This window comes from Dromiciops gliroides, chromosome 3 (genome assembly GCF_019393635.1).
Source record: "Dromiciops gliroides isolate mDroGli1 chromosome 3, mDroGli1.pri, whole genome shotgun sequence".
Taxonomy (NCBI): Eukaryota; Metazoa; Chordata; class Mammalia; order Microbiotheria; family Microbiotheriidae; genus Dromiciops; species Dromiciops gliroides.
In genome coordinates, this window is record NC_057863.1 from 532406843 (window position 1) to 532551021 (window position 144179).

General features: G+C 39.1%; 1 pseudogene; it reads right to left on the reverse strand.

Moving 5' to 3' along the window:
• Positions 1-3851: 3851 nt before the first annotated feature.
• LOC122747893 lies at positions 3852-60922 on the reverse strand (annotated as a pseudogene).
• Between the last annotated feature and the right edge of the window lie 83257 nt (positions 60923-144179).

Here is a 144179-nt window from a genome sequence, read left to right on the forward strand (position 1 = left end):
TCATCCTTTCTTTCTTTCTTTCTTTCTTTCTTTCTTTCTTTCTTTCTTTCTTTCTTTCTTTCTTTCTTTCTTTCTTTCTTTCTTTCTTCCTTCCTTCCTTCCTTCCTTCCTTCCTTCCTTCCTTCCTTCCTTCCTTCCTTCCTTCCTTCCTTCCTTCCTTCCTTCCTTCCTTCCTTTCCTTCTTTCTTTCTTTCTTTCTTTCTTTCTTTCTTTCTTTCTTTCTTTCTTTCTTTCTTTCTTTCTTTCTTTCTTTCTTTCTTTCTTTCTTTCTTTCTTTCTTTCCTTCTTCATTCATTCATCTATTTATCTATTCATTTATCTATTTATTTATTTTAATAATAAACTTTTTTATTTATAGTTTGGGGTTCCAATTTTTATCCCCTTTTCCCTTCCTCCCTTGCCTCCTCCCTGAGGTGGCAATCAGATATGATTTATATATGTATGATTGATTATGTAAAACATTACCTTATTTGTCATTTTGTACAGGCAAACTTGATTAAAAGAAAACAAAAGAAAGAAAGTGAAAAATAGCATGCTTCAGTCTGTTCCATCAATATCAGTTCTTTCTTTGGAGGTGGACAGTATGTTTCATCAATACTCCTTTGGGATTGTCTTGAATCATTGTATTGTAGAGAATAGTCAAGTCATTCACAGTTCTTCATCAAACAATATTGCTGTCTCTGTGTACAACGTTCTCTTGGTTCTGCTCACTTCACTATACATCATTTCGTACATGTCTTTCCAGGCCTTTCTGAAGTCATCCTGCTTGTCATTTCTTATAGTACAATAATATTCCATCACCATCATATACCACAATTTGTTCAGCCATTCCCCAACTGATGGGCATTCCCTTGATTTCTGGTTCTTTGACACCACAACGAAAACTGCTACAAATATTTTTGTACATGTGGGTCCTTTCCCCTTTTTTATGATCCCTTTTGGATACAGACCTAGTAGTAGTATTACTGGGTCAAAGGGTATGCACAGTCCCATAGCACGTTGGGCACAGGGAAATTAAGAATTCTAAGGGGGCAGCTAGGTGGCACAGTGGATAAAGCACTAGCCCTGGATTCAGGAGGACTTGAGTTCAAATCCGGCCTCAGACACTTGACACTTACTAGGTGTGTGACCCTGGGCAAGTCACTTCACCCTCATTGCCCTGTCCCCCCCCCAAAAAAAAAAATTCTAAGAGGTGGAAGTGAGAAAGGAGTACATTCCAAGTACTAGGAACATTCTGTGCAAAGACAGAGAAGTAGAAGATGTCCTAAAGAAATTGGGGACCAGCAAATAAATCAGTTTTGGTTAGAATATAAAAGATTCAAAGGCAAGCCATGCTTATTTTCTTTAATTTTGTAAGTTAGTATGAAGTCATCAAGCATTTGTTAAGCACCTACTATATACCAAGCACTGTGCTAAATTCTGGGGATACAAAAAATGGTCCCTTCTCTCAAGAAGCTCACAGTCTAATGTGGGAGACAACTCGAGAGCAATTATGAATAAATAAGATATATACTGGATAAATTGGAGCTAATCTTAAGGGGGGAGTATTAACATTAAGGGGGATCAAGAATGTCTTCTTGTAGAAGGTGGAATTTTACTTGAGGTTTGAAGGAAGCCAGGAAGCAGGAGTGAGGAGGGAGAGTGTTCCAGGCATGGGAGATAGTGAAATTGGATGGAATCAGCTATGGAATGTCTTATGTGAGGACCAGCAGGTGGGGCCTCAGAATTCATGGAGAGGAGCAGGGTATGAGAAAATTGTAAAGGTAGGAAGGGGCCTGGTGAGGAAGGGCTTTATATTTGGTTCTGGAGATAATAGGGAGCCAGTGGAGTTCATTGAATGGGTTGGGGCTGTAGTTGGGTGGGTCAGACCTCTGCTTTGCTTCATACAACGATCATTTGGCAGCTGTTTGGAGGACAGACTGGAGTGGGAAGAGAATGAATGAAAGAAAAATAATCATTTATTAAGTGCTTGCTATATGAAAAAGCCCTGTGCTAAGCTAGGGATATAAGTAGAAAAATAATATAGCCCCTGATCTCAAGGAGTTCACAGTCTAATTCAAGAGACAACATATATGGGCAGGTGTCAGCTGCAAGTCAGATGAGATGGAAAGATCCCATGATCCTTAGGATACAGTGGCAAAGCAGATTTTTAAAACTTATTTTTCCCTCAAATTTTTATTTTCACTTCTACTTTCACTTTTATTTTTCTCTCCCTCCCTCTTGCCCCTCCTCATGCATTGAGAAAGCAAGAAATACAATGTTCATTATACATATGAAGTCATGCAAAGCATATTTCCACATTAGCTATGCTGAAAAAGGGAAAAAAAAACAAGAAAAATAAAGTGAAATAAAATATACTTCAATCTGTACTCAGAATTCATCAGTTCTTTCTCTGGAGGTGGATAACATTTTTCATCATGAGTCCTTTGGAATTGTGGATCATTGTGTTGATCAGAGAAGCAAAAAGTTTTTCACAGTTGATAATTGTTACAATATTGTTGTTACTGTGTACAATATTCTCCTGGTCCTGCTCACTTCACTGGCAAAGCAGATATTAATGCCTCTTCTTTAAAAACATTTTTCACTGACAAAATCATATCAGTTTCTAATATTGCACCATTTGACAGTGCCAAGGACATTGGTAGCAAAAATTTTCTTTTCTGGGTCTTTAGTAGTTGTGATTGTAGCACCTATAAAAGCAGTTGCTAGGCTGCATTTTCATGAGGGTTGTTTCCTGAGACGATGGTTATGGGAAGTTGGCTAGAAGCATCACTATTCCCAAGACTCTTGGGTTCTGGGCTGCCTGGTTACTTTGCAGCTTCATAGGCTAGGTTACCTAGTGTGTGGATAGCAGTGGGCTGGAGTTGATGGGAATGACTAGCCCTTTCTCCACAGGAGCTGCTTCCCTAGATGATTATGGTTATGAGGGCTGGCCTGGAAGTAGGAGCTGTAGTATGTGGGGTGCTGTCACCCCAAGTACTCATACTTATTTGTCTGTTGGTGGCTGTTTGGTCAGCAGTTGGTGGGGGTGGTAACAAGGAAGGTGGACCCCATCTCTGAAATGATCTCTCCCTTCAATGAATCCAGGAACTGGATGGGAAGAAGCTCTGATGGTTTAGAGGTACTGCCATTCCCAAGATTCTTTGGTTCAAGGTCCTAGACTGTCTCCCTCAGTGTCTCAGGTCATAGTAGAAGTATTGTTCTGACTCCCCTGGCACATACTGTCTCCTACCTCTCCTTCAGGGTTCCTTGCTGCTTTGACCTGAAGGAAGGAAATCAAGCAAAAAGCTTTGCAATAATTCAGGCATGATGTGATAAGGGTGGTAACAGTATCAGAGGAGAGAAGGGGGCAAAAAGAGAGATGTTATGAAGGTATAATATATAGGATTTGATTAGGGGCAAAAGAGAGTGAGTTGGAGATGATACAGAAATTGCAAGCTTGGGTGACTGGCCAGATGGTGGTGTCCTCAACAATAATAGGAAAGTTAGGAAGAGGGAAAAGTTTTTGGGGAAAGATATTAAGTTCTGGTTTGGACAAGTTGAGTTTTAGATGTACACAGGAAATCTAATTCAAGATATCTAATAGACGGTTAGAGATTAAAGACTGGAGGTCATGAATTAATCTTCCTCTCTGTGGGTGACCTTCAAAGAGATTAACTTCCATAGAAGAATACCTTCTGAGAATAGGATAAGGAGGTGAAGGTTACCAACTTTTTTTTTTTTTTTTTTGCAGGGCAATGAGGGTTAAGTGACTTTCCCAGGATTACACAGCTAGTAAGTGTCAAGTGTCAATTCGGATTTGAACTCAGGTCCTCCTGAATCCAGGGCCAATGCTTTATCCACTGTGCCACCTAGTAGCCTATGAGTGAATAGTCTTTAGCTTTGCCTCCAAATTGGATCAGACACAGAATGCCACCTGGGCATTCAATATTATGAAGAGCTTCCCACTTTAAAAGTCTCCTTCCAAGTCTGTTCATTATTCTGATTGTGAATCTTAATAACATCACACATATCTTTCTGACTGATGTTATCATCTTTCTATTTCTATCCTTTTCTTAATGTGGCATTCCAAAACCTCTGTTCTGGAGGGTAACCCCCCCCCTTTTTTTTTTTAGTGAGGCAATTGGGGTTAAGTGACTTGCCCAGGGTCACACAGCTAGTAAGCATTAAGTGTCTGAGGCCGGATTTGAACCCAGGTACTCCTGACTCCAGGTCCAGTGCTCTCCCCCCCCCCTTTTTAAACAGAATCTACACTGGAAATTTATAATTTTTCTCTGACAGTAAGTAGATAGTGTGAACAGCTGCTCTGGGGTTAGTGTATGATTAGATAGTGGCATCATATTTGAAGGATCTAGATTATATTCATTTTGATAAGCATCTGATTTACTAGACATTCCACATGCTTGATCCTGATGTACAGGTACTGAGTTAGACTCACTTTCATAAGTTTTGTTAGGTCAGAGTTATATTCAATGGACAACCTTTTTCTTTTCCTTTGTGCATCGGGTCTCATGAAGGTGGAAAGCCTGCCTGATGCTCTGAAGCAGTTGAAATCTGAATTACAACAGCAGGAACAGATGTGGACAAAACCCATGATCTGAATAACTTTTGGGAAAACAATTCTAAGTAGACATCTCAGCCTCATCTGGTTACATTTGGAATTCCTTGGATTGTTGCTTAAGTTTTTCATTTCCCTGTACTTATTGTAGGGGTCTATGGGGTGCTCAGAGAGGACTAGCTCCTCTGGCATGAGGCCTTTTAGGGCCGAGTCCATTTTAGGGCTGTTCATCCACCTTTGGTGCCTACCTGGCATTCAATTCTTACCTGTGGCTCCCAAGAAGCTGTAGCATGCACAGCAGCCACACTCCAGTAATCTGTCTTGGAAAGATGGGCTAAACCAGGTTGAGGGTAACTGACAGGCCTCAAACCCATAGGTGAGGTAGGGGGATGTCTACCCCAAGCATGTGAAGACTCCTCCTGGTGGAGTGAGTGGATAAGAACTATTTGTTCCAAAAGCCATGATGGCAGCTGAAACCAGTGCTATGGAGCACTTGGAACTTGGTCATCTACTATATCCCGAGCCATCAGCTGTCATCCTGACTGGACTTCGATGACTCTGGAAGAGAGAGTGAGACAACTTTGTGAAATTCTGCCTCACTTAAATCCAATTCACACATGAATCAAGACATCACCTAGTGATGTCATCAGTCCTCTTTGAAAATGAAGGTGGGGGGCAACTAGATGGCACAGTGGATAAAGTACTGGCCTTGGATTCAGGAGGACCTGAGTTCAAATCCAGCCTCAGACACTTGACATTTAATTAGCTGTGTGACCCTGGGCAAGTCACTTAACCCTCATTGCCCTGCAAAAAAAAAGAAAAAGAAAAAGAAAGATGAACAACAACAGATTATACGCTTCTTAAAGGCAAGAACCATGTCTTATGTTTTCTTTTTATTTCCCACAGAGCTTTTCACAGTTCTATATAATAGATGTTCAATAAATCTTTGTTGAATAAATGAAGGACTAAATCTTATGTCATTTAATGATTTGGGTCCATTAAGTGATTCCTAATGCTTTAAGTATCACCAGATGTGAATGTTATGGACTCTAGTTGGGGACTATCCTTCAGAGGTTAATTTCTCTCCATAGGGGGCAGTTTCTAAATGGTCTAGCCAGCATGACTGTAATTGAAAAAACACTAACATTGGAGCCAGAGACTTGGGTTTTAGTCCTGGCTTTGCAACATACTATCTGGGGGGGTCTTTGTTTTGAAAAAGACACTTAATTTCTCTAGGGAAAAATATCCTCATTTATAAAATGGAGTTAATAATACGTGTCCCACCTACCTCAAAGAGTTGTTGGAAAGAGCAAATCAAAGAAGACAATGCATGTGAAAGTGATAAATGGTGATTATTATAATTCTAAATAGGGGTAGGAGGTATTCCCTTAAAAAATTGAAACTTCCCTCACATAAGCCCATCTGGTCACTTAAGAATCCACTCATCTTTAGTGATTCACTATCAAGCCTTGGACTAGTTCACCTCTCTCATCTCCTCTGTTCTCTGCCTTTCTGGCCATATTCAGTTTCTTAGAACCTGTTTGGGCTCAATAGTGAATTAACCACTGACAAGTTAAAATGAATCACATGATGTCATAGCACTGTCTAACGACATTTACTTAAAAGAGAAGGTACATAATGAACAATTTGAATAAAGCCATTAATTTTCTTACCACCATTTTCCAAACTACAACCCCCTCCCCCAAACTTCTAGGGAATGGAAGTTGTGAGTCCTCCTGGCTTCAGTCCCTGTGCTACTATATCAACATGTCAGAGCAGCAATCTGCACCAGAGTCAAACCCAGGAAGTTCAGGGAACAAAAAAGATGGTGTTTTAGCATTGGATCTATGAAGCCTTGAAGTCTTGAAGACAGCTTCTCCTCTTAGAATTCCTAGCTGTTTTCAGAATTCAAGTCAACTGTCACCTCTTACACAAAGCCTTTCCTGATTCTGACCCTTCCCTTACTAACTGCTAGTCTCAGCTTCAGTTACCTTATACTTACTTTGTATATGTTTTATGTTCACTTATATGTGTACATGTTTTCCATGATAGGATGTAAAGTCTTTAAGGAAAGGGATCATTCAATTATTTAATTATTGTAGCCTCATTATGTGTCCGGCACATAACAAGCACTTAATTAAATAAATACTTGCTGATTGATTAAAATGTAAACTCTGGAAAATCAGGTACTGTTGTTGATTAATTAAGGTTAGAAAAATCTCTATGAAGACATCTGTAGGCATTCTTGTTAGTCAAGAGAGAAACTAGACACAGTCACAGGGAAGCTTCTCAGGTTTTTTTCCATTTTATCCTCTCTGTCTTTCAGTGCCCTGCTCAAGCTGTCCCATGTCCCATTCAACTCATGAGACTTCATGCCCTGCCTCCCTTTGGGAATGTACAAATATGCTCATCACACCAGAGTACATGTATGTTAGAATGGTACCAGCAATCAATCACTCAACTGTCAACAAGTATTTATCAATCAATCACTGTGTACCAGTCCCAGGAATATAAGTAAAAAGAATGAATTCTCAATGAATTAATACCCTAATGGGGAAGACAACAAATTTCTATTTCTAGCTCTAGTTTTGTTCATCTGTGTATATATATATATATATATATATATATACCCACATATATAATATGTATATATTTATATTGTACATACATAATATACATATGTATGTATACAAAGCAAGTATTACATACATTTGTATCTCTCTCTCTCTCTCTCTCTGTCTCTCTAGGTCTCTCATCTGTCTGATGCTTATTCCACTTTGCCTCTGGGGTCCTGCCTTGTCTCAGCTCCATAGAACAAGCTGCTCCTCCCAAGATAAGCCCATTACTTCTTTACTTCTTTTTTTTCCCCAGGGCAATGAGGGTTAAGTGACTTGCCCAGGGTCACACAGCTAGTAAGTCTCAAGTGTCTGAGGCCAGATTTGAATTCAGCTCCTCCTGAATCCAGGGCCAGTGCTTTATCCACTGCACTACCTAGCTGCCTAGCCTATTACTTCTAAACTCACTCCTTTCTTCCTCCCTTTCCTGGCTCTTTTTGTGTGTATGTCTCCCCCTGTAGAATATAAACTCTTTGAAGGCAAAGACTGTCTTTCTTTTTGTTAATTGTATCCCCAGTATTTAGCATTCAGTAGGTACTTAATAAATATTTATTGGATTGGATTAGAAAAATAGTAATAGGATAAATGCGAATACAGATGCCATTGTTAAAAGTATGCTACTATGTGGCACAGCGCATAGAATGCCAACCCTGGAGTCAGGAGGATATTAGTTCAAATTGGGCTTTGGACACTTAATAGCTGTGACCCTGGGCAAGTCACTTAACCCTATTTGCCTCCATTCTTTATCTGCAAAACAAGCTGAAGAAGGAAATGGCAAACCATTCCAATATCTTTTCCAAGAAAATCCTGAATGGGATCATGAAGGTTCAAGCATGACTAATTGACTAAATAACAACAACAGTTGTGGTTTTTGTTTTTTTTTAACAAAAGGTATTTTGGAAGGAAGGACACTTGCAGTTGGGTGGATTAGGAAAGACCTAATGCATATTTGTGTCTAATGGTAGTCATCTCTAGGGTTGGGGGGAAGGGAAAAAAGGGAAAAAAATAGAAATTTACATGATAACTTTATTATATATTTAAAAGGAATATCAAGTTGTACATAATGCATTTATAGTTTCATGTGCAATCATCTTTATTATTATCATTACACTGTTATGGAAATGCTTGTTTCATTCCATAAATAAAAAAAAAATTTAAAAAGGAAAGACCTCATGCAAAAGGTAGTGGTTAAATGAAGAGATGACCTCTATAAGGTGGAGGTAATGAAGAAGTACATTCTAGTAATGGGGAAAGCAGTGCAAAGACACAGAAATGTGGGATGGAGTATTGTGTGTGATGAACAAAGAAACCAGTTTGTACGGATTGAGGTGTGTGGGAAGAGGAGTAGGGTCCAAGAAGATTGAAAACATAGGATGGTGCCAGGTTTGTATGGTTTTAAAAACTACATGTAGGAGTTTATCTTTTATCCTAGAGGCAACAAAAATAATTAGAGTTTATCAAGTAGCAGATTGACATGACCAGATCTGTAATGTTTAAGTAATATTACTTTGAAAGCAGTGTATAGGATTGGCTGCAGTGGTGTTATACTTGAGGCAAGGAGACCAATTAGGAGGCTGTTGTAATAATCCAGGCAAGATGAGAAGAGAGCCTAAACTAAGGTGGTAGATATGTTAATGGTGAAAAGGGGGTGGATATGAGAGATGGTGGGAAGGCAGAAATAGCAAGATTTAGGAAATGTTTGAAAATGCTGAGATTATGAAGTAGAGTTGCTAGAAGTATAGTGTTACCTTTGACAGAAATAGAGAAGTTGAAAAGAGTGGAGAGTTGAGGGGGAAAAGTTATTTGTTCACTTTTAGACATGTTGAGTTTAAAATATCTCCAAGATATCCATTTTGAAATGTCAGTTTCATAATGTGGAACTAAAATTTGGAGGAAGGGAGACTTGGGCTGTATATCTGAAGATCTGGGAGTTATCTGCATAGTTAAATAGTTAAATCCATCTGCTGTGTATTGTACAGGCTGCTGGGAGATGTAATTTCCAAGGATGAGATCCTCACCTTTCCCTCTACTTATCATAAATAACCATTCTTATATTTTCCATTTTTCTATCACTCATGCAATATACACACTCTATGAACAGCCTTTGTTCTCTCTTTGGAGAAGGAGCCCAAGTCTCAAATGCAGAATTCTCTACTTTGTTTTGCCAGGTTTTTTGAGAAGGTAGTTCATTCTCATTTTAATATATTTGGAACAGAAGACCTATAAAAAAGTACAATTTATGTATTTTACAGTGGTGTGATGAGACTTAATTTCATACAGTTAATAATAACTGTGAAGTGCTTTGGAGGAAAGTTGCTACTCATAAACAAAATATTGTTTTATGATCTACAGCAAATCAGAGACAACCAAATCTTATTTGGTTCTCATTGTTCTGGCTGTCATCTGCTTCAGAGGTCCATGGAGAAAACTCTGGGCTTCACTAAGGGATGTTTTAGTGAAGCACCAGTCTATCACTGGATTGATTGAGATCTAGGTCTGAAATTGTATTAGATTGTCTAAACTGACTGTATTTTTTAGCAAGAATCTATTACAGATGAGTGAAAAAAGGTTCCAGTGTGAACTGCGGGATGGTAGCATTCATCGCGGTTTTGCTTCCTTGTGCTGATAATAGTCAGATCTCCTGTAGTGAATGGGTAATAATATCATAAATCGCATTTATATGGTGCTATTTTTTATAAGGCACATTCCTTGTAGTAATCCCTCAAGGCAGATAATCATGGATGCATTATTATTTCCATTTTGCAAATGAGTAAACCAAGGCATGGAGAACCTAAGTGACTTATCCAGGGACTGAGCCATGATTCAAAATTATGCCATTTGACTCTTTTCATGCCACCATGCTGATTTTTACAAGTATCCTCCCCATCCAGCCTCACCCTGTGCCTATAGCTGAATTCTGGACCAGTTCTTAGAACCACATGTCTTGTTTTGAGAACAAGGGTCAGGTCAGTCTTCAAAAAGGTTTCAGCCACTTCTTGTATAAGCATCCAAGGAATTTCTTCCCCAATATTTGTGCTCCTGGGAGTCATAAACTTTTTGCCTTTCATTTGTACTTCAGTGGTCATTTGCCACACTATTCCCATCAGCACTATATATGTTTTCTGTTGTTTTATGCATAACTGAGTTTTACTATAGGGTTTTTTTTTTAGTGAGGCAATTGGGGTTAAGTGACTTGTCCAGGGTCACACAGCTAGTAAGTGTTAAGTGTCTGAGGCCGGATTTGAACTCAGGTCCTCCTGACTCCAGGGCCGGTGCTCTATCCACTGTGCCACCTAGCTGCCCCTTACTATAGGGTTTTAAAATGTCAGAGCAGAGGGGGCAGCTAGGTGGCACAGTGGATAGAGCACCGGCCCTGGAGTCAGGAGGACCTGAGTTCAAATCCGGCCTCAGACACTTAACACTTTCTAGCTGTGTGACCCTGGGCAAATCACTTAAACCCAATTGCCTCACCAAAAAAAAAAAATGTCAGAGCAGAGATTATATATAGATTAGGTAAATTATAAGATACATTACTAATTTACCTGGACTCATCTTAAAACATTGCTCTTCTATATCCTCCCTGTTTAACTTTTGAGTTGCCTGTGGTAAAATCCTTTAGGTAAGTTTGTCATTCATTGCTAGATCATCTTGATTTCCACCTTTTATTTTAAGTCTTGAGATATTTCCTTTATTTTTCTTAATCCCTGGGAGAGTGTTATCCTTTCTGTCTGGGCCCTATGAAGGAATATGTGGGATCTTACTGAATCTAGTAGCTAAGTAGAATCAGATCATGGGCCTGGAGTTAGGGAGATCTGAGTTCAAATCCTGTCTCAGATTCATACTAGCTTTGTGGTCCTGGGCAAGTTACTTCAATTCTCCCAGTCTCTGTTTCTTTACCTGGAAAATGAGGTAGTTAGATCTGATGGTCCCTAAGGTGCCTTCCAACTCAAAAATCTATGATCTTATTTCTGGATATGAAGATCCAGCTTCAGAGTATACTATTTTACTTTCCTTCCTTTTATGCTACCATTCTGTCTAACCATTAGGGTACTGCTTCATATGACTTGGGTGAGAAGTGGTAAGGATTGTGCGTAGATGAAATTCAGGTTGCTTATTGAGCCCTTCTATTTTTGTGAGCATGGAGAGAGAAAGGGTGGAGGGGAATTCCAGAATAGATGGAAATTGGGAAAGATATATAACAAGACACTATTAGGAATTGAGTAAATTTGTCCACAGGAGCTGGAAAGAACCAGAAGCAGGACTGTATCAGAGCCCAAAGAAAGGTCAACACCTGAAATTTACAGAAAGGTCCTGATGTTGGGCTTGAAAGTGGCAAGGTCTGGACTTCAGGCTGCAAGAGCTTGGTGTCAGATGATCGCAAGTCAAACTAGACCAAGAACATGAATTCAACCTATCACACTCAAGGGCCCCTTGAGTACCTGGAGCCAGTCTGTTCTCTTGACTTACCCAAACCTTCTCAGGTGGAATGATCCCTATGTTGCCATGGCCTTCATCAACCTTCATGTACAATCTATGGGGCTCACTCCAATCTTTGTAGCAACTATCCCCCTCATGCTGTAGCTGTCTTCCTTGTTCTCCATAGAATTCACAATGTGGCAGATAGCTGGTGGTTTCTACCCTACTGCACTTTTGTACTTACTCTCTCAAGTTAGGCTACTGTCTCTTTGAACAGCTAGGTGGCACAGTGGATAGAGCACTGAGCCTGGAGTCAGGAAGATTCATTTTCCTGGGTTCAAATCTGGCTTCAGACATTTACTAGCTGGGTGACCCTGGGTAAGTGACATAACCATGTTTGCCTCAGTTTCCTCAAATGTAAAATGGGGATAATAAAAAGTATCTACCTTTCAGGGTTGTTGTGAGGATCAAATGGCACAGTAAAAAGAGTAGCGGCTTTGGGGTCAGAGGATCTTGGTTCAAATTCTAGTTCTGTTACTTACAAACCTGTGTGATCCAAGACAAGTTGCTTCCCTCTCTGGGCCTCAGTCCCTTTATCTATAAAATGAGAGGGTTGGACATGATGAATTCTAATGCTGAGTACAACTCTAATCTATGATCCTGAGATGTATAATTCCAATATGGAGGTAGAATCAAGCCTCACAAAGCCAGGTTGCTGTTGGTGAGAGTGCATGTTCATCTCCATCCCTCCCAAAGGACTCCATTCTTCTAATGCACTCAGTAGAGACCCTCGGCTCTGACCCAAAGAGAATCATTCTGTTCCCCCCAGCCCCCCTCCAAGTCAATATTCTCTGCCCCTATTCATGAGTTAACTAACAAAAGTCCACTGTGCAAGTCCTAGGATATAAAAAACTATCCCAACCTATTGTTTATAGCTATAAAATCTCTTCACCCAAAGTAGACTATAAATGTTATTTTGCTATAGGCCCCAAGACCACTCTTCAGTTTCAGGTTAGATGGTCTCTTCTCATAATCATTTGAATCTAGGTTTGGTGGCATTCTTGATCCCTGTCCACATTTGTCTGACCTAGCCTCTCCCTCTTTTCTGGGCTCTTATGAATCTTCTTAGAGCCCCTGAGTAGCCCCTACTCTTCTTTTCTCCAACTATTAAGTAACTTGGATTAATCTTACATTTTAGAGAAATTAGCAAACGTTTTCAACAGCAAGTCTTCTCCCCATCAAGTTTCTACAGCAGATGTTAAAATATTCAATGAGCATGTGAACAGATTGAGAATCTGCACTTGGTAAGGATTTCATAGATTGGCCAACAAGATGCCAAATAATAATTTACTCTAATAATCAGATGGATGGATGATTTTATGGGTGTAGATGTTCACTAGAATGATTCCAATCACCATCCTTCCATGCCTTCCCATTCTGTGGGGCTATTGTGCACATCCTCCCATAAGTTTGCCAGAGGGAGTTCTCTCAATGTGATGGAAACATTCTTCACTTTCTCTTGACATCAGAAGAATCTCAGTGGAATGTGTAGGCTGCTCATCAGTTAGCCTTTGCTCTTAACATGTAACTAGTCTTCCCCCCCATCTATCTCATACAATTCACATGCTTTATACTCTTTCACCCTCAAAATTCTTTGTTTTCTAACATGTCACAGATTTGTCTTGTCTTTTGGGGAAACATCAATTTCATTCTTCAAAAATTGTATTCTTCTATGACTTCAGAGGTAGTGAGTTGGTACAATGGATAAAACACTGGGCCTGGGGTTAGGAAGACCTGAGATCAAATCAGGTTGTAGACACTTAACTAGTTGTGTGACTCTGGGCAAACCATTTAACTTCTGTTTGTCTCAGATTTGTTGTCTATAAAGTGGAGCGCTTATTTTTCAGTTATTGTGAGAATCAAATGACAGAATATTTGTAAAGTGCTTGGTATGGTGCCTGGCACATGGTAGGTGCTTAATTAATGTTACTTACTGAGTGGCAATCCAACTCATTGGTTTCTTCCTGTTCAGTTCTGGGTTCAAATCATATCACCTATCATTTTTTTTTCTCTGTCTCTCTGTCTCTGTCTGTCTCTCTGTCTCTCTTTCTGTCTCTGTCTCTGTCTCTCTGTCTCTTTCCCCCTAATGCCTAGGTTGGTAGCTTTTGGGGGAAAATGTTCTAAATCAACAGGTGCCAGGAGAGATAGTTGCAGTAGGGACAATATCCTGCTGCCTCCCACTTCCTTTTCTACCTATCCAGCCCTCATGTGAATGTGAATGCATGGTGCTTCCTCTGTTTCCATCTTTGAAATGCTTATTCCTTCCTGATTTTAGCTGAATGAATATCACAGATAGACAAACCAGGATTTGACCTTGTGAATCTCAAAAGACTGGAAGAGTCAATGGTAGTTCTGATAAGTGAAGGCCATAGCAGAGTCTACTGGTAGCTGTAGCAGCTGAAACCAGGAGGATACAGATGTCAGGATCAACTAGCCTGGTTCAACCCATTATTGAATCAAATCTAAAAGCCAAGAAATCCATATTGAAGCAGGGGAACTAACTACTCGTCAATCAGCTAGGCCATATCCAGAAATAAACTTGGAGGGGGGAGTGCAGGAGGGAATGCTTGTAGCAATCACTTTGAGTTTGAGCCCACTCTCCCAATATAGTAGAGGAGAGTGTTCTCCCAGTATGGGAGGTGATCATACATTGGTTCTTGCTGTGCCTACTGTCTTATCAAATATTTCTTCGTAAAAGCTAATTAATGTTAATTAGTTAACTGATTTTGATGAAGGGTCAAGTGATAATGATATTGGAGAGGTGTTAACTGGTAAGAGATATTGTGGGAAATACACTGGGTGTGGATTTGTGAGTTATAGTAGTAGATACTCTTCACCCAGCCCCTCTTGGTTACCTGTGGGATTCTGAGATAGTCCAGATCTTCCATCTTACAGTAATCCTTTGTATATTGTAATGATTGGAATGACGCCACCTGCTGGAGACTTACTGTAGAAGAGTCCCACCCATGAAACGAAGGTCTTTGAGGGCAAGGCCAGGAGTCTTTTCTTTGGAAAAGGAAGTGACGCGGGCTAGTGGGAGGAAGAAGGAAGAGACTGGCGCTTGGTCTCGCGCTCTTTCCTGAGGATGCTGGTGGAGAGGGGAGCTAGAAATGTGCTCTCCCTTTAATAGATAGGAATCTAGGCCTTTCTTTCTCTCTTTACCAAATTCTTATTCTCTTTAATAAACGCTTAAAAATCTAACTCTTGCTAAAGCTTATAATTTATTGGTGACCACTCATTGGATATTTTAGACAGACTAGCTAGAATTTTTAAAAAAATTACATTCTAAGCATTCCAAAAATTTAATTAACCATGTGTTCTCTGAATTATATGAATATTTTGTACCAAAGGTCAGTTTCACTTAGATTTGGGCTTGTTAGGCCAGAAGATTTTATTCTAACAGCCTGGCATTCCTATCTTTCCTCAAATTTCCTGTGAAGTCCTCTGCCGCCACCACCATCAAGTCAGGAAGCCAAAAAGCCCCAGCGCTCTCTGCGCAGGCTCCCTTTCCTCCTTCCTGTCTCCTCCCAGACCATAGGAGGCTCCTCAAGTTGATTGGCTGGTAGCCTTGATAGACAGCACCCATGAGCAAATGTCATTTCCTGACGCCAAGGAAAAGCCACAATGCCTCTGAGGCATTTTCCTCATGGTGGAGCTTTCCCACAGCAAGTCTCCAGTAGGTGGCGTCATTCCAATCATTACAGTCCCCCCTTTTGTTCCTTGAGAAACAAAATGTTTCCTTGACGGAACAGTAAAAAGAATATAATAACTATTGCTAACTAATAATATGTGAACAACAATATAGAAAAGGAAGAGAGGAAAGTTTTGTCCAGAGGGGCGATTTTTTTTTTTTACTCTTTCTTTTTGAGAGAACCATGAGTTTTTTTTTCTCCTTTCTCTTTTATGTTGTTCTGTTTAACTAAAAAAGACCAGAAAGGGTTATTGAACCCTATTGCTTGATACCTCACTGAAAACATTGAATATTGAAATCTTATTTCTTTTTGAAAAATTAATCACCACTTTAAGTATCTGCTACTGTTATACTAGAGAATTCATGTATAAGATGATGTGGTTTACTTGCTAAAAGAAGATTATGTAATAATGTCTAATATAATCAGCTATTTACATTCATTTATTATTTATATGTCATTATACTCTGGGTATGGTTTGGAATTATTGTATATATCACTAATATATTCTCAGTTATGCAGCATAGCACACATTTTTACCATCATACTGTCTTTGGTGAAATTAATGAGATTTCAGAAATATGGAAACTTATCATTTCAGAGACTGACTTGCTGTGAACTCAGATGCAGGCCCTGGAGAGAATATATGTGCAACAAAAGGAGAAACAGGTATACGTAAGTCCATGGTTTGCTTATGATGGTGACTATGTAGAGCACAATTACTAGACACAGTCCAGTATTCATCCTCTCTCCCTCATAATTTAACCTAATTTAACTGAACTTATTTATCTTTTTATCTCACTCTGTTGAACTCTCCTGTGGCCTAACACAATCACTGGCTGTCTCGGAACCATAAGATATGGTATGATAACCTTTCCATAACATTTTCAGGTGTCATGAACACATACTAAATTTGGCTTTGATCCAGACACATGGTGGTAAAAAGTGTTACTGATTGCAAAACTACCTCAACCCTCTATTGGAAGTCTAAGGATATAAAGAAGGGAATGTAATGGAATTTACTAATTTGATCATTGACAATGCTATGCTAAGGTTTAGTAAAAAAAAAAAAATACAGCAATTCAAACAGTTAAAAAAGAGAATCCAGCTTTCCAGACCAGAGTCCAGAATCCAGAATCCAGACCAGAGTCCAGAATCCAGTTTTCCAGACCAGAATCCAGTTTCCTCCTGATGACATCTTACCACTTCAAGAAGACAAGAGAAATCAGAGACTCTATATGAACTGTTTTGTTTTGTTAGTTTTTACTATCTCCTTTCTGTTATAATATACATCATCTGTAACATGTACCCTATGCAGAGGCCCTCACTTTGCAAGACTAATGTCAAAGCGTCGGTTCATGAGGACAAAAAAAAAAAAAAATCGCCCCTCTGGACAAAACTTTCCTCTCTTCCTTTTCTATATTGTTGTTCACATATTATTAGTTAGCAATAGTTATTATATTCTTTTTACTGTTCCGTCAAGGAAACATTTTGTTTCTCGAGGAACAAAAGGGGGGACTGTAATGATTGGAATGACGCCACCTACTGGAGACTTGCTGTGGGAAAGCTCCACCATGAGGAAAATGCCTCAGAGGCATTGTGGCTTTTCCTTGGCGTCAGGAAATGACGTTTGCTCATGGGTGCTGTCTATCAAGGCTACCAGCCAATCAACTTGAGGAGCCTCCTATGGTCTGGGAGGAGACAGGAAGGAGGAAAGGGAGCCTGCGCAGAGAGCGCTGGGGCTTTTTGGCTTCCTGACTTGATGGTGGTGGCGGCAGAGGACTTCACAGGAAATTTGAGGAAAGATAGGAATGCCAGGCTGTTAGAATTCTGTTCTCAATCTTTTTCTTTCTATTTTCCAATAAACCCTTAAAAACCTAAACTCGTTTTATCAGTGATTTTTAGTCAGTTTCCCCCAAAACTGGGGGAACAGATTAGAATCCACATTTAGAATCTTAAATTACACAATATTGAATATAGACTATCAAGCCATCACTCAGAAAAAGAAAAAAAATCTTTTTTTTAACTGAAAGTGGCACAGTGGATAAAGCACTGGCCCTGGATTCAGGAGGACGCGAGTTGAAATCTGGCCTCAGACACTTGACACTTACTAGTTGTGTGACTCTGGGAAAGTCACTTAACTCTCATTGCTCCCCCTTAATCCCCCCTAAAAACAACAACAAAAAAAGAGTGCCCTTTAAAGCAAGGCAACCAAGGCAGAGAATCACACCTTTCAACCAACTTGCCCGGTTGCCATAGCTTTCAACCAGCAATCAGGGTTGTGTTCAGAATCAAGGATGTGAACATCAGTTCTCATTATAAGACAGTAAGTTTACAGCAGGGTTCTTCATAATTTTTTGTATCATGGCCCCTATTAGAAGGCTAGTGAAACTTATAAACCCTGTCATAGTAATTTCATATAAAATATTTATTTACATAGATGGTATGGCTTCTTTTAGGGGAAAATCTTGAAAGGTTCTAGATAAAAAATAAGAATAGAAATAAATCTCCATTGACATAATCAAAACTGATTTATAATCAATGGTGGGATATATAACAGAGAAAGAAACATGTTTTTACTTTTTCTAAGACTGATGCTCAAGTGTACACATCAAAGCTAAGGATCATGCCTGGAGGAAATATGAAAGTAGTTTCTGGGTTCCCAATAAAAAGAAAGGCAGGCTAGGAGTAATGTCTACAATCTACCACAGACATCATGCCATCTGCCTTGCTGCTGTGCATTCTCCCTCCACCAAGTCCCTGGTTTTCACCTCTTGCCATAGAAATAGTAAGCAAATCAATACCATTGCTTATAGAAATGATGTGACAATCAATTGTCTATGATTCAGCCTAGCTTTCTTGTGACTCCAGATTGAAACTCCTTTCCCTGGCCTTCACTTTTCTCTACATGTTGTGTCCATATATTTGAATTTAGTTCTAGGACTGAGCCTATTAGAATTCCCAGCAAAGTCAATTTTTCTGTTTACTTTATGTCTCCAGTGTTTAAAACAGTGACTGGTACATAGTAGATGCTTAAAAGTTAGTTGAATGACTGACAAATTGTCTCCACCTGTTAAAACTTGGGTCTAGAACTGTACTCATTAGAATGTAAGCTCCTTGAGGGCAGAGACCAGTTTCATTTTATTTTTGAATCCTTAGCACCTGCCATAGTATCTGAATAGGTATTTGTAAATGCAATTCATTCATTCAGGATTTGAACTCATATTTTTCTGATGCTAGTGCCCTACCCACCATAGGACAGCAATTTCACCATTTCTGTGACAATAGCTGGGAAGTTTGTGAGAATATGTGTCAGTATTAATAATTTAATGCATTACTCCTGTCATGTGACATTTTTGCATGTCATAGGGGCCTTCTGAAAAATCCAACTCCACTCTGTTCAACAAACATTTATAATTTCTTTACCAAAAGGAATGACCTACCTGAATGGTAGCAATCATGGAGAGAGTACAAAAATATAAAGATTAACAACAAAAATGGAACATGAATTTTTGTATTTGAGGAAGAGATTAGAATAATTTGTACTTAATGTGTTACTGTACATATGTAATTAGATTCTTGGGATATAATTTATTGCATCTGATAATTGTTCACTTAATAATAATTTCTTTCTTCCAACAATCTGGCTTACTTGCCAGACCCTTACTTCACTGATAGGACAAATAAAATTTCAATTGAGTCTCAACTGGGAAACATTTAAATTCTTAGTCTTTTGGCTAACCACAATTATAAGGTGTGGACTTTGAAATGAAAGCCTTGTTTTTTTCATATTGAATGTGTCTTTGCCATGGAGTATTACTGTACAATGGACTTTGGGTTCAAGAGGAAAGTTCACAGTACTGTAATTAAACAAATAGGTTGATTGGTCAAGCACCAGAAATCTGAACCTATTCTGACCAGTTCACTGATATTCTTTAATATTTACTTACAAATTTCATGTAATTCCTTGGGTGAGGCACTTCACCCTCCCCTCCCCAAATAAAACAAATATAGTACTTTCCTCTCCACTTGTCTTTAAAAAAAGAAAAAGTAGTGCTAACTCATGTCTTGCAACAACACTGATTGTTCTGTAATAACACACCAGAGTATATGCAGGATAGATCAGGATATAGTTAGGAAATAAAGTTAAGTTTCAAGTTTCCGAGGGACTATGATAAACAGCAATCAGGGTTGTGTTCAGAGTCAAGGATGTGAACATCAGTTTTCATTATACAAGACAATAGGTTTACAGCAGGGTTCTTCATCTTTTTTTTTTTTTTTTGGTATCATGGACCCTTCTCAAAGGCTAGTAAAACTTATAAACCCTGTCTAACAGAATTATGTTTTGTTACCTATGTACATAATGGAAGGAAATGCTAAATTTCAGAAATAGATTAGTGAAAATAAAGAAGGGATTTTTTTCCCCCTTCATCCAAGTTTATGGACCCTATGAAATCTAGATTAAACTACAATTATGAAACCTAGGTAGAGAAAGAATAGAAAATTGGGCTGTCTGTACTCAGTCAGTCAACAACCATTTATTAAGTACCTACTATGTGCCAGGACCTATTATAAGTTCTGGGGATACAAAGAAAGGCAAAACCCCCGCAGGTCTTCTCAAGGCTACATGCCAGGTAATCCTCTCTTTTTAATATTCCTTCTACCTATTCCAAGTGAAAATATTACTGTTGATGCCTTTGGTCTATGTCACTTTTCTGAAGAGTCAGCGTGCTCAGGACCTTGCATTTTGGATAAAAAATGCTTCATTTATTCTCTCAGATTTTGGTTTTGAATGGTGTTAGAAGCAAAGGCCTAAGAAGGTAAGAGACTCCTGGCTATGTGGCTGTAGCCTAGCTATCCAGTCAGTAAAAATACATGACTTGCCTATCTAAGTCTAAAACTGAGCTTTTAAACCTATCAAATATTAATCTGGGAGTGATTTCTGTTTGCCAGTTTCCCACTGTTTGCAAGTCAAGTGTGTATATATCCATAAAGCCTGAAAATTCCAATTGTGTAGGATGGGTGTACAACCAATTTGAAACCCTGTAGTAATGACTCACATAGATTTAGATTTGGAAGAATGAGTGGAGTTGGACTCCACTTCATTTTATTTTTTTCAATGAACAAAAACCAGTTGTTTGTTCCTTCCCCAACTGCTCTTCAAAATAGAAAGAAAAACAAATCCTCCTAACAAATAGGCATAACCAAACCAAACCAAACAACTCCCCATTTTAAAAAATATCTCATTCTGCACCGAGTCCATCACCTTTCTGTGAGGAGGCGGGTAGTCTGCTTCATTATCCATCCTCTGGAAGAATTGCTGGTCTTTGCATTAATCTCTTTGAGGAATTCAAGCTTAGTTGTTTTCACAGTGTTGTCATCACAGTATAAATTGTTTTCCTGGTTCTACTCAGTTGACTGCATCATACAAGACTTCCCAGGTTTCGCCGAAACCATCTCTTTCATAATTTCTTATATCATACTTGTATATAACATAATTTGTTCAGTCATTCCTCAATTAATGTACACTCCTTTACTTTCTCATTTTTCTACTACAAAAAGAGCTGTTATGAATATTGTTGTACATAGTCATGCCTCCAATAATGAAATTGTCCAGAAAGAAAGAAAGAAAAAGAAAGGGAAGAAGGAAGAAAGGAAGGAAGGAAGGAAAGAAGAAAGAAAAAAAAGAAGGAAGCAATGAAAGAAAATGCAATTCTTCACATCAAAATTCCCATTCCTATAGTATATTGACCAACAAGCATTTGTTAAGCACCTACCATATACCTGGCAATATGCTAGACTCTAGAGATAAAAATACAAAGAACAAAACAATCCTTGCTCTTAAGAAGCTTACACATTAACATTTTGCAACACTACTTTTAAAATCAAATGAATGACTCTAACATTAAATTTTAGCCAAGATACCTTTGATTCTTTGTATGGGTAGGGGGACTTCTCCCAATCTCCTCAAGTTATGCCATATAGACAGCTACATCTTTGTCAAAACAAAGTCTTGGCCCGGCCCAATTTCATTTATTGCTCATGGTTATTATAAAGACGGAAGAAAATGCTTCAGTATCCTTTCACTTGTGATTTTCACTCACTGCAAACCAAAGGCATACTTCAGTTCAATATATGGACAATAGGGGTATCCAAAGGAAGGACGGGCTGAGTTGATCAGTAGTAAGTTCCCCATTCATAGAGGTATTCATGTAGAGATGGGACTGTCATTTTGGGGGATTGAGAAGGGTGGAGGTGGATTAGTTCAATGGTGTCAAACTCAAATAGAAATGGGGCCATTAATGCATACCTTAGGATCCCTGGGGGCTGCATATTGACTTAGTTTTAAAATGTAATATTATCAGGGCAACTAGGTGGTACAGTGGATAAAGCACTGGCCCTGGATTCAGGAGTACCTGAGTTCAAATCCAGCCTCAGACACTTGACACTAGCTGCGTGACCCTGGGCAAGTCACTTAACCCCCATTGCCCTGCAAAAAAAAAATGTAATATTATCTATGTTTTATGGTATTTTCAGGTATTTTGTTAAATATTTCCCAATTACATTTTTAACTTGGTTTAAGCCACAGGAGAGTATGGAGGGGGCACATCACACTGTGTGTTCAACACCACTGCACTAGATTTATTGTTCCCTTTCAGTTCCCAGATTCTATGTTATCTATATTCATAGTCTTGCCTTTTTTTTGCATTATTTTCCAACACTGGCACTTAAAAAATCTATTTGCTGTCTTTCTAATACATGGCTGATTATTTATTTTGACTGGCATTTTAGAAACCCAGCCTAAAACAGAAAGCGCAAGACAAGTGGGTATAAATGTTGCTTCATTCTTTGCAGCCTCTCATAACAAGGGAACTCAGGCATTTGGTAATGAAAAGAAGGCAGAAGGTGGCATGCAGTCCACCATCACTCTGAGAAATTCCAGATAAATTCTGTGACCTACTTGATTTATTACTGTAGTTTATAGATTTGTGTAATTTTCACTTCTCCTTTATCCTCCCAGAAACACAAAATTTCCTGTTTTGTAATAGGCACTCTTTTCTCAGAAGGGCTTATTAAATATTGCCAGTACTTGCCATGACTCTATACCTCTTAAGAGAAGGAAGAATACTTCTTATCCAACCTGGTGAATTAAGTACTTCATGTTTTCTTTGGAGATAAACAATATCCCTAAAACAATCTCACAGGCAAGGGTGTCCAAAAATTATCAATGAGGGCTTATAAACTTTAGCAGTGACTCCTAAATTGATACCCAAGCTAATGAGAATAGAGCATCCTCATCTTTTATTTTTTTTTCCCTTGATGGAGTTGAGATAGGAATGCACCAAGGACTATTCATTATCCTGACATTAGCTTTTTATATTTAATATTCTATAAACTATTGCACAAGTGAATAGAATAATTGCTTATTGTAATTAAATTATAAATATTTGGATGCATGCTTATCTTTGGGAGATCAACTGAAAACAACTTGGGGACAAGTCCAGTAGCAGATAGGACAACGGGGATGACACATCACTCATCCTGTTCACACATGGTTTTAGCTTCTTCCACTAGGTCTCTATATTTTGTAAGCTCTTCATTCCATGTAGTTCGAAGACTGAATATTCATCATGGTGACATCTATTTTTTTAAAAATTATTTGATTTTTAGGGGTCAGTGTCATGTCCAGGTAGTTTTAGGTGATGGTTCTATCTGTAATGATGATCTGGTTTTAGTACAGTTTATCTGTGGACTTCTCAAGGATATTTTGGTATTTGTATTTGTGGTGAAGAGCTTTGTTAACTTTTCATTTATAAAGGTTAGTAAACTTCTAGTATACAATTCTTTTCAAGCAATCAAATCTTTCTAGGAATCTGGCAGATGCTAAATTTTTATGCCCTGCAGTGATGTGTTACATATATTGGTCAGTAACTCTATGCTCCTTCAGAATAATCTTTGTTTAATTTCTGATGGCAATGACTTGGTTGTGGATTATTTTCATAAGACCTTGCATTTCTATAAACCAATCTGCTTGACTCAATCATCTGATGCTCCTTTTGTCAACATGATATTGGTTGAGTTCATGTGGATGTTATCCATAGAGTAGTGTGTTTTGATTCTACTCTTGAGTCTTAGACATTTCATCCAGAAATAAACTACATCACGACTTTTCCCATTGTGGTTTCAATATATTGCAGGTCAGCATAAGAAATTAATTGGGAATATTTTGAGAGTTTTGCTGAAGCTACAAATGACACACAGAGGCCAGCAGATGACACAGAGCCTATGACCAAATACTTAACCCAAATTTTACAACAAAGTATTGTAAAGACTCCATAAAATAAAAAGAAAAAAAATTCAGCCTTCTCTGCTACCAAGGGACAGCCAAAAATTTTTATAGGGATTTTCCATATTGTGCTGCACCTCTAATCCCCATGATGAGGAAGAGATAACTGTACTTTTGTTTACTTTAGACAAACCCCATGGATTATCTGTTGTCAACCTTAACTGTTGTTTTATAAAGGGAGGTCTCTTTATCCCAAAAGTATTTCTGCAAATTTTTAGCTTGTTACAGTGAGCTCTGAGAATATTTATCAACTCCCTTCCACCTTCTTTCTTTTTGAAAAGGGAAATGTTAAGTTTTGGATAGCTCACTTGAGGTCATGAATTCTGTGTTTTGTTAACACTCTGTGGATTGTTGTTTAGATACTGTCCAGATCCCTTGTCTTTTTTTTTTCTTCAAGCCAAAAGAATATTTTGATCCATATCGCACAGATGTCGATTACACTAAAAGTGCTATTCTTATTAAGCTTTGATTTAAGGCTGCCAGTTGTTTCTTTTTTTTTTTTTTTTTTTTTGGTTTTTGCTGGGCAATGGGGGTTAAGTGACTTGCCCAGGGTCACACAGCTAGTAAGTGTCAAGTGCCTGAGGCCGGATTTGAACTCAGGTCCTCCTGAATCCAGGGCCGGTGCTCTATCCACTGTGCCACCTAGCTGCCCCCTGCCAGTTGTTTCTTAACATACATGCTGTTTTCTCCTGGATAACCTAATATGTCTTGGTGTGGAGCACAAAGGTATTTGTGAGTATTATAAATCTGGCTTTAGGATTAAAGCTCAAAGCTCTCAGCTTTAACTTTTCCTCAGTGCTCATTATGAATTTTCCACTTATTAAAGCTAAATTATACTTTGATATTACTGCAGAGAGTTTTCATGAGATGAAATGTCTACTTAATGGGCTTTTCAGTGGAGCCATATAACTTGCTGTCATCTCTTCCCATCAAGTGATTAATACTCTGTTTTATTCCTATTCCCTCTTGAACTTGAATGTCATACATGGTTCTATTCAGGAGTGATGCTAATGGATTTAATGCAATGCCATATTCCATATCAATTGTTCAGTTATTATTTTGCTGATGATATGTTTTAAATAGAGAACAGTTTTCTGTGTGGACATCAAATATTCTTGCATTGGGACTAGGCTTGGATATATTTTATTTATTTGTAGTACATGACTAAGTCATGTGTGCAGAACTAAGGGAAAGGCTTTGTGATAATAAAGGTGGTATAAATGTTAGAACACTTCTGGGTGGCTTATTCCATCATTTATACCTAATTAATGACTTGTTCTTTATATCCATGAGATTACAGGGCCTAGCACAAATTAGGCACTTAAATCCTTAATGACTGATTGACTCTTTTTGCTCTTGAGTCAATATATTGCTTTCTTGTTTTTATAGATTTTTTTGAGTGATATAAAATGTGAGTGCTTTATACACAAATATGTAAATTGGCTTTATTTGAAGGAGTCACTGATGTTCTAATCTTTAGTAACAAATATGTAATACCTTCTGCTTAGCACATAGTAGGCACTTAGTAAATATTTATTTAGTATTAAGAAAGGTGGGATTAGGTGCTGGGACATAGAGGAAGCTAATAAAGTACTTTGTGCATAGGCTCATTGGATCATAGATCAAGAACTGGAAAGAGACCTAGAAAAGTAATTTAGCAAACCCATCTCATTTTATATATTACATATATTTACTTTTTCCTAGAGGCAATACAGAGTTACTGATGGTTTTTGATGAGGAAACAACTCAGAGAGCTTTATTGACTTGCTTAAGGCTATATGCAGAATAAACAACAAAAGGGAAATAAATGCTCAATTCATATCAAGTTCTGAGTCCCTACAGATCCCAAGTACTCTGCCTTATTCCACTGTAAAATGTTACATCTCTTATTTGACCCTGATATCTTTCAATTTTGCATAGAACCTAAAGTTTCAGTGACTGCCTCTCTTGATGTGACCATTCTGTTGTTTCTGTGCCTGTAGTGGTCTTTGGGCACACAAAGCCCCCTCTTTACATCATTCTGAATGTCTTTCCATTGCTTTGCTATTTATTTCTACTTCCTGCCCTAATAATAGTGATAGGTTTGACTTTGAAAGGCTCATTATTCTTATTGTAAATGTTATTACTAATATTTCCCCACTATTTGAAAATTCCCTCCTGTCTCCAGAAATATGTTAATGAGGATATTTTTATCTCAAATTGATAGGATTAAAGAACCAAAAAATATTAGAGTTGCAAGGGATTTTAGAAGTCATTCATTGCAAACACCATATAATATTTAATTCAATTAAATTCAACAAACACTTGTTATATGCTACTATGTGCAAATAGCTCTGCTGGGTAATGGATAAATATAAAGGCAAAAAAATTAAACAAATAGTCCTTACCCTCAAAAAGCTTCCATTTTATTGGAAGAAGGGGATCCATAAAGCATAAATTCACTTAGATATGTGAATAGAAGAAATTTGATGAGGAAGAGAGGAAACACTAACAACTGAAGGAATTAGGTTACAGTACTTGAGTTGAAGCTTAAATAAAATTCATGGATTCTTAAAGTTATAAATTCTGAGATGTAGAGATCAGGGGAGAATTCTTTCCTGATATGTGGAATGGCTGCCACAAATGCCTTGAGGCAAGAGATGAAATGCCAAGTTTGGGGAATAGTCCAGCCTAAGCACAAGATAAACTACTTGAAAGCAGAATGGTATAAAGTAAGATTGGAAAAGTAAATAGGAGTCAGACTATGAAAGCTGCTGGGGTGCCCCTAGAAATGTGCCAGTCTCAGCTGTTTTCACTTTTTCCTAGAGGAAATAGGGAGTCACTGATGGTTTTTGAGTAAGCCAGTGAAATGATCAGGCCTCTGCTTTAGGAAGATTATCTTGGCAGTTGTGCGAAAGATAGAATGGAGAGAGGAAATACTGAAATGAAGGAGACAAAGGAGGTCAGATTTTCAGGCTATTAAAAGTCCAGGCCAGGTAAGAGGGATTGAGGGCTGGCAACAACTATAGAAGATAAAAATAACTCACACATGATGCTTTACAGTACACAAAGTACTTTCTTCACAGTAACCCCATGAGGTAGGTAGTACAAGAATTTTATTTATTTATTTATTCATTTTTGTGGGGAAATGAGGGTTAAGTGACTTGCCCAGGGTCACACAGCTAGTAAGTGTCAAGTGTCTGAAGCTGGATTTGAACTCAGGTACTCCTGAATCCAAGGCCGGTGCTTTATCCACTGCACCACCTAGCTGCCCTAGTACAAGAATTTTATAGATCATAAAGTTCATACCTAAAAAGTTACACGGTTTGTCCATATTTGCATAACTATTAAGTGTTGGAGTCAAGAATTGAGACCAGATCTCTCCTGATTCCATGTTTGGTGATGTTACCAGAATAACAATAGCAGCTACAAATTCTAGAAAAATGTATAAAAGAAAAAGGAAAAAAGAAGGGAAATCTGTGTAGTTCATTAGAAAGGCTATTGCGTTTGGAATAAGAGGACCTGGGTTCGAATCCTTATTCAGTCATTTAAACTTTATGGTCCTCAGATTCTTCATACAAAAAAATAGGAGAGTTTAGACTAGATGTCCTCTTATGGGGTATAATTTGGAAATAGAACAAATAGACCATTATAAAAGAAGAAAAAATATACATACATACATATATCTGTATATTTATACATATATACACACATATTTATTGACAAGTTATATATAACAATTTACTATTTACATATAGGGTCATCTCTATTCTATGTCTATTTGAATGCTTTGGTGATGGTTACCACTATCAGAATTTTTTTTATTTTGGCAGGGCAATGGGGGTTAAGTGACTTGCCCAGGGTCACACTAGTAAGTGTCAAGTGTCTGAGGCCAGATTTGAACTCAGGTACTCCTGAATCCAGGGCTGGTGCTTTAGCCACTGTGCCACCTAGCCACCCTCCCCCTGCCCTTTTTTTACCACTATCAGAATTTAAAAAGGATTAGCCACAAGTAATGATCCTGCCTATAATATCCTCAACAAATGGTCATACTACCTCTATTTGGATACTTTCAGGAATGTCTTGCTTTCCAAGGAAGCCCATTTTATTCTGGGAAAGCTCTAATTGTTAGGAAGTCTTCATTATATTGGATAAAATTTAGATCCTGTAATCTCCATCAAAAACTAGTCATAGTTCTGCCCTCTTAGGTCAACCACGTCAAATGCCATTGAAATATTTGAAGATATTTTTTTGATAGAATTTTATTTTCCAAAATAAATATTTGAAGATAGTAATCCTGTCCCCTTGAAGTTTTCTTTCTTTTCTTTTTTTCCAGGCTAGACATTCTCAGTTCCTTCAAGAGATCGTGTGGCATGCCTCATGTCCCTTCACTATTCTGGTCTTGATCATAGCCTTGCTCTGGCTTGTTGATATTTCCTTTTAATCATGGTGCCAAGGCTCCACACTAGTTTGGGTATAGTTGGTCTATCATTTTCTGATTTTATTAAGGCAGCATTAGCATTATGACTGTTATACCACACCATTGGCTCATACCACATTGTAGGACCTACCAAAATTCCCCAGTCTTTTTCATGTGATGTGTTTGCTAGCCACATTTTCAAATCATGCCCTGTCCCCTTCCCTCTCCCCCTGCCCCAATTTGGGAAGGTTGGTTATTCTTAATCAAAGGAGAGAATTTTGTATTTATCCTTATTGTTTTCTATTTTATTAAATTTTGGCCTTTGTTCCATCCTGAAGAGATATTTTTCTATCCCAGTTCTGGCATTCACTGTATTAGCCACCCCTCCTGGCTTCAAGTCATCTGCAAATTTAATAAGCTTCCCATCTTATAACTTCATTCTAGTTACTGATTTAAAAAAAAGTTCCATATTGTCGCCAAGATAAATTACAAACTCCTCAGTTTGGCATTTCAATCCCTTTCACAATCTGTCTCTAGTCTACCTTTCCAGACTTCAAGTACCCTGTGTTTCAGTTAAAGTGGCCTGCTTGCTACTCCCAGCACTGTGCACTCCATCATCCTTTGCCTTTCTCTATACTGTTCCCCATACCTCCCTCCTCACATCTGTCTCTTAGGTTTCCCAGCTTCTTTCATGCCTCAGTTGAGGTGCTGCCTCTAATAGGAAGCCTTTCCTGACCTCTCCCTTCTAATTCTTTCCTCCCCCAAATGCTCACATATATATGTGAGCCTTTGTCTGTACACGTGTATATAACCAAGTATATATAAACACAGCTAGGTCCTGATGAGTGCAAATAATGAATCCCCTGAAGTGGTTCTATATATTCAGATTTATACTATTTGAAGTTATAATTATGTAAAATATGTCAATCAATCAGTTCCAGCCCAATGGAAATATCCAGTATATATTCAAATAATATGGCCACTTCATGGGATTTATTATTCAAACCATTTGGGAACTTGATGCATTTATTTGTGTACATGTTGCATACTCCAGAAGAATGGAAGCTCTTTTAGAGTGGGGAGAATTGTCTTTGTGCCATGTGTAATAGGAGCTTATTAAATGTTTTATGACTTGAATTAAGTAGATTAAAGTGGAGGTCAGAGCTCTGGGATGGGCTGCTAGAGACCACCCATCAAGTTGACATTAATCAGCTGTCTTTAGGTCTGGTCATTCATCCCTCATTGCTCATCTAATCCAGAAGGTTTTTGAGAATCTTTGTAAAATGCCTTCCTGAAATTCATGTATAATGCATCTGTGGTATTCCCCTCATCTACTAGTCAAGCAATCCTTGCCAAACAGGAAATGAGGTTAGACTGCCTTGATGGCATAACTTGTTTTTCATGAATCCAATGGTAGCTTTCAGAAATCACTGCTTCCTTTTCTAAGTGCTCACAAGCAACATTTTAGATTCCCTTTCCCCCACCCCCAGAATTTACAGCAAATTCATAGACATATAATTTGAAGAAATAGCCTTATTCCCCTTTCTGAACATCACGGCATTTGCCCATTGCCATCTCTCATAGTCCCTCTTCCATTCCCCATGATTTTTCCTATTTAATTCTTAATCTCTTGCAGCCTGCTTCTGGCCCCACTTAGCAACTACAATTTTTCTCTAAGGTCACCAATAATCTCTTCATTGTTAAATCCAGTGGCCTTTTTTTTCCCTTGAACTCCATATTATTTGATTACTCTGGGACTCTTGGTATAGTTGACTACCCACTCCTCTTGGACATTCTTTCCTCCATTGGATTCTGCGATACCATTCCTTTTGGTTCCATCTTACCTGTTTGACTGTTCATACTCAGTATTTTTTCCCCTAAATTATCACTATCCTCCCACTTGTAAAGTATGGATATCCCTAAAGGTACTGTAATGTTTCCTCTTTTCTTCCATTTCTAAACTTTCACTCTCAACGTTCTCATTAGTCCCCATGGGTACAATTATTGTTTGTCTCTATCTAGATGATTATATGTAACTGCCTCTATTTTCTTTCTTGAGCTCTAATTTTTTATTACTAACTAGCCACTAGATATCTCCATCTGGATTTTCCAACAGTATTTAAAACTCAACATGCCAAAAGTGAAACTTATTATCTTTTCCCTTCCACATCTTGCTTGTAAAGGCAAAACAAACAAACAAAATCCCTCATCTACTCTCCAAATTTTTCTCTTTTTGTTGAAGTCAATACCATCTTTCTGAGTGTCACAACCTTGGAGTCACCTTCCCTCTCCCTAACCCCTGATATCCAGTTGCCAAGTTTTGCCAGTTCTAACTCCATAACATTTCTTATATCCATTCTCTTCTCCCCACTCACATGACCAATATCTATGTGAGTCTTCAACACCCACCCCTTATCAGATTACTACTATTGCCTCCTTATTGTTCTCCCTGTTTCCATTCTCTTCCTTTTCCAATCTATCATTTATACAACTGCCTGACAGATATTTAAAAAACACAGATCTAATCATGTTACTATCTCTTGCTTCCTCTGCCTTTGGAGCACTTCCTTCCCTCTCACTGGAGGGCAGAGACCTCACCTCCTAGAACGTCCATTTAAGAAGGAAGCTCAGGTCAGTCATCTCTTCAGTTTCCACCAGGCTGTACTTATCTGACTCTTCCATAATGCCTCTTCCTCATTCCTTTTCTATTTCCTTTTGTATGTTGCCTTCCCTCCATTAAATTATAAACTCTTTGAGGGTAAGAATAGTTTTTTGCCTTTCTTTGTATCCCCAGTGCTTGGCAGGTGCTTGACACATGGTAGGCACTTAATAAATGTTTATTGACTTACTGTCTGACTAACTTCTAGGAAAACAGTACGAAATCCCTAGTCTTACTCATGAAAGAAGCTGGGGGTTCTATCAAACAAAGATATGATGAAATCACTTTATAAGCATGGTAGACAGCTTGAGAAATGGTATAGAGGGGCAGCTAGGTGGCACAGTGGATAGAGCACCTACCCTGGATTCAGGAGGACCTGAGTTCAAATCTGGCCTCAGACACTTGACACTTACTAGCTGTGTGACCCTGGGTGAGTCACTTAACTCCAATTGCTTTACTAAAAAAAATGGTATAGATATGGGAGATGGAATGTTATGTATAGGAAACATTAAACAGGCCAGTTTGGGCAGAGTAAAGGAAAGTCCAGTTATCTCTTCCACATCATGGTGGGTTAGGGGCATTTCGCCTCTCCTCCCTCCATGACCCTACCTTGTGATCTGGATGATCTTTGTAAAATTTTTTGGCCCTCCCTTTGTATCAGAGAAGAAGTCTGAATTGTTATGGTATGAAAACATAAAATATGTTGAGCTTATATAATACTATTTTATGCATTTCTGAGTTTCTAAACCTTTCCTGTATCATCTACTGGCCTTTGTGTATTGTCTGCAGCTTCCATAAAACTCCCCACAAAGATCTCATTTAATTTCTTATGATGACCTGTGATATATCAGAACCTCAATTGGGAAAGTTGTGATGTGGAAGGGATGACTGTAATATGCAATAAACCTGGGAAGGTATGTTGGGAGCCACATTGTGAAGGGCTTTAAAAGTCAAACAGAAGAGTTTGTGTATGATCTTAAAGATGAGGAGGAATCACTAGAGTGTGTCCTCCCTCCCTATCTATGCTTCATAGTATCCCTAGCTTCCTTTATAGCACAGCTCATCTGATATCTGTCCTTTTCTGTTCTTCACAGTTATTATACTCTCTTTATTTTGAATTACTCTGTATTAATTTATATTCACTTATACGTATACATTTTTTATCCCTCCTATAAAATGTTAACTTCTCAAGGTCAGGGAATGATTCAATTTGTCTTTGTATCATTATTTCCTAGCATAGAGTCTTGCTCAGAATAGATGCTTAATATACCCATATAGGATTAAAATGAATTTTTGAATCCAAAGATCACTAATAGCAGCTCAGCAATCTGTCCTGAATGCTCTTTTTAGTACCCTTCACTGTAGTTTTTCTGGGTTTGAAATAATTTATGGAAGCTGAGTGCTCTCTCTACTTCTTTTGCTGTTCAACTCCATCAACATTTTTTTGCTCTATCCCTTTGAAACTCATGCTCCTCATTAAAAAAACTAAAAGAAGTAAAAAGAAAAGATGAATAGCCCTTTTTTTCTGTCACCTGTTATGATTATTCCATCTACTGCAAGCTGTTATCTTAGCCATTCCTTGTCCCTCTTGCCTTCAGTTTAGTTGATTATGGTCCCTTTGGCTTCCTTTACCTTTCTGTGTCAACCTTTGCTCCTTCTGGATTTTGATCTTCTTGACTCTATTCCTCAGTAATATGTCAATCTTTTCCAGTAATCTCCTGTTACTTATTCTTGCACATTTTTATATGTGCTTTTAAAATCTGAGCCCCTGGATGAGCTTCCTGTGTATCCTCTTTAGATGCTTCCCTCCCTTTTCTTCCTCATTTATGTTTAGATCATTAGAATGTCATCCATGAGAGTCATCCTATTGCTCGGGTACCATCTTGCCTTTTAGAATATTATTGTGAGTGATCCCTTTTACCTTTCCACTTGACTTTTTTTGAAATCTATTGGAAATCATCCTCCTTGGCTTTTATGATCTTTAGATTCATGTGATCATTTTCTTTTTTGTTTTGTTTTGTTTTGTTTTTTTTTTAGTGAGGCAATTGGGGTTAAGTGACTTGCCCAGGGTCACACAGCTAGTAAGTGTTAAGTGTCTGAGGCCGGATTTGAACTCAGGTACTCCTGACTCCAGGGCTGGTGTTCTATCCACTGCGCCACCTTGCTGCCCCTAGGATTTTTTTTTTTTTTTTGGTGAGGCAATTGGGGTTGTGACTTGCCCAGGGTCACACAGCTAGTAAGTGTGTAAAGTGTCTGAGGCCAGATTTGAACTCAGGTCCTTCTGAATCCAGGGCCAGTGCTCTATCCACTGCGCCACATAGCTGCCCCTGATCATTTTCTCTTAAGGTTCTAACTCTTTCCATTTCATCCCCAAGCTACTTGTTAGTCAGAATAGCAGTTCTTAGTGTTTCCTTTCCCTTTTAAATGAGGAAATTATCTGAAAAGCAAGACAAAAACATATAAATTCTGATCAGTAGAGAGGAAGCAGGGTAGTATAATAGAAGGATCAATTAATTTAGAATCTGAGACCTTGCATTCAAATTGAATCTGATATTTACTACTCTCTGTCCTCTAGTTAATTTGTTGGATATACCCATAATAGCAGCACTTTGGTTTCTGCCTCCTTTGATCTTCCCCTGAATGCTTTCTACTATCTTTTCTTTCTCAGGCTCATGGGTTTCCATACAGGTATACAAATGGCCATACAGTCTATTCAGTTTACCCTTCTATTCAGTCTCTTCCTCCTAAAGGAATATATAGCTGAGTAAGCATGGCATGTGGAAAGAGCATTGAATCTGGAGTCAGAGACCCTGGGTTCAAATCATACTTCTCATAACTAATGCAGGTGTGAAATAGACCAAAATTTCCTCATATGTAAAATATAAGGGCTGGGTGAGTAGCATCAAATGGTCTCTCAGGTCCTTTCCAGCTCTCGCTCTATGATTCTTACTTACCTAAATAAGAAGATGAAACAAGTAAATGGCATATATTTCTTAGACTGAGTGAGAGGGGTAAACTGTGGTCATGGCTCAGAGTGAAACTAATTGATCACACAGGATCAAACTCATAAACAGAATCTGTGGCTAACTAGAGCACCTGCTCCTAAGGCCACCTTGACAATACACACAAGCACATATGTATATGCATATGCATGGATGTATATATGTATGTATGTGTGTATATATATATATATATATATAATTAAGGCATTTTATGTAAAGAAGTTCTTTGAATTTACTTCTGTCTTTCTTCCAAAGTCTTCAGGCTATTTTCGAAGTTTTGGTCTATTTTAGAAACTGTATCTCTCAATTCTAAAATTGTCCTGGTTTTTGTTATGATCCCACCTCCTTCAAAATGCTTTCACAGAAAATTGATTTCCTTCTATAAATATGGCCCAATACCAGGAATGGATACAGAAAACCGAGCTGATGGTCACTGTCAACAAGAGAAAGAAATGTTATGTATTTCAACACATTGTGTAACCCAACCTTTCTGGAATGATGGATACTGTTTCCGATGTTAGAAAAAGTACTGCAGCACAGTTGTGAACCATGGATCACAACCATGAACCTCAGGGAGACATTAGCCACAGCTATGTAAAGTATAAATAATTCAAACAAGACCAACATTTTTCCTGCTCACTTTGTTGTAAGCAGTCTTAGATAAAGGTACAGTGGGGACATGAGGAATAGTGGTTAAACTATCTCATTTGTTCCCTGATTGCTTTATTGAATCACGCAACATTTAGCAAGTGCTTAGTATTCACAAGGTACTATGCTTGTTACTGATGACACAAAGATGCAAAATGACAAAGTTCATGCTTTTGAGATATATATTCTATGATATTCTCTATCTATTATATTCTTTGTCATATATATTCTAATGGAGGTGTGGTGAAGGTGACAGGAACAGAGATAAGCATGATACAAAGTAAAAGAGAAATCTAGGAAAATTTGAAGATAGAAAACTTGGAATGAGGGAGATTAGGGAAGGGTGATGGAGGAGACAAAACAACTGAGCCTTTTAAGAAAAGACTGGTCTTTTCCTCTTATTGACTCATTCCTCCCAACACCTTAATTTTAAGGAAAATGCCCAGGCCAGCCAAGTCTTTATTCCTCTCCAGGCTGTACTCTTGACCTTCCAGACTTTCTCTACCAAATCTCCCTGCCTTAAGCCACCTCTACTTTGCCACATTCTTTTGCCACCCCCCCCATTAGAATATAAGCTCCTTGAGAGCAGGGATTGTCTTTCTTTCTACTTGCATTCGTATTTCCAGCATTTAGTACCGTGCCTGGCACATAATAAGTGCTTAATAAATATCAACTTACTCAAGGAGCTGATATTTTACTTGAGGGGTGAAGAGGCTTGTGGGATAGCACGTACACAAAGAAGTATAAAAGATATTTGTTGAAGGAGAGACTTCCGACAACTGGGTGTCCCAGAAAAAGTCAAACAAGTCTTGGATATTAATTGCTTGCTCGACTCAATGACCGTTATATCCCTACAGTATGCAGAGATACAAAGGTTAGATAAAACACAGTCCCTGCCCTCATGGAGCTTATAGTTAGATAGAAGATATGAAAATGACCACTTCTTCTAGCTATTAAAAACAAATAACCAAATAAAACCTGATGCTGGCAGATAGTCTTCCATTATTAGGAATGAGATTTTCATTTTTAAATCTCACTGGTTCTGTCACTGGGAAAGATAAATGTTACACTTTATGGTGCTAATTGTCAAGTCTATTTTTACATTTGCAAACGCAGCTACAGGGAAGAAGTTGCACAATTAGCCTGAGGCCCCCTTCGACCAGCAAACATTCTCCTTTGAGACTCCTGCTTTAAGGAACTTCTTGGCAGAATAGAAAGGAAGGTAGAGGCCAGACTGTGGGATGAGAGCTCCCATACTCTCATCTCAAATAGCCATGTGGCAGATACTTAGAATTCCTAAGCCAACCTATCACATTTCACGGGAGTATTTTTTATAGGAAAAACACTAGTGGTGTTTACTCTTCTGGCTATCCCATCACACTATTGATTCACATTGAGCTTGAATTCCATTGAAGGCCCCAGATCTCTTTCATACTAATTATAGATTGGCTAGCCCCCATTTATGCAGTTGGGTTTTTTAATCCAAATATAGGACTAAACATTTATCCCTATTGAATTTCATCTTATTAGGTTTATCCCATAGTTCTAACCTTCCAAGTTCTTTTTGGATCCTGACTGTGTTATCTGAGAGAGAGTCTATCACACTCAGTTTTTTGCATCATTTGAAAATTTGAAAAGCATGGCACCTGTGGCTTCATATAAGTCATTGATTAAGATGTTGAATAACACAGGACCAAGTAAAGATCTCTGTGGTTCACTGCTGGAGACATCACTTGACAAAATGATCCATTAATGATATGACCCAGGGGCATGGTATAAAAGTGATGGTGTACTTCAATTATCTGACATCTGCTGTAGCTCTCCTGCCAAACACTGAGCAGCTAATAATTTCTTGACTTGTCTTAATGATAATTTCATCTTTTTAAGGTGGAAGAAGAATTTTTTTCTGAATCTGATTTTTACCATCAAGCAGGAATTAGTTGCTGGAATAGAAATGATAGAAACCTTCAATCGATTAAAAAATGTTTATTAAGTACCAACTATGTGCCAAACTCTGACATGTGCTATAGTTACTAAAGCAAAAATATTACAGCAAAAGCCACCAAGGAGCTAACCTTTTAATAGGGGGATGCAGTACACATAAAGAAGTAGTAAGCAGGGGGGTAACTAGGTGGCACAGTGGATAAATCACTTGCCCTGGTTTCAGGAGGACCTGAGTTCATATCCAGCCTCAGACACTTGACCATACTAGCTGTGTGACCCTGGGCAAGTCACTTAACCCTCATTGCCCTGCCCCGCCCCAAAGTAGTAAGCAGGGAAGTAAGTTTTCACCTAAGCAAAATACAGGATGTCAGAGGAGCCAAATGGCTGTATATTGTGTTACGATATTTCTACTGTCTATTTTCCTTTTTAAGGAGAATGACTGGATTGCAAAGGATAGAACATAAATGGTAAAAGGGAACTGATGCCTAAGATAAATAAGAAGATAGTAAGAGAGTATCTACTGCCCTCAAGGAATCATGTCCTTACTTGAAAGAAATGGCAAATGTGATTGCTAAGTCATTCTCAATGATCTTTGAAAGATTATGGAGAATGGGAGAATTACTGAAGGATTGGAGAGGAACAAATATCACTTTTCATATTTAATACCTCCTCTGAGATACTCCTTAATTTCCACTTGCATTTGTGGATTAATATTGAGGGAGCAGTGGCTACCTCAGGTTCTAGGTACAACCTTGTGGGTGGTTTCTCCTACTATTGGAGCCCACAAACCCTCCCACCCCAAATCTGTTTTCCATTAACAAGAGCCAGTAGATTTAATTTGTTTTGAGCAAAGGCATTTACCAAGGTAGTATAATAAGAATAGTTGGTTCAAACATCTTCCCTCAAAGCCTGGGGTGAACTCTTCCACAAATATACAATGTCCATAGAACAATTAGAAACTTAAAGTATATTGGGAGTGAGTCACAAATGTAGGACATACATATGGCAAAGGGAACCTGTAAGTCTCTTCTCTCTTCATAGGTTCCTCATGTGGCTTTTCTTGGCCACTGTGTCTCTTCTTGGTGCTCTACTGAGCTGGAGCCCAGAGATTGCTTCCTTCTTGAGTTCAGTGCTAGCTCTCTTTTCCTTTTTTCCTAATGTATTTTTGTTTTCCATTACAAACATTTACACATTACTACCATTTTATGAGAAGTCTCTTGTAAGAAAGTAAAATAATTAAGCAAAACTAATAATAGCAGTATCCTCATCTGAAAGTGCATGCAGCATTTCATATACGTGGGCTCCTACCTTTCTATTTTAAAGAAATTAAATGAAATTTAATTTTTCTCCCTCCTATTCCAACTCCACTGGAAAAAAATAGAAAATAAATTTCCTGTAATAAACATGCATAATTAAGCAAAACAAATTCTCTCAGTAGTGACTCTATACATACATGTGTGTATTTGAGACACATACGCAGACATAAATGTGTGTTTCTCATTTTGCCCCCTAAATCTCTTTGTATATCTTTGTCATGGATAGCATATTTTATCATTGATGCTCTGGAATCATGAATAATCATTGTATCCACCATAGTTCTTAAAGCTTTCAAAGTTGTTAATTTTGTCAGGGTTATTATTGTATAAATCATTCTCCTTCTTCTGTCCATTTCATTCTTTATCAGTTTACAAAAGTCCTTGAAATTATTCATTTTTATAATATTGATGATATAGTATACATTGTTCTTCTGATCCTGCTTTCTTTACTTTGTATCAATTCATGTCTTTCCATATCTTTTGGAAATCATCTGTTCCTTCATTTCTTATAGTACAACAATACTCTCATCACATTCATATGCTACAACATATTTGGTCATTCCTCAATTGTGGACAATTATGTCCTTAATTTCCAGGTTGAGTTGGTAGTTGTTGCTGGGGTTTTTTTGTTTTGTTTTGTTTTGCTTTTGTTTTTTCTTGCCACCTTGAAAGAACTGCTGTAAATATTTTTATACATAAAAGACTTTTTCCCCTTTCTTTGATTTCTTTTGGGTAAAGACCTAGCAGTGGTATAGCTGAGGCAAAGGGCACACACTCTGTAGCAGTGTTTCGTGTATAATTCCAAACTGCTTTCCAGAATGGCTGTATTCATTCACAGATCCACCAATGTGCCTGTTTTTCCACATTCCTTCCAACATATATAATTTTCCTTTTTTGTTATCTTTGTCACTCTGATGAGTAGGTGAAATTTCAGAATTGCTTTAATTTTCACTTCCCTAACTATTAGTGATTTAAAAAAAAATGTGGTAATGGATAGCCTGAGTTTCTTCCCTTGAGAACTGTCTGTTTATATTATTAGACCATTTATCAATTGGAGAATGGTTCTTATTCTTATAAATTTGAATCCATTTCTTAAGTATCTTGGAAATGAGACCTTTTTAGGAGATACATGTTGTGAAGATTTCCCCCTCACTTATTATACACTTATGTTAAGTGGAAGCAATGAAAGACAATTCCTACTTTTCAAGAAGCCTGCCTTCTAATGGAGGAAGACCACACAGAAAAGAAAGTTGTGATAGAGAAGTCCAGAGTACAGTCTGGTGAGAAATGAAGATGAAGAGCATCTGAGAGGCAGAAGTAGTATTCCTGGTTCCAGGAAGAATGAGCAATAGCATCCTTAGTAGATGAATAAAGAGATGGTTAAGAAACATCTGGAAAAGGAAATGGTGATTGAGCCAGTATGGCTTCTTTAGAAATGGATCAAACCATTCAGATTGAAGCATACAATTTTTTATTTTCTTTATTTTTTGTCAGTTTTTTTCCCTTTTGGTCCGTTTCTTCTTTCACAACATGACTAATATGGTAAATATGTTTTATGTGATTGACATAAATAATACCCCCCCCCTATATCAATATTGCTAACCATCTTGGGAAGGAGGGGAGTAAAAGTAAGGAAGGAAAACATTTGGAACTCAAACACTTTAAAAAAAAATTGAATGTTAAAATTGTCTATGTGTGTAATTGAGAAACATAAAATATTATTTTACAAAAGAGATCAGATCAAATAACACACTGATCTTATTTCCATTTTTGATGAGATTGCTAATCAAGAGAATGCAGTATGAATAGCTTACCTAGCTTTAACATTCAACTTTCCTTCATGCTATTCTTGTCAAAAAGATGAAGTGATGCAGGTTATTTGATAGAGAATACAATTAGTTGTATTTGGAATGGGTTGAATGGCTGGAGACAGAGTTTTCAGTGACTCTATAGTGACTTTGTAGAAACTCTTCAATGTAGTGAGTTCTTGTGGGATCTGTGTTCAGTCCTGTGGCATTTAAATTTTAATCAATGATTTGGACTTAAACATGTGTATCAAATTTGCTTATGATCCAAAGCTGGGAAGGAAGGCTAATGTGCATTGATGATAGTCAAAAAGTTGAAAAAAAATTCTTGACAGGCTAAAAACCATAGGGCACAATCAGATAAGAGAAAATGTAAAAGGGATAAATGTTTTACTTTGGGGTTCTAATAAGTCTCTTAATACAAGTTTAGGAAGATATATTGAAATCTAAGGTTTTTAGTGTACTGACAGGTTAATAATATAAGTAAATGATATGAGGCAGCAGTGGAGCAATCTTTCATTTTTAGCTTGGTGACCTGATAGACAGAGATTGCACTCTATGGGTCTAGACTTTGAGGTACACAGATCTACCTCCACACCAAGTCTCACTGGAGGCACAATGTTTAAGGAAAGCAAACATGCAGAAACGTTAAATGAATGGGTCAAAGACATCTCCTTTGTTGTTGTTGTTGTTGTCGTTTGTCCTTTGTTCTTGCAGAGGACCATGATATAGGGGTGATGTCAGGACTTGCAGTGAAATGGATTTAAGTGAAAGAGATCTGTGCAAGGTCACCAACCTCACTCTCTCCTCCAAAGTCCTTCAAAGGGGAACCTGCCCTCCATGGAATGTTTGTATAAGGGAGCTCTAGGTGGGTAATGCTATGTCTTCCATACACAATATCCCAGTGGCTCACTCAAATGCCTTCAGGAGGGAAACAGTGGAAAAGAATAAGGAAGGTGGTTACAAAGGAACAGAGAACATCATAATCTATATTAGTTCTAAGTCCAGTGAGTCAGCCTACCAATACGTATTTGTTAAGCACCTACTATGTGCCAGGCACTGTGCTAAGTTCTTAGTATTCAAAGAAAGGTCACTGCTCTCAAGGAGCTCACAGTCTAATGGGGGAGACAACATGCAACCAGTTATATATAAAGAAGATCTATACGGGATAACCTGGAGAGAATCAGAAGAAGGTAGGAATTAAAGGGGTTCAGGAAAGGCTTCTCATAGAAGGTGGGCTCTTAGCTGGGACTTGAAAAAGAAGCTAGGAAGTGTAAAGGAGGGAGGAGAATATTGCAGAGATGAGGGACAGTCAGTGAAAATGCTGTGGGGAGCTGGAGCGTATTGTTCAAGGAGGTCAGTGTCACCACATCAAAGAGTGCTTTATGGGAGGGAGTGGGGAGTAAGGTATAAGAAGACTGAGAATATAGGAAAGGAGGGTGTGTGTGTGTGTGTGTGTGTGTGTGTGTGTGTGTGTGTGTATGTGTGTGCGTGTGCGTGTGTGCGCGCGCACGTACATGCATGTGTACATGTGTGTGTGTGATTGTATCTGGCATGAATATAAATCAAAATTGATTGGTTGCTACTCTTTACTAAAGATGGGGATGGCAAGCATGTGGGTCCAATGGAAGCATGTTCATTCATTGTGTATTCCTTGGTTTTTCTCTTTTGAATTTACTTTGTATAGACATTGTATTTGCTCACCCCTATTCATGTTATAATACTCCCTTAGATTTGGGCAGGTGGGGCTCATTAGCCTTGGCAGGCAACCCGCCTAGGGGAAGGAAACCCTGATTTTAAACCTCCGCTGCCTTGCAGCTATACCCATATATGAGAAAGGCTTCAGGAGTTAACCCCAAGGAAAAATCAGGAGTCAGAGTCCCTTAGGCAGTTGGATGTTGGATGTCACATCCCTCTGGCAACTCCTGTGGTGGCACTGGTGCCAAACTGTATTGGCTCTGCCTCTCCTTTGGATCCACCAATGTCGCAGAGAGGGAAAACCTGCTGCATGGGCAACAGCTTGTTTTCCATATTGATCCGCCCAGGCCAGCAACCTGGAGAGGACACTCTGGCCACCCCTCATGGGGTAGATACAACTCGGGATGCGGCAGTTACCCGTTATAAGTCACTCAGGAGCTGTGGCTCCCGTATTGGATTGCACAGGCACACTGTGGCCTGTGGTTCTTCAAGGCGCTGATCCATGGTTGTCCGCGACTGATGGAGGCCTACACACACACACACACACACACACACTCCCTTAGAGTATTCCCCTGTAATATAAGCTTCTTGAGGGCAAGGACTGTTTATCTTTGTACTTTTCAGTGCCCAGCCAAATCCTGTTATGTACTTAATAAATGCTTGTTGATTTGAGTTGATTATTTCACTGGCAACTCCCTTGAAATTACTGGAAGCATTATGAATACTCAAGATTTAATTTACCAAATCAACAAACTTTTATTAAGTGTCTACTATGCACCAGGCATTGTGCTAAGTCCTGGGGGTAAAAAGAAAGGCAAAAAAAGGAAGAAAAAGAAAGAGAAAAGAAAGAAGAAAAAAAGGAAAGGAAGGAAGGAAACAAAAACTAGTTTCTGCCTTCAAGAAGCTCACAGTCAAGTGGGGGAGACAACATTCAAAAAACTGCCATGTACAAGCATGATGTAAATGAAATAAATAGGAACTAATCTCAGAGGGAAGGCACTAGAATTAAAGGGGATTTGTACTAGAATTAAAGTAGGATTTTAGCTGGAATCTGAAAAAAGCTAGAGAAGTCAGGAGACAGAGATGAGAAGGGAAAGAGGGACAACTAGTGAAAATGTAGAAAAGTTGGATATTGAGTGGCATGTATGTCAAGGAGGCCAGTGTTACTGGATCATAAAGTACTTGGTGGAGAGTAAAGTGTGAGAAGATTAGAAATGTAGGAAGAAGTCAAGTTAAGAAGGGCTATAAAAGCGGGGGCAGCTAGGTGGCACAGTGGATAAAGCACTGGTCCTGGATTCAGGAGGACCTGAGTTCAAATATGGCCTCAGACACTTAACACTTACTATCTGTGTTACCCTGGACAAGTCACTTAACCCTCATTGCCTCACAAAAAAAGAAGAAGAAGAAGGGCTATAAAAGACAGATAGAGGATTTAATATTTGAAAGTGATATGGAACCACTGGAGTTTATTGAATAAAGGAGTAACATGGTTAAACTTGTGCTTTAGGAAGATCAGTTTGACAGCTGAGTGGAAGATGGATGAGAGCAGGGAGAAACTTAAGGAAAGGAAAACAACAAGGTGACTATTACAATAGTTCAAGTGTAAAGTGATGTGGGCCTGCACCATGTTGGTGGCAATGTCAGAGGATAAAAGGGTGCATATATGAGAGATATTACATAGGTAAATTTTTTTTTTTTTGGTGAGGCAATTGGGGTTAAGTGACTTGCCCAGGGTCACACAGCTAGTAAGTGTCAAGTGTCTGAGGTCAGATTTGAACTCAGGTCCTCCTGACTCCAGGGCTGGTGCTCTATCCACTGTGCCACCTAGCTGCCCCACAAAGGTAAAATTGACAGAACTTGGCAACAAATTGGATATGGTGGATGAGAAAGAGGGAGGAGTGAAATAGGATACTTTAGCTTGCTACCTTGGTAACTAGATTGGGTAACAGGAATATGGTGTCCTCAGTAAGGACAAAGAAGATAGGAGGGTTGGGGAGAAAGATAGTAAGTTCAGTTTTGTACATATTCAGCTTAAGATGTTTATGGGACATCTATTTCTAGACATCCAATAAGAAGTTGGAGATCTGAGAGTGGAAGTCAGGAGAGAGGTTAGGGCTAGATAAAGAAATCTGAAAAGTCATTAACATCAATATGATAATTGAATTCATGGGCACTGATGAGATCACCAAAAGAAATAAAGAGATAAGAGGGCCCAGAGCCCTGACAATGTCAAATTTTTAGTAGCTCTACAAGACTGTGAAACCTTAATAAATGTTTATTGAATGAATGATGGACTGGAAAAAATGAAGTGGAGCATGAATTATTATTCTAGGAATATGATCTGCATAACTGTGTACCCTCTCTCCTTGAAGGTGGTGCTATTTCCTTGTCTTTGTATGTCTGGTACCTAAAACAGAACCCTGAACATAATAGGTACCTAATAAAAGCTTGTTGGATTGAATTGTACTGAATTTTCACTTTTGTAGCGTTCTTAGATGTCATCTAGTCCAAGCTCTATCCTATCTTAGAATTTTATTTTCCAAAATATATGTAAAAACAAATTTTGACATCAATTTTTTAAAACTGTGTTCCAACTTCTCTTCCTCCCTCTCTTCCCACCCCACCCACAGGAACTCAAGCAATTTAAAATAAGTTATACATGAATAGTCATGGAAAAAATTCCCACATTAGCTAGGTTGTGAGAGAAAAGAGTTAAAAAAACAAAATTAAGGAATTGTCAAAAAAATTTTTTTAAAATATGTTTCCATCTGTTTTCAGATACCATCAATTTTTTCTCTGTAGATGGACTGCAATTTTCCTAAGTCCTTTAGGGTTATATTGGATCATTACCTTGCTGAAAATAACCACATGCTTCCCAGCAGATCATCTTAGACTATTGCTGTTATTCTGTATACAGTACATTTCACCCTGCTTCAGTTCATGTAGGTCTTTCCAGGGTTTTCTGATAGTATCCTGTTCATCATAACCTGTATATATAGTACCTTAAACTTGACAAAGAATTTTCTTCATGATAGCCCAGCAAAGTAGGTGCCATACATTTTGCCATTATTATCAATCATTTCCCTCCATCCTATTCCCTTCCTATGATATATACTCTATTTTCTATGTTCTTTTACCCTATTCCTCCTCCAAAGTGTTTTACTTCTGGCTGTCCCCTCCCCCACTCTCCATTCCCTTTTTTCACCCTTCCCTCCTTATTCTCTTCCCCTCCTACTTTCCTATAGAGTTAAATAGATTACTCCTCCCAATTGGGTGTGAATGTCATTCCCTCCTTGAGCCCACTCTGATGAGATGAAGGTCTTTGAGCTAATTCTGTGTTATAAATTTTTCTTCCTCCCTCCCTCCTCAACCCTCCCTATGAAATCAAGCAATTCAATATGTCATGCTTGTGCAGTTATGCAGAACATCTTCACCTTCCTCAAAAGTGTTTTGCTTTTTATTGCTCTCTCCCCCAATATGCCTTTCTCTCCTTCCCCTCTACTCCCTGCCCCTTACCTCTCTCCCCTCCCACTTTCCCTGAGGGCAAAAATATATTAATATACCCACTTGAGTATGTATGTTAGTCCCTCTTTGAGCCAATTCTGATGATATTAAGGTTCACTCACTCCCCGACTCTTTCCCCCTCTTCCCCTCCCCTCCATAAGCTTTTTTCTTGTTTCCTTCATGTGAATCCCCCACACCATCTCTCCCCTTCCCCCTCCCCCAGTCTATTCCTCCTACCCCTCAACCCTATTTTAAAGATGTCATCATGGGATAGTTAGGTGGCAAAGTGGACAAAGCACCAGCCCTGGACCCAGGAGGCCCCAAGCCCATATCTGGCCCCAGATATAAGACACCCCTCCCTGTCTGCCCCACAAAAAACACAACATAAATGCTTTACAGATATCATCCCTTGATATTCAGTTCAGACCTGTGTCTTCTGTGAATTCCTTACTAAGAAATTTCTTATGAGTTTGAAGTATTATCTTACCATGTAGGAATGCAAACAGTTTGATCTTTTTAAAAATTTAATTTTAATTTTTTATTTTTTGCTGGGCAATGAGGGTTAAGTGACTTGCCCAAGGTCACACAGCTAGTAAGTGTCAAGTGTCTGAGGCCAGATTTGAACTCAGGTCCTTCTGAATCCAAGGCTGGTGCTCTATTCATTGTGCCACCTAGCTGCCCTCAACAATTTGATCTTTTAATATCCCTTATGAAGTCTTTTTTTGTGTTTATCTTTTTATGCTGCTCCAGAGACTTGTATTTAAAAGTCAAATTTTCTTTTCAGTTCAGGTCTTTTCATCACAAATGCCTGAAAGTTCTCTTTTTCATTGAAGTCCCATTTTTTCCTCTGAAAGATTATAGTCAGTTTTTCTGGGTATGTGACTCTTGGCTGTAGTCCCAGTTCCTTTGCCCTCTAGAATATCATATTCCATGCCCTCCAGTCCTTTAATGTAGATGCTACTAGATCTTGTTTTAGCTTTATTGGAGCTCTGCAGTATTTGAATTCTTCTTTTATAGCTGCTTCAATATTTTCTCCTTGACCTGGGAGCTCTGGAATTTGGCTATAATATTCCTGGAGGTTTTCCTTTTGGGATCTCTTTCAGGAGGTGATCAGTAGATTCTTTCAATTTCTATTTTGCCTTCTGCTTCTGGAAAATCAGGACAATTTTCCCTGACAATCTCTTGGAAGATGCTGTCTAAACTCTTATTTTAGTCATGGTTTTCAGGTAGTCCAATGATTTTCAAATTATCTCTCCTGGATTTATTTTACAGGTCAGTTGTTTTCCCAAGGAGATATATCATATTGCCCTCTATTTTTTTTATTCATTTGGATTTGCTTTACTGTATCTTGGTTCCTCATAAATTCACTAGCTTCCATTTGTTCAATCTTAGTTCTTAGGCAATTATTTTCATCAGACAGCTTTTTTATCTCCTTTTCCATTTCGCTTTCCAAACTGTTTACTTTTTTCCCATAGCTCTCCTGCATTGCTCTCATTTCCCTTTCCATTCTTTCCTCCACCTCTCTAAATCTTCCTTCTATCTCTCCTACTTTCTCTTCAAAGTCCCTTTTGAGTGCTTCCATGATCTGAGACCAATTCATATTTTTCTTGGAAGCTTTGGATGTAGGAGCCCTGAGGTTGTTATCCTCTTCTGAGGGTATACCTTGATCTTCCTTGTTGCTAAAGAAACTTTCTATTGTTCTCAACTTTCTTTTTTTGCTCATCTTGCCATTTTTTATTTGACTTTTAGCGCCCTTTTATGGTGGAGCCCTACTTCCAAGCTACAGGGTCCCAAGCTTCAGAGGGTCCCAGGTGTTTTGGTTTGAGGGAGAGCAGGTTTTTCTCTCTCCTGGCCTGTTCTCTGATCTGAAGGTAACCTCAAGCTAACTTGCTAGTTAACCAGCCAACAGAGTGCTGTGGTGGTTTTTAGCTTCCATGAGCCTGCACCCTTCCCCCACCTGGGCCTCCTGCCAGTCAAGATTTCTTCCTGGTTCCCTGCTGGGGTGGAATATCTGAACTCCTCCCCAGGTCCCACAGATACCCCTGTGTTTTCCACTCCCTGGGCCAGCCATTCAGTCCTCTGACCTGACAGTAAGCTTACTTCCAGAAGACACTGGTACTGCAGCTGATTCAGAGGCTGGGGGTAAATATCCCTCGCGTAGCTTGTTTGGGGTCTGTGTCCACACAATCAGGGGTAGGATTCTTCTTCTAGCCCGGTATGGCTCCATTTAATCAGGAAAATAATCTCAGCGTCTTTTTGTGGGTTTTGCTGCTCCAGGGCTTGTTTTATTGCTGTTTGGGGGTAATTGTGTCAGGAACTCTGTGTGTTTAATGTCTTTGTTCTTCCATCCAAGCTCTATCCTATCAAGTTGAATAGGATTGAGGCAGCCATGGATACCCAGTCATATTTCCAAGTCCCCATATTTCTTCTAGATCTTGTAGCATTGCACTCCTTGCTTGAAGAACATTCAGTTCTTCATATACAATGTCCGACTACTTGTGAGCTCTTTTCCACTGAATAATGGTCGAATCACAGAATTTTGAGAGTGTGAAGGGAATTTAGAGGCAATCTATTCTATTCTAATCCTTTCATTTTACAGATGAGGAAACTAAGGCCTATAGAAATAATGACTTATTACTAGTAAGCATCATAAGGATTTGAACCCAGACAAGGGGTTGCCCAGCCTCTGCTAAGGCAGCATTGCTCAATGATAGTTTCAAAGTGCCCTGTTGGCTGATTTCTAAACAAATTGTGCTACTGTTCTTCCTTGGAATGACCAAACACAAAGCAAACACACTTCAATTCACACAAACATTGACTTCTTTGAAAAGAGGTAAGATTCAGGGATATGAGGTAACAGATGAAGCAGTCACCAAAATGCTCTCTGCAAACATTTCATCATGGCATATTTCCTATCACTGTCCCAAGGGTCTCTCTGACAATAGATGGCACCTCCTGCAGGGCTTGTCCCTAGGGCTGATTGAAGGTACTGTGCCAGCTAGCAAGGGTATTTAAGGAAGAAGAGAAAAGAAAAATAGATGAGCAAGATGAAGTATGAGGAATTAGGTTCAATTCTGGAAACTATGACAAAAAAAGGAGTCTTTTTCATAAAAGGGAGATCTTGGACACATTTGTCAAGGTGAAAGTGCATCATTTATGCACCAAATAAGGAACCTTATGCAATTTGTGTCTAATAATAGATCAGTAGGGGCAGCTAGGTGGTGCAGTGGATAGAGCACCATCCCTGGAGTCAGGAGTACCTGAGTTCAAATCCGGCCTCAGACACTTAACACTTACTAGCTGTGTGACCCTGCGCAAGTCACTTAAACCCAATTGCCTCACTAAAAAAAAATAGATTAGTAAATATTATGCATGTATTAATTGCAACTATTCCAAGAAAACAGGAAAAGGAAAGGACCAATAGCCATTGAATGCCAATGTATCAAATATAGCTCAAGAAGGCCATTTTTTAAAAAAATGTCAAAAGCAATTTGAAGTTTCTGAGAATTAGAGGAAAATATTGGTATTATAACACCAATTCCAAAAAGGAATTTCTCCCTCCTATAATGAGTCTCAGTAGGCAGTAGAGATTAGTAATGTAGATTAAAAGAGAAGGTGGCAAAAAAGGGTCAGTGGAAATAGTGATATCCAAATGGAAGAGTAGGTAGGAATTTGACCTAATAACCTTTCTTTTTGACTGGAAGTTGAGAATTCCAAATTCATAGAATAACAGAATCTCAGAGTTGGAAGAGACTTTGGGGTGCAAAAATCCAACTTATCTCTGAACAACAATACTTTCTACAATATATGTGGCAAATAGTACTCTCTATTTAGAATGAGGGTTTCCCAATACAATCAGGGGTGAAGCAAGGATGCTCATTATCACCTCTATTATTTAATATTTTACTAGAAATGTTAGCTATAGCAATAAGAGAAGAAAAAGAAATTTAAGGAATTAGAATAAGTAATGAGGAAACAAAACTATCACTCTTTGCAGGTGATATGATGTTATACTTAGAAAATCCTAGAGAATCAACTAACCTACTTGAAATTATTTATAACTTTAGCAAAGTTGCAGGATACAAAACAAATCCACAGAAATCATCAGCATTTCTGTATATTACCAACAAAGCCCAGCAACCACAGATAGAAAGAGAAATTCCACTTAAAGTAACTGTCAACAATATAAAATACTTGGGAGCCTACCTGCTAAGACAAACCCAGGAACTATATGACTACAACTACAAAACACTTTTCACACAAATATAGACAGATGTAATAATTGGAAAAATATTAAATGCTCATAGGTAGGCCAAGTCAATATAATAAAAATGGCAATCCTACTTACTTACTTAATTTATTTATTTAGTGCTATACCAAACTATCAAAAGTATTTTACAGATCTAGAAAAAATAATAACAAAATTCATGTGAAAAAACAAAAGCTTAAGGATATCATAGTAATCAGTGAAAAAATATGAAATAAGGTTGCCCAGCACTACCAGATCTCAAACTGTATTATAAAGAAATAATTATCAAAACAATCTGGTACTGGCTAAGAAACAGAGAAGTGCATCAGTGGAATAGAATAGGTACAAATTATACTCTGGTAAATGACTATAGTTATCTGGTATATATGATAAACCCAAAGATTCAAGCTTTTGGAACAAAAACTCATTATCTGACCAAAAACTGCTGGGAAAACTGGAAAACAGTATGGCAGAAACTAGGTACAGACTAACATCTCACACCATATACTAGAATAAGGTCAAAATGGGTACATGATTTACACATAAAGGATGGTACCACAAGCAACTTAAGACAGTATGGAATCATTTATCTGTCAGATTTATGGATAGAGGAAGAATTTGTTTTGTAGTTCTAGTCATATAGTTCCTGGGTTTGTCTTAGCAGGTAGGCTCCCAAGTATTTTATAATGTCGACAATTACTTTAAGTGGAATTTCTCTTTCCATCTGTTGTTGCTGGACTTCGTTGGTAATATACAGAAATGCTGATGATTTCTGTGGATTTGTTTGTGTATAGCCTTTGATCCAGCAATACCACTGCTAGGTTTATATCCCAAAGACATCCCCCAAAAGAGAAAAAGACCTATTTGTACAAATATAGCAGCTCTTTTTGTAGTAGCTAAGAATGGGAAATCAAAGTAATGCCCATCAATTGAATGACTAAACAAGCTGTGGCATTATTATGCTATAAGAAATAACAAGCAGGATGATTTCAGAAAGGTCTGGAAAGACATGTATGAACTGATATATGATGAAGTGAGCAGAACCAAGAGAATGTTGTTCACAGAGACAGCAATATTGTTTGATGAAGAACTGTGAAGGACTTAACTATTCTCAACAATACAATGATCCAAGACAATCCCAAAGAACTATTGATGAAACATACTATCTACCTCCAAAGAAGGAACTGATATCAATGGAACACAGACTGAAGCATGCTATTTTCCCTTTTCTTTCATTTTTTTCTTGTATTCAAGTTTTCTTGTACAAAATGACTAATATGGTAATGTTTTACATAATTCTATGTGTATAACCCATATCTAATTGCTTACCCCCTCAGGGGCAGGGGTGGGGGGGGTGGGGAGAGAGGGAGGGAAGGAAGGATTAAAATTGGAACTCAAAACTAAAAATAAACATAAGTGTTTATAAATAAAAATGTTTATTACTTAAAAAAGAATTGGGTTTTCCAGGAAGGCAGAGGCCACTGTTTCCTGAGGCAGCCCATCATTGTTGAACATGCCTAACTGTTAGGAAGTTAGTCTTTGTCTGAAACCTAAATTTGCTACTCTAGCACTTCTACCCACTGCTTCTAGTTCTGCCCTCTGGGGCACAGGAAGCTTACTCTCTTAACGGTCCTTCAGATACTTGAAAATGGCTAGCATGTCCCTCCTAAGATTTCTCTTCTTGAGGCTGAACCATTAGTGGACAGAGTGTTAGGCCTAGAATCAGGAAGACCTGCATTCAAAGCTGGCCTTACATACTAGTAGCTGTGTGACCCTAGGCAAGTCACTTAACCTGTTTGCCTCAGTTTCTTCAATTATAAAATAGGGATAATAATAGCACCTACCTCCCAGGGTTGTTGTGAAATTCAAATGAAATATCTGTAAAGTGCTAAGGACAGTTCTTGGCACATAGTAGTTATATACATGTTTTTGTTGTTGTTATTATTTATGGTCTCAAGAGAGAAGCCCTTTTATTTGCATATTTTCATTCCTCAAAGATTTGAATTACTCTGTGCAAAAAAGAAAAATGTGAAATAACTCACTAGTACATAGGCAATACAGTTGTAGAGCTTAGGAAAGAAACCAAATGGATCAGAAAGAAAAGTCAGATGCAGCCAGTGTTTTCCCTAAGGCTTCTCAACCATTAATTCAGACAAAAAAATGGCATGAAAACAGGTTTTTCAAACAAGTCCAATGATTATAGAAATAGGCACTTTTATTACATTTTCTTCATGAATACACTTTACAAACATTAACTGACTAATCCTCCCAATACTCTAAGGTATGTGAGTTGTGCTGTCAGTTAACTTAGATATTTCCTTTACAAATGAGGAAATTTTGTTCATTAAAATCCTAAAGGTTGTATCATATAGGAGGTAGAACATTGGACTTGGAAACAGAATGACTTTGGTTTAAATCCTATCTCAGACACTTACTAGCTGTGTGGCCCTGGATAAGATTTCTCTTTGGGCTTCATTTTCTTCATCTGTAAAACGAGGAGATTGGTTTTTATAATATTATGGTAGGAGTTTTTCTCTTGGTTCTACTCACTTCACTTTGCATCAGATCATGCAAGTCTTGGCAGGTTTCTCTGAAACCACCCCCTTTGTCATTTCTTCCAGCACAATATTATTCATTCGCGTTTGTACCATAATTTGTTCAGCCATTTTTCAATATGCACTTGACTGTGTATAATGTCACAAGGGTTTTGTTTTTCTTTCCTTTTTCTTTTCTACTGGGGAGGGATGAAGTGGGAGGGAGGGAAAAAAGTAAATTCTTGTTGATTAAAAACAAATGAGTTGGGGCAGCTAGATGGCGCAGTGGATAGAGCACTGGCCTTGGAGTCAGGAGTATCTGAGTTCAAATCCGGCCTCAGACACTTAACACTTACTAGCTGTGTGACCCTGGGCAAGTCACTTAACCCCAATTGCCTCACTAAAAAAACAAAAAAAAACAAAAAAAAACACCAAATGAGTTAAATTTTTTTATCAAGGAGGTTTCCAACTCTAAATATATATGTATATGTGTATATGTATATATAATGATTCTATGATCTACCCTTAAATAGATTATCTCATAAGTTACCATGACCAAACTCTGCCCCCAAAACAAAACAAACCACCACCACCACCAACAACAACAAAACACCTCAGTCAGCAAACTTGAGTTATGAGTCTCTCCCAACTTAGCCCTTTTGGTCCCCAGTTGTCAACCTCTCACCTAGTCAGTAGTGGAAACCTTTCCAGTTTCTTAGGAGCTATCAAACTTTGGGATTCTTTGTCAGAGTCTTCAAAACCCATTTTGACCTCTACATCATGATTAGGTGTCAGAGTAATGCTTTAAAGGGGTAAATCTTAAAGCACTGCAGACATGTTCCAGCCTGGGGCACATTACATAGAATGTCATATCTGGAACCCAAGAGGACTGATGTGACTTTAGCTTGAAGTCTTGATGATTGATAAGAATGGGCTTAATCCAGTTTTCAGGCAGAGGAGATTAATTTCCAAGGCAGTTTGCTGTTGTTGCTTGTCTTCATTCTCAAAGAGGACCATTACATCAGGGTGATGTGATGACTTGCAGTGAATTGTATTTAAGTGAGGGAGGGCTGCGCAGGGTCACCAACCTCACTCTCTCCTCCAGAACCAGCTGGGTCCAGTGGCAAGATATATATCAGGATGACTGAAGATGGCCCCAGATATTTTAAGGCAATTGGGGTTAAGTGACTTTCCCAGGGTCACACAGCTAACAAATGTCTAAGGTGAGATTTGAACTCAGATCCTCCCAACTTCAGGGTCAGTACTCTATCTACTACACCACCTAGCTGTAGTAATGGATAGAGGGCTAGCCTTGAAGTTGGGAAGGCTTGGTTTGATTCTTGTCTCTGACAAGTATTTGATATGTGACCATGGGTTCGTGTCACATGCAACCCTCTGAAACTGTAAATCACAATGGTTAGCAGCACCTGGTAGAAGGACTCCTTTGCACCCATAAAATCCCAGGATTGGATCCCAAATAAAAAAAATACACACCTGTTCCCTGTTAGGTAAACTCAATGATGTTGGATGATTCTAATAGTCATGTTTTCCATTCATTCAGTTATTTGACTTTTCCAGCTTATTTCAGACCTGTTTTCACACCTGATTTTCATTATAACCTTTTGAAGTATCATTATTAGCTTCATTACCCCTGTTTGACAGATGAAGATCCTGAGGCCCAAAGAATTTTAGTGACTCATCTAAGGTCTTAGAGCCAGTTAGAGTTGGAACAAAATTCCAGGTCTTCTGACCAGGGAATATGGGGCTCAGGCAAAGACTGACCATTCATAATATGTATCCCAAGGGGGTTGCAGCTTTGGGATGGAAATGTCCCTGGAATACGTTGGAACACCTTGAACCACTACCGTGATGGAAGTGTGACTGTTGTGGTGAAGATTCTGCCACCTCTACTGGGAGTAGAATTGGACAGAGGAGGAGGAATATCAGGCATAAGTTCGGCCACGTAAATAATGAAGGAAATGCATCTACTGTTGCTGGAAGTAATGAGGCAGGGTGTACAGAAGAGGAAGGGTTTTAGTGGATGAAGCTGATGGCTGACATTGCTGTAGCTGGCCGTGGACAGGAGAGAAAGTGCCACTGAGAAGCTTCAATTGTTGACCTCTAGCTGCATTGTTGCTGCTGTGGGGCAAAGCCCCTATTACCTCACCTATTGCCCTTAAAATTTTGCCAAGCATTTTCTATCCATTAATTCAATTGAAACCTGACACAATCCTATGAGGTAAACATGGATATGAATCTCAGGCCCTGTTTTATACCAGAGAGCAGGTACAGGCACCTTATTTCCTTCTGTTATTGGCCAACCACCAGTAGCAAGAAATGGGGGAAGACACCTAACCCCAGTATCTCAGATTCCTTGTCTCCTCAGGAATGACCCTGTTCCCCACCATGTCAACAACATCTTCCTTCCCTGTTTCTTGTATGACAGGGAGATAGGTGAACTGCTAACACTTTCCAGAACTTGCAAGTCTTATTTTTTTTTTAGTGAGGCAGTTGGGGTTAAGTGACTTGCCCAGGGTCACACAGCTAGTAAGTGTTAAGTGTCTAAGGCCGGATTTGAACTCAGGTACTCCTGAGTCCAGGGCCGGTGCTCTATCCACTTTGCCATCTCGCTGCCCCGCAAGTCTTATTTAATATGGGAGAAAGTAGGAGGCCAACTTACTTAAAAGCAGGCTTGCAAACTGGAGTCTGGTCTGCAGAAATGATGGAAAAAGTTGTTGAAGGATAACATTTTAGATTTCTACAATGCCTTGTTTTTCCAGGATCTTACAACACTGTACGACTCAAAGTATACTCAAAGGTCACCCAATCCACTGTAAAAATACATCTTCCTTTAGAAACTTGTAGAAAAATATATCCCTTAATGAGATTTAATGTTATAATTTGAGCTCACTATTGTTAAAATGATCATAAAAACTGACATTTACAGAGCACTTCAAAGTTTGGAAAACACTTGACATATTATTTCACATTAACCTTATGACCACCCCGAGAGGGAGGTTCTACAAGTATTATTTCCCCCATAGTACAGATGGAAGGGAGGGAGGGAGGAAGAGAAAGGGAGGGAGAATAAGCATTTGTAAAAGACCTGCTACATGCCAAGTACTGTGCTAAGCACTTTTACAAATGTCATCCCATCTAATCCTCACAATTACCATACAATATAGATGCTATCATCATACCCATTTTATAGCTGAGGAAACTGAGGCTGATAAGGGTCAAATGATGGTCCAGTATTACACAACTAGTGTCTGAAACAGGATTTGGACTTAGGTCTTCCTGATTCTAGGCCCAGCTCTCTATCCATTGTGCTACCAACATTTGCTTCCAGATGAGGCTACCAAGACTTACAGAAGCTAAATAATTTCCTCAAGGTCACATAGTTAGTAACTGTCAGAGGAAGGTTCTGAAGCAAAATCTTCCTGACTCCACATCTAATATTCTGTCTGTTATGATACACTATTGCATCTGGTGGCACAATTGTTAGAGCACTGGGGCTGGAGTCTGGAAGATCTGAGTTCAAATCTAACCAGGTAGACACTTACTAGTTGTGTGACCCTGGGAAAGTCACTTAAACTCTAGGTCACACCCCAGGATCACACAGCTAGTAAGTGTCTACCTTGTACCTACTTTGCAGGGTTGTTGTGAGTATTAAATGAGATAATATTTGTAAGAAGGACTTAGCAAAGTGCCTGGCATATAATAGGCCATATGTATGTGTGTGTATGTATATGTATATACACATGCATACATACACATATATCTATATAATATATATGTGTAGAAGTTCATTATAGAAATCCTTTCCCCCATTGTTTACAACCACATTCAGAGCTAAATGACTTACCATTATTTTATAGGTGAAATTATTTTTATTGACTTTACTCTCAACTTTTCACTATCATTCAACAGTTGACCAATCATTTCTGATTGTATTGTCATGGAATCTGGACAGGAAGCTTTTAAAAAAAGCTATGTCAAAACCTTCTTATTTTTTAACAGGAAAGAATCTTTTGCCTTAAGTGAACAGTGATAATTGCTATTAAAGATATTCTATCTCAATTCTACTGTTAGTTAGGACTCACTTCTGAGTTCTGAAGGCTGTCTGCCATTTGTGGGAGGAATTCTAGGTCAATGGAAAATGTTGATTGCTTTAGACCCATTAGGAAAATAAGTGAGTATGGAGACTTGCCAAGTCACGTGCCTTAGAGGCCAATTTTGGACTAACCAGTACATTAAAAATCCTTTTTTAAAAAATGCAGCGTACACCTCACAGCTTTTCCCAATACCTCGTATTAGGTTATAATCCTCCTGTTTTCCATGTTCTAAAATGCTTGCTACATGAAAGGGTTAGGATTCCCATTAAAATCACATACTCAACTCATCCCAAAATACTCAGCCCCTCAGTCTGTTAATGCCCTGGGATGTTGTTTGCTAAAGAATGCCATAACTTGAGCAACACCTCATTAGCCCATTGGAGAGTAGTGGGAAGCTGCCAGCCACTTGCTCCATCTCCTGCCAGGTCTCAGGGAGACACAAATGTTTTTAAATTTGCCTTTCATCCTCTCTCCTTATAAACTGGAGGACAAATACATAAAAATGCTCCAAGAGACTAATAATTCAGTTTTAACAGGTGTGGTGCTTATGAATTGGGTTTCTTACCATAGGGCAAAGGATTTTGGGAAAGAAGTCTTGAATCTAGCAATAGCTGCCATTTCACTGAGCAATCGATTCAGGCCTAGGAGGCCATCAGTGGGATGACTGGGTACAAAATCTGAATGCATGTTTAAGGCATAGCTGGGAAAAAAGACTAGAACCCAAGTTCATATGCAGAATTTGTCAATTAGGCATGCTCTCATTGCTCCTCACAGTCACTATTTCCTTAGGACCTTTCTAATCTTCTGTGGACTTGTTAATTCTCTCATCCCATCACGGCCCATTTAAGATTCATGGTGGGTGGGGGACCTGAGTTCAAATCTGGCCTCAGACACTTGACACTTACTAGCTGTGTGACCCTGGGCAAGTCACTTAACCCCCATTGCCCCACAAAAACCAAAAACCAAACCCAAACAAACCAAACCAAAATAAAGATTCATGGTGGGTATTAGAAATGATAGTAAAAATTAGAATAACAATAATAACGGTCATTTATTTAGCACTTTAAACTTGTCAACATGTTTTATGTACATTAACTCTTTTGGTCCTCATGGCTCTCTAAAATGCTTGCCCTAATGTCCAAAATGTCCCCTGGAACATTTAATTCACGACAGTGTTCTCTGTAGCGCAGGAGCAGAGGTTTCTTGATAGGATGTTTCTTTTCTAGAGGTCAAATTACATATTGGTATAGCCTTGGTTTCCCCTTAATGATCCTGGCTCCCCTTCTGGATGGTGTTGCTGTAGAAGTGGAAGAATCAAGCAGATGGTATCCAGGTTTACCAGTTGATGAAATCTTTTGTACTTGGTTCTCTGGGCTGATTTTTAGAGGCTAATAGGAGAGCATCTGCAAGAGAGTTAGATGGTCTGTCTAATTCCCAGTAACGAAGAGCAAACCTGGAGGCAGAGTCGAGCAGCTTATGGTTGACACCCTGTTCTCCTTCCTCCATGATCCTGTGGGTTCCTGTAGGGGATAATGAGAAGTGGAGGCTGAGAAGCAACTGCAATCAGCTCTCTGGCCTGGAATGGACATGTTATGCTAGTGAAATACAAAGAAGCCTGAGGGTACTAGGTTTTTCTCCTCACATGGCTATTTAAAAAGGTTTGGGTCCCAAGTTGGTGTCTCTTTTGGAATACAAATAAAGCCATTTCTACTTTCTTTCTTTTTTTTTTGGTGGGACAAGGAGGGTTAAGTGACTTGCTAGTAAGTATCAAGTGTCTGAGGCTGGCTTTGAACTCAGGTCCTTCTGAATCCAGGGCCAGTGCTTTATCCACTGCGCCACCCAGCTGCCCCCCACTTCTACTTTCAATGAGCTTATATTTCACTGGGCAAAATGAGTAAAATTATGAATGAGTAAAATTTATTTTTTTATAAAAATTATAAGGGGAGAGTATGCTAACAAGAAGGTCATGGAAGGTTTCATGGTAGACTTATAATCTAAGCAGAGCCTTGAAGAAAGAGAAGAAAATGCATCGATGGACAGAGATAAAATTGCAAAGTTCAAAATTAGGAAATGGTATGCAGAGTTGATGGGGAGATCTAAGATGTGACCAACCCTCTCTGTAGCTAAGAAATAGAAAGCCATTGGTCATGGGAGTTGAAGAGGTTGATAAACTGGGAGGGCAGGACTTTTGAAGAGACATTGTCATTTGTATTGTGGTCCCCAAATATGAGGATGGTGGTTAGGCTGGAAAGAAATACTTTAAGACAAGTACTGTACTCCAGACCTGGAGTCAGGAATCCTCATCTTCCTGAGTTCAAATCTGGCCTCAGCCACTTATAAGTTGGGCAAGTCATTTAACTCATTTTGCCTCACTTTCCTTATCTGTGAAATGAGCTGGAGAAGAGAATGGCAAACCACTCCAGTATCTTTGCCAAGAAAACTCCAAATGGAGTCACAGAGAGCTGGACATGACTGAAATGACTGAACAACAACAACACTGATCTCTTTGAGGAAGGAGGAAATAAAACCTTACCTGGAAGCCAAAACATCACAGCAATAAGAATCCAGATCAGGTGATGTAAAAGGATGGAGTAAACTTCAGGGTGGAGATGGAGGCACAGGAAGGGTCTGAAGTGGCAGTGGAGAACAAAGAACAAAGTGGGGAACAAGTGGCCAACTCCTCTTAGTCAAATATGTTAAGAGATGTGAGAAAAAGAACAACTAGCCCAGGAGAGCTATGTCAAGATCTACATCCAAAGCCAACCTGGTTGGGAATCAGTATGGCAGCCTCCATCATGCAGCTAGAAATTCACCACCATGCCCTAAGCTTCTTTCAAACGGCTATGAAATTGTCTTTAAGACTTGGTCCAGGGAGACTAAAACATGAACCATGGACACAACTTCCTGGTCACTTAAGGGATACTCACCACGCAATTAGTATGGGTTCCTCAGGCTTAATGGACTTGCCACTGCTGTGAGTCTGACAGATAAGACCTTAAAGAGAATGGTGATTGGAGTGGGGGCGGGGAGAGGACAGGTATCCAACTGAACCAACTTTACATCCTTGTTGAATACCCAACTTATTGCCATTATCTTCTTTTGTTAAGTGTTATGTTGTTTATGAATGTCTTAGCATTTTGTTTTAATTCTGCACCTGAACTGGCCTGAGTTGGAACCCACTAAGAAGAGTAGGCCTATCTTATCTTCTGGAGAACAAGTTTCCATGAGTGCAAGAAGATGGGTAGGGAGTAAAAAGTGAGTCGATGATCAAGTTGGAGTTTTAAAGGGCACAACAGAAGGAGGGGACAGAGAAGGAGAAGGTCTGAGGACTGATAGACAATGTAGATAAGGAAGAAAGCATGGAGTGTAATATCAAGGAAAAGGAGAATCCCCCCTGGGGGATGAAGACTCAATCCTTCAGGCCTGCTCCCACTTATATTTCTCCAGGAAAATTTCTAAAACAAAGCTAGATTTATCTTTATTGGAGACAACCCAAGATATCAACCATGCCTCCTTTTAGATTTCTTTTTAAAGTCAGATGGGGCATTAATGGGTTGGAGAGAAAAGACCCAAGGATTGAATCTGGGACCTTGTGATCCCAGAGTCTCACTTGTCTTAGGAGGGGAGCTCTCTGGACCTTGGGCAATATTAGTTTCTCTCTCTGGTTCTATCACTGTCCTGAAAGAAAATTCCAAGGAAGTCTCTTAAACAAAGTTCAGGTATGTTTATAGTTTAGAGTTCCCCCAAAGTGGGTAATAGTGTCCCTTCTCACACCTTACTACAGAAATTGCATAAGATTCAAGGACTTGCAGGTGAACATGAATAAATACAGAAATACAAAATATTCAAATAGCCTTTTCCATCCATTAGACTACTCAAAAAGCATTTCTGGGACTGCTGAAGACATTTCCCATTCACCTCAGCTCAAGTACTATCTGAGTAATTCACAGTAGTTGTCATGGAGGGTAGTCAAGGAACTGCTTTCCTGATCCTTCATTTTATGGTTTTGGTGCTCTGGCTACAGGATGATCCTGACAGTAGTCCCCCTCTTTGGAGAAGCAGCCTTTCATAGGACAGTTGGTGTTTGAGTTTGGAACTCAGGAATTTTTAATCTCAGGATTTCCCACGGAGAAATCTCAAGACTGGAAGCATCCATTGTTAGGATCTGGTCTCTAACCTATCCTTTGAAAAGGAAACAAAGACAACACCCATAACTGGGAAGCTTGGGGGTTCCTGTCTCTTGTTCAGCTAGGCAAGTGTGTGTCTTTTCACTGGCCGTGTATTTCTGCTGCAAGCTACTATTACTTACAGGGATAGAGGAGAAAGAAATTCCTCCCCCATCTTCCTTGTGGAATATCAAGGAAGGAAAAACTTGTGAAAAATAAGGGTCCCGAAAGGAGGCTAGAGTTTTCCTCAACTTCTTACGTAGATTCCAGAGGGAAAGAAGTTCCTCTTTGAAAAGTCCAACCCACATGACTCTTAGTCACCAGTGTTTGCATTTTGGGTATAACCATGATGGGCCATGAAGAGTATATAAATAGAGCAGAAGAAAATCCTTCATCTATATGGGTGGCATATATCTATATTTATGTGTGTGCATATGCACACATGTAAATAAATAAATAAACACACATATCTATTATATAAATGCTTACCATATATAATAGCTAAAGGAGATGTAATGTATATTATAATATGAGGATTAATATGTGTGTGTGTCTGTGTGTGGTGATAGACAGCCAGACAGATACATTTCTTTTTTTTTTCAGTGAGGCAATTGGGGTTAAGTGACTTGCCCAGGGTCACACAGCTAGTAAGTGTTAAGTGTCTGAGGCTGGATTTGAACTCAGGTACTCCTGACTCCAGGTCCTGTGCTCTATCCACTGCACCATCTAGCTGCCCCCCAGATACATTTCTTTTAGTCTCTGGTGCTCACATTCCTATTCTGCTTATGTTACCCCTCCAAAAGTGATGGCCAATATTTAAGTTATTAACATAGTAAGAAAGAGATTTATTTTAATTCTGTCAAATCTGGATCATTATTTATAGATTAATGCCCTTTCCCTCACTTTTTAAAATGTTGCCTTTTGTTTGGGGGTAGTAGAGAGAACATTAAATGTGGAGATAAAAGAACTTGGATTTTAGTCCTGGGTCCACCATTTACTAGTTGTGGGATCTTGGGCAAGTTGCTCAAGCTCTGCACCTCAGTTTCCTCATCTGTAAAGTGGGGTTATAATAATCCTCCTGTGACTCCTTGTTGCCTCCAGCATGAAGTCCAAACTCTTCTGTTTGTCATTTAATACCTTTCACAATCTGGTTCCTCTCCACCTTTCCAGACAAATTAGATATTACTCCTCTTCGCATACTACCAAACTGGCCTTTTTGCACTCCCTCACTCATGAAAATCCTTCTCATATCTTTGAGATTTTACACAGGCCGATCCCCATTTCTGGACTCTTTCCCTTACCTCTGCTTCTCACAACGTCCAGCTTCCTTGGACACTCAAGAGCCACTTCTTGTAGAAGGCCTTTTTTGATCTCAACCCCTCTCTGCTAAACACACACACATCCCCATGGCTAGTGCCTCTGTCTCTCAAAATTACCTTGTACCGTATTTACATTACATATATATATTACTATTATATATCATTTATTTATAATCTATTATATGTGATCTATCTCTCCATCTATCTGATATTTCAGATTATAATCCCATAGATTAACAACTAGAAGAGATTTTAGAGGCCAGTGAATCCAATCTCCTCATTTTACAGAAGAGGAAACTGAGGTACGGAGAAGTCAAATGTCTTTCAGTGCTTTCACTGATACTGAAGTAGCATGTGAAGCAAGGTCTTTTGATTGTGCGGTGTCCTTTTCACTATGCCCCATTGTCTCTCTTTCACTTTTGTATTTGTATCACTAGTGCCGAGTACAGTATCTCACACATTTTTTTTTTTCACAATGATTTCAGTAGTAGAGAAATCTCAGTGAAGAAATAACCTCTATCAAAGCAGATAGAGGAGCAGCTAGGTTGCACAGTGGATAGAACAACCTTCCCTATAGTCAGGAGGACCTGAATTAAAATTTGACCTCAGATACTTACTAGTTGTGTGACCCTGGGCAAGTGTTGCCTTGGGCACAAAGAAGTTAGATAATGTACCTAGGGTCATCTTGTCAGTAGTCTTCAGAAGAGGGACTTCCTGACTCCTCGGAGGTTGATTCATTATCCCCTATGCCAGGCTGTTTCTCACTTTACACACAGTAGCTGCATAATAAATGTTTGTTGCATTAAATTAAATGTCTGCTAATAAATATAAACTGCTCATTCTGGCATTTCAATAATTCCACATATCTATCTTCCACCTTTTAAAAACTGATTTTATATGACTCTGCTTCCTGTACTCTGTTGCAGCTAAGTAGGTCTGCTAGTTGACTGTCCCCAATACAGTGGCCCTTCCTCTACCTATGTGTCTTTTCACCAGCTGTTCTCCATGAATGGAATGCACCTCCCCCCTCCACCCCCCCCCCCCATCCTCTAGAATCTCTGGCTTCCTTCAAAGCACAGCTCAGATTCTACTTCCTACAGGAAGCCCCTCCTGATCTCCACCTTCCACCTAATTACCAGAGTTCTCTCCTTCTTGAAATGATGCTGTATTCCTTTGCATATACAGTATAGTATTTTATGTTTTGCCAGCATATTGTATCTCCTTGAGGAGAACAGCAGCTATGTGGTTTAGGGGATATTGGGGCAAGAAGATCTGAGTTCAAATATGACCTCAGATAATTCCTAGCTGGGCAAGTCATTTAACCTCTGTCTGCCTTAGTTTCCTCATTTGTTAAGTGGGGATACCCACCTCCCAAGGTCGGACAAAAGGAGATAATATTTGTAAAGTTATTTGCAATTCTTAAAGCCTTCTTGAATACTAGCTGTTACTATTAGAATATAGGTACCCTGAGGGCAGGGACTATTTTATTTTCATCTTTGTATCATTAGTATAACGTTTTGCACATAGCAGATAATTTCAACTGCATCAAATTAAAAATAATTAATTCAGGAGTTATCCACACCATTATTCCCTGTCCTCTGTTAGCTCACATGATGGAGAAATGACTGTCACACTGTCTATAAAAATTATATTCACATCCTTAGAGCATTTCCCTAAACTTCTGTTTCTAAAGCTTCGGCTGCCATATCTCTACATTTGAACCTAAGCTCCTTGAGTTAGGGACCTTGTTTTTGCCTTGTTTTGTATTCACAACACTTAGCATGGTACCTGGTATACAGTAAGCAGATAACAAATGCTTGGTAGTTTATTGATTGATTGATTGATTGTGCATGTATATATTAAGTCCCTTACCTGCCTAACCTGTAGCCAGTGACAATTACTCAAACTCATGACCTTTAGCCATCTTTGCCCATTCAGTTTTGCTTTCTTTCTAGATTTCCTTGCCTTCTGGCCTGTCCCATTGCCTAGCCTTATATGAAGTTTATATGTTACAGTATAGTCTGTTTAAGCACTTGAGTCATCCATGAATACTTTGGTTGTCCAATGTTGCAGAGACACACTTGAGAGTCTTAGGCTGTAAACAGGAAGTGAATTTACTTTCCATTAAAAAAAAAAGGTGGGGGGGCAGCTAGGTGGCGCAGTGGATAAAGCACCGGCCCTGGATTCAGGAGTACCTGAGTTCAGTCAGATCCAGCCTCAGACACTTGACACTTACTAGCTGTGTGACCCTGGGCAAGTCACTTAACCCCCATTGCCCCCCCCCAAAAAAAGGTGGGGTAAATAATTTGTGAAATGAAAACAACACAACTACAAAGTATATAACAATAAAAAGTGTACAACAACAAAAAAGTATCTAGTCCTGAATTTTCCCTTTTCTTTTCCAGGAAGTGATGAGAGCTCCCTAACTTACCAGGAAGCAGAGTGACAAATACAAAAAACAAACAAAAAACCCCAAATAATCACCCCATCATTCTGATACTAGATAACCTCTTTCTTCCTATACCATTTAGTGCATTGACACTCCCTAAAGTCCATGCACAATTCAATTAATTTCAATAAACATTCATTAATCATTTACTATATGCCAGGCATTGTGCAGACACAAAGACAAAACCAAAACTTTTCCTGTCCTCAAGGAGCTTATATTAAAACATGCTCATAGATAAGTGCAAAAAATATACAGACATATATAATACATACGAAGTAGTTTCTAAGGCATAAGGAGCATGAGGGAGAGCACCAATAACTGGGAGGATGAAGAAAAACATGATCAAGAGATAGCCATATTTGTTCATGTGTAGGCATTTGTAAATACATTTTTCTTCCTTGACATCTCCCCTTTCAATCACCACATTCACATCAGCTGTCATATGATAGAGTGGGAGAAGACACATATTTAAAAAAACATTTCATTAAGAAACGTGGTGTAGAGATGTTCATCCTATTCCAGTTGAGTTATACAACATACAAAGCTTATCTATACATGATATTTTCCCACATACCCTACAGTCCCCTACTAGTATCTTCAGTCCAAGATACAGAGAGACCTCTAGTATACATTTAACACCCCCCCCCCCGCCCCGACCCAGTGCCGAATTACTAGTAGGACAGACAAATAGAACTCTGGATATATTTTTTTTAATCTCAAAGCCCAGACGGAACATTTCTTACCTATTCAAGGTCTGTATTTATTTGAGGCCCAAAATGGGATAAAAAGTGAAACAAAGCCAGTCACCTAGATAGTTTTATTAGTCTGGGTATTAAATAGCTAAGACAAAGCTCCTGGATGACTGATGAATGTATCAGTTTTCATCTGGAAGTTTTGTCATCATATGACCCAAAGTGAGGTGAAGAATGAAGCTACATTTGAATAATTTTAGATTGAAACCTATGGCTGCTGCTGAAGAGGCAGATAATTGACCCCAAAGTATGTTGGGAGGGGTTGAATTATCAAGTGAATTGTTTCAGCTTTCTACTTGTTTTCTAAGGGTAAGCCAAGTCAAAGATATCTCCCATGGTTTTGTCGACATGAAAAAGAAAATTTCTCAGTGGACTATGTTTATCGGGCCCAACTGATTCCTGCAACTGTGAAGCTACACAGAAGGAAAGCCAAAACCCAGCTCTGTGAGCACATAGATAATTGTAAAGGAGACTGGGACTTAAGAGGCTAAATCCTTCATGCATGGACAATTCTCTGACTGGCAGAATATTAGGGCTCTGCCAAATGTACCCCATCTCCCCTATTCCTTCTTTTCCATCTCAGAAATCCGGCTAGCCCTGGCAGAGTTAAGGCTGAGAGGGTCAGGAAGTCTCTTGTGAATCTGGCCTGGATGACAACTAATCTAAACATTTCAAACTCTTCAGAAAGAGCAAACCTCTTCAAAGAGCAAAAAGCTCTCAATAGCCCAAGAGTTCTATTTTCAAGAGGTCCAGGAAAAGTCTGGCCAGCTACCACTACAAGGGGAAGATAGCAGCCAGGTATAAACACTTCCTCCTGAGAAACTAGAAACTCCACTGTGGCAAAAGAAGAGAGCCAGTCCCAGGAGATGGAGGCTTGGACTCATCGGTGCCAACCAACCAGTAGGACTGAGATTTTCATTCAACCAGATTTTTTTTTCCTTTCAGGATTATCTAGCTCTTTTGATACTGTATAGTCTAAAAAAGCTAGGTGATAAAATGAATTGTTAATTTTTCATGTTTTCTGATTCTATAGAGACAAATGAAGAATAAGCATTGGGTAAGCTTTCTTTAAAATTTTTAACTCAATCGTTTTATTTTATTAACATTTAAAATTTTTATACCACAGCAATTTCTCAGTATTTCCTTCACTCTGTATCCCCACCTTCTTTTTTTTTTTTTTTTAGGTTTTTTTTTTTTGGTGAGGCAATTGGGGTTAAGTGACTTGCCCAGGGTCACACAGCTAGTAAATGTTAAGTGTCCAAGGCCGGATTTGAACTCAGGCACTCCTGACTCCAGGGCCGGTGTTCTATCCACTGCGCCATCTAGCTGCCCCGCCCACTTCTTATGAAATAACATAGTTAAACAAAACTGACCCATAGACAAAATAAGGGAGAAGAAGAAGTAGAAGCTGATATAGCACATGCAACATTCTGCACCTGCAGTCTCCCATTTCTCCACCAAGAGTAGGGAAATTTATTTCACTACTGAATTGAATTCTTTTTTTTTTTTTCGGAGCAATGGGTGTTAAGTGACTTGCCCAGGGTCACACAGCTAGTAAGTGTCAAGTGTCTGAGGCCAGATTTGAACTCAGGTACTCCTGACTCCAGGGCCAGTGCTCTATCCACTGTGCCACCTAGCTGACCCCTGAATTGAATTCTAAGAGAGGGAAGAAGTATACAATGTAAGCCTTAGAAAGAACAGGGGTGAATGTCCAGAGGAAAACACCACTAACATCAGTCATACATTTTTGGAATTGACAGACAAATTCAAATATCCTTCAGTAACTGTGAAGGATCTGGCCTTGAGTTTTAGACCTTATTGAAACAAATTAACTTCTTATAGTTCTGACCTCTTCTCAGAATTGGTTCAGGGGACCTTGTGGCAAAGCTGTCTCCTTTACAAATACCTATTCTTTCACTGACCTCTAACCCCCGACTCAATGGACCAAGCTCCTTGACCTTCCTGCTGAACGAACCTGCTTAGCTACTTGGTTTCAGAGATTGTTTTACCAGTTCCCTAATTACCCCTTCTTTCGCTCCTGCCACTGTCACTGTGTGATGTCTACTCTCTCTCTTTCCTTTCTTATCCCAGTCAGCATCCCCTCCAGACTTCAGTAGTGTGTTTTTTGTTCATTTCATTCAGGTGAGAATAGCATCCTTCTGAAATTTTGTCTCAGGGCTCTCAAATGAGCCTCACATGACTTGGGAAGAGATTTGGTCTCTCTTTACCTAGCATGGAGTTTGAAAGAACAGACCTTGGGAAGTCCTCTATGATAAGAGATAGCTCTTTGGCCCTCAGTTGGCTTGCCTCAGTTCTGGCTCTAGTAGTGTGTTTGGTCTAGCCAGTTACCCTTTTGGAAGCCCTACAGGGCCTGTGTAGGAAATCCAGCTGCCCTGAGAAGAAGTGGTGAACACATTTTCCCCTGTGCCCCTGGGGGGCTCACAGCCTGGCTCAGCAAGCTGGTGCTAAACTTGCAGTACTTGTCAGAACGTGCATCTGAGGAAAATAATGAATGTTTGGGAGTTTGCATCTTTGGCCTGGATTCTCCCAGAATCAGGGAGAATTTAGAAATGAGTTAACAAAACCCCCAGTGGGACATCCCTGTGGGTCACCGATGTCATTTAAGTTTAATGTGGCTGGAGATTTTAGGTCATTCAACGTGACAGAATGACCCCACAACTGTAGTTTTATTAGTTGCAGCAGATACCCACAGTCCCACCACTGCGGGATGGATAAATTGCAAATAGAAAGCCTTCTGATTGTTTCTGAGGCAGCTGGATAACAAATTACTGTAAACATCTGAAGGAACTGAGGGCAAACCATATTCTGCTATTAGGGAAGTTTGGGAGAAATGCTAGTCTGTTATTTAGTCAGATCAGCTCTGCTACTCACATCCTTGACCATGGTTAGTTGTAAAATAAATAGGTCTGGGAGAGAAATGATGGAGCTGAAAGAGCTGAAACCACTGAGGAATGCCTGAGGTAAAGGGCCAAGCATGAAGAGGTGGTTGAGGCAACAGAAGGGATGACTGACCATCTGACACATGTTCATGCTTAGGAAAGCCCTGTTAGGGATGAAAAGTTTTAAAAGAGTGCTGAGGAGTGGCTAGAACCGGGTCGATTTCACAATGGTCCATTCCCACGAAGAATGTCCCCGGCACATTCCATAGTTGTGTAGTCTATTCAGCTTGGTTCAATTTGATTCAATGAGCATTTATTAAATGCCTGCAGTGTGCAGGGAATGGGGCCAAACACAAGGGGAAAACAATTTTTGCTGCCATAGGAACTTAAGATCATAGATCTAGAGCTGGATGGGACCTCAGAAGCCATCTAGTCCAACCCCCTCAATTTACAAAAGAGGAAACTGAGGCCCAAGGAAGTTAAGTGACTTGCCTAAGGCCACACAGGTTGTAAATCTCACCATCAGGGAGCAGTCTGGTGGGGGGGAGTATGTAAGACATATCCATAGATAACTATAACAAATAATAAACATATAAAATATATATTATATTAAATATTATATATAAATATATCATATTATATTAAATACAAATATAAGAGGGGGTTTATAATATCTAGATTTTATATTTGCTCTTCTTACTTTTAAAAAATAAACAAAACTACCCAGTTATATCCATCACTCTTGCCTCCTTCTGCCTCTCACACTTTATAAATGTTACTGAGTGGGGCAGCTAGGTGGCGCAGTGGATAAAGCACTGGCCCTGGATTCAGGAGGACCTGAGTTCAAATCCAGCCTCAGACACTTGACACTAGCTGTGTGACCCTGGGCAAGTCACTCAACCATCATTGCCCCACCAAAAAAAAAAATGTTACTGAGGACATTTATTCTTTCTCCCTTTTAGTAATTTCTTTGGTGCATGTTGTATGCTCTTTTATCTGATCCCAAATCCACCTTGGCAGCCCAAGACTCTTCCAGGTTACTCTTATAGGTTTTCTGATTTGTTCTGCTAAAGGCTAAAATCCCAGCACTTAGCACAGTGCCTGGCATATAGTAGGTTCTTAATAAATACTTATTTATTGATTACCCTTCAAACCCTCTGTTCTTTCTTAACTAAAACTGTCATCTCTAAAATATTCTCAGGTTTCCAAATTCACAGATGGCATAGCCTGTTTATAAACTGTACTCTTTACTATTAAAAAGAGCCATAAGAGAAAAAGAAAACTGTCAAGGTAGTCCTTGGGTCAGTTCAATTTCTATTCTCAAAAATCCAACCATAGCAATCATTTCAATGAGTTATGTGTTAGAAGGATGCAAAGCGGGGCAGCTAGGTGGCACAGTGGATAGAGAGCACTGGCCCTGAAGTCAGGAGGACCTGAGTTCAAATCCGGCCTCAGACACTTAACACTTGCTAGCTGTGTGACCCTAGGCAAGTCACTTAACCCCAATTGCCTCACCAAAAAAAAAAAAAAGATACAAAGGTATATAAAACAAAATCCTTATCTTCAAGCATCTTCTACTATAGAGACAATATGGTTTAATGGATAGAGGATAGCAGGGGCCATCTCCTCTTGTCCTGATGTATATTTTGCTATTAGACCCAGATGGCTCTGGTGACTGCACATCCCTGACTCACTTAAATCCAATTCACTGCAAGTCATAACATTGCCCTGATGTCATGGTCCTCTTTGAGAATAAAGAACAAAGAACAAAGAACAACAGAGAACAGCACTGGGATTCAAGAAGACCTGGGCTCAAATCCTCCTATGCTTACTAGCTGTGTGACCTTGACTTAACTTGACTTAACTTTAGGTTCCCCATCTATAAAATGCACTGTAACAAAATGCACTGTAATGTGTATCAAATGGGAGATTTATAAAGTGCTTAGCAGAGTCTTTAGGATTCATCTAATACAAACTCTTCATTTAATATTTATCTGGTGGCAATGCTAGCCATTAACTTGACCCTATTCACCATGAGGACCAGGCACTGGAAAGTTCCATGAATTTCCAAGTTGTTAGACACTCCACTAAGGATGTGGCAAATTCTCTATAATTTTTCAGAAGGGCAATTTGTTTTTACCTGTCTTACCTCTTCTCCTCCCTCTTCTCACCCCAGCTCTTCCACTTTCTGGGGTAGAGTTATGCTCATCTCATCTATTTAGTGTAAATTTACCTTCCTTTCCTTCCTTCCTTCCTTCCTTCCTTCCTTCCTTCCTTCCTTCCTTCCTTCCTTCCTTCCTTCCTTCCTTCCTTCCTTCCTTCCTTCCTTCCTTCCTTCCTTCCTTCCTTCTTTTTCCTTTACTTTTCCCTTCCTCCATTTTTATTTCTCTCTTTTCTTTCTTCCCTCCCTCTTCTCTTTTCCTTTCTTCTTTCATTCCTACCTCCCCCCTGCTCCCTTTCATAATAGGGTATAACATTTAACTGTGTATTACTTATTCTCAAGAAGGATAGAGGGGCTATACCTTAAAACTCCTGGGTTTAAACCATAGTGATAAACTGAATAAAGCCTGCCTAAGTCTGATATGTATTGTGTGTATGTATGTATGTACACATAAACACACAGATAGGCACTTAGGCAGAATATACATATATTATGTATATCAATTACATCTGTCTACAAATAGAATGGGCCACCTTAGGACTGAATGAATTCCTCCTCACTGAAGTTCTTCAAGAAGAAGTTGGACAGGGGCTGCTAGGTGGCACAGTGGATAAAGCACCGGCCCTGGATTCAGGAGGAAGTGAGTTCAAATCTGGCCTCAGACACTTGACACTTACTAGCTGTGTGACCCTGGGCAAGTCACTTAACCTACATTGTCCTGCCTCCCCCCCCCCAAAAAAAAAATAGAAGAAATTGGACAACCACTTGTCAGCTGTGTTCTAGAACAGGGCTTCTTAAACTTTTCCCACTCATGACCCCTTTTCACCCAAGAACTTTTTATGTGACTCCAGGCATATAGGTATATAAAATAGGTATACATAACCTTTTACTATTGTCAAATTTTTTCATGACCCACATAGGGTTGCAACCTACAGTTTAAGAAGCTTTGATCTAGAATGGAATTTTGTTCAGGTTTTGGTTGGACAAATAATCCTCTGACATTTCTTCCAATTTTGAGATTCCTTGATTTTAGAATAGGGTAAACAAGGGAAATAGCATGAGATAAGGCTAGAAAGGTAGGCTAGAAAGGTAGGTTGGAACTAAGTTTGATACAAATTTTGCCCAGTCTCGTTTTGTCCAGATGTTCATAGTCACACAACCAAGGCCCTATTGGATCCTATTGGACTTTTTGAACCATCCAAAAAAGACTGAATTATTTACTACAGTTTTAGGGGTTTGTTTTGTTTATCCTGTATTCTTTGAAAATTGTCATGTAAATAAATATGTGTAGCATAAAAATAGCATACTACACATATGCATAACATAGGGATAAATTGTAAATAAATATGGTTGTTCTCAACTAACCAGAATATTCAATTAGCCAGAACACATCTTTCCCCCACCCTATTGGGTGTTCCCTCTCCCTGCACAGTGGTACTTTTTAAATCCTCCTCCTCTACTTGGTTTCCTATCTTACAATTGCCCTTTCTGGACCCTGCCATGCCTGAGGAAGCACCATTTACTGATAGTCACTCAGGGTAGATAAGCCCTGGTGAATGAAAAACAACAATAACACCTGGGTCAGTGTTAAAAAGGCTGCTCTTTTATTGTAAGATGCTCTTCTCCACATGCTTCTACCAAAGATAGTTCTTAAACTAGGAAGCGCTTGGCCACACACCTTCGAAATGTGATCTCCTCTGGCGTAGCGGAGAAAAACAGCTAGTGTCATCTCCTCTCTCCTGCCTGATTCCTGCAATGTCCCCTGGGAGACATGGAGCATATTCAGATCCAGATGGGGCTGTTTAATCTGAATTGCTGGTGCAGCAGAGAATTAATAGATCAAGTAGCAGAGAGGGCTGAACAAAATGATGCATGACATAGAGTAAAGAGAAGGTCATTGAAGGCATGCAATGAAGTGCTGACGTTTGAAGCTCTTATAAAAAGATGTTGGTAACACAAAGCTGATGCTGGAATCCAGTCTTCATTTCTGATATTTTAATAGAAGGATGAGTTTGATTGAGTACCACCAAATGCTTTTTTCTTGCTAGTGGGTGGTGGTTAGCATTTGAATACTTAGAGTATATCCTGCTGCCCTATTAACATCCAGGATGCTTCTATCCAGAGGTGAAGTAAATGATTGCTCACGCTATTGTTCAGTTGTTTCAGTTGTGTCTGACTTTTCGTGACCCCATTTTGTTGTGGGTTTTTTTGGCAAAGATACTGGAGTGGTTGGCCATCTCCTCCTCTAGCTCATTTTACAGATGAGCCAACTGTGTTAAATGACTTGCTCAGGGTCACACAACTGGTGAATATCTGAATCTGGATTTGAACTCAGATCTTCCTGACTCTAGTCCTGGTGCTCTATGACACTGTATCACCTAACTGCCTATATAGGATAAAGTTTAAGCAATGTCCCAAAGTCCTCTCACCTCTCACTCTCACTATATGATTGGCCATCTTCTTTTGAAGAGGATGATAATGAAGCTGATTTGGCCCTCCCTCAAGTTTCCAGGGACTAGTGAGAAAGCTTCCTGGAGGAAAGGAATTCGAGATCATGGATGTGAGACAGAAGGGTTTTGGACAAGAGATGATGAGATCTGGCAGCATAGGGAGTGTGAGAAGAAGAGATGCTTGAATTAGGAGATAGCTGTCTGGTAAAAAAGTGGGAGCTACAGTAATGGAGATGAGAAAAAAGAGACCAGTTCAGTGGAGTAGAAAATGGAACTGAGGTTTATAAAGTATAGTGGTTGAAGGGCAATTTCTTTCTATTCCTCTTTTTCCTTCCTCTGTCCCTTGGGGTAGTGTTAAGGGGAAAAAATGGGTCCTCCTTCTCTTCTGTCCACTGATGCCAATGTTACTTTGAAAGAAGAAGAAGAATTCTTTTTATAAATTTTCTTTTTATAAAGGCTATTTCTGTTATCTGTGAGCATGTGAGACCAGAGTCTACTTTTTAAAAATGACTTTGAGGGGTTTGGTGTTTCACAGATTATTTTTCTGGGTCCCTGATAAGACCTCCTTAGGATGGGTTATCAAGTCACAGTTTAGTTTTATGAAAGATCATGTAATTCTTCCCAAGAAGAACCTTAAAAGCTGAACTCAGGTAATGAGTCATTGGAACAGTGGCATCTCTGACAATGACAGCACAGGTTCTCTTCTCACACTCCCTATCTAGATGCAAGAGGGTAAACCAGGCTCCCACTTACCAGAAACAAAGGGGAAGTTTGGATGTGATCAACAAAATGTCATCACCCGTATTCAGAAATATTCATCATTTAAAGGAAATGTCTTTTCCAATTGGATTTGGTGCTGGATGTCCTCCAAAAAGTGACAAACACATTTGTCAGATATACATCACCCTTTTAACGTGTCATTTGATAGTAACAATCAGAGGCTTCTCAAAGTTTTATCTGTTAATAAATGTTTGTATAGTATACTGGGAGGAGGAAGCCTGCCCTCTACCAACTGACAAAATTACAGAAGGTGAAGGGCAGATTAGAGATAATGAGATATTAAGACTTTAAGTGAAGTGCAAAGAATTTACCATTTGTTACCCCTTTATTTAGCGTGAATAAGTTTGATATAACAGAAGGTAGCTAGCCTATGGAAGAATGGAATATATATGTGACCTTGTAGGACCTTTAAAAAGAAAGGGAAGAGTTGAGGCAGGTGACATCTCTGAGGATTGTAAACTCTGTGAGTCAAGAAGAGAGCCAGGCCAGTCCTGGCCATTGGGACTTGAGTTACTGGGAGAAATAGGCTTGGGGAGCTCAGAGGAGTGACCTATACAGTGCAAATCCTATAACCAGAGGAAGAAGTAGTGTGATACCATGAGAAAAGAAAGGACATCAGAATTTTGCTGTGCCAGAGGTATGAGTTGCTTAGACCAAATGTTTTCCTATCCATGTACCTCAATACTAGTGTATTCTATATTGTGCCTACTTTTCCCACTAACACTGTATGTAGTTGGGGTAGAGGGTGCCCCAGATTTATTATGGGAATGTTTTGTTACTATTATTTTTATGATGCCACTCTTACTGAATGATCCACAGCTAGGTGGCTGAGTGAATAGAGTACTGGTTGTGGTGTCAGGAAGATCTGAGTTAAAATCTTGTCTCAGACACTTAATAGCTATGTGACCCTGGGCAAAGTCAATTAAATCCCTCAGTTCCCTAGGCAACTCTCAAAGTTTAGAGGTTGTAGAGAAGGCACCAACCTGCATTTGTATAGGAAGTATACTCACCTGGAAATTCCCTATACCAATGAAGTCATGGGTAAAGTCTCATTTTCTTTTTCCTTATCACATTATTATCTTATATTGAGTTTGCAGGTTAAGCCCATATCATTTCATATCATTTTCATGTGAACTGTTGTCTAGTTATATCTACCCAATCTAGTGCTTGTATTGCTGTTGTTGTTTTTAACCCAAGTGTAGCATTGAACATTTATGTCTACTAAATTAATTCTTAGATTTGCTCCATCTTTCTGGCCTGTTAAGATCTTTTAGCAAACTGACTCTTTCATCCAGTATATTAGTTACCCCGTCATTCCTCAGCTTTGAGTCCTTTGCAGATTTGATAAGGTCATTTAGTCTTTCATCAGTCGTTGATATAAATGTTAACCTGTAAAGAGCCAAAGAAAGATTCATAAAACTCTCCATCATTGATCTCTCTCCAAGCTGACATCTTTTGCCTAATGACTACTTTATAAATACAATCATTCCACTACTCCTTAATCTCCCTAACTATACTAGCCTCTATCTGTTTTCTCTCCATCTTATCCACAAGGTGAGAGAAATGATTATTAAATAACTAACTGTTATTATTGGGGATGTATTCTTCTCTGAAACTTTATTCTCTACCAGGTCAAGCCAGCCTCTGAAGGGCATTGCTAATAATGAGATTGAATTGTCTTTCTCCTCAATCTTGTTCAGACCTTGCCTAGGTAGGGAAGCTCATCCTGTTCTTCTCAGGTTTGAGTGGGTTAAAGCCCAAGACTGGGGGGTGATTTGGAAGTAAATGGTATGATCAAAGTCATAGTCTCCTTTCCCCTCAATACAATGGGTTCACCTCACATTATGATATTCATTCTCTCTCATTACCTGTTAACCGATTGAATTTGATTTCTATCCTCAGGAAAACACACTTTTCCAAGGGCATATAAGCATTGAGTGGGTTCCTTGATTTGTCTTTTGGTCTAAGAGAAATGGCCAAATGACCGTCCTTTTATTAATATGCTAACATAATTAATAAAAACATTAATTAAGTCTCTTGAACTTTTTATACATCACAAAGGCAAGTAGGAATGGTTGTCAAGTGTGGAAATCCTATACATCCAAGGCATTCACTTTATCAATCAATGTGGTTACACTACAACAGAAAATACAGATCATCTGGTATGATATGTTCTTCTTTTTTTGTTTTTTTAGTGAGGCAGTTGGGGTTAAGTGACTTGCCCAGGGTCACACAGCTAGTAAGTGTTAAGTGTCTGAGGCTGGATTTGAACTCAGGTCCTCCTGACTCCAGAGCCGGTGCTCTATCCACTGCACCACCTAGCTGCCCCCATGATTTGTTCTTGATGAAGCCATCCCTGCTCTCTCTAATCACTGCTCTCCTTTCTAAGGGCTCATCACCAAGCCTTTTAATAATAAGCTCTAGAATTTTGTCAGAAATTGAAGTCAAACTTATTGGTTTGTATTTTAAGACTTCCCTCTTCCCTCTCTTGAGAACTAGAACATTAGCCTTTTTCTGGTCCTGTAGCACCTCTTCCTTTCTTCACCATTTTCACATCTCTCTGACAGCACTTCAGCAGTCATATCCATGGGCTCTTAAAGCCATCTGTTGAAGAAAGCCATTCTTTCATGTCTTATTTATATTTTTATACCATGTTTCTAATATTTGATACTTTCTTTTGGGTGCATACCTGTGATTTTGTTAGTGTAAAAAAAATACACCCTCTACCAATGGAGCCCAGCAACCACCACGTAGCTAATAGTCTTAGGGAGATGCTCAGAATCACCCAGCCAATCAAAGGCTGGACTTGAGCCCAGACCTTCCTGATTCCAAGGCCAATCCTCTCTCCACTACTGTATCATATTACCTTCTCATTCTACACGTAAGTGCTTAATCAAATGTTTGTTGCTTTGATTTTAGTTCTATTTTGATAAAAATGAATTTTTAATCTTCCCCCTGGAGTAGCTGACTTAGACATTAGAAACCAGCCATCTGATTTATAGCAGCAGAGCCTCCAGGGCTCTGAGGAGAGCCAGGAACAGGAAAACTCAGAGCAGCTGCCATTGTGACAGTTACTGGGAAGACAGGACTCTGAGTTTATCTCTTTCCCATTATTCTATAACTAAGTCACGGTCTTCATTCAGCTGAGCAATCTGCCAAACACACTTTACTCTCTAAAAACCAACCTACCGTTGCCTCTCTGTGCCTTAATGAAGAAAGAATTGAACTCAGGATCATAGGATTTAGAGCACAAAGGGACCTTAGTGACCATCTATTCCAGCTCTTCCGTTTTACACACGAGGAGCATGAGGCTCAGGGAGAAGCAGTGATTTGTCCAAGGTTGCTCAGGCACTAATTAGCAGAGGCAAGATTTGAACTTAGGTCTTCTGACTCCAAAGTCAGGGCTTTTTTTTTTTTCTTTCTACACAATGGCGGCCATTTTCAGTGACATATGGTCACAATTTCTATTAAGGGCAACTTCTCTAATAATATATAACCATTTCCCCCTTTTCCTTTTGTCCACCTTCCTTTCTCTTTCTTCCATTCCTTTTACATTTTTCCTGAATGTCCACTTCTTCGTTAATGTCCTCCTCAAGGAGACTTGAAGGCAAGGTGTTTGAAGGCTAGGTTAGTGGAGCACAAGTTCTGTATAGTTCAATTAACCAACCAACTAGCAGGCATTTATTAAGCACTTACTATATGCTTGGCACTGAAGGTAGAGACAAAAGTAAAACAGAACTTGCCCTTAAGGAGCTTACAATTTATAGGGGCTGGGGGTGAGGTAAGGAGAACAACATGTGCCTAGATAAGTATTCTTTCTTGATAGAGGGTGGGCCAAAATTCATGAATATTTAATAACACCTTTTTTTTTGTTTATAATTTACAGTACTATAGCATCATATAGAGTATATATAGGAAATGGATTTACATTATACGTGAAAAATCAAATCTCATAAATGGCAAAAAATAAAGAAAAAATAATTTTCAAAAAGTGATTAAAACATCAGACCCCTTCAAGACTTTTGGCCCACTCTGGATATATAAGATAATTTGGGAGAGAAACTGGCACTCACAGCTGGAAGGATCAGGGAAGACCTCTTATAAAAGGTAGCATTTGATTTGAATTATGAAGGAAAACAGAGATTCTAAGAAGAAGGGGTTAAGAAGTCCATTACAAGCACACAATACAAAGGCCCAGAGATAGATAGGAGATGAGTGTTTTACAAGTAAGAAGGCCAGTTTGGCCAAACTGAAGTGTGTGTGGAGGGAAGTTGTATAATAAGACTGGCAAGGTAGGTGGGGGCCAGATTGTGAAGGACTTTAAAAAGGAGTTCATATTTGATCCTTACAATAGTAAGGAGCCCCTGGAATCTATTAAGTAGGAGAGTTATATTGTCAGGCTTTTACTTTAAAACATCTGCTTTATTTTCTATCTGATCAAAGGCTTTTCTTTTTTAAAATTTTTTGGTTGGGCAATGAGTGACTTGCCCAAGGTCACACAGCTAGTAAGTATCAAATGTCTGAGGTCAGATTTGAACTCAGGTCCTCCTGACTCCAAGGCCCGTGCTCTATCCACTGCACCACCTAGCTGCCCCATGCTTTTACTTTAAATAAATTACTTTCCCATCTGTATGAAGAGCAGAATTGGAGAGGGGAGGGATTTGAGGTAGAGGGAACAATTAGGAGGTCCCTTCAATAATGTGATCAAGAGGTGATGAAGGCCTGAATGGCCATGTGAATGGAGAGAAGGGAATGGATCTGAGAGATTCTGTGGAGGTAGATAGGGCAATTAAGTGGATATGTGGTGTACTGGAGAGGCCTAGGGTTGGGCTCTGTTGTCTGTTGTCTGAGGATTAACACAGCAAAGTTCAGAGGAATTCTTTATGTAGAAGTTGGCTGCAAAATTAGGTTGTGTGTGTGTTTTTTTAAAGAGTGGTGGTGGTGATAGAGGGGAATCCACAACAGCTTCTGAAATCTACCTACCAAGGCATGGAGGGGTGTGTGATCTATGTTGGCAGAGGGAGGATCTACATGGGAAAAAAAAGTCCCAGAACCTTTGAAGGACTGAAGCACATTTATCTCTCTCCATTTCATGGAGTTGTTTTTGTAAGGAGAATATTTAGCAAAGGTTTATAAAAATGTGATATATATATACATATATATGTATATAATTTGAATATTTAGCAAAGGTTTATAAAAATGTGATATATATATACATATATATATGTATATAATTTGAATATTTAGCAAAGGTTTATAAAAATGTTATATATATATATATATATATATATATATATATATATATATATATATATATATAAAATTTGGATACTAGAACACCATAGTGTCCTATTTATGAGTCTATACCAGACATGGAGGGAACGGTGGGATTTCCCAATCCATCCAGACATGGCGTCCAGGAGAAGATTTTTGTTTTTTCTTACAAATTGTCTTTTGGTGAGAAGCAGAACATCATGGGGATAGCTAGGTGGAACTGTGGATAGAGCACTGGGCTTGGAACCAGGAAGACTCATATTCATGAGTTCAAATCTGGTCTTAGATACTTACCAGCTGTGTGACTGCAGGCAATTCATTTAACCCTGTCAGCCTTAGTTCCTCATCTGTCAAATGAACTGGAGAAAGAAATGGCAAACTACTCTAGTATCTCTGCCAAGAATACCCCAAATGGGGTCATGAAGAGTCAGACATGACTGAAAATGACTAAACAACAAAGCACAATATGGCACTGTTGGAAGCAGTAGGTTACATGTTCAAATCCTATATATGTATACATATACATACATACACATACACACACACACACATATATATGTGTGTCTGTGTATATATATATATATATATATCCCAATATACTTATATATATATGGGATTTGATAAGTATATTGGGAGGCAAATAACTTAACTTTACTCTGAACTTTACTTTCCTCCTCTGTAAAATGGAATGAACAGTGCCTGTAGAGAAAGAGAAGAGGACAACCTCAGAAAGGACAAGTCAAGAACTGTAAGTTTAAAAGGTCTGGAGATCTGTGAGTCTGGCAAGGGCAGCTTCCTCAAGGGAAGTGGAAACCCTAGGTTTAGAGTTAGATCTGGAAAAGACCTTAGAAGTCATTAAGTCTAATGTCCCCATTTCACAAATGAGGAAACTGAAACCCAGGAGGCAGAGTAACCGGGAAGAAAGATGTTCCAATAGTCTAGGTGAGAGGTTAAGGATCATAAAATCACAGACCTAGAGCTGGGAAGGATCTCATGGCCATATAGTCCAACCCTCTCATTTTATAGATGAGAAAACTGAGATCTGCATGTATTGATCAAGGTCACGCTGGGCAAAAGCATCTGAGGTAAGATTTGAACCCAGGTTTTGACTCAATAGTTCTTTCCCGTGTACCAACTAATGGTCTTGAGCTAGATGTTTAATAAAGGTTAGATTAATAGATGGATGAATGTGCTGTTTCTGAGCAACTTGACATTTTCAGATGCAGTCTTATGTTCAACTCAAACTGTCTCTCTGCTGTAGCAGCTAAAAATAGTATATTTTTTTGAGTCCATCTTGGAAGACTCCTGAAATTGCAAACCACATGTGCATTTTGTGAGGGATGCATGTCCCACTGAATGTAAGGTTCAAAACAAGCTGATCACAATGCTTAGAATATTTTTTATAACCTATAGGCAAAGCTCCAGAAACACAAAATACTTATATTTAAGCTGCAAAGAAAACTGAACTATGGACTAGGGAAGCTCTGGATAATCAATTAGAGGAGGCACATTCTTCATATGCCCAAAGGGAAACTGGAGATTTAGTAGTGTGCTCCCCTAACCACTTCATGTGATGCCAAAGAAGGCAGTTGTACCCCCTCACACAATATCCCCTGGTGCTATCGGAGACATAATCCTGGCTTTGAGAGGTGATTGGCCCAATGCGATGTGGCTGTCATTCTGGGACATGAGCAACAACAGGAGAAAAGAGACTGGAAGGGACCAAGGTCAGTAGTCTGCCCAGATGGAAGAAGAGGCTAGAGAGAGAGAGAAACAAGGTGCTTCTATAATTTAAGGGGGCCAATGGTCCAGTCCAGCCCACAGGAGTAATTAAAAACAAAGAGGAACAGGCAGCCACAGTAGGGTCAGGGAGATAAGGGCTTGAGTTGAGGAAGTAATGGACCAACAACCCTGTCCAGAAGGCTAGAGGGTCAGGTACACAGGCCAAAGGGTTTGGGTGAGAAAGGAGCAAAAAAATCCAGGGAACCAAGGGTGATAATTGAATTAAGAATTCTGGGAGAGACATGGAACACCAGCAGGGGTGAATGGAATTTGATATTGAGGCAAGCAATTAGAAAGCTTAGATTTCTTAAAATAACTAGTTTCCCTCAAGTCTCAACTCAGGGACCGCCTTCTACCTAAGGCCTTTCCAAATGCCTCCAGCTGCTCTTGTTCTCCCTCCCCAAATCACTTGGTATCCATTTTGTTTATATTTTGAATTCACCTATGCCTTTGGATTTTCTCTCTCAAAAGACTGTAAGTTGCTTGAGGACAGAGATAGTTTTTTCCTTTTGTATTTGCATTTATTAAGCACCTATTATGTGCAAGGTGCCTGATAAGCACTTATCAAGCACTTCATATGAGCCTGATACATTTGAAGTGCTTAATAAGTGTTTATTAATTGATTGAGTTATACAGAGAGATAGTTACTCTAAGAACAAGAGGATCTGAATCCATACCTGGATAATAAGGGAGTAACTGGTTTAGAAAGAGCCCTAGAGATGAAAAGAGAGGCAATCGCAGGATCATAGGCTACGAGCGAGAAGAGACTTTAGAGGTCACCAAGTCCCTCCTCACTTTACATATGAGGAATCTGAGGTGAAATTAGGAATAATCATTTGGCCAAGGTCAAATGGGTATTAAATGACTTAGCACTCCTTCCATTATATGCCATGCTACCTCTTCTGGGTTTCAGTTGCCACTAAGTTGCTGGGTGTGTGACTTTGGGTAAGCCACTTCTGTCACCCTCAGTGTTTCCATCCATAAAATGAGGGCCAGATGATCCCCAAGGTCCCTTCTAACTCTAAAATTCTATGATTTTTGCAAGGCAAAATAGACATGGGCATTTCTTATTTTGTTGTTCAATTATTTCAGTCACGTCCCATCCTTCTTGACTCCATTTTGGGGTTTTCTTGGCAAAGATACTGGAGTGGTTTGCCATTTTGTTCTTCAGCTCATTTTACAAATGAGCAAACTGAGGCAAACAATGTTAAGTGACTTGCCCAGGGTCACGCAGCTAATAAGTGTCTGAGGTCAAATTTGAACTCAGGAAAATTCATCTTCCTGATTCCAAGTCCAGTGCTCTATCCAGTATGCAATCTAGTTGCCCAGGCATTTCTTATGCTCTTATATAATAACTGATTAACTGATCTAGGGTATGAATGTCTAAGATAAGAAAAAGGTCTGTGGGGAACCCTCTGAAAAAAAATTTATACCTTTAGCCTGAGAATTTGCTTTCCAAGCTCTAACACAAGAATGAGTCAGAAAGAAAACATAATTCCTGCCAATATAGGTTTCTTTGAGAAGTATGAAGAAGAAGGACTATGAACACACTCCAGAGGATTTTTCCAGGCATTATAGTAAATTTCTTTATCGGGTTAGACAGATGTTTAGTTGAAGAAATTAAAATTCAAGAACAGACCAAAGTGCTGTGCAAAATGACATTTCATCAGCAATCTATTAATCCACCACTAAGAGGTCACTGATTTGCCTAACTATGCAATTCTAGTTCTTCACTGAAACTTGAAAATGGACAAGGGGAGACAATGTGGTGTTGGATTTGTAGTCAGAAAAGTCAGAAAACTTGAATTGAATTGGCCTAGGCTGGCTTTTACTAGCTACACATCCTTGGGCAAAGTCACTTTTCCTCCTGTGCCCTCACATCTTCATCTATTAAATGAAGAAGTTGGACTGGACCACCAAGGTCTTTTCTAAACTTACATTGAAATCGTGGACCTTACATCTTTCACGGAAGCTACCATCATCATACTCATGAGACTTCTAGATCTTTCAAACTTACTCGTTCATACTCTGGACACATCCATCTTGGAGGAGAGAATAAACATTTATTAAGCACCTACCATTTGTGCAGGCACTGTGCTAAGTGCTTTACAAATATTACCTCATTTGGTCTTTATAGCAATCCTGTGAGTTGGTGTTATTATTGTCTCCATTTTTTTCAGTTGAGGAAATTGAGGCAGATGGAGTGACTTGTTCTGGGTTATACAGCTAGTAAGTGCCTGGGGCTATATTTGAACTCAGGTCTTCATGACTCCAGGCCTAGCGCCCTAACCACTTCACCACCTACAAAGTAGGTGCCCCCTTTTCTCTCTACATTCTCTCTTTTGGTGATCACTTATGATCCTAAGTCTAGTTCTATGACCTTGGGTGAGTCACTTCCTCTCTTTGGGCCTCAGTTTTTTCATTTGTAAAATGAAAAGGTTAGGGGGATAGAGCACTGGCCCTGGAGTCAGGAGGACCTTGACACTTACTAGCTGTGTGACCCTGGGCAAGTCACTTAACCCCAATTGCCTCCCCCCCAAAAAAAATTAAATTAAAAGGTTAGACTAGATCAGTGCTTCTTAAACTTTTTCCATTTGTGACCTCTTTTTGCTGGAGAAATTTTTATGCAACCCAGGGTACATATAAATATACATAATCTTTTACTGTTGCCAAATTTTTTCACGACCCCCACATTAAATTATGCAACCCCAGATGGGGTCACAACCCACAGTTTAAGAATCTAGGGGGGCTGCTAGGTGGCGCAGTGGATAAAGCACTGGCCTTGGATTCAGGAGGACCTGAGTTCAAATCCAGTCTCAGACACTTGACACTTAACTAGCTGCGTGACCCTGGGCAAGTCACTTAACCCTCATTGCCCTACAAAAACAAAGAAAAAAACAAACAAACAAAAGAATCTGGGGGAAAAATAGAATCTAGGGACTAGATCATCTCTAGACACTCAAAGTTCTAAGTTCTGTGATAATATCTATGATCAAGATGGGGATGGTGATGGATTAAGGGAAGTTCTGCTTAGTCCTTGATTCTTATATTCTATATTGAGTTTATTCTTGAACTACAGTGCAGTACTTTTGACAGAACTATACCCCCAAGCCCACATTTTACACTCATATTGGAGGTCTCTGTGTGTGGTATGTGTGTGTTATTTTTGGTTTGAACTGATTTCATCAGTTTGGGCATCTTATAGTGTGCTAACTCCCTCTTCTACCATTGCAGATTAGCAATTCATTTTTGTTGTTGTTGTTGTTGTTGTTGTTGTTTTGCGGGGCAATGGGGGTTAAGTGACTTGCCCACGGTCACACAGCTAGTAAGTGTCAAGTGTCTGAGGCCGGATTTGGACTCAGGTACCCCTGAATCCAGGGCCGGTGCTTTATCCACTGAGCCACCTAACCACCCCAACAATTCATTTTTAACAGTCTTAGAAGAGTTTCCTGGGGGTGATGAGATTTTAAGTGATTAAAAAATATTTTTTGAGGCAATTGGGGTTAAGTGACTTGCCTAGAGTTGCACAGCTAGTAAGTGTCTGAGGTTGGATTTGAACTCAGGTCTTCCCAACTCCAGGATTGGTGCTTTAAGTGACTTTTCCATGGTGCCATACTATTATACATACGATAGGCAGCAAATGAACTTAGGTCTTCCCAGTTCCAAGTCTAGTTCTCTATCGTCTATACCAGGTGTCAGACACAAAGTCCACCAGCTGCAACACTCTTGAATGGGACCTGAACCAGATTGTAACAATTGGAATGATGCCACCTGCTGAAGACTTACTGTAGGAAAGCTCCACCATGAGGAGAAGGTCTCTGAGGGCAAGACCATATGTCTTTTCTTTGGCGTCAGGAAGTAACATTTGCTTGTGGGAGGAAGAAGGGGGAGGCTGGCACTCTTACTCTCTTTCGTGTGGACTCTGGTGGAGAGCGGAGCTAGAAATGCGCTCTCCCTTTAATAGATAGATGAATCTAGGCCTTTCTCTTTCTCTTCACCAAATTCTTATTCTCCTTAATAAATGCTTAAAAGTATAACTCTTGCTAAAGCTTATAATTTATTGGCGACCACTCATTAGATATTTTAGACAGTATAGCTAGAATTTTAGCCCCTTACAAGGTTAAAATGTAATCAGAAAATTTTTAACAAAATAAATAAAAACACAATAAAACATAGATAATATTAATATGTGGGTTTTCTAAGTCAACACATGACTCACATGGATCCTTATCTATGTTTCAGTGACCTCCATAGTGACACACCATACTTCCTCCTGTTGCAAATTAGTTCCCTATATTAATTGTAAGGGAATTTTTCAAATCAAATACTATCTCATTGTTCCCCTAATCTCCAGACTCAGTCCAGGTTGCTCCAGACCAAGCAATGATCAAGAAATCCATTGAGAAACTCTATTAAGTGAGTTCTTCTGCCTCATCCCTACGAAGAATTTGAAGAGACAACTTGCAGAAAATTATGTACCTACAACATATATATAGTGTAAATGGAAGGTAATCTCAAAGGGAAGGCACCAGCAGTGGATTGGGATTGGGAGCAGGGAAAGGCCTCATACAGAAGGTGGAGTTTAAGATGAGATTCGAAGGAAGCCAGGGAATTGAATAAAGGGAGTTGGGAAATGAGAGTGTTCTAAGCATGGGGATCAGCCAATGAAACAACATGGAGTTGGGACATGGGATGTCATGTGTAAGGAAAAGCAGGAAGACTGGTATTGCAAGATCACTGAGTAAATGGAGAGGAGTAAAATATGAGGAGACTGGAAATATAGGAGGAACAGGGTCTCAAGGGACTTTAAATGTCAAACAGACATTTATATTTGATCCTGGAGGTAAGAAGGAGCCACAGGACTACACTCAAGGAAAATTATTTAATTATTTTGCCATTAATTTAATTAAACAAGCTTCTTAAAAATGAACTAATTTGGGTTCTCCCTTCACCCCAGGACAACATTCTTGTCTCTAAGAGGTGCCTCAAGGAATCTCTATAGTGGCAGGAATTTTATTTGTCATGGCAGGCTATGGGAGACAGAGTTCTGAGCAAACAGACCTTTCAGGGAACTTAGTGGCAAGGAGAACTTGACCACAATAAAAACAAAGAATAACTTACCATAGGGGTCCATTGATTGGGGATGTGAATGAGCAAGCCATATGTATATGAATGTTAGGTAATTCTATTATGTATCAAGGAATGAGGCACATGAGGAATTCAGAGAAATATGGGAAGATTTTCATGAATTGATACTGAATAAAACAAGGAGAACCAGATGAATAATATATATAGTCAGTATAACATAGAAAAACACTAAGAGAAAGATGAATTCTAAGTAACTATAATAAATTATCTTTGTCCTAGAAAATATATGTAATATATCTTTTTCATTTTGGCAGAGAGGTTAGAGGACTAGAGAGGCAGGATGTTGCTTACACATGGTCATTGTATTAGTTACTTTTTTCTCATTTTTTGTTGTTGTTGTTAGATTGGATGAATTCTAGGCTTTGTGAAGGGGTGTTGGGTTTGCCAGCCAATTCTTAAATTTTCAGTGTGAGCATTTACACCTCAGACATCAGCAACACTATAAACCAAGGCTTGATTTATTGTTTTGTTAATTATCTAGACTTAAGGAAGTGTTAATAATGCCAATTAAACTTGAAAGTGTGTAGGCATACTTTTTTTTTTCCAGGAAGCCCTGTTGTTAAATGTTTACCAGCTCACCCCTGAATTGCTCTATAAACATTGCATGAGTTCTAGCAGGAATGCAGTGGAAGGCTTAGGGAATGAAGTCATCACCAGACTGGAGGCCTGGTGCCTGGAAGCTATAGCAGCTATAACAGTTATAACAGCCCCAGCAGCAGCAGCAGCAGCAGCAGAAGCAGAAGCAGAAGCAGCAGCAGGCATTTATATACCACTTCAAGGTTTTCAAAGTGCTTTACACATTGTTTCATATAAGCCTCTCAATACCCCTGTTTGTGTGAGTGTATTCAGAAAGGACTATAATATAAAAAACAAAAGACCAAAAACTCACCCTAAATTGTTTGCTTCTTATGAAATTATTTACAGTGTTTCTCTTCTTTAGGGAAGAGCTCTGGGAGGCAGAGTAAGCCTTTTGCCTCCCATTTGCTTCTTTCCCAACATAGTTTTAATGCAAGTCTATACTTCTGGTTATCTGAAAGATGAGATCAGGGGCTCCATCTGAGACTGCCTCAATTTTCTACAACTAAAATCAAATGCACAGCAGTTTTCAGATTTTGTGTTCTCTATATTTCTATCTCTAATTTAGTGGCATCAGTGTTCCCTAAATAACCTTAAGATTATATTTCTCTGGTCTTAGCAGTTATAGAGATGAAATTGGTCTTAAGTGGGCCTGGCATTACATCAGTCTTCAGGTATTCCAAGTTCTCCTTCCAGCATGATCCCTCAGTACCTTTTTTCCCCTTTCTTTTCCACTGGATAGTGTTGGGTAAAAGCTGCCTCTGATGCTTATTCCCCAGTGTGGAAAATAAAGTGAATATCCATGTCTTGTTGTAGCAGTCTTGTTTCCAACCAATTGGCTAATAATGAATTTCAGAATTATGTCTTCCTCTATCATCTTAGGTTGGGACTTTAACATACATTTTTAATCTCTAAGGATGCAGTCTTGATTCATATTTAATAACTCATATTTATGACTTATGAAGGGAGTTCTTTAAGCCAACCCTGTGAGGTAGGTTGGAGAGATGAGTTTGATCCCTCCCTCCCCCTGCACTTTATAGATGAGAAAACAGAAGCTCAGTAGTATTAAGTGACATGGTCCATAGTCACAAACTTAGTAAGTATTAGAATTAGGATTTCAAATCAGATTCCCTGCCCCCAAATGCCACAATCTTTCTACTACACCACACTGCTTCTTGTTCTCTATCTTTCATTTCTGCATTCCTTTGCTTATTTTCCACTCTCTCCTTGTCCTCATTCCTAGACTTTGAAATTGTGCTTTTGGGGGAGGGGGTCAGAACTGTGATTTCTCTGATATGTTGTTGTTGTTGTTAGTTTTTCAGTCATGTCTGAACCCCTGTGACCCCATTTGGAGTTTTCTTGGCAAAGATACTGGAGTGGTTTGCCATTTCCTTCTCTAGCTCATTTTATAGATGAGGAAAGTGAGGCAAACCGAGTTAAGTGACTTGCCCAGGGTCACACAGCTAGTAAGTGTCTGAACATTTTCAGGACAGTGTGGCTGAGGGTCTAACTGTGGCTTAGAAGAGGAGTCCCTGAGGTTGAGGTCCTGAACAGAATTCAGAAAATAACAGTAAGAAGGACTCAAGGCCTATGGCAACATTACCCATAACTCGGGATTAAAACTTGATAATAATAATAATAAGCTACTAAATAGAAAATAAAACAAAATAAAAATAAAAGTGAGTAATCAATGGAAAAAGAACCAAAACACAGACAGTGACTTTGGTGTAAAAGAAGATCTGGGTTCATATTCAGAGGAAGATTGGTTTAAAAAAACCAAGCGACTCCTACCCCAAAGAGTAGCATCAAGCCCAAATAGAATTTTTGGAAGAACTTAAAAAGGAATTAAAAAACCAAATAGATAACTCAAGGAAAAATTAGAGGGAAAAGGCAATGCAAGAAAATTATGAAAAGAAAGTTCACCAAGTAGAAAAAGAGGTTCAAAATCTTAGGGAAGAAAATAACTCCTTGAAAACTAGAATTGAGCAAGAGGAGTTAAATGACATTATAAAAAACCAAGAAATAATAATAATAATAAAACTAGACAAAATAGAAGAGAATCTGAAACATCTCATTAGAAAAAACAACTGATCTGGAGAACAGATCAAGAGGAGACAATATAAAAATTGTCATCATACTACTTGAAAGTCATGATTTTAAAAAAGAATCCGGATACAATATTGTAAGAAATTATTAAGGAAAATTGCCCTGAAGTTCTAGAACAAAAGGGTAAAGTGGAAATAGAAAAAAGTTAGCATTCATCACCTGAATAGATCCCAAGAGAAAAACTAACAGGAATGTCACAACTAAGTTTCAAAACTCCCAGGTTAAGGAGAAAATATTGCAAACAATAAGAAAAAAATAATTCAAATACTGCACGAATAGTCAGGATTTCACAAGACCTAGCAGCTTCTACCCTAAAAGACCATAGGTCTTAGAACATCATCACCATCATTATTATTTTTGGTGAGGCAATTGGGGTTAAGTGACTTGCCCAGGGTCACACAGCTAGTAAGTGTTAAGTGTCTGAGGTCAGATTTGAACTCAGGTCCTCCTGAATCCAGGGCCGGTACTCTATCCACTGCACCACCTAGCTGCCCCCAGAACATTATATTTTAAAGAGCAAAACAACTGGGCTTGCATCTAAGAATAACTTACCCAGAAAAGTTGGATATAATCCTGAATGGAAAAAATGGACATTTGATGAAGTGAAAGACTTTCAGGTATTTGTAACAAAAAGACCAGAACTCAATGGAAAATTCTATATAAAAGATTCAGAAGAAATATAAGGAAAATATTAAGGACTAATTATAAGGCATTCATTAAGGTCAAACTGTTTACTTGTTTTATATATATAAAACTGTTATCAATATTCTTTTTTTTTTTTTAGTGAGGCAATTAGGGTTAAGTGACTTGCCCAGGGTCACACAGCTAGTAAGTGTCAAGTGTCTGAGGCCGGATTTGAACTCAGGTACTCCTGACTCCAGGGCCAGTGCTCTATCCACTGTGCCACCTAGCTGCCCCTGTTATCAATATTCTTAAAACTGTCATCATCATTACTAAGATAGTTTGAAGGAAAGGTTTGGGCTGGGTTGCATTTGATGGGGTGATTCTAAAAAACAAAATTGGATAGGAAAAGATAAAAGGAAGCAAAAGGAAGTATAAAAGGAAGAACTAAAGTAGAGGAAGCATGTCAAGGTGGAGGGCTGGTAATGTTGGAACCTTACTCTCATCTGGGTTGAAGAGGAAATGATGTGTACACCTGGAAGAGTATAGAAGTTTTCTGAACATGTAGGAATGTGAGAAAACAGCAGGGAGGGGGGCCAAGATGGGGGAGGGACTTTTAGAACAGTGTGTGGATTATGATTGCGGGGTAGCAGGAGAGAATTGGGAACTTTTAGAGGGATGGGCAAAATGGGGGGTGAGACAGTGGAGAGAGAAGATAAGGTAACAGAAATAGAATAAAAAGAGAGGCTGAGAAAGAAAATAGTGAGTAAAAGTAAGATGGAGGGAAATTCATAAATTGTAATTATAACTTTGAATGTGAATGGAATGTTTATAGCAGCTCTCTTTGTGGTGGCAAAGAATTGGAAATTGCAGGGATCCCCATCAATGACTGAACAAATTGTGGTGCATGGTTGTGGTAGACTATTACTGTGCTATAAGAAATGATGAGCTTGATGATCTTGGGCATGGAAAGACTTGTACAAAATGATGAAGAGTGTGGTGAGCAGAACCAAAGAACACTCCTGGGCTCCGTCCCCCCCAATTTATGCTCACTGGTAGGTCTTTTTATTCATCCTAGTTCTGTGTTCTCCCTATTAAGAGGGTGAGGTACTTGAGAGTAGAGACAGTTTTTTAATTTTATTCCTATCTCCATTCATACATTCACTCACTCACTCATTCATTCATTCACTTATTCACAGCTGGAACTCTATGACTTAAATATCTATGACTTGAGACATCCAAGTAGTTGCCCAAGGCCCATACCAGTTAAATGATTTGCCCAGTGTCAAATAGCTAAATAAGTGTCAAAAATAAGATTTGGGTATTGGTCTCTCCTCTGAACCTAGTACTCTATCCTGTATGCCAAGATGTTTTATCCAGTGCTTTACAGATTAAAAAAAAAATTAAATCCTTATATCAAATTTATGAGCTAGTTTTCACTAACATTCCCATTTTACAGATAAGAAAATCAAGGCATAGAGAGATTAAGTGACTTGCTTAAAATAATGCCCCTAAAAAGGGTCTGAACCAGGATTTGGCTCCAAGACTACTTACCTCTAATCTAAAATGTTTTCCATTTAAGCCACAAATAAACCCCTCAATTTGTCTACCTTGTCACAATATGCTTAATTCCTCTCAATACAACCTGTAAGTTTTGGAAGGCTTGAAACTGTCAGCCTATGTTTGAAGCCACTTGCTTTTCATTTTTGTGATTTAGGTTTTAAGAGAGCCTATCTCCAGAGCTCACAAAAGGCTGCTTTTACCAGGGGGCTCTGAATAGCTCACGAGCCAACTTCTCTCATTAGTCTTCCAGGACCATTCGGCATATTCACAAGGAGCAGGGACAGTTGTTAAAAAAAAAAAAAAACACAGTCTGGACCTTTTAGGCTAGTGTTTGAAATGAAATTTCAAGCTCTGGGAAGCACAGTGATTTCCATAGCTCTCCCAGTTCCAACGTCAATGCCCTCTGCCTGCTTTTTTCTTATCATAAAGACTTCATTGTACTTTTCTTTTGGGGGAGGGGAAACCACCAGGTGTCAGTCATTATGAAATTTAGCTCAATTACTGGCTGCTACCTTAGAAGCAGGATTTCTTTGAAAAAGTGGGGGTAGGGGAATAGCTAGGACGAAAGAGACATTTTTCTGACAATACAACTGTTACCTGGGGTCTATTCAGCTCCAACTACAATGAGAGAAAATCATGAAACCACCAAGCCATGATCTGGGATTTAAAGAAGCAGCTTCTCTAAAATGGGGAGGGGGGGAGGGACAAAGAAGGATTCTGCTTCCCTTGGGGAAAATTAGAAAGTATAATGGAGTAGGGAGACTTGGATATTTTAGAAAACAGACTTTCTTTCCTTAGATTTACTTTCTGCCCTTCCCTATTGTTGTGAGCATTAAGCACCTACTGTATACCTCTCAAATTATGTAAATGTTGGGTATATCAGAAGCAGCACTATTATTATTATAATTATTATAATATCTTAAAATTTAAATGCAATTACCAGAACCAGGGGCAAGGTGGGCAAAGGATTATTTTCAGAGAAGTTGGGAGTAGCTAGTCCAAAGTGTAATTTGAATCAGAAGAAAATCAGGCTTAGAGCTGTTGGTCCTCCCCAAATCACCAACTTATGGTGAAGTAGAGCTGTTGGGTCAAGGTTAATACATGGCCTGGTCTCCCATACCAGAGATGTAAAACACACAGCCCACTAGGGCCATGTATGCTCCACAATACTCAAGTATGGCCTGACTCAGGTTAAGATATAATTGGGAAGTATTTAACAAAATAGATTAAAATGCATTAAAATAGATAATAATATGGTTTAAAACTAAGTCAATATGTGGCCTACAGAAATCCTTATGTATGGATTAGTGGCCCAATTTCTATTTGAGTTTGATACTACAACCCCACATAGGGAAAACTAAACAGAGTTCAAGGTGGGACCCAACACATTCACTCATAGAATTGCTGTAGTTTTCTCTCTGTGGAGTTAGTGAATTGTTCTGCTCATATGAGATATGGTTTCCTCAGTATTAGTTTGGGGAAGACAGGTAGCAATGATGTCTATTTTGATTAGCAAGGTGGTGAAGGTGGAAGTCCCAAAATAAGAAAACTTGGTGCCTGTACTCTTTTTTTTTTTTTTTTGGTGAGGCAATTGGGGTTAAGTGACTTACCCAGGGTCACATAGCTAGTAAGTGTTAAGTGTCTGAGGCCGGATTTGAACTCAGGTACTCCTGACTCCAGGACTGGTGCTCTATCCACTGTGCCACCTAGCTGCCCTGGGGCCTGTACTCTTAGAAGTTGTACTCAGCTAACCAGATGGATGCAAAAAATGTTCCACTGGACCAGGCAAGAAGCTTCAACAACTGTGGAGGGATGCCAGAGCAATGGAGAACGCATCCGCTTCTTGTGAAATTGACTACTGCCACCATGATTTACCATCTGCCTAAGTTTGGAGATGTTTGCTTTCACTGGTGAGTGAGAAGGTTCAGTTGAATTGTTGTCCAGAGTTGTTGAAGTGTTAAGATTAGTTTAAGGAGTCTGGTGGTTTCCTAATCTTTCAGGGATCTTTTTATTGTTGTTCAGTGGTTTCAGTTGTGTTTGACTCTTCGTGATCTTCATTTGGGGTTTTCTTGGCAAAGATACTGGAGTGGTTTATCATGTCCTTCTCCAGCTCATTTTACGGATGAGGAAACTGAGGTGAACAGGGTTAAGCCCAGGGTCACACAGCTAGTAAGTGTCTAAGGCTAGATTCAAACTCAAGTCTTCTTGACCCTGGCCTCCCACTCTATCTACTGCACCACCTAGCTGCTCGAAAGGGATTCACAAACCTTAAGACCATTATATAAATGTTAGCTACTGTTATGTTCTCTATGATCCAGCCACAGTGGTCTAATTGCCGTTCCTTAGGCAGAATGTTGCATCTCCCTCTGTGTTCCTGGAATGTTCTCCTTCTTCACCTCCAATTCTTAGAATTCCTGGCTTCTTTCAAGATTCATCCAATCTTCTTCAAGAGGACTTTCTATGTCCCTCAGCTGTCATTGACTTGCCCCCAGAACTACTCTGTGTATCTTTTATCTATTTATTGTTATCGGTGAAGACAGGGATTGTTTTGCCTCTCTTTGTATTCCTAGCACTTAGCACCTAGCATGACACCTAGCAAGCACACAATAAATGTCTGCAGATGGATTGTTTGATTGACAAGGTGCTTTAAGGTTTAAAAAGCACTTTCCTTCCAGCAGCCCCAGGAAGCCCATATGCAAGGAAGAAGCTGACCTCCCCTATCACTGAGCTGCTTCATGTCTATCATAACAGGTAACCCAGTGATTGGAAGTCTGCCACAGTGGGTCCTCCAAAGTTCTTGACAAATCTATAAACTGGCCACTAAAGAACAGCCAACAGGGGGTTGACTGCTCTCAGAAATGACCTGGTCCAGTCAATAGTGCAGGTAGCTAGCTAGTTGATCACAGATGTCACCTCGTGATAAAATCACAATGTTGAGACTTGAACAACACCTGAATCGGTGCTACAAAGCTGCTGGGCTCCATAATTCTGTCTGTATCTCTCTCAGGAGGGGTGGCCAGGCTGGCTTGGTCTCACAGGTTTCTCCCCTACCAAAATCTCCCCCTGGTTCTGTACACTAATGTTTTCTAGCCAAAATCTGCTCTGGCTGAGACTTCTTCTGCTGACAGGCCTGGGTCTTTGTGGTGCTGCTTTCCACATGCATGGGGGATTATCACATGCCTACTTTTTTACTGACTTAATTCTCATGGATCACAATAGATAATACTGTGTCAATCACTAGTAGAGGAACACAAAGGAGATAAACAAAACAGTAAAGAAGATGTGTGAACACTAGGTTTCCTCAAAGTAAGGGGGCATCATAGGATCAGAGACATAGCTGGTAGGGCCCTTAGATGTCACAAAGTCCAACCACTTTTTTTTTTTTTTTAGTGAGGCAATTGGGGTTAAGTGTTTTGCCCAGGGTCACACAGCTAGTAAGTGTTAAGTGTCTGAGGTCGGATTTGAACTCAGGTACTCCTGACTCCAGAGCCAGTGCTCTATCCACTGTGCCATCTAGCTGCCCCCCAACCACTTTTTTTTACAGATGGAAAAACTGAGGCAGAGATTCAATTACTTGCCAAGGTCACACAATAAAGTATTTGAGGTAAAATTCAAATCCTGTTCTTGATACAAAGATCAGAGTTTATTCACTACATCATGTTGCTCTTGAGGTAAGCAATTACCACTGTGAGGAAAGATATGAAGCTGAGGGGTGAGGTCAGAGTTGCCAAATAGTCTGTTCTCTAAGAGGGAAAAATAAGAAATCTGTATGGTATACAGAGATTTGATCCTAGAAACTTGCCAAGTTTTCTTTACCAAGAAGTTTCAGATTCTACATGGGTTTTATTAGCTTTTACTCCTACATTTACCTCTCAGGTAGTGATGTACAGTAGGGGCCTCTAGGCATAGCTCTTCTCACTTTTTCTAAGTTAGGTTTGGGAAATTGATCAAAAGTAGTGATAATGATAATGCTTGTGTAACACACACTCTGGGCTGTCTCCCCAAACCGACCTTAGACGCACTGGTTGGGTCCCCAGACAGTAGCTGCTCCTTTCAGGTTCAAGGGTTGTCTGTGGGGCCAGACCTCTTAAAACTAGATTCCCTGCACCCCGATTGATACACTTTTCTGTAGCAGTGAGCTATATATAGCTATATAGATATAATTAGCTCAAAGCACAGTCATTTATCAAAATGGCAAGGTAAGGGGCAGCTAGGTAGCACAGTGGTTAAAGCACTGGCCTTGGATTCAGGAGGACCTGAGTTCAAATCCAGCCTCAGTCACTTGACACATTACTAGCTGTGTGACCCTGGGCAAGTCACTTAACCCTCATTGCCTCGGAAAAAAAAAAGGCAAAGTAAACATCCCCACACCACGTAAACCTTGGGTATACACTATATGGCCAAAGTAACTCACACCTCTGGCACTTCTCTCTTGTGGGGTCCTCACTCAGCTCTTCCAGTCTCAGCTAAGCAATTTGCTCAGAAAGGCTCCTAAGGTCTTCCAGTCTGCAGCTTGCCTCTCAATGGCCAATTGCCATGAATTCTCTCTCGAATCTAGCATTGGCTTTCTTTTCTGCTATGAGTTGGTTTCCCAACCCCCTAGTCCAAGAAATTCAGGATTTAATCACAGGAAGTGAAGGGCCAAGAAAGACAGAAGCATCTTTATGGCTGAACACCTCATTAACATATCAATACTTCATTGCCTCTGTTAAGTGTCCTTTGCTTTCTGTGACTATATCAATTAATGAAGGAGGCAGAGATGAGTTGGTCAAAGGCTTCAGTGAGGGGCAGTATTATTCAGTGGGAAGATTACTGAATTTGGAGGCAGAAGACTCAGATTCAAATCCAGTGGTTTGCTGCTTACTATGTGTGTGACCTTGAACAAGACACCTCACGTTTCTGAGTCTATTTGCCACATATAAAATGAAAAGCCTCTGAGGGCCTTTTGGGCTCAAAATGTTTGTTCCTGTGATTCATGATTATATATTTATGGTTAAACCCCTCGATTGACAGATATGACAGTGCCTTCTTACCTTAGTAGAAGGTGAGATAAGTTATCATAGCCAAAAATATTTATCAGCTGCTGATCAAACCTCTATGAACGAACCTTCCTGAAGCACATTGATTATCGACTTGTTGCTAAACCCTCAAACACAAAGACTTCTTTCATCTTGGTAGGACTCAACAGAGTTTGTATCCATTACCTTTGAGAACCCAAAGTTGTCTCCATACCCTGACTGAAGGAAGGCTTTATTAGAGAAATGACAATAATCATAATAGTAACAATAATAATGATGATGATAATAATAATTATACCATAGACTTGTCTGGAACTTTACAGTTTACCAAATGTGTTCCCATACATGATATAATTTCTGCCATGGCTTTTCCTTGTTCCCTAGTTTATGAGACGTCAGATGGCACAAAGGAAGTACTAGTCTAAAAACTACAGATCTAGATTAAAAACTCCTTCCATAGATTAATACTGAAGGAAAGCCCAAGTGAATTCATGCACTATTCTAAATCATACCCCTTAATACATCATTTTTTTTCTTCTTTTCTTTTCTTTTTTCTTGAGAGGCAATTGGGGTTGTGACTTGCCCAGGGTCACACAGCTAGTAAGTATCAAGTGTCTAAGACTGGATTTGAACTCAGGTACCCCTGACTCCAGGGCCAATGCCCTATTTACTGTGCCACTTAGCTGCTCCTCCTTTAATTCATCATTGCTCCACATTGCTTTTACTTACCCCCAGAAGGTTACTTTCTTCCTCATCTAGAAGGCTCTGGTCTTCTGATAAACATGGTATCCATGGTGTAGAGCAGGTGGCTGGATTTTATTCTTTTCCCATAAAAACTAGTCTCCTTAACTAGTTGAAAAGGTGAAAAATCCCATCAGCTAACCAACAGGGTTTTTTTTTTTTTTTGTCTTTTTCCCCTGGATAGAACAAACCAAAATGGTTTGTTTGAATGTGATGTTCCATGGAAGCAGAGTTGTGATGGTAATTTTTTTTTGTGTTTGTTTGTTTGTTTGTTTTGAGCTGGGCAATGAGGGTTAAATGACTTGCCCAGGGTCACACAGCTAGTAAGTGTCAAGTGTCTAAGGCTGGATTTGAACTCAGGTCCTCCTGAATCCAGGGCTGGTGCTTTATCCACTGCCCCACCTAGCTTCCCCGATGGTAATGCTTAACAAGTAACTCTCTAAAAATAATGCAAGACCCACTTTTTTTTTTTTAACGGGGCAATGGGGTTAAGTGACTTGACCAGGGTCACATAGCCAGTAAGTGTCAAGTGTCTGAGGCCGGATTTGAACTCAGGAACTCCTGAATCCAGGGCTGGTGCTTTATCCACTGTGCCACCTAGCCGCCCCAAGACCCACTTTTAAGTTTAATCATGATTGTTTATATTTCTGTATCACCTTATTAAGTCTAGACCATTCACAAAATAATAAATCAAATCCTGATATGTCGTGTTTGTCTATCCTTGAGGTGTAAATGCTCACACTGAAAATTAATAATCAGCTTTCTAGAGCTGGTCCAAGATGGCTCCAGGTAACCCCTACATGGAGTTGTATAGGTATAGCTGGAATGCAGACAAGTATCTTCAATTCTCAGTAGCTACACTACAGTGTTGGGTCTCAGGTGTGTCTATACAATGCCAAAATAATAAATCTAGTTACCTTGAATGGACAAAAAAATAATCAAATAAGCTTCTTGGCATGATGTACAAAATATAACCAGTTAATGTACCTGCTGTTTTCACTTTTCAATGGGCCAGCTTTAATCAGTCATCACAAAGAGGAATTAATAGCCTATGCTTGACAGACTCATGGAAGCAATAGAGAATCTTGGACAGAAGATAGGAGATAGCTATTCACCATGTGTTAGTGAGTAGGAGCATGTGGGAGGCCTCTTATTAGTGTTTGTGGTTTCAGTATTTGGCCTAATACTTTTCATGGGCTTTCTCAGTGCCCAAGGGAAGCCCAACAGACATATTATACATTCAATGGGAATGCAATAAATACACATTAACATCATTTGTTCAGTGCTAGGCATAATACTTCTGGATATAGGAGGACACGAAGAACACTCAAGTAAATTAAATGATGATTTTGATTGCAGTAATCACATTTACTGGTAACATGGGCTAGGCCAATTTTCTAACTGACTGGATAATCCTCATCAGAAAAACACAGATACATGTTGGGTGATCTAGTGCTGTCGCAAGCAAACTATTTAACCTAAAAAGAATTATGTTAAATTACCTGATGAAAGCAAGCTTCCTCACATTAGTTTCCTGCTCTATGGAAATTTTTCACCCACGTAGGCTTGCCAGTCCATCACAGTTCCTTTGAATGTAGATTGGGGAAGAGTTTTTGAAGGGATATTTGAAGGGATGCCAAAGGCCTGCTACATACTTTGCCCTCATCCTTTCCATCAGAAAGCCCCAAGGTTTGGCTCTTGGGCCTCCTCTTCTGGCTTCTCCTTGCCACTGTCTCTCTTCTCTGACCTAGATTTCCATCAGTCTTGGTAATCTGAATTCTCAGGCAGAGAGTGAATGAGAATGAGAGAATGAAATGCATCTCCTTTTCTTCCCCTTGTCTTGTTTTCAGGAAACAACGTATAGTTTTCTTTGTGTTGCAGAATGCTATGGTGGATAAAGTGATGTACCTGAAGTCTGGAAGACCTGGGTTCAACTTTTAGCTCAGATATTTAACTAATTCTCTTAATTCTTTTGAACCACAGTTTCCTTATCTGCAAAATGGGTATACTGTTAGCATCTACTGAACCCGACACAGTTGTTGTGAGGATAGAGTGAAACAACCTACACGAAGCACTTTGTAAACCTTAAAGCACTATATAATTATGAGTCATTATTATTATTATTTAGACTTTTTAAAAATTCTTTTTAAGGGTTTTTATTGCTAAGCAATATAGGAATGCAGAAGAAGAAAGATTATCTATGAATCCTAGTAGTACTGCCAAGAACAAAACTTTTTTCTACTTTATTCTATTTCCTCTTCCATTACATGACTAAGTCCTCTCTTCCAAACCTTGTCCTTGGAGTTAACCCCACCCCAAACTCCTTGTTTTCTGAGAAGTCATTCTTCCCCTTTCATAAGGAAGTAGCATAAAGGTCTCTTCCTTGTTTCCCTCCACCCCCTCCCACCCTCTGGTCCTGGGAGTACATTCCATCTGGATCTCAGGGCATGGTGTAATAGGTAGTTCCTGAATTCTCCCATTTCAGGTAGAGTTTGTTTATAACTCAGGGGGACTTCCAGACTAAAAGGCTCCATAGCAATCTTAAAAGGGTTATTTCTCCCTACCAAACTTTGAATGCAGCCTGAAAAATGGCATCTACACTTCCTTTCTTCCTCTGTTAATGCGATTTTACATGAGTGTATTTTACAAACGTCTTAGACAGGAGATACTGGGTTAAGGTGGGGGAGGGATAAAACTGCAAGGGCGAAACCCTTGGGTCACTTCACAAAACAAAGTCAATAGCAGTCCCCACTGTTTTTTGGGGGGGCAGGGAGGGGAAGCGGAGTTCTAGTGGTCAAGAAATACTTAAACCAAAGTGAGTGAATAGGCAGGAAGAACACTGGAAAGCTGGTGCTTGTGACAAACTCTGCTGATCATTGGGTACAGGACAGTGCTAGCTGACAGAAATTTGGAAAGGGACCATTTGGCTCATGCCATGAAATAACTATGGTGACAGGGTTAGGGTTCGCCTAGTAGAAAAGTTCTCTTTCATCTTTCCCATTGGCACAGCAATATAATAAGAGAAATGTAAACCCATTACCTCCTTGGCAAAGCACCCTACCAAGTTAGTGCTAAAGGAACCTGGAGTTCACACATGGTTCATAGTCAGCATTGGAGAGAGAGAGAAAGAAAGACAGAGACAGACAGACAGACACAGAGACAGAGATAGAGAAAGAGAGAGAGACAGAGACAGAGAGAGAGAGAGAGAGAGACAGAGAGAAAGAGAGAGACAGAGAGAAAGAGACAGAGAGAGAGATGCCCCTTCACATTTTTTGCAGATTCTTGCAGAGCAGATACATCTTGTTTTCCAGTGTTTGGCTTTCCAGATGCCAACCACAAAGAGTGTTCTCATACACACTCCATAATGATTATTATTGTATTTCTCTATCTCTGTCTATCTCTGTCTCTTTAACCTTCTGTATTTGTCTTTGTCTCTATTTCTGTGTTGAATGGGTCTTCTAATATCATTCAGACTGGAAGTACAGTGACCATTTGTAGACCGGGTCCGACTACTGAATGGCATGGGAACCTTAACCCACTCCATTTTTGACCTTTGGCCCATTTGCCCTTCCCAGGGCAATCTCATTTCCCCCACTCCCAGGGTGTTCTAATATTGGAGCTAGACTTAATATAGACACCTTATCTGTTTAGTCCTACTATAGCTCAGAACTTTTGAAGTCAAGCAATCCATCAGCCTCAGCCTCCTCAGAAAGTATTCAGTGTGAGCTTTACTGAACACTTGCCATAGTGACCTGAATTTGGAGTTGGAATGGATCTTAGAGGTCATTGAGTCCAACCCCTTAATGTTACAGATGATGAAACTGATGTTACTTAAGTGACTTGGTCCAAGATCACACAGGCAATGAGTGACAGAACTGAGACATGTATACCACCTCCCATTATGTGTCTCTGTCTTGGGTCTCAATGACTCCTGGGGTCTTTTATGACTCCAGCATTCTACGATTGTAGGACTTGTCATGTAGCAAGAGTAAGGGATGACAGAGGTATGGTCCAAGTAGTATTCTGCAAGCCATAAAAATTCTAAAAGTCCTAGAGGACGAGCCCAAGCACATTATATGGAGACCTGATGGAGGTTTTAATAGATTGTTATAGATGAGTCACATGGAATATCAAAGCTTAGAGGGAATTCAATCTGTACCACTGGACAGAATACCCACATGAATAATATTTTCTGATCCAAAGATACATTAAAGACTATACCTTCTCTGGTGATCTCCATTAAGATAATGGATAACTTAGAAAATGCACTGGGGTAACTTGTCCACAGGAACAAGTCATTTAGGTACCTAGAATTGACATTCACTTTCCAACATAATGTATTTGTTTTTTGAAGTAGCTAAGGGAATAACCTTTATATTCATAACATTAAAAGAAACCCTGTAAGTACACATGCCATTTTGATAGCTAAAAAGTATTTTTGCAGCATCTTAAATCATCAAACTTGATGAAGTTTTTGTTGTCCCTTGCCTTTGTCCCCTACAAACTCATATAATGGGACCTTCTCAGAGCATGACTAGATATTCACTGCATGCTTCCAGTGGACCATGTGGGAGTTCTGAAGGCCTGGATTTCAGGCATGTTTTACACATACACTGAGTCTCCTAATAGGCTGCTGAGCCAGAAGAATTGATCATATTAGATCACCATTTAGTAAAAGAAGAGGTAGCTTTCTGGTTGGTGATGCTTCTTGGTTTCTGTATACTGGACAGCAAGATATGATTTCATTGAAAGGTGGAGGATAGCCCTTCTCTACCCCAAGACAATGGAAATGGAGGCCACTAGTCATCATTTGAATCAGGGACTCTGAGGTTATACCTGACTCCTGATTACCTTTACCTCTCTCTTTCAGTATGTCTGTGGTTTCAGTGGCAGTAGGAACTGAATGGAAAGACAACATCCACTAGAACAATCAAGGTGAGCCATTTTGATCAGGTCAATGCTCAATCTACAGGTGCAATGTTAAGTGGCTAATTAGCAACCTTATAGGAATTGTTCTATGTTCCAATAAGGCTTCAATATTGGCCTCCCAGCTACTCATGTTTGTGGTAATAATTGAGCTACTTAATTCTGTTGTGGTCATTCTGTTATGCATGCTTTGATTTTTTTTATGCTTATCATGGCTCTCTTTGAGTAGGAATAAATTGCTTGTCATACTCAATTTATGTATGTACATTGAGCACCTTCTATTTTTCTCCTTTTTGGGGGAAACTCTAAACTAGAGCCAGAAATACACTTTTTTCCCATAGAAGCTGGGGTGGAGGTGATGAGTCAATGAATGTGAGTATAGGACATCCCATCCCCAGAGGAGAGGTCAGAATCTCATGTCTGGTTTATAGAACAGTAACTAGTATAACGTGCCAGACTTGGAGCGTCAGTTGAGGGGCTGCCTCTGGCCTATGTGCTAGACCCATAAAATACATTCTCTTGTACTGACACTGCAGCATAAACTTTCTATGGTGACTTATTCCAACAGTGCCTGTGTGTGACGCCGGGGGTGGTGTGTTTAATTCCCTAAAGACTCTGCAAAAACATGAGCACAGAACAGTAGATTCTAGAGTCTAAAGACCATATAAATTTTGGGCTAAGGTGTGTCTCCTCCACAAACTTGAGGAGATGGTGGGAACCCTCTAAGAACATGAGGATAGATTTTTCCTTCTGATTATTCCAGTCACAAGCATGGATAAAGAGGATTTCCTAAAGGGAGGCCATGCTACTCTGCCCCTGGTAACCTAATTGAACTTTCCTGCTCAGTGGGTCAATGGTGAAACTAAAGTTTTCCAGTCAGAGATGAGGTTTATTGGCAGCATCCCTTAGTTTCTAAGTTCAATATCAAACTTTTTTTTTTTTTACTGAGGCAATTGGGGTTAAGTGACTTGCCCAGGGTCACACAGCTAGTAAGTGTTAGGTGTCTGAGGCCATATTTGAACTCAGGTCCTCCTGACTCCAGGGCCAGTGCTCTATCCACTGTGCCACCTAGCTGCCCCTCAAACATTTGTTTTTGACAGAATCATATTTTAACATTTCCCAAAACATCACTCCCTCTTTCCTGCCCCATCCCTGGGCTTAGCAAGGAATAGTTTTGATCCTTCTACCACTGAGTTATGGCAAACAGACTTCAGCTGTGATGCTTCCTCCCAGCAATTCTCTAAGACAACTGGGTGGTACAATAGATAGGACCCTGAGCCGGGAGTCAGGAATACCTGAATTCAAATCTCAGACTCTACCTGTGCTCCTAGGTAAGTCACTTAACTGCTGTTTTCTTCAACTTCACCTTTAAAATGAGGACAATAACAGCACCAACCTGAGAGAGTTGTGGTGAGGATCAAATGAGATAATATTTGTGCACAGTCTGGCACATAGTAGGTATTATATAAATGCTTATTCCCTCCCCTTACACCTGGAAGGCTCTGAGAATACTTAAATATTGTAGATGGGAAAAGACCCTTAACATGAAGGATTATGATGGAGGGGGACAGAGGAATGAAGTAACTGTATTTTCACATACTTTCTGGAATTAGGGACCTTTTTTACCAAATGACATGTCCAACTACAGCAGCTGAAATTGCTATTGCTCCTCATGTTCCTCACTAGGACTTCCCATCCCCCAATACATGCTATTACCTGGGGTAGGGGTCCTATTTTCCCATAACCTCTTCTGGTACTTTTGTTTTTACATAGTTCAGTCCTACCCCTCCTCAGTCTATGTCCTCTTCTGTTCTCCTACATCTCTTCTTCCTCTTAGAATATTTTGCAGTATCAGGGGCTTATGGAAACCTAGATCCTCCTAGAAGATACCTTATCCCTTGCCAACCTGGTTGGCAAGAACTGGTTGCTGCTTCTTTCTTTTCATCATCAGGAAGCAACCTTGGAGATATTCTCCTAACTGTGCAGCTTCCAAGATCTTGGATACAAATTCCCTTCTTGGATGACAATATACTGTTCTATCTTTTCCTTTGCCTCACTTCTCTTAAAACTGTTCATGATTATGTTCAGTTCCTCAGTCCCTCCTTGTTCTCCCAAGTCCATGACCCAGCTTTGGGCCTCATTTTTTTCAGTGTCTTGAACTTCTCTTTAACCAGTTCAATATTCACCACCCCCTATCCCTAAATCCCTTGATCTCTTGTCCTTCTTGCCAATATAGCTGAATTACTCTTAGCCTTCTCCACCCCTATTCCCAAGCTTCCATGCCAACTGTGTTCTGTGGGTCTCCGACAAATTCATGTTATCTGATCTCAGCTGGGACTCTATGGCTGTACTACTTCTTTAATTCTTTCTGGACTAATTCCTTTTTTACATCTGATACCGAGGCTATTCTAAATATTACCTCTCCTTGAATGCTCAATATTCAAACATCCTCATTCCCTCTCAATTTTATTGAGAAAACATTTTCAGCTCCCAATTCTACATTTAAAAACACATCTAAATCTTCTCCTATCCTTTAACACCAGAGTATGATGGGGTCTTCCTCATTTCTGAGGAAGCGTGCCTTGATGATACTAGTGAGCATTTTAGTAAGGTTGGCAAAGAATTTTAGATATGTTAACTCCTTTGATCCATTTGAGAATCCTTTGAGGTTGGTGCTAATATGCTCATATTACACATGGGGAAACTGATGCAAGGCAGAGGTTGAATGCTTTCTTCCAGGTCACACAGCTAGCAAGTATCAGAGACTAGCTTTGAACTAAAATTTTCCTGACTCCTGGTCAAGTAATCTATCCACTATACCACCTAGCTGCCTCAAATTCCATTCCTTCCAATATCCTCTGAGATCTCACATTACTCATTATTCCCATCTATCTCTCCCCTTCCTTCAATCCCTTCCTATCTACTAGCTCTTTTTCCACTGCCTACAAACATGCTAAGATTTCCTTTATCCTTTTTTTCTACAGGGCAATGAGTGTTAAGTGACTTGCCCAGAGTCACACAGCTAGTAAGTGTCAAGTGTCTGAGGCTGGATCTGAACTCAGGTCCTCCTGAATCCAGGAATCCTATCCTCTTGAATCCTATCCACTGTACCACCCAGCTATACCACCAGTAAAAGGTACTACCCTTTATCCTTAAAAATCCTTCATCTTGTTCTCTTAAGCCATCCCACACCTCTTCTTCCTTTCATTACTAAAATACAAAAGAGAGGCATCTATGCTAGTTATTTCCATAGTTTTACCACCCACTCACTTTTTATCTCTCTACCATTTGGTTTCTTGTCCCCAGCAGACTATAGAAATGACTACCTCAATGACTGCCAATTATCTGCTAAATTAAAAAAAATAAACTTAATAACTTTCAACAAAAAAGAAATAGTCAAATAAGCATAAAAAAGGAGTGAAATATAACACAAAATCTTTAGGTCTTAGCAGTATAGAACCAAATATATTAACAAACAGACAAGCAGAACAAGCTTTGATCTTTTGTCTTCTTCTAAGTCTCTCTGAACATGCTGCTACCTCTGTTTCCCATCCCTGCAACCCACTTTTAAGCCCAAACCCAAACCAATACCAATGATTTTTTAATAGCTCTTGACAACAGTCTCCTCCTTCTGAACACTTTCTTCCCTTGGCTTCCATAACACTACACTTTCCTGGTTCTCCTATTACCTTTTCTTCTCAGTCTCCTTTGTTAGACCTTAAGTTTTATAAATATGAGGTCTCCCACGAGTATGTCAATGCTCTCTCCTCTTTGTGCACACTCTCTATAATCTCATCAACTCTCATGGGTGATGGCTAGTATTTATAATGTGCTTTAAGGCATGTAGTCCTCACAACAACCCTGAGAGGTAGGTGTTATTATTATTATTATCTTCATTTTATAGATGAGGAAACTGAGGTAGGCAGAGATTAAGTGACTAGCTCAGAGTCATACAGCTAGTAAGTTCCTGAGGTGGAATTTGAACTCAGGTTTTCCTGACTCTAGGACCAGTAAACTAATCACTACCCTACCTAAGTGCTTCATTGGTTATCAACCCTCTGCAGCCACTGATGAATTCAAAGCACTTAGCCAAGTGAACTGTATATCCTTAGATACATAAGAAAAAAACCAGAAATCAAAAAACCCAACTTGAAAGATATGATTGCCAAGTCATCATGATATCTGAAAGATCATAGTGGTTGAGAGGTACTGCAGTACTGGAGTTGGAAAAAGTGTCCTGTGTTTCAAAAAAGGGACCATAACGGAGCCTACAAATTATAGGCCAGTGAGTTTGTCTTTGATTGCTGAAAAACTTATAAAACAAGAGTATTAAAGAGACAGTGAGCATATAGATAAAGGAAAGTGAGATTACCAAGAACCAGCATGGTATCATCAAGAAGAGGCCACTCCAGACTATCTTTCCTTCTTTGATGGCTACTAAACTGGTACAATCAGGGAATGCTATAGATTCAACTAATCTAGAGTTTATTAAATTACTTTGTAAAATGTAATAGGACATTTTCAGAGCTGTTATGCATGCTTCTGGCCAATTGTAAAAAATATTCATGCAATTCCTATGGAAAAGATGAAGACTTATAGACAAGATGATAATACAATTAAATGAAGTCCAGTAATACCATTGCTAGGCTTATGTCCCGCAGATTTGTTAAAGAAAGAGGAAAGGAAGGGGGCAGCTAGGTGATGCAGTGGATAGAGCATCGGCCCTGGATTCAGGAGGACCTGAATTCAAATCCGGCCTCAGACACTTGACACTTACTAGCTGTGTGACCCTGGGCAAGTCACTTAATCCTCATTGCCCTGTAAAAAAAAAAAAAAGAAAGAAAGAGGAAAGGAGCCTTTATGTACAAAAAGACACACACACACACACATATAGATATAGATATATAGATATATAAAACACCTCAGACACGTGACACTTACTAGTTGTGTGACCCTGGGCAAGTCACTTAACCCTCACAGCCCCCCACCCCAACCCCCTGCCAAATAACATCTTAAATTAAACACCTTTGAAAGACTTAGGAACTCTGATCAATGTAATGACAAGCCTTTATTACAGAAGACTGATGATAAAGTGTGCTGCCTACCTCCTGATGAAGGGTGATGGACTCAAGATGCAAAATGTGACAGATTTATAGATACTTCCAATGTGAGAATATGTTTTACTTGATGATTCCTATTTTTAGAAGAATTTTGTTTTTCTTTTTCTTTGTTTTTGTTTTGTTTTTCTTTCCGTTGAAAAGATGGGGGTGGCAAGGAGGAAGAAAAAAGGTTTAGGGATAGAGCTACCAAAAGAAAAGAAAAGAAAAGAAAAGAAAAGAAAGGGTTATTAAAATATTTTTAAAAATTCTCCAAAGAGAAGAGAAGGAATCAGAGATAGGCAGGACAGCTTCATTGTATTTATTATATACTTCAAAAGAAAATAAAGTACCTAATAATAGAGATCCAGAGTCTCATCTTCAATCCTCTTTTTTTGTTCTATTGTCTATATGGAAGTGCTCATTTTATGTGCTGTTTGTTAAAGATAGAATAAAAAACGAATTTAATATACACAGCAAGTAGGAGACAATAGAAATGATAATTTAGATTCTCTGTAGCATTGGGGCAAATGATGATCTAGGTGAAATTAGTTTGTTGTGCCAGTGATATGAGCTTTTTGCACAGCTTAACTCCAGTGGTCTAGAAGTAAACTGTGTTGGGCAGGAACACGCTTTGGGACTGACTGAGAAGAGTGACCATTGACTCCTTGAACTAACTACCACAAAGCAAAAAGGGATAAAGTATAGATAAAACCTCCAGAACTCAAAAGGATGCAGAGATGAGCAACACCCTCGTTAAAGGGGATAAGAAAAGAATGGTTTGAAAAGCAGGGGGAAAACTGCTGAAGCTAAAGCAGGATAAACTGAAAAAAAGAACCAGGCTCCCCTAAACCACCTGTCCTTGTGTTGGCTTTTCAAAGCAAAGGCTTAGATTTGCTCAAAATACAATGCAGTCAGGTCCAATAAAAGAAGTTTAAAATTCAATGTAAATAATAAGATCCAGAAAGAAAAAATGTGGTAATTTGATAAAGGTAAAAAAAAATCACTGTACTTAAACTGACAACAACAAAAATAATGAAATGGATTCAGAATTAATTGAGTGGCCAGACTCAAAGAACAGATATTAATCTCTTAATGTCAAGATGGCCGGAAGGCCTCTAGTGGTTTTTCCCCATGATCTGTGTTTGGCTCTGGATAGTTTATCAGTTTAACACTGCATAAAAGCAGAGTTGGCATGCTTATCAAATTTGAATATGATACAAAACTGAGAAGGGTAGCTAACATACTAGATGACAGTGTCAGGATCCAAAAAAGATCTTGGCAGTCTAGAATGCTGAGTTGAATCTAATAAAATGAAATTCAATAGGGACCAATGTAAAGTCTTTTGAAAAAACTGAATCAACACATATAATATGGAGGAGGCTTGACAGCAATTGGTCTGAAAAAGATTTGGGGATTTGAGGGGACTGTAAACTCAATCTGAACCAACAGTATGATGGGTTGGGTTCTTCAGTGAAGGGAAAAGCCATTACCTTCCAAGGCTTCCCATATTACTTTTGAATAACTTAAAATCTTATTAAGTTTTTCTTTATTTCATCTCAGCATTTACCTCTTTCTACTTTCTACCCATTGTTCTTAGTTCTGCCCTCTGAGACCAAACGAACATCATCCCTTCCATATGATAGATAGCCTTTCAAGTAATTAAATACAAGTATCTCAAAATACCTCAAGTATCTCAGGTAATTAAAGTCAAGTATCTCAAGATATACATATATGTAATATGCACATAAGTATATTTGTTTACTGAGGTAACAAAAATCATTAATTGTACTTAAGAATTGTAAAGAATCTCAGAGCAAATGTCAAAAAAATCACCACTAACAATGGTGCACATTGTCACTAATTTAATTGTCTGAACTTCTATAAATATTGGATTATCTTTCTTCTACCTAATGGGCATCTTAGGCCTCTTTTAATATGACTGATCCAATTTCTTGGCTTATATTTACCTGCTATTTAGAATACAATTCAATTTACCTTTCCAAAAAACATCTTTGCTGCACAATCTGAACATTACTTTTCCCTTATTTGGCCTAAGCCAATTCGCCATTCTTTCCCCCTAGTTACTCCTAATTCACTCACTCAGGGTTACTTTGTACTTGTGAATAATACAATTTCATTGTTAAAGGGTCAACTCTTATCCCTTTTTCATAATTTGAAACATTCAACAACAACAGTTGAGAGAAAAGCTAAATTAAGGATAGTCAATCATCACACTTTTGTTATCTGTGAATCTTTACTTAATATAACTTGCTTAAGTATACATTTTCTTAAGATATTGTATAGGACAAAGCCAACTTCCTTGTGAGTTTACATTCATTGTATAAATCCTTCATTATATGCCCTCTTGCCATTGTTTTGAAATTGACTATAATTATGTCACTCAAATTATGTTTTATAGAACATAAATAAAAATATTTCATGTGTATTCACAAGAAAATGGGAAGGGAACAAGCATTTTATTAAGTGTCTACTATGTTCCAGACACTATGCTAAGTGCTTTAGAAACATTATATCTTTCTAAATGGTCAAAGGATATGAACAGACAGTTTTCAGATGAAGAAATCAAAGCTATTTATAGTCATCTGAAAAAATGCTCTAAATAACTCTTGATTACAGGAAATGCAAATTAAAACAACTCTGAAGTATTGCCTCATACCTATCCAATCAGCTAATGTGACAAAAAGGGAAGATGATAAATGTTGGAGATGTGGGAAAACTGGGACATTAATGCACTATTGGTGCAGTTGTGAACAGATCCAACCATTCTAGAGAGCAATTTGAAACTATGCCTAAAGGGCAATAAAACTGTGCATTCCCTTCTATCCAGCAATACCATTGCTAGGTCTGTATCCCTAAGAGATTGAAAAAAAGGTGTGGGGAAGTACCTCTTTGTACAAAAATATTTATAGCAGTTCTTTTTGGGGTACCTAAGAATTAGTCTTCTTGCATAAAATGACTAATGTGACAATGTTTTACATGATTATATATGTATAACCTATGTCAGATTGCTTATTGTTTCAGGAGAGAGGAGGGACGGGAGGGTGGGAGAGAGAGAATTTGGAACTGAAAACTTACAAAAACCAACAAATGTTAAAAATTGTTTGGCATGTAATTGAGGGGAAAGAAATATTTTTTAAAGACATGATAGAGCCCTATAATGGACAAGGGTCTTATCAATTTATTTTTCTCTCAACTCTTCATAGGTAAGAATGAACTCAAAAAATAGAAATCTTCCAGATAATCTCTCCCTCAATCTTCTCCTCCTGCAATATTATGACATTTGATCCTCACAACAATCCTGGGAAAGAGGTATTATTATTATCCCTATTTTGAAGATGGGGCAGCTAGGTAGTACAATGGATAGAATGCTAGGCCTGGAGTAAGGCATACTCATCTTCCTTAGTTCAAATCTGGCTTCAGAAACTCACTAGCTGTGTGACCCTCAGCTACTCACTTAACCCCATTTGCCTCAGTTTCCTCATCTGTAAAAATGAGTTGGAAAGGGGCAGCTAGGTGGCACAGTGGATAGAGCACTGACCCTGGAGTTGGGAGTACCTGAGTTCAAATCCGACCTCAGACACTTAACACTTACTAGCTGTGTGACCCTGGGCAAGTCACTTAACCCCAATTGCGTCACTAAAAAAAAAAAAAGAGTTGGAGAAGGAAATGGCAAATCACACCAGTATCTTTGCCAAGAAACCGTAAATGAGGGTCATGAAGGGTCCGACACAACTGACAAATGACTGAACAACAAAATTTTAAAGATGAAGAAACTGAGGCAGCAGAGATTAACTGACTTATTTTATTCATGGTTAAATAATCAGGAACTACCTGAGGTTGACTCCAGCCAGGCCCAAGGCTCCATTCACTGTACCACCTGGCTGTCTCATATAACTATGTATATCCCAAGTTTAGTATCTAGAAGAAACCTAAAACATTAAATTCATAGGATACCAAATATCCAGGTACTTAAGGGCAGCTGGATTTTTCAGTTATCATTCAGATATTGGATGCTCTATAGAAATTGTCAAAAGTCTTTGCATTAATATTTATTCTTCTTTGTTTCCTTGTTTCATAACTTCTCTATGTATTATCATGTGCAGTCTCTATTACTGGCATGAATTATTTCTATCCTAGATTATTTTTTAAATCAGTGAACAAGTAAATATGAAACAAGAAGATGCCAAGAAGAAAAATTACCTCTGTTTTACCCAGGGAGACAACTCTCAAAATGAAATGCACAGATGGGATGCTGAGCTCTGCTTTCCCCTGTGTGGACTTCTCACCCTCACATAGTCATCCTTAGCTGTAATGTTTCTTTTTCAGGTGACCCTACCAATGAGTTCCCAATGTGAAAACAAATATTCCCCATAGAATTGTAGCTTTGCATATGCTATGAAGAAAAGTCAACAGAAACTGTAACCCTTGAGTTGTAGGAAGGATTAAAAAACAGCTAGGGGATAAGAGATCTTATAAAGTAGCATATCAAAATTCCTGATCTGGCTCTGAGGATGAATATGTCAAAAACCTGCAGCTAAGAATCAAACAAGGACTTGCACATAGAGGTCACTTTTCTGAACTGGATTTTCTCCAAAGCAATAACTAATAATGCATTATGAAATTCAAACTCTGGAGAGTTACTTATCCCTTTTGACAGGTGTCCATTTTTCTAGATGAAAGTCTTGCTAATCTAGCTGACTCAGATGTCTTCCCTAATATAGGGAAAAGAGATCCCAGGCAATTCTGAATGAGTTTTTGAACACTATTTGAGTGTTTAATTTTTGTTGAACAGGACACAATTTAACTATATGCTTTTCTTAAGAGTGAAAATGAAGTCATGTTTGAAAGAATCACTTTGTACTAGCTGTGTGACCCTGGACAAGTCACTTAACCCTCCCTCATTGCCCAGGAAAAAAGGAAGAAAAAAAGAAAAGAAAGAAAAAGAAAAAAAAAGAAAGAAGCACTTTGTTTACCCTTGGAGCAATGATGTGGTTTTTTTTCTATCCCAAGAGGAGGTAAAATGCCTTAACTATCAGTTAAATTGGGTAATAATAGTAACAGTTTACATCTGTGCAGAACTTTAAAGTATACAAAACATTTTTCTTAAGTACCTTGCCTGTTCTGGGCCTCCCTCTTTGCTCTGGGCCAGGCTGGGTATATCTTCCCTCAGGGTTCTAGGGTATATACCACCAGGGGTTGTGGAATGTGGATTTTCTCCCACGCTGACTTGAGTCCCCATTGGTTACATTCCCCTCCTTGCAAGAGGACTAGGGGTAGCACTCCAGTTCCAATTAATCATTTGACATAGGTTAACTTTTACAAATGGCAGGTGGTGGTGTACTGGATAGAATGCTGGGCCTGGAATCAGGAAGACTGATTTTTTTTAAGGGCAATGAGGGTTAAATGACTTGCCCAGGTTCACACAGCTAGTAAGTGTCAAGTGTCTGAACCCAGATTTGAACTCAGATCCTCCTGAATCTAGGGCTGGTGCTTTATCTACTGAACCACCTAGTTGCCCCCAAGGAAGACTGATCTTTATGAGTTCAAATCAGGCCTCAAATACTTAATAGCAATGTGACCCTGGGCAAGTCACTTAACCCCATTTGCCTCAGTTTCCTCACCTATAAAAATGAGCTGGAGAAGGAGTTCCTTATGTGCCCCAGTTCCTTATATATAAAATGAGCTGAAGAAGGAAATAGCAAACTACTTCAGTATCTTTGGCAAGAAAACCCCAAAAGGTGTCATGGAGAGTTGGATACAACTGAACAACAACATTTTTACAAAGGGATATTTATTTGCTTTAAAGACATAGCAAGAAGATGGCTTTGCTTGAATTTGTTTTGCTTGGATAGATAGGTAATAGGTAGATAGATGATAGATAGATATTAATGGGTTTTGTTTTTCTTGCTTTCTTAATAGGTGGGGGGAGAATAAAATAAAATTGACCGAAAAAGCAAAAAGCAGAGATTCAGCAAGAACAAGCATACACATCTTTCCTACAGTATGTGGAGGGCATAGTGTCTTTTATTTCACCTCAGTCTCTGGGGGAGTAGGCTCAAAACTTAGCTGACTTTCTACATAGTACTGTTCCCATCAAGTTGATATTGAGATGTGGTAGAGCTATTGGATGAATCATTCTTTTGATATGGTGTACAGAAGTAATTATTTCTTGAGACATCAGTGCAGGGCCAGTGGCAACACCCAGCCTGGATTGCTGTTGCTAACTCCCCTGATCAAGTTGGTAGGGACCAATCACCATTCTAGGAGGAACCCCAAATGGAAAAGAATGAGAAGTTCAAGGCCCCAAGCCTATTTTGGGGATCTATATGGCCTCCTTAGCCAGGTAAGAAGGCCTCATGGACCTTCCTCTTACAGCATGGTCCCTTACTACACCCCATCATACCACCAGAACACAGCTGAAGACCATGAAGCCAAGAGACAACCAAAGCTGACCCAGGACTTTTCGAAGATGCTGACAGTTCTGGTTATATAGTCAATAGAAAAAAAACTTCTCCCAATCATGTTATTTATTAGCTGACCATAACCAGTTACAGAGTATCCACATATGCTCTAGTCTTTCCAAGGCACTTCCCTTAGACATCATTAGGATTCTCTGGAAGTAGCTGCCTGTGGCCTTCCATGTTGAGATATCATCCCAGCAAGATGATGGCCTCTGTGCACATACCTGATCCCCACAACCCTATGGATGTAATGTGTATATTCTTATTCCAATTCTCTACATGAAGAAGCTGAGACTCAGAGAAGTCAAGTGACTTGATTAAATATAGTAAGTAAATAAAAGAGAAAATTGAATCCAGATCTCTGACTCCAAGTTCTGTGCTTTATCCGCCTATCTTGCCTTCAAGCAAGACTATATATTGTGAAAAAAATACTATATATTGTGACTGTAACATTTTAATAACAACATGTCCACCATCAAAGGGAGAATATGTGTGGCAGATATAGCACAATAGAATGGAAACAGCTCTGGATATGGGGTCAATAAGAAAAGGTAAGTGACCATGGGCAAATCATTCGACAACTCAGGGTTTCAGCTTTTCCATCTATAAAAAGGGAATTTTGTAATACCTACAAATATATATTCACAGGATTATTGTGAGGTTCATAGATGAAGTATGTAAACCCTAATCTGCTCCTAAATATTTTTGTAGCCACCTCTTTACAACTTTATTTTCATGCCCAGTTTTCTTTCTCTTCTCTCATTAACCTCTTGCCTCATTTTACCAAATGAATTTGCCTTTTTTTCTTTTTCTAGTGGAGTCTTCCTTCAAGTTTAGATCTTTCCACTCTCTAAGGATGAGAGGTGTTCCACAAAGTGCTGTGAAAGACTGAACAATCAGTTATTAGGTACATCCTATGTCCCAGGTACTGGGCTAAGCCCTGGAGATGTAAATGCAAGAGAGAGACAGTCCTTGCCAATAAGGAGCTTACATCTAAATAGGGAGAGACAACACATTAGAGGAGTTGTGGGCAATGGAGAGAGTTTCCACTTGGCAAGGTGGAGGGGTGGTGAGTAGAGCTCTGAGGCAGTCCAATGACATACCTTCTTCAGAAGCAAGGATGCTGTTAGTTTGATTACTGCATGGCAAGGTGATGGCCAGGGTGATTTATGGTTAGTGGTATCTAGATATAGTAAGTTCTCACCAATCAGAGCAGTATAGCTTCAGGGCTATGTGGGGTCCTAGTTGGGAAATGTCATTACTACCTAGGGGATAATGGGAGTGGGTACATTTTGGAGGTCATTGGATATATTGTTTTCTTGGTTCTGCTTACCTGGCTTTATGTCAATGAAATGTACATGTCAATTCATATACACTGTCTTGTGAGTACTCTGAAAAAGCTAACATTTATTAGGAGGAAAAAAATGCATATATAGCCAAATGAATACAAAGTAAATCACTATTGAAGAGGTAGCATTTGAGAAATAGAGAGATTGAGTTATTACCTAAACCAAAGCTCTCATTCTCAAGAAGAGAAGTCTTTTGGCACCACAGGGATAAACACAATGTAAATAGTAGAATGTAATTATTAACTAGGGGGCAGCTAAGTGGGACAATGGATAGAGCACTAGGCTTAGAATCAGGAAGACTCTTCCTGAGTTCAAATCCAGCCTCTGATATTTATTAGCTTTGTGATGCTGGGCAAGTCATTTGCCTCAGTTTCTTATCTGTAAAATGAGCTGGGAGAAGGAAATGGCAAACCACTCCAGTATTTTTGCCAAGAAAACTCCCAATGGGGTCATGAAGACTCAGACATGACCGAAAAATGACTGAATTCTTCACCAAAATCTAATCCAGTGCCACATTATGGCATGGAGTTGACCCTAACTTCAACATATTAATTTAACAAATATTTATTATGTTTGTTAGTATTTAGTATGTTCCTGTGTGAAGGAGTGTGGCCTAGTGGAGAGAAGGATGGTCTTGGAGAAAAGAAGAGCTAGGTTAGGGTGCTGCCGTTGTCACATATCAACTGTGTGGCCATAAGCAGGTCCATTAGCCTCTTGGTACTAAAGCAAATTTCTAAGATTACAAGTTATAAAGGAGTTGCTGATTTACTGTGGACATTTGCTTCCCCATTGGTGAAGGGAATCATACTGGAAATTCCCCACACTGATGAAACCACAGATCCTGACTCTGAAACAAACACACACACACACACACACAAAACCAAAAAGTAAGGCCTTGTGTTGCTTGCTGGGGATGCAAAGATGACAACACAAAACAACAGACATCTCGCAACGTGCTGAAGGCCTAACTTTGCTCCCTCTTTCCTCCTTATAGCATCCTTTCTATTCATCAGGGTCTATAAATCCTACCAGTCAGAACTTTATCATCTTAAATTAATATAGGGAGCAGCTAGGTGGCACAATGGATAGAGCACTGGCCCTGGAGTCAGGAGGACCTAAGTTCAAATCCGGCCTCAGACACTTAACACTTACTAGCTGTGTGACCCTGGGCAAGTCACTTAACCCCAATTGCCTCACTAAAAACAAAAAAAATTTAATATAGGCAGTATGGCTTTGGTGGTTAGAATTCTGGCCAGAAAGTCATGAAGACTTGGATTTGAATCCAACCTCTCACATTAATTGTTGGTGTGATTAAAAGGAAGAAGTTGTTTAGTTCTCCTTGGCTCAATTTCCTCATCTGTAAAGTGGAGATAATACCAAGTTAAATGAAATAAACTGTGTGAAATACTTTGTAAATTTTAAAAGATTGTGTAAATAAATACCAACTATTCTTGGTAAGGTATTAATCTTTTGTTGTTCATTTCTGACTCTTGGGGTTTTCTTGGCAGAGATACTGAAATGGTTTGCCATTTCCTTCTCCAGTTCATTTTACAGATGAGGAAACTGAGACAAACAGGGTTAAATGGCTTGTCCAGGGTCACATAGCTAATAAGGGTCTGAAGCTGGATTTGAACTCAGGGAGATGAGTTTTCCTGATTCCAGGCCTGGTACTTTATTTACTGTGTCACCTACCCACTCATGTTGGTCAATATTACAATAATTACAATCCTAGGAGAGCTAAGCTGTTATAAAAGAAAGAGGTCAGGACCTTGGTTCGAGTTCCAGCTCTTCCACTTATTAGCCTGGGCAAGTAACTCATCTTCTGTAGATCTCACTTTCCTTATCTGTAAAATGAGCAAGCTGGACTATATCAGGGGTTCTTAATCTGGGATCCGCAGATGATATGAAAGGATAAGAAGAAAATGGTATCTTTGTTTCAATATAATTACTTTCCCTGGCAATTCTACATTCTCTTGAGAAGGGGTCTATAGGCTTTCCCAGAATGGCAAAGGAGTCCACAACACTTAAGAACCCCGAACTAGATATTCTTGGAGGCCCCTTCCAGTGTTGGCATTGTGTGATTTTGTGGATGCAAATCTGCTTCTATGTGAGTGAAGGATCTGAGAACATGCATGCAAATGTTGTTTTTGGAGACTGGTTCTCACTATCTTACTCAGACTAGAAGTGCTGTGACCATTCACTAGCCCATTTTCCTACTGGTTGACATTTCTGTTCTATTTTTGACTTGACCTGGTTCACCCTTCTTATGGTAACCTAGTGCCCCCTTTACTATATTTGTGCTGGTCTTAATGCAGACACCCACTTGGTCTTACCCCTTTTATAGCTCAGAACTCCCAAGCTATCAAAGAACAAAAAAAGAATACTCTGGCTTCCCAGTAACTGGGAATGCATGCTTATAAGTGTATGCCATCACACTTGGCTTTTGCCACAGAAACTAGTTGTGTGATCCTGCCTCAATTTCTCCATCTGTAAAAATGAAAAGGTTGAAATCTGTTGACTTTAAGGTCCTTTCCAGCTCCATATCTATGATCTATGAGGATGATGAATATTTAAGAGGGAAGGTAGGGGAAGGGAAGAGAACAGGGAGGTTAGAGCAACCAGAGACAAAGTCTTCTTTCTCAACTTTGTCCTTGTATTCTTTGCTTTTTTTCTGAAGAATCAAACTCCCTGGTAGTGTTTCTCCTTCTTTCTCCCAATACTGGGCTCTGCAAATGTCCCGGCCCCAAAAGGTCTGCTGGCAACACTGGCACCATGAAGAACAGTGGGCAAATCTCCCTGCTTAGGGCAGAGGCAAAGGAGTGGCTTCCTTTAGTCCTGATTAAGTGACAACCTAATTTACATGGAATCTATTCAGCTCTGCTTGACACCAAGGCAGTGTCAACACACACAGAGGTTGTTTACCTCAAACAGCTTCCAATTCAAGCAAAATAACAGTCCAACTAGTGGTGCCAAAGTGTAGGGGGAAATTAGAGTTATCACCTGGGAAATTAAACACCCAAATCACTTTTCTCTCAATAGTCTTATATTTCAGTGCTTCTCTGACTTGAATTATGAGAAAAAAATTGTAGCAATTTTCCTACTTCTCTTCCTCATATAAATAGCTAATGAACCACTACTTGCATGTTTCCTTAGTGAGACATAATTTGCTTTAAGGACATGCCAACTAGCCATTTACTAAGGATTGATAGCGCACTCTTATATATGCACACACATATAATGTATATGTATATATGTGTATGTCTCTGTGTGTAATGTGTGTGTATGTATGTATGTATATATATGTATTTATATTTATACTAAGTTATTCAATCTATGCCCCACCTCCCCCAAGACATCCCTATACCATCCCCCTGATCCCAGGCATTTGGAGAGAGATAAAAAAGGTCACAATATATCTGTGATATGTAATGGTAGTACTATATTATATGATTAAAACCTGAGAGTAATTAGGTTGAAAATTAACCCAAGAAAATGACTTGGCTGATTATAGTAGTCCTGTGAAAGTGCTCAAACATTCATTTCATGTAATCGGAGAAAAAAATGGTTCTTCTAGATCCTTCTTTGTCCCCCTCCTCTTTACCCCCAACTGGCTTCTTAATTAGCTTATCTCTTGTTTAAAGAGCTTTGACTAGGTCTTTTTTCCTTATGCTTTTTTTGAATGATACAATTAAATGAGCTTATAAAACTTAGGACCCCAGGCTAACCAAATCTTATACTATATCAAATTCATAGCAAAAGATACTGATATCAGGTGGCATGGTGTAGGTTTTCCCCTGCCTTGAATTCATTCCTTCCTTGCCTCTGCTTAGACTCCTTGGCTTCCTTCAAAGATTAGCTCAGGTCCTATTGCCTTTGTTTTTTACTTTTTATTTACTGAATTTATGGGATAAAATAAGCATTTCCATAACATAGGAGAATTAAAAAAATGTACATGAAACTGCAAATCTATTATGGGCAACTTGCTATTCCATTTAAAGATATAATAGAGTGATCATGTAAATTTCTTTTTTTCCTATTTCCCCGTTTTTTTCTTCCCTCCCCCACCCACAGATGGTTACCATTAGACACCAAAGTGTGTGTGTATGTGTATGTGTAAATTCTTTCCATATATACTTCTATTTATCAATATATCAGGTACTACCTCTTACTGGAAACCTTTCCTCATGTCCTAAATTGTTATTGTTCTTTCATTCCTCAAATGTTCTGGCACTTTCTTTTCTATTTAAACACTGTATCCTCAAACTCTGCCCCCCCCCCCAACCCTCAAGCCGAATGCAAGCTCCTTGGAGTGAGGAACCAGGTTTTATTGTTTGGTTTTGTCCTTGTAGCACAGTGGCTTACACATAGTAAGCATTCTAGGACATTCACAATTTGTTCCTTGTGTTCCCCAGGCCTGTCCTTCAGCAAGCAGACAAAGGTGTATAACCAGTACAATTTCTAGAGGATGCCTGATTCACATTTTTCTAGGATGAATCATCAGAAGCAGAGGCTGACTCTCTGGTGAAGCTCTGGCCTTATTACACCAGATGCAGCCCAAACTGGGCCTGGGGAGAGTCAGCACTTTCCCTGTCTGTTTTCTAGTTCCTGGTGGAGAGCTCTGTTCCTTTCTGTCCTTTGCCAGCTCAAAGTGGAACAAGGTTAAGTGGATTTAGAAGGCATCCTGAGAAAGATGCAGTGATACCATGAGTGGTCCAGGAGTCCCTCCTTCTCTCATCTCAAGCCTTTGCTCTTCCTTTCAGCTTCTCAAAACAGCATGGAGTAAAGGCAGAATGAGAGGGGACTACCTCTGTAAGGTAGTGACACTGGAGCTCCAGACAAAATAACTAAGTCTTTAGTATTCTCTCACTTCCTTCTCTGTACCCTCTGTCAACTTCTGCTGTCCCTTTAGTGCCATTCCTAGTTCAGCTAGCTTTGGGCACCCTCAAAGTTTCACCAAGTTTTACTGACACTTTTGTTTATATGAAATCTATTTCATTCTTCTTGATAGTTACTAGGCACAGACACAAAGAGTATAGACAATTGCAGTGTTATCATAGTCAAGATAAAGCCAAGTATTGGGGCAAAGGCAGACCATAGTCAAGTCAATAAGCATTAATTAAGCGTGAACTAGATGCTGGTCACTGTGCCAAGTGCTAAGGATTCAAATACAAGCAGAAAAAGACAGACAGTTCCTTCGCTAGAGGAGCTTATATTCTAATGGTATTGGGGGAGAGACTACATAAAAGGAAACTGAGAGGGACATGATGGTAAAGGCCAGAGAGTCAGAAGAAGAACTGGGAAAGGAATGAGTGATGACTGGCCTAGGCCCGAGGGATGCACCTATGGGAGAAGGGGGTGGAAGGGACAGAGGGACATTCTAGAGTAAGAAGACTGCAGGGGCTGAAGGAGCCTACAGGGTGAGATGGCTTCTGAGGAATGGTGTTGAAAGTTTAAAGAAGCAGAAGCAGAACTCTTAGCTCAGAGGTTCTTAACCTGATGTCTCTTAATTTAAAACAAAACAAAACAAAACTTTTTTTGATGACTATTTCAATGTATTTGGTTTCCTTTGTAATCTTAGGCATTTTATTTTATGTGTTTAAAAGCATTATTCTGAGAAAGGGTCCATACGGCTTCAGCAGACTGCCAAAGGGGTCCAGGATACAAAAAAAGGGTTAAGAACCCCTGCCTTCAGGAGAGATGAAGAATGGCAGCAGAAGAATTAATGTGCCGGGATTCCTGGGAGCCTGGAGTCATAGCAGCCAAGAGAAATCCTTTGTGGCATTTGTTCAGTTAATGACTTGGGAAATGGAGGTATGACTGCTGCCATTGATCCTCAGGTCTTACCTGCCCACCACAACCAGAGCTGACAAGGGATTTAAAAGGCTCTTGCTCATCTCTGAAGAGGCACTTTCTACATCTATGTCAGTTGCCAAGGCTATAAAGGTCCTGGAAAAAAAACCTGGGGAACTTTAAATGTGGGCTAAATGAGCTGTCTGGGTTGGCATGCCATTGGTATATCATCCTTGGAGAGGAAAGACTTTGTAATGATTATTTGGCAATTGATACCACTATAATTTAATGCCCTCCCCCTCCACCCCAGCAGATGTCCTTGCTTTCTACTTTGTTGAGAAGAGGAAGGGCACCTACCATGCTTTCCTTCACTTTCTTCATCTCAGAATGCCACTGAGTCTTCCCTCCTGCCTTTCTGTCAGAGGAAGATGTATAGTTGCCCTTGGTCCTCATTAAGGGTAATCCTTCCTTATATCTTTAGTCCTATCCTTTATCACTTCTCCCCATCTTGCTTTACAAATGATTGCCTTTCTCTTACCCATCTTTGGTTTTTCTTTAGGGGCGGGTTGGTGGGATGGGAAAGCTTGGTTCTTATTCTTTCAGACATTCCTCCTTGATGACAACCAAAATGAAAAGGAAAATAAGCAATGGCTCCTATAGCCATTGCAATAGCAGATATCAGGTGTATCTAATCCATAAATGCAATTTAAATAACTTTCCCTTAAGTGTCAAAAGGACATTGTCTTTGCAACCTAGATGTCAAGTCTAGAAAAGTAGCTGCAGAATTTCTATGAGGATTTGTTTGATGCCCAACAAATACCCAAAGAAAAAAATTGATTATTATCATCTTTTAAAAATGCACTCTTAGTTATTGGTGGCCCATAAATCACAGAGCCATTGTTCCCAGCTAGGGAAGAGATTTCAATTCTGAAAGAATGACTTTTTGTCTGTCACAGTGATTTTGAAATATTCACGTTGTAAGAGAAGACAAAAGGATGAGTCTTTCAATGTGGAATTTTAGGCATCAGCAAATAGGGGACATAGTAGAGGTGTCAGTGTGTGTTTTATGGGAGAGACACATGAGGCAACCACCTACTCCACTTGCTCGAAAGGCTAGGCTTGATATCAGTAAAAACATGCCAACTTGATGGACTCCCTTTTCATCACACCAACTATGCTTTACTTAAGTGAAGTCTGAAGAATTAAAGAGGCATTTTTATGGAGAAGGATGGATTTCAGATCATCTCAATTCATGGAGATTTTAGAACTGGAAGGAACCTTTAATGTCACCTAGTCCTGTACTCTCACTTAATGGTGGAAGAAATAGAACCAGAGAGGTTTAAGTTACTTGCTTACCATCATGCTGGTAGTAAGTAAGTGGCAGAGCCCATAATGTAAACTCTGTTCCTCTGACTACAAAACCAGAATCCTATCCACTATCCTATATCCCTTCCCTAAGGCATTTCTCTAGTAGTCAGGGGAAAGAAAGGGAATGAGAATTTCTTAGATGCTTTCTATGTGGCAGAAATTGTCCTAAGCACATTACAAATATCATCTCACTTAATCATCACAATAATTGAGGGAGGTGGGTGATAGTTTTTTATGCTCCTCATTTTACAGTCGAGGAAACTGGGGCAGACCAAGGTTAAGTGACTGACCCAGAGTCATACTGCTAGGAAATATCTGAGGCTACGTTTAAATTCAGATTTTCTTGAATCTAGACCTAGCACTCTATTTACTGCCCCACCTAGATTCCTTCTTCCATCCAAGGAGACAGTGAAAGGGGAAAATAGAGAGGGGTCTTACAGCCTAAAGAGAAAGGCACTAGAGTCAACATACAATGTAGTCAGGGTGGGGAAAGGTATATCTCTTTATCCCACCCTACAAGAACCTGCCAGAAATTTCCTAGAGTAAACTGGACTAGGAAGAGATGGTGAGAAGTGAACTTTTCCTATAGCTGCTTGCCCTTAAAGTGATAGCAATGAATAGTGCCAACAAATCCTTCAAACTCAATGCATCTTCCCTTTTCCAGGTCCACACAGAGAATTTTAGTCTCTGTTTACTAGCTATGAGAACAGCTTCCTAGCTGGCCTCACTGACTCCTGTCTTATACCTTCTTTAATCCATCCTTCACAATCTGCCAGGATCCTTTCTCTCACTTGTTATCCCTCCTTCCTACCAGCCCCTTCCCTCCCCACTCCTCTTTCCTCTGATCCAGTAGTTTCCTGTTTCCTACCATGTTAGTATCCTGGCCAGACAGAGAGATATGGTAACACTTATTTAGGCTATAAATTCATTTGTAAAATGTGATGAAGAAGGATATTGTGTGATTATGAACAATCATCACTTCATTAAAAGTGAAAAGCAGTGGAAAAAACCACACACAAATTTACAGAAAGCTAGTGAGAGACCCACTAGGGTACCCAAAGAGAATCAAATTGCCCTAGGCTGGAAATGAAGCAGATTAAAACTCAAATGTTTATCAACAGCCACTGAACTTGTACCTGGGTGAGATAGGAAATTTTGTTGTTGTTCAGTTGTTTCAGTGGTGTCTGACTCTCTGTGACCCTATTTGGGGTTTTCTTGGCAAAGATACTAGAATGGTTTGCCATTTCCTTCTCCAGCTCATTTTACAAATGAAGAAACTGAAGCAAACAGGGTTTCCCAGGGTCACACAGCTAGTAAGTGTCTGAAGCCAGATTTAAACTCACAAAGGTAAGTCTTCCTGATTCCAGGTCTGGTGTACTTGGTGTACTGTCTACTGTACCACCTAGCTGCCCCTGAAATAGACTCAAATTTTTTTAAAAGATTCAAAAGATCTTTAAGTATTTGAATTTTAGGTCAATTAAATTAAATTAAGCAAATCTTGATTAAGTGATTACTATGGGATAGGCACTGGGAAAAGCACCAGACATACAAAGACAAAAAACAAAATACTTCTAGACCTGAAAGAGCTTATATTTTACTGTACAAAATCTGATAAAATGAAATTTAATAAGGTGGGGCATGTAAAGTCTTACCCTTGGGTTCCACAGACTAACTTTAAAAGTATAAGATGGAGGAGGCATAGTTAAATACCTTTATCTGAAAAAAGATTTGGTTGTTTTATTGGAATAGAGAGAATATTTGTAAAGCACTTAGCAATTGCCTGGCACATGGTAGGTGCTTGTTCCTTTCCCTGCCCTACAAGCTCAATATTGTTAAGGGCTAAAATTCTAGCTAAACTGTCTAAAATATCTAATGAGTGGTCGCCAATAAATTATAAGCTTTAGCAAGAGTTAGACTTTTAAGCATTTATTAAGGAGAATAAGAATTTGGTAAAGAGAGAGAAAGGCCTAGATTCCTATCTATTAAAGGGAGAGCACATTTCTAGCTCCCCTCTCCACCAGAGTCCTCAGGAAAGAGCGCGAGACCGAGCGCCAGTCTCTTCCTTCCTCCTCCCACTAGCCCGCATCACTTCCTGACGCCAAAGAAAAGACTCCTGGTCTTGCCCTCAAAGACCTTCGCTTCATGGGTGGAACTCTTCTACAGTAAGTCTCCAGCAGGTGGCGTTATTCCAATCGTTACAATTATGCATCTGATTAAGTCTGACTCAGTTTCCTCCAATATGTTCGGTGGCATGGACGTGTATTCCATCCACCTATTTTAAGCCTGGCATACTGTATGGGCAGTACATATTGCTCAAGTGTGGGAATGCTCATATCCCATCATTTCTCTGTTCTTTTATGGTAACCTCAGGTGACACCTGAGATAATTATGGGGGTTACCATAAAAGAACAGAGAAATGATGGGATATGAGCATTCCCACACTTGAGCAATATGTACTGCCCATACAGTATGCCAGGCTTAAAATAGGTGGATGGAATACACGTCCATGCCACCGAACATATTGGAGGAAACTGAGTCAGACTTAATCAGATGCATGGGATTGAGATGTCCATGGCATCAGGCATATAGGAGGGGGCATAGAAGCCAGGTATAGAATGAGATGGGTGGGATGAATACTTCCAGCCATCTGTACAATATTGTGGGGAAAATAAAACAAAACATTAAACTAAGAGAATCCAACCTCAACATTTGTCAAAAGCCGTTCTCTCGGCCATACCTTGACTTCATGCATGTCTCCCCTCATGTGACAGTTCAGTGTCTGCTCTTGCATGTATTCCTCTTGTGATTGGATGGCATCTTGGCCAACTGGCATCTGATAACTCAGAATAAAGGCAATTAATGTCTTAAATGATAAGTTCCCATAATCCAAGTCTCATATGGATTTTAAAAATTGAGGATAATAAATGATCACAAAAAATGTGAATACATTTTGACTCAGAATATAAAATTATGCAACAATTTCAAATAATACCTTTTTTTACTTAGTATACAATTACTTTTGTGAAAAATCAAAACATTTAAATATAAGTTAAAGCACAACACAATCTCAAAGAAAATTTGTTTTTTGAAAAAAGAAAACTTTTACAAATGTTCCCCTCTTTTTTTTTTTTTTGGAATATGCTTATCAAAAATAATACTTCTTTACACTTGCCATGGCAACCAATTTGCCAGGGAAATGCTTTAAAGAGTTTGATCAAATAATCAGTTGAGAAAAAAAAATAACAAAAACAAACAACTCAGAATATGGGAGCACAATACTCCTAGAATTAATATTGTATTATGAAATCAAAACCATGTTTCAAAATTAGATAGATGAATGAATAGAAGAAAATACACGTGGAATAATAAAAGACAATGAAATTCAAACTAAGGAAATCTAAATGAATATGAACTTAATATCAATAAGAGTATTATAAAATCTAAACTTGATCACATGACTGTAAAAATAAAAAACTAAGTATAAAACACAATCTCAAAAGCATGAAAATCTCTATGAAAATAAACCCATACCATTAATTTCAAAATGTATATGTAATAGCATAGAAATCCTATGTAACCTCTGAACTGATACTATTACTCTGAGTGAATTCAGAACACTTTTGATTCTGATATCTAAAATCCCCAATACTCATATCAATACCTTGCTGTTTACTTCTACATTTCTGTTAAATATATACCCTTCCATGGCAAAAGAAGCGGAGTCTTGGACTATGTTGATGATTGTCATTCTCATTCAGCTTAAGTTTTTCTTCTTTAACCCCTCTATATTGTCTGTCAGTCTTTTCACCATACAAATGCTTTATAATATTACTAATTAAAGACAAAAGCAGGTTAGCAAAATTATGAACAAAACGAGTATATCTGGAATTTAAAGGGTTTTCTAAGATTGTCTCAGAAGCACAGACAGGCTGGGGAAGGGCTGAGCCTGAAGCTGCAAATCTAGTTACAGAAAGTTGAGCATGCGCATCAGATCTCTGGACTTCCCAGGCAGGGGAAGCAATGGGCTTGGCCATGGGAGGAGTAGAGGGTGGGGTTTGGAGAGGAGGGGAGGGACCAGTGCAATTAGAATCAGACTTGATTTTGAACTCAGGCCTGGATTCCTCTTCCCCTACTTTGCCTCCAGGTGCTAGGGGATTAAAAACTTCTAGAGGGTGGGTCATTGCCTCCAGGCATGCAAAATTAGAGCAACAATTAGTGTTAGAACTGGGAAAAGCTGCAGGAATCTCTTCAGGTTTCTCTGAAAAAGCATGGTTGGGAGAGGGAGAGATATTTCCTTGTGTGAGTAAGTTTCTGGCTCTTTTAACAAAAATAAAAATAAAAATAGAAAATCCACAAAAACAAAGCATTAACATGATCTTATCTCCCATTTGTCTGGTTAAACAGACTAAAATAAAAAATAGGGTAATTAGGGAGTTTAAAAGGTCCATTTGAAAAAATTTAAGGGGAAAACACCTGGCAATTCAGCAGTACTTCAGATTTAAAGGGTTAGGGTAGGGGAAATTTCTTACCCAACCGAAAGATCAGAAGTGAGGTTCAGCTTTCCTCTTCGTGGTCAGCCATCTGTTAAGGGCTAAAATTCTAGCTAAACTGTCTAAAATATCTAATGAGTGGTCGCCAATAAATTATAAGCTTTAGCAAGAGTTAGACTTTTAGGCATTTATTAAGGAGAATAAGAATTTGGTAAAGAGAGAGAAAGGCCTAGATTCCTATCTATTAAAGGGAGAGCACATTTCTAGCTCCCCTCTCCACCAGAGTCCTCAGGAAAGAGCGCAAGACTGAGCGCCAGTCTCTTCCTTCCTCCTCCCACTAGCCCGCATCACTTCCTGACGCCAAAGAAAAGACTCCTGGTCTTGCCCTCAAAGACCTTCGCTTCATGGGCGGAACTCTTCTACAGTAAGTCTCCAGCAGGTGGCGTTATTCCAATCGTTACAATATGCATCAAGACTATACTATTGGCAACTAAGAAAGGTAATGCCATATCAGATTGCATTAACAGAGTCAGAAGACCTAGAATTAAAATCTCGCCTTCTGCAAGAAGCCTTTCCACAGGGCCTGGTGAATCGAGATACCTTAATCAATGTTTGTTGAGTGACTGGTGAGGGAGGTGACAGTCCCACTTGGTCTTGGTCATGTTACCTCTGGGTATTGTGTTCAAAATACTTAAATTTTCATGTACCCAGAAAAGGGTAAGAAAGATGGTGAAGGACCTTAAATTCAACACCTTATGAAGATAATTGAAGGAAATGGAACTGTAATGATTGGAATGACGCCACCTGCTGGAGAATTACTGTAGAAGAGTTCCGCCCATGAAGCGAAGGTCTTTGAGGGCAAGACCAGGAGTCTTTTCTCTGGCGTCAGGAAGTGACGTTGGCTAGTGGGAGGAAGAGGGAAGAGACTGGGGCTCTGGCTAACTTGTTCCTGAGGACTCCGGTGGAGAAGGGAGCTAGAAATGCACTCTCCCTTTAATAGATAGGAATCTAGGCCTTTCCCTCTCTCTTTACCAAATTCTTATTCTCCTTAATAAATGCCTAAAAGTCTAACTCTTGCTAAAGCTTATAATTTATTGGCGACCACTCATTAGATATTTTAGACAGACTAGCTAGAATTTTAGCCCTTAACAGAACTGCTTAGGAAGAGAAGACTCAAAAGGAATACAATAGCTATCTCCAAGTGTCTGAAAGGTTGTCATGTAGAAGTCAAGTAAGTACTTATTTATTAAATGCCCAGTGTGAGCCAGATACTGTATTTAGCAGTAGGGAACAAATAAGGGCAAAAACAGTCCCTGTCCTCAAGGAACTCACAGTTTAATGGGGGAAACAACATGCAAACAACTATGTGCAAACAAGTTTTATCAAGAATATTATAGAAATAATGTCAGAGGAAAGACATTAACACTAAGGGGAGCAGGAAAGGCTCCTTTTTAAATATTTATTTATGCATTTATTTATAATGTCCTTTAAAAATAATTTTGGGTTCCAAATTCTCTCCTTCCTACCTGCCCCTTTTTACCCAACTCAAAGAAAGCAATATGATATCAATTATATATGTGACATCATGAAAAACATATTTCCTACTAACAATGTTGCAAAACAACAATAAAATCAAGAAATATAAAGACAGTGAAAAACATGCTTCAATCTGCACTCAAAGTTCATCAGTTCTTTCTTAGGAAAAGGCAGCATTTTTCATTATGGGTCCTTTGGAATTGTCTTGGATCACTGTATTAATCAGACTAGCTAAGTCTTTCAAGTTGATCACCATTACCCTATTGCTATTACTCTGTATAATGTTCTCCTGGTTTTGATCACTTTACTTTGTACCAGTTCATATAAGTCTTCTGAGGTTTTTCTGAAACTATCTTGCTCATCATTTCTTATAGCACAATAGTATTCCATCACAATTATATACAACAACTTATTCAGCCATTCCCCAATTGATGGGCATCCCCTCAATTTCCATTTCTTTTTCATCACAAAAAGAGTTGCTATAAATATTTTTGTACATATATGTCCTTTTCTTTTTTTTTTTTAATCTCGTTTTGGATACTGACCTAGTAGTAGTATTGTTGGGTCAAAGGATATGTGAACAGTTTTATAGCCCTTTGAACATAGTACCAAATTATCCTCCAGATGGTTGGACCAGTTAACAATTCCACCAACAGTCTAGTAGTGACCCAGTTTTTCCACATCCCCTCCAGCATTTTTCTTTTTTCCTTTTTAGTCATATTAGGTTATCTGACAGGGGTGAGGTGGCACCTCCGCATTATTCTAATTGGCATTTCTCTAATCAATAGTGATTTAGAGAATTTTTTTCACTCAACCATTGATAGCTTTGGTTTCTTCTTCTGAAAATTTCCTGTTCATATCCTTTGAATATTTATTAATTGGGTAATGGCTCTTATTTTTATAAATTTGGCTCAATTTCTTATATATTTGAGAAACGAGGCCTTTGTCAGAAAAAAAACTTGCTGTAAAATTTTCCCCAATTTCCTGCTTTCCTTCTAATTTTGTTTGCATTGGTTTACTTCCTATTATCCTTTCTATCTCTTGTTTGGTCATGAACTCTTCCCTTATCCTTAGATTTGGCAGGTACATTTTCCCATGCTCCTCTAATTTACTCATGATTTCAGTCATCATGTGTAAATAATTTACCCATTTTGGCCTTATTTTGGTATATGGTGTGAGATGTTGGTCTATGTCTAGCTTATGCCAAACTGCTTGAGAAAAAACTTCTTAAAAAAAAAAAGTATTTTAGCTGAGATTTGAAGAAGGCAGGGAAACAAGGAAGCAGAGATGAGAAAGGTGATCATCCCAGGCTTTTGGGACATCCAGTGAAAAGGATTGGAGTCTGGAACTGGAATATCCTGTGCAAGGAATATCAAGGAAGCCAGTGTCACTGGATTGTGGAGTATGTGGAAGAGAATAAAGTGTAAGAAGACTGGAAAGTAGGCAAAAGACTTACTTATGAGGCAAACAGATACTTTTATATTTGCTCCTGGAGGTAACAGAAAGCCAGTGGAACTTATTGAATGGGGCTAGAGGGTAACATAGTCAGATCTATGGTTTAGGAGGATAATTTTAATAATTAGGCAGAAGATGACTAGAGTAGGGAGATACTTAAGAAAACCAATAAGAAGGCCATTGCACTAGAACAGTCATGATGTAATGAGTATCTGAAGCAGGATTACAATATCAGAAGAGAGAAGACTTAAATAGGAAAGATGTGGTGAAGGTGGCATCAATAGGACTTGGCAACAGATTAGATATGGGAGGTGAAAGTAAAGAGTCTGGAATGACATCTAATTTTTGAAGCTGGATGACTGAGTATACATAAGAAAAGGTTGTAATTCAAAGGATAGATGGCTCATAGGTTTGTCTTAGAAAAACATACAAATTATGGGGTCTTTCATCCAAAATCATGGGACTACTACATGGAACACTTGGTCACCTCACTTTGAGTACCTTTGATGAGGATAAATAAACTACGATGGAGATAATAGTAGCCTGTATACTAATACCTGTGGCAGAAGATAAAAGAAATTCTATAAAGAATTTTACTAGACTCTCCAAAATAAGCCACTAAGTATAGTTTTCTTGCTAATTGGTTATTCCAGTGCAAAAATAGACACCAGGGAGGATGGAAATAAATACGCTGAAGATGTGGTTGGCAATCAATAAATGAAAAAAGGCAAAAGCTTGTGCTCAGAAACTTCATGAATCCCTTTTTATATCAGAGAGTTAGAAGGTCCTAGCTGTGGTAAATATTAAACAGCATTACAAAAACAAAACTGACTTTATTGTAATAGTCAGAAAACAACTGGAAACAGATGTGGGAGTCACTGTGGAGTCAGCTGTCTCTGGGTAGTAAGATCATTGATTAGTTAGAATAGAAGTAAGCAAAAAATCAATAGCAAATTAGAAGAAAGGATAAGGATGGAGAAGAATTTGCATGCAATTACAGTAGTTCCACCTCAATCTTTTTAAACAAGCATTTGCAAAAAAAAAAAATTAAAGGAAGTTGACAAAAGCAAACACACTGGCTTTATTATCATTTCTCTTAGAGATGCTTAATTGTTGCAAAACAGGAACTCCAATGAGATAGCAGAAAGAACCCAGAAACCACCTTAGTCAGCAAACACCTCATCTTACCAAGTGGAGAACAATGGTAGCCAAAGGCAACAGCGGCCTACAGTAAAGGTACATTAGCAAAGTGTATGATAGAGGATCATGAGTAGTACTGTTGTGCTGCTGTTCAGTTGTTTCAGTCTGCTCCAACTCTTCATGACCCCAATTGGGGTTTTTGGGGCAAAGATAATGGAGTGGGTTCCTTTTTCCTTCTCCAATTCATTTTATAGTTGAGGAACTGAGGCAAACAGGGTTAAGTGACTTGCCCAGGCTCACACAGGTAGCATCTAAGGATATATTTTAACTCAGGAAGATGATTCCTCCTGATTCCAAGCCCAGTTCTCTATCCACTGTGCCACTTAGCTTCCCAGTATTGTCTTATAAAATGGCAAAAAGGGGAAGGGAAAATTGACTATCAGAGAACTTGTTATGACACCTAACTGACAGCATTAGAAGGTAGACATTAAATAGGCTAGAAATGGAACAAATATGGTAGCACTTCTCATCAGCTCCCACAGGAGAACCATTACCTTTTTGATCTACCACTTCAGCTCCTAATATGTTCAGTGAGCAGTTGGTATTGGAATCCAAAAAGATGAAGGTAGGAAGAACAGTTGGATTTGATCAAACAAATATAGAGGAAATCTGAGCTGGGGGTGGGGAAGAATAGAATTGTAAAGGCATTCAGATCAATGTTTTCAATCCCTGAAAAAGTATGCTAAGCACTAATATTATATATTATAACAAATTATTAATGGTAATGACATTCTATAATAGATAATTACACATTGTGGTGTAGTGGACAGAGTACTGATGTTAGAGTCAGGAACACCTGGGTTCAGTTTCTGCTCTGACACATACTAATTGTTTGGCCATGGGCAAATCTTTTCTTTCATGGCTCCAAGCTGCTCTCTAAGATTATAAATGGAAAGTAATCTGCCATATTGGAAGGAGTTTCTTAATTGTTTCTTAAACCCGATGAAATCACAGTTCACAACAACAACAACAACCAAAAACAACAACAACAACCAAAAACAACAACAGAAGGGAACTTCGTGTCCCTTAAATTTGATGGCATTGTATTAACATTGATTGTATTTGTCTTTAAATAAATCTTTTAACGTTTATCTATTAATACATTTTATTTTGGCACAAAAGACTGTTTCCAGTAATAACTAAAATTTCCTTACAAAGTACAAGTTAATTCAATAAATCAACAGAAAGAAGATATTTGTCTGGTACCAACACTAGCCATTGTAATTGACCATAATTGTGTTGTTTCTCCATGTTGATTTTATTTATACTGTTATAGTCATTGTTCCCTCAGCCCTGTTTTCTTCAATCTTTATTACTTCATAAAAGTCTTTCCATGTTTCTTTGAAGTTTTAAATTTTTGTCATAATTCCACATAATCTTCCAGAATGATTAAACTAACTCATAGCTCTACCAACAGCATATTGCTCGGCTTGCCTTCCAAAAGCTTTTCCAATAATGAGATTTCCTAGCTTTCTCTCTCTCTCTCTCTTCCTTCCTTCCTTCCTTTCCTCCTCCTCCTCCTCCTCCTCCTCCTCCTCCTCCTCCTCCTCCTCCTCCTCCTCCTCCTCCTCCTCCTTCTTCTTCTTCTTCTTTTTCTTCTTGCAATGAGGGTTAAGTGACTTGCCCAGAGTCACACAGCTAGTAAGTGTCAAGTGTCTGAAGCCAGATTTGAACTCAGGTCCTCCCGAATCCAGGGCCGGTATTTTATCTGCTTTGTCACCTAGCCTCCCTGCCCCCCGCCCCCCAGCTTTCTGTCATTGTTACTAGCTTGTTGTGTCTGAAGTATTGGGTTTTTGTTGTTGTTCAGTCATTTTTTAAGTCATGTTCAACTATTCATGATCCCATTTGGGAAGATCAGTCTTCCTGACTTCAGGCCTGGCACTCTATTTACTATACCACCTAGCTGCTGTATGTATTGCTTTGAGCATTTTTTTCAGGTGGTTGATAGGATTATAGATTTAAAGCTGAATGGTACCTTAGAAGTCACTGGATCCTGTGATCATAGCATTAGACTATGGATTCAGAACTAGAAGGTACCTTAGAGATGATCTAGTCCAATGTCTTCATTTTACAGGTTACTAAAGTGAATCCCAGAAACATGGAACAATTTGCCCAACATTGCACAGATAACAAGTAGCCAAGCCAGGATGTAAATCCAGTTTCCCTGTCAAAATTCTCTGTTCTTTTCCTGTATAAGTCTGCCTCCCTCAAGGCAGGTGATCATCTCAAGTCAGAAAACTAACTACCTCTGAAGAGCTGGAAAGAGAGCACAAGAGAATGCTTTCCCCCTCCATTCTTGCTAAAATCATGACTAGATGAAATTGTGCCTGGGACAAATTCAATTTAGAGGTAGTGGTGGCAAAGTTCTACCATCTGTTTCCTCACCATCTCCTTTCTTTATAACCCGTCAAAGCCATTGCCAAGGACCCTAGTTCAAATTCTAGATCTGTTATTTATAACCTATGAAGTGTTCAGCAAGTCACTGAATTTCTATAGGCTTCAGTTTTTCATCTGTAAAATGCAGGGGATTAGATTAAGCTTTTTACACAGTGCCTAGCACACAGCTGGCATTTAATAAATGCTCATTCTCTTCCCTTCCAGCTTTGGCTCTAAATATATGGTTTTCTGTTATCCTATAATGACTTCAAGTGATATTGCCCCATTTGGCAATGGAAATGATCCTGGATTCTTGAATGTTCTGCTTTGTCAGGTTCTAGTACCAAAGCTTATGTAAAACTAAGGAAAGATCACCCTTTGTGGCTTTCTCTAGCACATGTAGCATTCCAAATACTCAGGAACACTTTCATCACTACCACCACCACCACCTTCATTGCTAGCATTTATTGCTAGCATACTAATAACTTTACAAATAGTATTTCATTTAATCTTCCCAACAACCCTGTAATGTGAGTGTTATTATTATTTGAATTTTACAGATGAGGAAAAACTGAGGCTGAAGGTTTAGGTGATTTGCCTAAAGACAGCTAATATCTGGGACAGGATTTGAAACCAGACCTTCTTTGCTCCAAGTTTAGCACTCTGTACACTTGACCACCTAGCTGCCCACATTTATCATTATGATTGGATCAGCCATTCACGGTGGACAACGAGTCATTTTCCTCCATTTGTTTGGGAGCAGAGGAGAGGGAGGCAAAGATCTTTGTGGGTGAGTTTATGTGAGAGTAATGGGGCAGGAAGGGAAGTTTCTGTAATTTTCTAGTTCACAAAGTCCTTCACAAAGATTAATTATCTCATTCTATCCTCACAAAAACAATTACAAAGGTTGGGAGAGGAGGTATTACTCTGATTTTACAGATGACCAGGCTAAGGCACAGATAGAGTGAGAGACCTGTCTATGGGCATACAGCTTGTCAGTGGAAGAGTTGGGACTCAAACTCAGGACTTCAGACTCTAAATGCCCCATTCAGATAAACTTTAATCTACTCCATTTATATCTTTTATGGACCTAGTTATTTATATGTCTCCTCCATTAGAAAATATGTTTTTTGAGGGCAGAGATTGTTTTATAACCTTTTTTTGTACCTTTATCTCTTGACACAGTGCGTGGAACATAGTAAGTGCTTAATAAATGCTTGTTGACTATTGACTAACTGACAAATCCAGTATTTTTTTTTCCATTGTACCACCCATTTAAATAACAGATATCTGACCAATTTCTTCCCCCGTCCCTCTCATCATTACACATCTTGAGTGGTAGATTAGAAAGAATTAATTTTTATCTCTACCAATATAGCAGCCAGTTGAAGTTAAGGTGTAAATCCATACACATTGTGGTAAGAATTAAAACAGAGAAGAGGCTGCATTTTGCCTCTGTACATCAGCGAAAAGCTTTCCTTCCTACCTTTACATAATCAGAGTGACCAGGAGAATTTCTGATTGAGAATGAGAAGTATGTAGTAGAGTATGATAAGATTAATAATAGTCTGTCTCTGTCACTGATTTTCAGGGGGGTTTGGAAGGAGAAATTTGATGCTTGAAGTCTTCTCTGGGAGCTCCTGGAATAGCACATTTTTCCCACCAAAGGTTACTTGCACTTAAGTTAAAGTGGTTGTCTCTTCTCGTCCCATCTCCTGGACCTGTGGCAGAGAGGATCAGAATCCACTTAGCTAAGCTTGCTTTGCTTTCTCTTTTCACACAATGGCACCATCCTAGAAGCAGGAGACTGGCATTCCAGGGATGGGATTTCTGAGTTAACTTATGTTTCTTCAGCTGGCTGGGTCCCTGGTGAAAATAGAATACCAGAGGCCCTGCATAAAGTGTCCATTGTCTTTTAGCCATTATCATATTTCTCATCATGTGGTAGAATAACAAATGAAAGAAGTCTTTAAAGCAAAAAGTGACAGATTAATTAATGAGGAAAAGAATGATAAATGAAAATTTAGACAGTAAACGTGTTTTCTGCACTTGTAAAGTTCATTCATTTGTTTTTTCAAAAAGCATTTATTAAATCCTTATGATGAACAAGGGACTCTGATATGTAATGTGATACAAAGATACATATGATATAATCCTTGCTTTCAAGGAGCTTACCATCTAGTAGAGGAGGTATTATATTCTACAAGTTAGAGTGTGCAAGTACCTAAAAGCAAAGGCTTTGAGAATTCAAATGAGGGAGACATCCCTTTGAAGGGGAGTGAAGATTTTGAGATAGGGGAATGAGAAGGAAAGTCCTTCTAAGGTAAGGGCCCAAAATAAATAAAGACAAGGAGTATTCATGTTGTTGAACTTTTTAAAAAGTTTTGTTTTTCATATTCTTATGATGCTTTGGGATCAGGGAAACATGTTCCTTGGGAGACTGGTTAGAACTATGTTTCATGATACTTTGGGATCAGAAAGTGTCCCTTTTGGGAGTGGCTCACAATCAGTGAGAGATGAAAAGGGAAAATAGGGCAAGAGTGACAGAGGTGGCAGAAGTGAAAGAGGTTGGCAAAATTTTTAAAGAGAGGGAAAGGTGACCCCCTCCAGGACTTTTTCTCAGACAGTGAAGCATTTACCTACAGCAAGTCAACTAAACCCATACCCAACTATCTAATCTAATCCAAAAAAATAAACATTCACTAAGCACTTAGTAGGCATATGACAGCCCAAGTCATCAGGATACAAAGATTAACTGAAAATGATCCCAGTCCTCTAGAACCAGAACTGGGAGAAGGTCGTGTTAAAAGAAGTGGGAAGATTCAGATGGTCTAGGAGTGAGCACCTGAGGCATATATGACAGTCATCAAAGCCCAAGATGTCCAGAAAAGTTCTTTGTTACTGAAAAGTTCTTTGTTACAGACTTTGTTACTGACGAAGCTATTCTCCCTCTAACTATGTTGGGAGGCAAAAGAGTCAATGAGGGGCAATGCACACTTCCTGAGTTCTCCTCCCATTGTGTGGAAGTGGCACAAGCCTCAAGGAGATAAAGGAGATGTTTTAGGGTTGATGTAAAATTGATGAGAGTGTTGGATGTTACCTGCTGTTTGATGACTAGCTATGTCATTGCCTTTCTATTGTCAGTAAATTGTTCTGATTCAGGAGCTCTGGAGTCATATAACGCAATAACAAGTAGCCTGGGAAGGAGAACAACTCAGAATGATTGGGGGCCATGAAATTTAACCAAGTTATTTTGAACTCAAAGTTGAGAAACTTCTCAGAGTAGCAAGAAATTGGTTACAAGGGGATTGTTATAGTAGTCTATTTTGGCTGGAGGATAGGGTAGGTGAAGGGAAATAATAGATGAGGTTGTAAACATGATTTGGGGCCACAATGGGGAGTTATGGAAGGGTTTTGAGTAGGGAAGTAACACAAAATCATGATTAAGTGCAATGAATCTGGTGGCTGTATGTAGGACAGACAAGACGGACAAGGGTTTGGAAGTATGGGATACTAGTTGGGTGCTTACTCTGAGGTAATGAAGGCCTGAACTAGAGCAGTGGCAATGGAAATGGAAGGGAAGGAATGGCCACAGGTATGAGAGACATATGGAAGAAATAAAGAAATAAAACTTAGCTTACCTTAGTTGTAATTGATGACTCAAAAACATAATTTGGGGGGCAGCTAGGTGGCACAGTGGATAAGGCACCAGCCTTGGATTCAGGAGGACCTGAGTTCAAACCCAGCCTCAGACACTTACTAGTTGTGTGACCCTGGGCAAGTCACTTAACCCCCATTGCCCTGCCAAAAAAAAAACCACCCCAAAAACCATAATTTGGAACTATAAGGGCATTACGTGAGTATTGTAATCAGTCATTATCTTTTGATATCATGATATTTTCTTTACATGTCGACTGGCTTTCTGCCTGGTCTAGTAGGGAGAGAGAACTTCTTACTAAAATCTGAGTGAGACCTCCCTAGCATATAATTGGAATGATGAAACATCATATTTATGGGTTTTTTGTTTGTTTTTTGTTTTTTCATATGTATGTTTTTATAACATATGAGAGTATATTCTTACTTCTGCCTAGTCCAGGCCTTTCTTCCTTTGTCTTTCCTCCCAGGCTCCCCAAATATTAAGCTGGCTGAATTTAGAGGGGCACAGCTTTTAGAAATAAGGAAGTGATCATTTCTCAGCACTCTGCCCTATTCAGAGTATCCTATTCTGGAGTTTTCTGTTCTATGGGGCACTGAGAGGAAGTCAGGAAGACCTTGGGTTTAAGTACTAGATCTGAGACATGGTGACTATTTGACTAGGCAAGCCACTCATCCTCTAGGTGTTCTGTTCTAGGAAGCTCCCTAACACTAGAATTTTCAGCACAATTGTTCATCTGTACTGGTAGAGGGAGTTTCCTCACCAGACACTTTCTATGCCTATGAAATCAGAAGTGGGGGTCAAATATTGAAAAATGCCCTTGCTGGGTGTCAGAGAGACAAAGGCAAAAACGAAATTTTAAAATCCCTGCCCTCAAGGAGCTTATGAAATTGTGTTAGCCTCTAGGAGAGAACATTAGCACATTGCTCTAGCCATTCATAATATAAAAAAATCACTGGTATCTCTCACATCGTGAATGAAAAATTGGGGAAAATGGGCTTCATCTGTGGTCATTTAAAATGTCCTTAAGTAGCTTTTGAAGCTACTTGGAAATACTATAGTCCCCGATGTGGCGATTTTCTCATTCAGAACAATACAAGTGGATTGGGTATATCTGCCTAAAAGTCTGAAGTAACAAGGCCTGGCTTCCTCTGGATTCAACCCAGTCAAGGGGAATAAGCCGCTCAGTCAGCTATCATCCTGATTGGACACAGATGGCCAAAGAGCAACATATTTATTTGCTAAGGCAACAGCAGCTGCTCTGATGACCCACAGGGAGGGAGGGTAGGACAGGTGACTGACAGAACCATTTTATAAATCTTTTTATAAGCAACAAGGTCAAACAGTCCTTTTTTGGTCACTGTGTGCTGATTTTGGCAGATTCTTTTTGCTGTTATATGTATTTACAAACCCCCTAGAAGAAGAATGGTCCATTATCATATACTCTGTTCCAGACACAGCCTCCTCCTGTCGGTCAGGTATTCAACCAGGTGCCCTAGTCCTGCCAGAAGGGAGGAATCTTGGATATATCAGGCTCTATGCATTTAGGTGGAATATTTTAAATGTTTATTTGAGTAACTGAGAAGATTCTCTCCACACAAAACATTCAGACTGAACTCGAGCTCAGTCAGCGGCCACTGTAAAAAGCCTTGTGATTAATTTTGTTCACAAATAGACTGAAAAGAAGGAAAGAATGAAAAAAAAAAAAAAGGTCCCCGATGTATATCAGCATTTTAAATGCCAGGACTTCTATTCAATTTAATTACTTCCTCCCTGTGGCTTTAAATTGAAGAAGGCTTCGAAAGCAGAACTGCTTTAGGAAACTTAATTACTTTCTCCTGGCAAGACTATAAGAATGAACCTCAAACAGAAACATTCTGAGACAAAGGGATCGAATCACACAAGGCCTAGACTTTGGAGAAAGGGACTAGAAGGATTCTCAAGGGCTTAGTACTCCAACAGGTCCTCCTCCTACCCTGTCCTGGAGATAAGGAGATTTGTAGGCCTGAGAGGAGACTAAATAAAAAAAATAACCAAAAAACAAGAATCATGGGCTTATAATTCTAGAGCTAGAAGAAACTGCAGAGACTATTTAAAGTCACACCCCCTCCCCATTTTACAAATAAGGAAACTGAGGCCTAGAGATGTTAAGTGATTGACCAAATCAGGGATTCTCAAGATTTGTTTAGAGAATATCTTTCATCAACAACAAAAATGTGTTGGGAACCCCCAGGGTAATTTAATATACAACTCATAATATTCTTTCAGATTTGTTCATTAAGTGCTTATAATTACAGTGATAACTTCTGCCCCCCAAAGCTCCTCATTGTTGCAGAAACACTTCTATAATGCTTCAAACATACACATGTTTTTCTGTCATAGAGGAAAATATATATATGTCATATAATTGGGCAGTTGTTTATTGATAAAGTCTTCACTAAAGAATTCTGAGAACATCATCATACATGGGAACTATTGACCTAAGGTCGCACATATGGTAAGTCATCAGAGGTGGGATCTATATTCAGGTCCTTTGACCACAAAGCCATGGCTCTTTCTATTGTATTATGTTGGGTTTTGTGAAGGAAGCTAAGGAGAAAGGGATCTGACCATGACCCTCTATATTACTGTCTATGTGACAGGAACACTGAACCAAATAGACCAGGGTATTAAAACTGGCTTTCACACAGGGCTGTAGAGATAAGTATTTACTAAGCTACTATCATTGTGAAAGTGCAGTAGAAGCCTGCTGGGATCTTCCTAGGTGGTGGGACTGGTGAGTTCTAATCACACTGAGTATTATGGTCCTTCTCCACTCTCCTTCCTCCCCTCTCCATATTCCCCTCTCACCTCTGGTAAAATCAAGTTAAAAAAAGCCTTGACGGTAAAAAAAAAAAAAAAGTAATTAGAAGAAAACATGACCTGGTAGGGGATGGGGGTCTGTGGAGGTGGCCCCACTCCTTTGGCAGAACCCATTACAGATTCCCCAAGTCACAGCTCTGTCACCATTGGTAAGGTCCTTCAAAATTCAAAGGCTGGTGAAGAACTATTCACAAGGGTGACTCTATCTATAGGATGTATAGGGTTAAATCATCTGTCTCAGCCGTAGGCACTTAATGTTTCCTTCCTTCCTTCCTTCCTTCCTTCCTTCCTTCCTTCCTTCCTTCCTTCCTTCCTTCCTTCCTTCCTTCCTTCCTTCCTTCCTTCCTTCCTTCCTTCCTTCCTTCCTTCCTTCCTTCCTTCCTTCCTTCCTTCCTTCCTTCTTTCCCATCCCAATCAACTAGAAGTGTACTAATAAATGCTTAACAATCTATTCTCTGGGGGTATGTGTTGGTGTGGGGGGGTAGTACACATGACACACATTAAAATATAATCTACATCATTAACATTTTCCCATCACTTTCTTAAGTCTCTATCAGGGGTCCACAAACTATGTCCTGAGGACCAAATCCAGCTGTTTACTTAAAATGGAAAACCTGTTCTTAGCACTATACAAAAGTGGTGGCCAGACTTGGCTCAGGCCTTATGGAGTTTGCAAAACCCTGGTTTAGACAAGCAACAAAAAAATAAGCGCTGATTTGTTAGCTATTTCTGAGGTGTAAATGCTTACACTGAAAATTTAACAATCAGCTGTGTGGCCCAGGTACAAGCTGGCTACAACTCAGTCCCACAAATCAGCTAGGTTATCACCCTAGACCCTAAGATTCCTAACTCCAGGCTACCCAGCAAGCTTATTCCAAAAGGAGGACTCTGCACTACTTAGGCCTGGGGAAAAAGTAAAATGATCCAATTCTCCCCCTTCCTTGTTGACCTCTGTATTGTTGTCTTGTCTCACTAGAGGAAGAAGTATCCATAAGGTCGTGATGAACTTATTCAGATCACTTATTATGATGGTGACTGATCGGTTTGTAAAGGGTTTTTCATTATCTCTACACTCACCTTTTATTAGCTTTACAACTAGCACATGAGACCATCTCTAGACTAAAGTAAACAGGTTGACTGCTTCTTTTCTTTGTCCTAGACAGCCTTATGGGTATGGGCATGAGTTTTACTACTGATGAATAACAGGATTCAGGCACATGACAGACTATGGGCATGATCAGGTGCTGCTAGGCAACAGTTTTCAGAGAAACAAATATTCCATTCATCATTCCAAACAAGGATGTAATGACCAATTTTTGGCCAGGAATGGCTGCCAATAAATTTGCCCCTGGCCCAAGTCTATCATTAACTGTCCCTAGAGATTCTTTAAGCTTTAAGTCAGTAGGTAGACTACCCCAATAACTATAGCTCATATTGATTTTAATAGCACTTTACTTCTCTTACAAAAACCTGTGAGGTAGGCAATATAAATGTTATTACTCCCATTCTAAAGATGAAAAAACTGAGGATCAGAGAGGTGGTTTGTTCCATTGGACTTGGAGTCACGTTTGAATCCTGATTCTGTTGTTTACTAGATTTGTGACCTTGGATTAGTTACTTCAACTTCAATTTGCTCATTTTAAAGTAAAGGTATTTGTACTACTCCCTGGTAGGATTGCTGGGAGGATTCAATCAGATAATGAATATAAGCTCCTTAAGAACAGAGATGGTATCTTTTTTTTTATCTTTGCAACCCTGGTACCTTGCATCGTGCCTAGCATGAGATGCAATTGGGGTCAAATAAGTAGTTGTTGGTCGATTGTTTGATTTTTAAAGATGTTTTTCAGATTTGAAAGCGCTATGTGGGTGATTACAGTTATTATTAATATTGAAACTACATTCTAGCTAAACTTTAAAAGGCTTTGAGTATGGGTCCAAATATAGATGATCGTCTGAAGACCAGGCTTGCTAAGATCAGAGAGTCTCATCTCCAGGTGAGACTGGACACCAGGTGACAGATATTTTTAGTCTGAAATTGCTTAACAAATCGTTTATGAGGTTATTAGGATATGGAGTAGTTGTGATTTGTGTTAGTGGATAAAGCACTCACACTGATGAAATCCCTATCAATCAGCCAATGATTATTTATTAAGCTCTATATGTGCTTGGCACTGTGCCAAGAATCAAAGATACAATATTTTCCCTTGGAACCACTTTCTCTAACTTGAACTTATGGGTTAAATTCCTTCAGGGGAAAGGACTACTACTTCAGGTTCAAGGTACTCTGTGGGGACATCCTTCTAAACCTTTAGAGCCTCCACTGACTTTTTTAAAGCTTTAATAGTTAGCTAATTGACACAATTACCTCAAAATAAAAGCATTATTGAAAAAACAAAGCACAAACAACAATAATGAAACATTCCTCCCATAAGGCTTTTGCATATTCTTCCACCAATATGAACAGTATTTGTGGGGTAGGGAGAACTCAGTGTTGCAGAGGATAGATAGATAATGGGACTTGGAGTTAGGAAGACCTGAATTCTAATCCTAAAGTCTCAGTTACTTACTAGCTTTGTGACTCTGGGCAAGTGACAATCTCTCTGTATCTCAGTTTCTTTTTCTGCAAAATTAAGATGCAACAAACAATACCTAGTTCACAAGGTGGTGGTAGTGGTGGTGGTGGTAATAGTGGTAATGGCAGCAGTAGTGGTGGTGGTAGGGGTGCTGATAGTAGTAACAGTAGTAGCAGCAGTTATAGTAGTGGTGGTAGTCACAGTGGTAGTAGTAGCAAGAGCAGTAGTAGTTTTGGTGGTGGTGATGGTGGTGGTGGTAGTAGTAGTAGTAGTAGTAATAAGACACACATTGACCAAGGAGAAAGAAGACACCTAGCCAAAGAACCTCAAAATTCCAGTTCTTTAGGGACCCAATATCCCTGCACTTCTTCTTCTTCTTCTTCTTCTTCTTCTTCTTCTTCTTCTTCTTCTTCTTCTTCTTCTTCTTCTTCTTCTTCTTCTTTTTTGGTGAGGCAACTGGGGTTAAGTGACTTGCCCAGGGTCACACAGCTAGTAAGTGTCAAATGTCTGAGGCTGGATTTGAACTCAGGTCCTCCTGAATCCAGGGCCGGTGCTCTATCCACTGCGCCACCTAGCTGCCCCTGTCCCAGCACTTCTTGTGGGACCTTCATGTTGCTGGGAATGTGGCTTATTTGAGCTCCTCTGCTGAATGCATAGTCTTTCACTGGAGAAGTTACTCTATGGCAAAATATTGATGAAATTGGTGGGGGAAGAGAAAGAAATCCCTTCCCTTTCCTCACATTCCCATTGGACTCTGGAGGAGGTTCAAGGGACAAGAGTAAAATTGACTCCTTCTCAAGATCTAGGTTCTTCCTCCATGGCTTTTTCTCTTCTCTTGCTAGATATGGCTGAGCTACTCCTGTTTCAAACTAACTCACTCCTAAGAAAGTAGGTGCCCATAGAGCAGGCTGGCTTTTAAAAGGCCAGCTGTACTTCACACAGTCAATGGGCAACCACCCCATAATTAAATTGACGGAGGCACTTTTTTAAGCCTTCTAAAGGAGCAAGAAGTACAAAATCTTCTTTCTACTTCCTTTACTTTGTAAATGGACCAATCCCAGTTTTACATACTTTACAAGAATAGGCCAATCAGGTTGTGAGCCAATCACACTCTTTACAAGATAAAAAATGTTTCAAACTGAACATCTCATTGCCTCTCATCTTATCCTTACACTCTGTAATCCCATCAAGTAGGTTATTGGGGAGACTCTATTGCATCCCTAGTTTCACAAAGTCAAAACAATACAAGGAACTTAACATACTTTAAAAAAAATTAGGTTTTTATATTTTATCAAGAGAAAACATGTACATACAAGCGGATACAAAATATGTACACACAAGAAATATGTAGTTAATATCGTTGTTGCTATTTGTCCTTTGTTTCTCAAAGAGGATTGTGAAATGGGGGTGATGTGACTTGCAGTGAATTGGATTTAACTGAGAGAGGGCTGTGTAAAGTCACCAACCTCACTCTCTCCTCCAGAGCCATCTGGGTCCAGTGGCAAGATTTATATCAGGACAACCGGACATGGCCCCGGATGTTTTCTGGCAATTGGGATTAAGTAACTTGCACAGGGTCACATGGCTAAGTAAGTGTCTGAGATGAGATATGAACTGGGGTCCTCCCAACTTCAAGGCCAGTGCTCTATCCACTGCACCCACCTAGCTGCCCATAGTAAATATAGGGTGGGCCAAAAGTTACAAAGGGTTATTATAACTGAATAACTTTTTAAAAATTATTTTTTAATTTCTTATATATTTGTACATATTTATTTCCTATATACTGTATATGATGCTATAGTATTATAAATTAAAAACAAAAAATAAAGGAGTTATTAAATATTGAAACTCCTTTGTGACTTCCTGAATTTTGACCCACCCTGTACAAGGTGATTAAGGGGGAAGACTAGCATCTGGGGCAGCAGGAGAGGACTCTCTAGGATATGGTACTTGAGTTAAGCTTTGAAGGAAGGGAGGAATTCTGGGAGATGGAAGGGTGAAGGAAGTACATTCCAGACATGGGAGAAAGCCTTTGCAAAGCCATGGAGTCAGGATGGGCCTCTGTGTATAAAAGAGAGCAAGTAGACTGCTGTGACTGAACCATGAACATGTAAAGCAGAATAATGTGTAAGAGGTCAGAAAGGGTAATATGCCTCTGGCCTATTCAGCATCTTTCTTGTTCTTTCAGGTAGACTAAGGGTTAGAATATCTTTGAGCCATTTCTTGTATTTTTACTCAGATTCCACAGTCCTGCTGTCTATGCCAAATGGGCCTGATCAGGTAACTTTGAAGAAATTTAAAAACATCTTTCTTAAACAAACTTCCCTGGTTCTCACTCCTAATCAAGTTAGGATGACTATGTTCTGTTTAACCTCTTCTCAATCTCAGTACTTGAGCAAGATCCCCGATCTGCTGTACCCATGATTAGCACTTCCCATTGAGTCTTTTTGGGTAAGGGAAAAACTCTCACCCTTTTCTAGTCATCTTTCTGTCTTTTGTGGTTCAGTCATTTTTCAGTCTTGCTCAAAGTTTCCTGACCCCATTCGGGGTCTCCTTGGCAGAGATACTGGAGTGCTTTGCCATTTCCTTTTCCAGCTCATTTTACAGATGAGGAACTGAGGCAAACAGGGTTAAGTGACTGGCTCAGTCACATAGCTAGTAAGTGTCTGAAGCCAGATTTGAATTCACAAAGATGAATCTGTCTGAGTCCAGGCCCAATGCCCTACCCATTACACCACCTAGCTGCCCTTTCTGTCTTACATGCTTCTGTGTCCCTGCCTCCCTTGGAATAAGATGATGTAAATTGAAGCTCAGAGAAGCCTCATGAAAATACTAGAAAAATCAAATGGGAAAGGAAAAAATTGATAGCCCATTGAAGGTAACTACCACACAGTTATGCTCAGTACACTGTGAAACTATAAACTGGCCAAACCGTAAGCCAGTCATCTTGAACAGTACTTGGCCATGACACAACTGTAACAAGAGGCATGCATAGCTCTAAGCCAAGAGTATTCATTTATTAGCTGAACTCAAATTAAAATATAATAAGTAAAGGTCTATGGGGCTTACTCTTTTTCACTCCATCTGTTGTTAATATCAATAGCAGAATTATGTTAATAGATAAATTCCTCTTTTCTAATGACCTTGAAATTCACTAAGACATTATCCTTAGCATCCATGCCAAAAGATTCTCTTATAGATGAAATGGCCTTATGATGATGTCACTTAGATGTGTCAGTAATGAAGCACTATTGAATGGTCTGCTGGTAAGACTATCTTATTCTCTATTCAGATCTGGGGGAAATAGCATTAGAGAAAAGCTCCAATATATTTCTGTGACCAATATGTGAAACAAATAGCTTTGAATTGAAATACAAAAAGCTTTAGAAGATTTTCCCCCCCAATATGATTGAAGCAGCAAGTTTTGACCCTTTTCTACTGCCAATATTTGTGAATTATAGAAACAATAATAATGATGTCTCTGTCTTTCTCTTATACAAGATTGTTTTAGCCAGAGATATGTACCATAAAGGAACTGCTGTTTAAGGAATCCGCTATTTGCTTCTATCTTCCTCATGTCCTACTAAGTCCTTACTGCTACTCCCTTGAGAGACTACATGCAATTTTAGTGTCTTCTCTCTGTTAATTATTTCC